This window comes from Chenopodium album, chromosome 14, assembly GCF_948465745.1.
Source record: "Chenopodium album chromosome 14, dcCheAlbu1.1, whole genome shotgun sequence".
Taxonomy (NCBI): domain Eukaryota; kingdom Viridiplantae; phylum Streptophyta; class Magnoliopsida; order Caryophyllales; family Amaranthaceae; genus Chenopodium; species Chenopodium album.
The window spans coordinates 6,506,422-6,631,700 of NC_137847.1; the positions used below are offsets into that span (position 1 = coordinate 6,506,422).

A 125,279-nucleotide genomic window follows, 5' to 3' on the forward strand; every position below is an offset into this window, starting at 1 on the left:
CATTTTTCAAAGTTGGTAAAAAAAATGTGGATTATAGTTTGTTCGGAGAATTTTGGGCTTTTCTGAACATGAAAGGAATATAGATTAGCGTGACTCTCGTAGAACCCATGAGACATTGAGAAGACATTTAAGTAGCTAAATCCATCTCTTGTATCTCGTAGCTTAGGGGTGAGTATGGGACGGGTACCCGTACCGTTGGTACTAACGGTTCGGGTAACCGATAACCAAAATCCCTGAAAGTAATATCCATAACTCGAACCGATAAGTTCTGGTACCCGGATTTCGGGTACCCGGATTTTCGGATCGGTTATCGGGTACCTAATAAGATATCCAATAATGATAATTAAACTTAATTATGTAGTTATTATGATATAATTTACCACTAATTAACAATAATATCATATGATTTTGACCAAATTATTAATAATATTACTAATCATTGATATTATAAAGTAATTATAAAGTAAAGTAAGAATTTAGATTTAAAAAAAATAGATTTAAGTAGGGAAAAAAAAGCAAAAAAATGCTTATCGGAACGGATCGGGTAACCGTTAATTTTAAAATGATACCCAATAACCATACCCGATAACAAATTATCGAAACGGGTACCCAAACCGTTATGGTTATCGGATCGGATACTCTAATTTTCGAAATGATTACAGATCAATTTTTCGGGTTTTCGATTTTTCGGATAGTTTTACTCAGCCCTATCACAACTACCAATGGAACGGATTTTCGAAATAACCACAAAACTAAACCATACTCATTTCGACAATTTGTAGGGCCACTTATAAGCCTTTTGTTGTTCCAAACAAATTCTATGCCGGTGACTCGCCGAGGACATCTAGTGCGTTCACTTTCTTTGGAAATAACTTTTCTGAAATTGGTTTGAACTTTGAACACTTAGATTATAGCCTTCGTTTTTAGATAATTATATTTGATCTTATCCGACTCAAAGAGAAAAGAGCCGGAATGCTTCCCAAGGATCACATGAGATCTTGAGAGGCCACTTGGATGGCTGAAATCATCTATTTTAATTTATCCCTTAAAGCTTAACAATCAACGCAATAGTTTAAATAGCCACAAATTTGAACCCAACACTCATTCTCGATAATTTACAGAGCCACAAAAGGCCTTTTGTTTATTTATTTTTTCTAAACCAACTTTTACGAACCTAGGGGACTTCCCATCTGTTCACTTGTTTTTGGAAAATTATTTTTTCCCATGTCATTCTTTTTACTAGAAACAATATCCATTATACACAGATGCACATTAAAAAAACGTAACAACTCTAAGACCCTATTCTCTTCACTTTAAAAAAATAATATTAAGTAAAAATAATTTCAGTTCAGTAAAAATAAGTTCAGTTCAGTAAATTAATTTCAGTTCAGTAAAATAATTTCAGTTCAGTAAAAATAAGTTCATTTCAATAAAATTCAGTTTTCTTAAAGAAGAATTATAATAGAAAATCAGTAAAAATAATTTCAGTTTAACAAAAATAATTTCAGTTCAGTAAAATTAATTTAAGTTTAGTAAAAATAATTTAAGTTTAGCAAATATAATTTTGTTTCAGTAAAAATAATTTCAATTAAACAAAAATAAGGTGAAGAGAACGAGACCTAAGTATGTCATTTGGACTGACCTTTAAAATTAAGGCAGCTACTATATTTTGTATACATATAATGGTACTCATCGCTATATGATAGCATTATCAAGAAACAAAATAACAATCATCAATCCTAAACTAGCTGCGGTTTTTCAAAAAAAAAAATGATATAAAGCCAAGTTATTAAGTTAAAGGATATACCATTATTATTCTATACTATAATACGACATTAATTATGTGATTAAGTGCGCAATGATAATTATAACAATCCTCCGACTCAGGAACTAGTCAGCTCCAACTATGCTTTTATCGACATCACATGTATAATCATGTGTTGCATTCTAACACAACAAAATTAGAATATTAGATTCACCTAAATTTCGTTTTAAATCCTTTTTAATCATTGTAATTCACGTTGTATATATTTGGACACATGATGTACGGCCTACTTTCTTCGTACAATAATACGAGTAGTAGTTTAAAATACAATGAACTCAATCCTCCAAATGATTAATGGCATTTTTCCCATTATATTTATTTCTTGTGACTCCAATTTATTTGAATTAAATTTTCATGTTTACATTGTAATTTTAGCTATTAAATAGTTATCTGAGTATGTATATATGACTTTTATTTCTGAATAGTATCGTATTTATATTTATATTTATATTTACAAGATCAATGGATATAAATGGATAAAAATATCTATTAGGCATGTATACCTAATGACCTAATTACAAGCCTATCTATAAGTACATTTGGTAAGTACGTCATAGTTCAATCTATTTATAACTAATACTATATTAGAAACCGCTGACATCATTCCCTTCTTAAATTGTACACATGTCATGCTCTCATAAAAAAATTCCCCGCCTAAATGTATTGATAACATCTTTTTATTACCTTACAATACCAACTTTAAAATGATAATGGATGGACTAGTATTATCATGCTGGCTTAGATATGAAATTTACTTGCACCAAAAAAAAAAAAAAATAATAAATAAATAAATAAAAACTTTATAGGTCGGAAATATATTATCATTACTGCTTTATAATGGATAATAATTTACTTACGAAATATATTATTACCATTATCAAAACTACTATATATTACTAGGCCAACTTCCAAATACTTTATAGGTCGGATTACTCGGGTATGTTATTAGACGACATGGGAGTATATAAGAGGGGCCGAGGGGATTAGGTGCACTGTGCACACCACTTAATGCCCGTCACGCTTCAGGTTATTGCCAGTATACAATGGTACAATTTATACTTGTAAGTCATAAGAACAAATGTATGGTATCTGCTTAGCTGGTATCATTTTTTTAGTGTCATTAACTTGAATATAACTACCTAATACAGTACAAAATTATCCATTCATCCGACTCGATCTAGCTCGAATCCTACAAGAAACAACGAGCATTAGTACAATACTATTTTTTTTTTTTTTGAGAACTAGTACAATAATAAAATAATTACCCAATTCTAACCTAAAGTATAATATTGTATGTAGGAGACCTGGCCTGAATCTGCAATGAATGAATCATCAATCATTCGTAATAGGCAAACATGATTGGAAATCATCCTGGCCTGATGCCACGGACCACTAAGAACATAAGTTGATCACTTAGATTTGCCGGCCATTTTTTTTTTTGGTGAAAAAGATCAGATTAAGCCCTAAAAGACATCAAAATAAAAGTTAAGTAGATACAGACCATAGAGAAAGTTAAAGCTAGAGTAGCCTACAAATTCATGCCTAGTCTAGGCCCAAAATGGGAACTATTATTCATCCCTACAAAAGAAGCTGGATCAGTTGGGGCATATATTACATAAAACATGTCCAACATACACTAGATGCTATGAATACCATCAGAGTGAGTTAGAGCCCTTCTTGCTTCCTTGGCCAGAAAATCTACTTCCTTGACTTTGGTCCTTGGAACATTCACCAACTTTGGATTTAACCCTGCTTGGATCAAAGCCCTGCATTGTGAGTATAAAAAAGATGCCTCATCAGCAGGGGTACTTATAGAGTTAATACCCAAAACAGCTCGTTGATAATCAGAGTAAATGTGGGCATGTTCCCAATGGTTCATGGTACAGAGAGAGACAACATCAGTAATAGCAATAACTTCAGCTTGAAGGGGGGGTCAGAGTAGGGATGTGGGCTGCTATTCCTCTAATCTAGTTGCTATCCCCATCCCTGCAAATGCAGGCTATATTATCCCAGCAGTACCTGAAAGATCAGAGAAAGAGGCATCCACTCTAATAGTAAACTTGGGATGAGGGAAGGGTTCCAAGAGGGAGGGCTTTGTAGATGGGCAGTGGTGGTCCACGAGGAAGTTAATTTCCAGGGCAAGACATTTGGCACTGTTAAACCACTGGTAAATGGGGACAGACTTTTGTTGGAAAATCCAAGTGTTTCTTCTAAACTAGATTTTCCAAAGGATCAGGGACCAATTCAAGTGGAATTCCAGGGAAGGTTAAAGGTGGGGTTTAGACGGGTAATCTGGAGATTATCACTGAACCATGAAGGGAAGCAGGAGAGGGTAAGAGTTGAAGGAGGTAGAAGGATTTTATTCCATGCCTCCAAAGCTTTAGGGAAGAGGAAGAAGAGATTTAGGGGTGATTCTTCATGAAGAGGACATAAAGAGTAAGCTGGGGAGGGAATTATGTATTTTGTGGAGGAGGGAGGCAGTTGGTAATCTATCCCAGAATAATTGCCACAGGAAGAATTTTACAAAGGGAAGGGTGTCAAACTTTCAAATCTGACTCCAAACATCACTGGAATGCTGGTATGGGATGGTCTCTTCCCACAGGTGGTAGTATGCCCTTTTCAGGTTAAAATGGACCCTTCACCTAGAGAACAGTAAGGCATGTCATTCTTATCCAGGAAGATGGGGATGGCTTTGATTCTCAACAAAATGGCAGAAGGAAAGGAGCAGGGGAGAGATTGAAAAGTCCAGCTACCATTACAGATAATAGAGCTGACTGTTTTCTGTTCCTCTAAGTATGGAAGAGGACCATAGATGAGGTTTCTCAAAGAACCAAGGCCTATCCAATTATCAAGCCAGAGAAGGCATGTCTCCCCATTGCCTATTAGCCACTGGATGAAAGTTAGTTTTAAATAAATTTCAACCCTTCCCCATAGCCTGCCAAATATGGGAACCTCTCTTGAAGGAAGTAGGTAGATCCCTATAGCAGTACTTATCTCTAATGATCTCGGCAGAGATATTTTGGGAATTATGGATCTTCCAACAAAGCTTTGCTAACAGGGCCTGGTTTTGAAGGTAGGTTTGTTTGAAACCCAAGCCTCTAAAATCAGTAGGGCCACAAAGTTTGGGCCAAGCAATCAGGGAGGTTTTTTTAGAATCTTCAGTGTTACTCCAGAAAAATCTGTTACAGGTTTGGTCAAATTCATAATTTTTTTTGAGATAGGGAGAGGGTTTGCATGGAGTAATGGGGGATATTGGACAGCACGGACTTGATTAGGATAGCTCTTCCAGCTTTAGAGAGAGTTCTAGATTTCCAGTCAGAAAGTTTTGTCTTTAGGTTCTTGGTGATATAACTGACTTGGGAGAGAGAGGGCCTTTTGTCAGTTAAGGGGAAGCCTAGATAGGTACCTAGATTTTCAGTGATGGAGATATGAAGGGAGGAGGAGAAAAATTCCTTGATATGGGGAATGGCATTCTTTGAGAAATATTGGTTTCTTTTAGAGGTATTCATCTTTTGGCTAGAGATGGAGAAGAAGAGATCTAGAGTTTGGGTTAGAGCTAGGTAAGTTTGATGGGAAGCTTCTCCAAAAAGGATAAGATCATTAGCAAATAGCAGGTGGGAAATGGAGATTGAGTTTTTCCTAAAAGAGAAAGGAACCCAAGAGCCTTGATCACAAGCAGCTGAAATGAGAGAAGAGAGATACTCCATGCAGATAATAAAGATGTAGGTAGATATTGGATCCCCTTGTCTTATATCCCTAGAAGCAATAAAGGAGTCTGTATGTCTCCCATTGACCATCACTTGGAAGGATGAGGAGGAGATGCAGCTCATGATGAGGTCCACTGAGGGTTTGTCAAACCCACTTCTAATCAGGCAAGTCTGAATGAATGGCCATTCAAGTCTGTTATATGCTTTTTCCAGGTCTAGTTTTAGAGTAAACCAGAATCTTCTGCCAGATTTCTTCTTCATGGAATGGAGAATCTCAAAGGCAGCTATGTAATTGTTGTCACAACCTCTGCCTGGGAAAAAGCTACTTTGGTTTGGGGAGATTAGAGAATTTAGGAAGGGCCTCATTCTGTTAACAATGATTTTGGAGATCACCTTATAGGAAGAATTGCACAAGCTGATATTGCTTCATATAATTGTTATTACAATGATTTCACTACTTAATGCTAGGAATAAGGAATAATCCAAGGAAAATAAAGTTAATTATCCCCAGAATTTAAATTAAATCTCTTTTGTTCTTTATTAATTTTTCCTAGCTTATTATGTACTATGGGCCTGTTCACATTTACTTAATTTCAGTTCAGTTCAGTTCAGCTCCAATCAATTTAGTTCAGTTCAATTCAATTCAGTTCCAATCAGTTCAGTTCAGTTCAGCTCTTAATTTCCCTCTCTCATACAATATTCATTTCAGCTCAGTTCAGTTCAGTTCAGCTCCAATCAGTTCAATTCAGTTCAGTTTAGCTCCAATCAGTTCAGTTCAGTTCAGCTCAGTTCAGTAAATGTGAACAAGCCCTATGTGTCTATGTAGTAGTACAAGATACTAATAATATACAAGTACTAATTGTTTGGAAGGTCTAGGTGTGCATATTGAATCACAAAAGTGATACTTTATCTATACAATTATTGTTACTCTTTTTATTTATATTTTTTAACATGATGAGGAGATTTATCTTACACACACACACAAAAAAAAAAAAAAAAAAAAAAAAAAAAAAAAAAAAAAAAAAAAAAAAAAAACCAAAAACTTTAGTGTATTTTATTTTTCATACATATTTATTTACAAGGAACAATAATCTTAGCAAAGAATTATTGATATATAATGCACATCAACATCAATTATATTTGAATTTGTTGTGTACTTTCAACAATCTTCTCTGTAATCTCGACCTTCATTAACATCATAACATTTATTTTTTGACAGAACATAACAATTGTTTAATCAACATAAATTTTTTGGTTCTCCTTTAATTATACTTGGCTATGTATATGTGTAATTATATATATCTATCACATATATGGACTCGATCTCTTCTGATCTTAGGGCTTCTTACCCTAAATAGTATATATATGCTCAATTTTCTTTATTTGGATATTTCTAAGAGAATGCTTCATTTTTTCAATAGCAGCTATATATGTATTCTTTTATTAATAATTTACGGTCTTACTAGTCACTATATACCTACTCATCTATTTCACTCAATCAAATGCTATTCGCCTATTCTACTTCATTTAAAATGTACTTAAGAGCAAAACATTCTAAGATGGAGTACAAAATAGCAATTACCAAACATCCACCTTTTATAAGGTTTCAAGAAGCTAAGTGAAACGATTCAAAGAAACAATCAAGCAAGCTAATAATTGGATGTGGTTGCAAATTAATTCCTCAGTATAAAACAACAAATTTATATAATTACTCCAAATTTCCAAAACACATATAAAAGCCACTTATTTTAAGAGATTATTAGACTAAACCTGACGTATATAATGCACATACTGGACGTAGTTGTAAAATTGAGACAGGGAGTATAACTTTACCAGAAATATCGTGATAGTTTCCTAGTATTCAGCGCCCCCATACAGCACATGAAATTGTAAAAGTCTTGTACAAATTCAGTTGTTGGCTAGCTTAGTCACTAATGACTGTGCACCTTATGGCAGCCAACACATACATTCACTAATTATAATATTTCTACCTTCCTTTAACAACCTTCATAAGAGTTCTACTCTTTTTTTTCAAATAAAAAATTTAGGGCTTTTTGAGTCATTATAATTGCCAAATTGTAAGATCCACCGATTTATAAATGATTATAAAAGCTAAATCACTCTAGAATCATGCATATTAATATAATTTAAAACAACATAACACAACATCTTTTGTCTTTTCAAATAATTTCCTTGATTCTATTATATTATTACTTTAGTTAGTTTTACGTACTATATATCATAATAAGCTTTATAATCTTAGTATAAAAACGGTCTTAAACAATATTTATAACTCACTAGCTCTTCACATATTATTGTAAATAATAATATACCTACAAAGTGAAGGAGAAAACTAATTAGAGAAGATATAACAAAGATGGGAAAGATGGAAGATCAATCACCAGCAATAGTGATGGTGTTATTGCAATGTATATTTGCAATTATGGCACTTTTAAATAGGGCTGCCCTTGTTAAGGGCATGAATCCTAGGGTCTTTATGTTTTATAGGCAAGCTATTGCCACTTTCTTCATGTGTCCTGTTGCTTTCTTTGCAAGGTAATTAGCACTAACATCAATTTCCTTCTCAATTCTTCTATGCTTCATGATCAAAATGTTTTTGTTATGTTAGAAATGGTCGTGCTACTAGGCATACGTTAGATTTCGGTTTAATTCAGCTTCTATTCGTCTGTGAAGTTAAAAGTTGAAAAAGATGGCGGATGGGATACCTTTTATATGTTTTAATCAATTTTGATAAACGTGCAAAAAATATTTCAGCAACGTAAACTATACATAGTTCTTGATTTCTATTTTTAACTCAAAAATGTATTGTTTAATTGTTTTATATTGAAGCTTAAGAAAATTCTTGTTGTAATATTGTTTAATTTGCAGGGGAAAATCATCAAGTGGTTCTTGGATGGGATTTAGGACCTTTCTTCTAATCTTTGTCACTGCTTTCGTTGGGTATGTCAAATTCTTGTTTGCATTTTGTCGTGTTCAATAAATAAATGAACAAGCTCGAAAATTATAAGCTACTCCATCTAGAAACATTATTTGTCATGTCTATATTGTAACTTATTATTAAATGACAAATAATGTTAAATCCAGACGGAGAGAGTACACATATAATTGTCAATTTTTTTCATTTAGCTCTTGTTTGTTTTCGGTCTAATGATTATTGGGCGCTTATTATATTTTTTTCAGAGTGGTGTTGAATCAAACAATGTACTTCGAAGGACTATTTTTGGCTTCATCATCAATAGCAAGCGCCATGTCTAATTTGGTCCCTGCCGTTACATTCTTGATAGCAGCTATCATGGGGTAACTAATTAAGTTACATATGTATGAATGACCAATCTATTATTTCATCACAAAATTCCTACTTGTAAGACCTGTCACAATTATTAAATTATTCAACTTTTTTTTTTTTTTTTTTGAGGAATATTAAATTATTCAACTACTAAAGAATCTGTCACAACTTAATACATAGAAATTAAAAGAATTTCCTTAAAAAATAATTGTGATCCTAGAATAAGCCTTTCCAAGAAGGTTGGAAAACATTTCAATTTAAAAGCAGATATATATAGATGTCACCATACCCTAAAAAAAAAAATAGTTCTAAAGTAGGATAAGTGAAGTAAAATAAAATATATGATGACTATTTAAAGGATACAATACTATATAAGATCATACAATTGTGAAAATCAATAAAACATAAAAATTATTTGGAATTGAATTAAGGGACATGATAGTAGGATTTCATCAAATCAACACATTGATGTCATTTTAATAAAACATAATCAATATAACTGTCATAATATACACCGTATAACTTACACATATACTCGTAAAATTATTTGATCTATTTTGTTAAAAGTTACTTTTACATATAATATATGAGAGGAAATACGCTCAAACGAAGAGATAGAGATAGATAAACATGCTTGTTTAAGAAAGAAAAAAAAGTCATATATAATCACGATTGTACACTAATAAAAAAGTAGCAATTCTTATATAATTAAATCTCATAAGTTACATTACAAAGCATTAGTATGCTAATAAGAAGCTAAAATTATAGGATTAGTAAAACCTTTAAAGAAAGAATATGAAATGTGAAACCATTAGAGCGTATTCTATTCAACTGATTATCACTACTTATCAGAACTTAAATGATCTTATGATATAATTGGACTTCTCCAAACTCATTAGGTATAAATTAAAGGTGAACAGATGTCAATCTAACATTAACCAATAGTGTCACAAATGTATACATTTTTATCATCATTTGGAATTTATTTTACTTTACAAAATTCATTATTTTTTGAGAAAATAATTAAACTAACTGTTATTACTTAAATTATAATGCATGAGAAATAATTTAGGCTAGAACAAGTGCATATGAAGAAGTTAAGCAGCATGGCAAAGATGTTAGGGACAATCTTTTGCGTAGTTGGAGCAGCCTGCATGTCTTTTCTCAGAGGCTCTAAATTACTAAACAACGTCAAACTCCCACCATCAACCAACTCTCTTTTGCTCAACTCTTTTGGAGGCGATGACACTTGGTTGATTGGTTGTCTCTTTATCTTTGCTAGCATGTGTTGCTGGTCATTCTGGCTCATTTTGCAGGTACGACTCTCTTCGTCCTTAAATAATACTTTTAATTTATAGGTCAAAAATAAAAGTCACGTACAACAAGTATACTATTTTGACATGTTCCATAAATAACCATACATCTATCATTAAGGTTTATATATTAATTGTATATGTTTCATAAACAGGTACCATTGACTGTGTGCTACCCTAACCACTTATCTCTGTCTGCTTGGATGTGTTTCTTCTCTATGTTACAATCCGGGGCAATCGCCTTGTTCTTAGACCACGATCCAGAAGATTGGAATATGACCTCAAATCTTGAACTCACTTGTTGCTTCTTTTCGGTATGTATAATTAACATATTCTAGTGTCTTTGTACATACAATATATTTAAAAAAAATGTTCGTATGAATAACCAAAACTTATATATATATTTGAAGGTCATATTCTCTTTATCTGTTTTATTAGGGAATATTTGGATCCGGAGTTCAATTCTTTGCACAAGCCTGGTGTATCTCGAAGAGAGGTCCACTCTACTCGGCCATGTTCAACCCTCTATGCACCGTTATCACAACTGTCTTGGCATGCATTGTTCTCCACGAAGAACTCTACGTTGGCAGGTACTATGACGTACTTAATATCATCCTCCGTTTCTTATATATTACAAGAAATTTTAGTTTTCAAACACGTACATATAAATAAATTGAGAAACGGTAGGTAAATGTAACCCTAACATAACGACTATGTGTATAAAAGTACGATAACACACTAACTGATGTAAATTGTACGTGATTTTGTTATAAATTCCCGTTAATCCTAACAAAGTGAATTGTTTTGTTGGTTATTTTTTTCAGTTTATTAGGTGGTGTTGGGGTGATCATTGGCTTGTACATTGTGCTATGGGGTAAAGCAAAGGAAAAGAGAGAAAATATAGAATGTGAAGATTTTGAAAGTGATCCGCCAAAAGCACCAAGCTTTAAGATTGTTGATGATCTGGAACAGCCATTCTTATTGACAGATAATTGTACTGAACAAGTTTAATTAGATTTAGCTGTAACTTATACCAAGTATTTATTATATTATTCTTTATTTCTTTAAAATGTACTTATATATAGTCCATTTTTTTTGACCAAACTCTATTTGGCCAGATGTTACATGTATCATGTATGTAATATAGAGCACATTACTAATTAGATGTCATCGAGTAGGGTCAATTTTGTTGATTAGTATGTTGTTGATACATGCCATTGTATTGGGTTATTATTTTTATTTCTCTGCTAGATGAGATTAATAACATAAATAATATGATAGACGATATTAATTAATAAGATGTTTGACAGTTTGAGCATTATCTTTCATTTTGCATCCATATGAAATACGAAGTATATACTCGTTCTATCCCTAAATAATACTCCGTAAGTTGCATACCATTTATATGAAATATTCATATTAATGACAGTTATAATAGCATAGCAGTACAGCAAAAACATTCAAATATATACTTTAGCAATTAATAATTTACGCCAAATTTAGACCAATTTAAATTATAGATTCAAAGTATAAATGTCTCCTTAGTACTCTAAAAAATGACATCATTAAAAAAAAAATCTCAATTAAAAAAAGTCATAAACCTTAGACAATTAAATGTTTTTTTTTTTTTTTTTTTTTTTTTTTTTTTTTTTTTAATATTACCCTGTTAACTTTTAGTTGCAACTTTGGAATATTTTATATCTCACAAATAATACCCCAAAGTTGTAACTAAAAGTTAACGGAGGTAGTATAACAATTTAAATTATTTAAACCAGCGCTAGCTTGTAAAAAACAGTAATCCGTATCATGCATAACAAGCAAAGTCACTTCTACAATACTAACTAGTAACCCATATATTACTACGTAAATAACCCCTATAATCGTAACAGAGTAACCCTTATAACTAATGGCGGACCTAGGTGAGTGATTGGGTGGCACGAGCCCCACCAAACATATTTTAGTTTCCTTTCTTTGGTTTAAATTAAATTATATTGATGATATATAAGGTTATATCTGCATAATTACTCTCTTTGTCCCTATTTTTTTTACCGCATTGGTTTAAAAACTTCAAAACCCTTGACCATAAATCCTCATTAATTAATAAAAAAAGATAATATAGTCATGTGGGGTCTTATTAAATTCGTCTCTCTCTCTCTCTCTCTCTATATATATATATATATATTAAAAAAACATGTTTGGGCTGTTGGGCAGCCTCTTAGTATTAACCCAGCCCAATTCAAGCAGCCTACCTTATATGGGCCTTGCAAAACACTTGTCTCAGTAGCCTCTAAGCCCAACTCAAATGAGTCTCAGCTAAATATAACACCCATGTGGCCATATATGAGATATGACTATAAAGTTAGGGTCTGTTCTCTTCAAATTATTTTCAGTTCAGTTCAGTTTCAATAAGTTCAGTTCAATTCAATTCAGTCAATTAGAACAGGCACTAAATGTGATGTTCTTCATAAGTTGATAGGTCACTCTAGTCTAGCTTATTAGCAAAAGAATTTGGGAAAGCCTAAGAAATATTTGGTACTCCTAACATATTTGTCCTCTATCAGAGTCGGTCATACAGACTCAAGAGTTAACCTATTGAGCTTGTTTCGGCCCGAGTCATGCCACGTAACATGTGGACATGAGGTATTGAGTTAGTTATCCTAGCTATGCACGGCCGCCTAAACACAACGCCGGCAGCCCACCCATTTTGAGCAGCATAGTTGTACCCGTAGTTAAATATTCGTATAGTCGTATGCCAATTAGAAGGACATTTTGGTCCCACCATTATTATCTCTAGTCCCCACCAACAGCCATTATGAGTTGTTCTTTTAAGGTGTGATTTGTACATGCAATTGTACAATGTACATACTAGTATATCAAATTGATCTTTGCAATCAAGTTTGCATGTGAGCTTATTTGGCTGGATTGTCTTACATTATAAAGTTCTGTAAATAGAAACAATGGCTATATTAACCAAAATGGAAAGTAATTCCTAACAATCTTAAGTCATTTTTAGGTGGAAGGAAATCTGCTTAGTCATATTTTGGTGGAAGGCAAGCTGGCAAGTAGTAGCAAGGACAAGGTAGCTTAGTCAATTAAGGAAGGTATGGTAGGGGGAAAATTTCACTTGTGTCAATTGTAAAATGATGCAATCTTGACCCGTTTCTTTTTGTTTTTTAATATTTTGTTTTTACTAATGAGCGTAAATTATTTAAAATTACAAAATTGCACATGATAATAATTTGTAATAATAACTTATTGTCCTAGTCTTAATGCATTAAGCATCAACAAAATGAAAGCTAAATATAAGGTACTAGTATACAAGTATATTGTTCGAGTTTTAAGGCTTACATAATCGAAATTTTAAACTAAGAATTGAAAGAAAATAATTATCCATAACACATTCATCAATATTTGTTCAATACTCATAGTAATATCTCGATTACAGTAAAATATTATATCTGATCTTATCCAAACTTATCTGGACTTACCTAAACTTATCATAATTTATAAAAGCTTAATTTAGATGTAATTTGAATTAGGATAACTCTTATCAAATTAAAACTTTTCTATTTTTCTTAAACATATCTTATTTAAACATATGAAATCTAACTAAATGAAAAATAAAGCGAACAGAATCAAACTTAAACGAGCTCCTTTCATATGACAATTTAGAAACTTTTACCTCCATACGGCATACCTAGTGGCTATGGAGTAACGAGTAATTAAGGAGTATGGTAATCTTGATTTATCAATTTAGGATGAAAACTTACATACCTTCGTAATTAGGTCATGAGCTCATGACTATATATAGTAGATGAAAAATAAAGCAACTAATGACAGAAATCCTAGTCATCCTGATAGAAACAAATCTATAAACCAATGAGGAGACTCGCCGCCGTGAATCATAATAATGCTACACTCCACTACCACAGCCACATGCAACGTACACAACACCTATAAAAATAATATCTTTAACAACTGTACTCTTTATAGCTTCAATCTCATCTTTCTGAATACAATTATTTTTACTTCTATATTCATATTATATGTTATCATTGATATTTATTGCAAATTAAATTACTATAATATATTATACAACTATACTTTTTTTAAAAAAAATATAGGTGTATAAATATATTATGTTGGTAAGAGGCCAAAAAAATTGAGAGAGAAATTCTATTTTGTGAAATAATTAAGAAGAGCCAAAGAAGAAGAAAAAAATGGGGGCATGGGAACATCAATTGCCTGCCATTGGAGTGATTTCCATGCAAGTTTTGTATGCTGCTATGGCTCTTCTTAATAGGGCGGCCCTTGTTAAGGGTATGAGTCCTAGGGTTTTTATTTTCTATAGGCAAACTATCGCGACTTTGGTGATTTCTCCCATTGCTTACTTTACAAGAAGGTTAGTGCCTATAATTGACACGATCAACATATATATATATATATATATATATATATATGTATGTATGTATGTATGTATGTATGTATGTATGTATGTATGTATGTATGTATGTATGTATGTATGTATTAATGTTCGTAAATTAGTATTTTACATTCTTTGATTACGGTGTAAAATTAATGATCTGATAGATTTTGATCAATAATTGTATTGTTTAACCTAGAGTAAAGTGTTTTTACTATGTCCATAGTATATGGAGTTTTTTTTAATCGCTACATATACCAATGGTGAGGTACGTTAACACGTGTGGTGTACAATATGGATGTACTGTAAACACCTCCGATTGTGTCTTTGTGCAAAATTAATATGTTCAAAATGCCTAAATAAATAGTTGTGATTTTGTGAATGGTTAGTGTTGTATAATACATTAGATACGATTTGTAATGATTCGCGTTAGCTTGAGTAATTAAATCAATTTGTGAGATTAATGTTAGTGTTTTATTGGCAGGGGAAGATCTAGTACTATGCCAAGTATGGGTTTTAAGAGCTTTCTTTTGGTGTTCATCACAGCATTTATTGGGTATGTTGTCTTAATACGGAGTACATATGATATTTAATTAACATCTTAATGATTGACCCATCAAATATTAAGTGTTACTAAATCTTTTTGATTTTGTTTCCAAATACTAATTTGATATTAATGTAAAAACAGGGTTACTCTGAATCAGAACATGTACTTTGAAGGATTATACTTGGCTTCCTCATCAATTGCAAGTGCAACATACAACTTGATCCCTGCTGTTACGTTTATGACTGCAGCGGCTGTCGGGTAAGACTGTAAGAGAGATATTCAAGGGTGTATTCTATTCAACTGAATTTTACTTATCTAAACTTACTAATGGTGTGCTTAGGAAAATCTATGAGATGAGTTACAATCATTATTTTTTGTGGTAAATTAGACTAATTGTATGATAATCCTTTCTTTTACAAAATTGAAATTTTGAGGTGTTTCATGATTTTGGCTAATAATCCAACTTGTGATCTACTCATAGCATCCACAACCTAAAATTTAGTGTATACAACATGTTCAACCATCCCGAATTTCAAACATCTTATCTCACATAAAGGTGTAGTGATCTTCAGTGTAATATTCATGAAATTGTTAGACTAATTCTGTTGTATAAAAAGTGTTAAAAGTTCAAATGAGAAATAAAATCTTTCCACAACTTTTAAAATTGATGAACTTTGCTTGGAATAATAGGTTGGAGCAAGTGAACTTAAGGACATTAAGCAGTGCAGCAAAGATACTAGGAACGACCTTCTGCGTGGTAGGAGCGATTTCTATGGCGTTGTTGAGAGGTCCTAAGCTACTTAATACTCAACTTCCACCACTCAATTTTGCATTGCTGCATTTGTATGCGGTTGACAATGCCTGGTTCTTGGGTGTTCTATGTCTCCTTGCTAGCAGTTGTTGCTGGTCCTTTTGGCTCATTTTGCAGGTACCTTTCAACTTTTATGTGGTTATAATGATTTGCTTTCCATTATTGCCACTACTTATAATCGTCTATTTGTGAAATCAGGTGCCTGTTAATGTGCGTTACCCTGATCACATATCTCTCTCAGCATGGATGTGTTTCCTATCAATGCTGCAAACTGGTGCCGTTGCCTTGTTCTTAGAGCCTGATCCTGTTTCTTGGAATTTAAGTTCGGGACTTGAACTCACTTGTTGCATTTTCTCAGTATGTATATAAGACTATTATCTAGACCAATTTTATAGTATCAGCCTTAAATCTTTAGCAATACACTGTGTACATGATTTATCTACTGACAAATGTGGCATGGATGGTTTAATCTGTAGGGAGTTATGGGATCAGGGGTACAATTCTTCATTCAATCCTGGTGTATCTCGCGTAGAGGTCCATTTTACTCTGCTATGTTCACTCCTCTAGCCACTGTCATAACTACTGTTCTAGCCTGTATTTTTCTCCACGAAGAAATTTACCTTGGCAGGTAACTACATGAACAAAAGATCAGTTTTTACAATCGATGTCTATATTTTTGATACATATTTGTTCGGTTTTTGGTAGCTGTAAACCTGTAAGGCTGTAATGCAATTAACACAGTTTTAACTTGATTTCCTCTCAGTTTACTAGGTGCTATTGCTGTGATCATTGGCTTATACGTCGTGTTGTGGGGCAAATCTGAAGAGCTAAGGGAAAATCTGGTTCTTACATCAGAAAAATGTCCAACTATAATAGCCCAAGAAAAGATAGGTGGTAAAATTGATTTGGAGCAACCACTTTTGACAGCTGATAATAATACTACTGATAAGGATGATGTTAGTTGATTGTAGAGTTGTAAAATCACATTCAATTTTGTGATCAAAATTGTAGTAGCTAGGTGGTGTTCATTAGTACATATCTCCATAGAATGTATGTGTGTAATGGATGCATTTTGATAGTGTATTGTTAGTCAATCAATTTTGCTATCTTCGGATATCATTGTTATAAATTTTGAACATATAGCATTCAGGCATGCTGTGCTTAAAAACGCTTGCACTTTCATGCTACAGGGTCCGGCTCATAACTCTATCAATAATGTAGCAAAGTTAAGTGGTTACTCGCCACTTCTTTGGACACAATACAGTTATACAGGTAAAACTTTGAAACACAGTATCAGCAGGTATCAAGAACAAGATAAATCAAACAGAGTATTAACAATGAGCTATGAACACGCCAAATGAGAAGCTCTGTCATAGTATAGAACAAAGTGATCAATATACACAGCAACATGACTAACATATAAACCGTATGTCCATATACACTACTACTAGTGTATGAAAATAATAGACAAACACAAGCTATGCAGAGATTAAAAAAAAAATTGAACCAGATAGTATCAAAACAGACCTAACATCTGTACAGATAACATTCTAAGTAATAGCACTGACTACGGACTGATCATCTAAAGGTCATCTTCAGCGATATGGCTTCCATGGATCAGCACTATCCCACCTGTTGTTGCGGAAGGCACAGCAACCAATAGAATATACGATGATGAGGAAGACAAGGAAAACGATGTTGATAACAGCAACCCTCTTCCAGTCACTCTTGAGGTTCTGCAGAAACCCGGCTTTGCACGAAGTGCAGTCATAGCAGAGAGTGGATGGGCTGTTGTTCCAGGCACCACAGTCGGGATTGTTTGAAGTGACATTTCCATTCTTAGTCCAGCTGGTTGGGCTTTCATATGCAAATTGGCAGTCTTCTGGGGGCTTACAGCAACCAGACTGCATAATGCAATAGATAGATGTTCAGTACAAAGCAAGAAAATCTTATAAACAATTTGATTATTATACAGAATAAATCTCAGACACACTGATAAAAATGAATCATTTACTTTACAAAATGCAGAGAGCCATACTAGAATGAAAAAAAAAAAAAAAAAAAATCAAGCAAAATAATTAGTAATCTCAAACTCAATTATCAGTTGATTTTTGTATGGCGGCGAAAACTCAAACAATACAAACTAAATCCAATTTAGGGCTCGGCTCAGCTCAGCTCGGTTTGGCTCAGATTGTTACAAAATAAAAATGACATCAAACTAGACAAAACTTTGAAATAGACAGTACCACCTAAAGAGTAAATATCTAAACACTTGCAAATTGCAATTGATGTAACACAAAAACATCTAACCTTATCAAGAGTTGTAAAAACTAATGATTCAAATAGGAATGACCAAGAAATACAAAAGGAATTTTCAATTTTATCCAACAAAGAGAAAAAGTCCTACAAAGCAAAAGACCATTTCATGATAACAAACAAAAAGGCTACAGTTAATTAATCTAATTTTTTATTTTTTTTTTGCCCAAAATATTAAAGGATCTTGTTAAGTGCATGAATGTTGATCAATTGATCATGCGTGACTTTTGTTCTATTGAGACTAGCTTGTGGTTTGTGCTGCTTGCTCAAATTGATCATGAGATTTTTTGTGAGTTTGTGGAGTTGACAAGGTGATTGAGGGTCTAAGCTTGGACCCATGAAAAAAAATCGGCTCTCTTGTGTCGTGAGACAAGATATTTGGTTCTCCTTGTGTCGTGAGACAAGGTTTGTGAGTTGATTCGAGCATGATTTTGCTCCTTTAGATATGAGTGTGGTTTACTCCGACCAATAAGAGATTTGAGTGTGGTTTACTCTAAAAGACCATTAAGAGATTTGAGTGTAGTTTACTCTGAAACACCAATAAAAGATTTGAGTGTGGTTTACTCTGAAAAAACCAATATTTGATTGGAGCTTGGTTTTGCTCTGAAAAAACCAAAATTGTTATATTTGCAGGTTCGAAAAGAATGACGTTCCTGCTGCTTGATTGATGACTGATGAGTTCGAAAAGATGAACGTTCTCATCATTGAAAAAGAAGAAAAAAAATTGAAGGCGACATCACAAGAGTGTGCATCTCGGCTTCAACAAATTGAAGAATTTCCAATCGCAACATTCGTGTTACTGTCGTTACGATTGCGGGAGGGTGTTAAAGATATGTGATATCGGAAAATATATGTGTGATATATTTTCCGTAGATATCATTAAGAGAATAATATATTTAGGATATTAATGTTAAGATATTATTTTGAGAATATATCTTTAGGGTTTATGGTTATACTAGTATATCTTTTAGGGAAGATTGTTTCCTATCTTATGAGCTTAAATTTTGTATAAATACTCTACCTATTGATAGAATAATAATCAAGCAATACAAACTATTCTATTTCCTCTCTAATTTAGCACAAGTTCATGTATAAAAAATTGGGATACAACTAACCAATATATACGGTCAAAATCCTCCATCTCTATTTGTTCATCAATTTTAATACCAACTACCAAGCTTAACATGTTACTATTTCTTTGCATTGCTTAGGTACATTTCATCACTAGTTAATTTACCTATAAAACTACAAACTCCAGTAATTTCATAAACCTTATTCATATAAATTTGTTTTAGTGTCTTAGCTTATAGGACATTGCTACATCACTACATAATTATCCAACTCAATTTTTAGCCTACAAGAGTAAAGTTTAGCCATGTCAAATCTTCTTATTATTCATTGTATTTTTGTAGCGAGAATTTTCTATTGTACTATATAATTACAAGGTGTATGTATCAATGGTGTGACTGCTGAGAGTGACCTAAACCAAATGCCTTGATAATTTGGAATTACAAAGCCAAAAAAAATTAGAACCAAACAAAAATAATAATTGCAATAAAGAGATAAACTACTTCTTCAAACAATTATTCCATAGTTATTTAATTGGTTGTAAGAAATAATCAGATTATCCGACCCATTTTTATTGGCTGAAAAAAATAATCATTTAGCACGTGAGGTATTGTTTCTGTGAGTCATACCAAAATTAGCACAAGTCGTCGTCAGATTTGTTGTCCCATTTTCAAATTCAAGAAACAAGAGGGCTTAATTTAATTAATAATACGTATTAATTTTTTCATAATTTTTAATCTGCAATTAATCATAAGGATTAAAGAAATGTAGGGAATCCAAAGAAAATAGAGTACAAAGCAACAACAACTCTATAGTCACGGTGCAAAAGTATCAATATTTTTGTTGGGTCAAATCATGAGAAGAAAATATCAATAATGTCTCAAATTTTGTTCAAATTAAAATACGAATAATCAAATGTACCATAATAATAATTGTACGATGTATTGTAATTATGTTGTGGACCTTTAACATTTTTTTTTTGTTGGGGGCTGGGAGCAAACTTCCAACCTATCGATTGAATAGGTAAACATCATGTCCAGGCATCAAGATTCAAGAATTGTTAAATTGTTATTAATCACAAAGTTCAATGTAATTCTCATTCACCATATCACGGCCACAATACATCAATATATAGACATAGAATAGTTGGGGGGCAAGCCCTAATATTAATTCTTTGAAGATAAACTTCTTAAGATACACCACAATCTTTTCACAATAATGTCTTTTACAATATCTCACAATATTTGATATTATATTATCCCAATACCCCCTCAAGTTGGAGCATACGGGTCACAAATGCCGAACTTGCGAAGTAAAAAAAAAAAATCAAATTTAACCTTTCCTAAGGCCTTGGTGAAAATGTCTGTCAACTGAACTGTTGTAGCTTAGACACATAGGAAGGTTTGATGGTGCTATCGGTAATTGCATCTCTCACAAAGTGACAGTCAGCCTCTATATGCTTTTGTTCATTCATGAAAAACTGGATTCTGCGCAATGTACAATGTCAATTGACTATCACAACATAGGTGCAAGCCATTCTCATGTCGCACATCTAAATCTCTCAAAAGCTGCTTTAGCCAATTCAACTCACAAGTCACAGCTGACATTGATCTATATTCTGCTTCCGACAGACTTTTAGCCACTGTAGGTTGCTTTTTGGTCTTCCATGACACAGGAGATAGACAAGCAACACAAACCAACCTATCAAGGAGATGTTGTAAAAGATATTAAATAAGAATACATTCATTATAAATTTTATGCTCATGTAGTATCCAATGTAAGACGTGGTGATTGGGTTGTTTAGTTTGGGTCAATAAGGATCAAGCAAACTATTGTTGATTGATTACTGAAAATTTCAGTTAGATATTTTAGTAATTCATGCATTTACCAAGTCTATTCTATTGTTAAGTTCATATATATATTAGCTAGCTAAGGCGGCTTGTCAAAGCTTAAAACAATAATTTAGACATGTTTGTTAATGCAACTTCAGTTTATTTATTTTTATTTTTTTTGGGTTCATGTGTTATGTTGTTACCTACATTCATTCTCAAGTCTATAACACTTTATTTAAAACAAATTATGATGAATAAATTAGGAAATTCCACGGCAGTTTGATGACTAGTCATGAAGATAAAATCCAAGTATGACCAACACAATTCATGATTTTGTGTATCCTATCTATTTATTGAAAAATTATTCATGCATGTAATGCAAAAGAATATGTCATCACTCATCAAGCTAAGCTACAACTTAGTTTTTGACATGCATTTTTTCAACAAATTAATTAGTTAATACTTGTATTGTTGTAGACGATAGACAACCCTTCTTCTGTATAGATTTGCTCATGCTCCTAGTTACACGATATATATATATATATATATATATATATATATATATATATATATATATATATATATATATATATATATATATGTATATATATATATATATATATATATAAGCTAATATGTTGCTACTCCTTCCCTCTTTTTTCACAAAATGCTACGGAGTAATATTATTACACATTTAACCAATAAGAGTTAGCTAAAATGGGAAGTAACTTGATGTCGTTTAAGGGATGTCTCGGGTTCGAGGTCGCCGTATGCAGAAACTCTTGTTGGGAGACTCACCCACCATAAGCCAGGTGTGCTACCCGAGGCGGATCTAGATGTAGTCGGAGCTAACTAGCTAAGGTCCGATAAACCGGGTGGGCATCCTAAGAAAAAAATATTATTACACATTTACACCATATATACCAGAATAATGCTAGGTTACCTATCGATTGATTAGAAATTAAACATGACATTATTATATTATTGTAGGTTTGAATTTGAAGGTCATAATTTGAACATGGCATGAAAACTGAAAAGAAGACATGGATTATTGGATTTCTTATATTCTAGTAACGCAGTGTGGTTTTTAGCATGTATATACGCACATAGCATGCATGGAAGGCATGCATTTGGTAATGAGACCATATACGACCACCCATACATTATTTATATTATACTTCCTCCGTTCTATTAATATTGCAACAAGGATGAAATCACGCATCCCAAAACACATTTTATATGCTAAATATCTATAATTGTGTAAGAATAAAAATTATAAAAAGTTATATTGTGAAAGTATTTTATGAGACGAATCCAACAAGATCCCACATGATTATATTTTGCTTAACAAATAAATCATATCATATGGTTAAATAAGAGTGATAAATAATGCAAAAATTCCATTGTTACAATATTAATAGAATGGAGGAAGTATTCACTATAAGTTTATAATATATACGTAGTATGTGTAAAATTTTGTAGCAGAATATTCTAGCTGATGACAAATATATATTATATATACTTGTACATTGTTATTGGCAGTGAAAATAATTTACATATACAAGTTGCAACTTTCAATTAGCTAGTTTTTTTTTTTTATTAATACATAGAATTATTGGCCAATTTTTTTTAATTATTATTTTAAGTGTATGTGATGGTTAGCTATCTAGTTATTTTACTTGTACTTAAAAATTACAGAGTATATTTTATTGACCGCCGTCTTATTTTTAATTGTACATGTTGTAGAACTAGTCAATATGCATTAAAATCATGTTCAATGACATCAATATTAATAAAACTATGAATAAACTATGGAGTAAATTAAAATGTTTATAATATACTATATTTCAGTTAATTAATTGTTTTGTTCTATGTAATGATTTATTGATTAAATAGAGTAAATTATTAAAATATTTATGTAATATGGACTAAACAAATAACGTTAAACAAGTGTTATTTAGTATTTTTTTTTTTAAAAAAAGTGTGCTGCAATGTAATGATAGATTTTATGTGCATGCCACAATGGTACGTAATGCCAATTCTTTCAAAAATAAAATGTTTTCAATTTTTGTTCATGATGTTTAATAGAAAATATTCCTCAAAAGAAATGTTTAATAGAAAATATAATTGTAGAAATTAGTATATAAAGAAAGGGAAGAAATTAACATTAGTGTTTCTAGTACCAAATTTATTGACTTTGTTTAAGTTAAGGGTGCTGATATTGCCAAGGCAAAAAAAAAACCATTTCCAAGGCAAATTATCTACCCGCTGCCCGTAATATTTGAGAATCTAAAATATGTCAAACTTATTAATTCAATAATATACTTTGTAATATTTTATTGCCTTAATAATATTATTAATTACTTACTTACGGTAAGTAATATTATTAATGAATTAATAATATACTAATTCAATAATATAAAATTTTAATTTCATAAAATGCATTTTTTTTTCAATTCGTAGTTTTGAAATTTAATATTTCTCTCCGGATTAGTTATGTTTATCGTCTGCTATTTTTAAACATTTGTAATTTAATATTTGCATTTTTTTTTAATCAATGATCCAATGATTTTTTTTTTTTTTTTTTTTGATTTAATAAAATTTGGACCATTTTTGTAGCTGTTGGAAGTTTTGGTTTATACCTATTGCAATAATCAATTCGTAGTTTTGATTGTTTTGATTCTTCTTGGAGTATTGATTATTAGAATAATATAATGCATGTGTGTGTATATGTAGTGATTTAGTTTATGTGGAGGTGAAGATCATATGCCGATTTGGTATGTGCCAGAATAAAGTGATTTAATTGTTATTGGCAACATTATAGGCAATAAAATATTACAAAGTATATTATTGAATTAATAAGTTTGATATATTTAGATTCTCAAATATTACGGGCAGCGGGTAGATAATTTGCCTTGGAAATGGTTTTTTTTGCCTTGGCAATATCAACACCCTAACGTTTTGTGCTTTTGAAAACCTTTCCAACCACCTTTATTTTATTTTATTTTTATTATAAAAAATAAAATAATTAAAAAAAAAAAAAACAGCACTCTTTATTTTGAAGGTTTGCATGCAGCTTAGCTGCAGCACTCTTTGGGTGACAAATTGATGATAAGTTTGTAACGGTCTACTATTTGCATGTTTCGTAATTGGTTTTGGTTTCTCATAAAATTGCGTGAAGTATATATTTTTATTTGTTTTTTTTTTTTTTTTTTTTTTTTTTTTTTTTTTTTTTTTTTGTAAAAAAAAAACAAATCATAGACAGTAAAATTCAATGAAACCACGTCTCAATAATATAACCATATATGATACGGAGTAGTTGATCCTCCACATTAGAGTTAATGATTTATTAAGCTATATAAGATAAGATAGAACTATTAAGTTAAAATAACATGAAATAAATTTTAATAAGTTCAGATTTCCCATGATATATAAGGGCTAATTAGCTAAAATCAGATCTAATAAATCTTAGTAATAAAATTCAATAAGATAAAATAAGATGTCTGAAAAAAAAAAATTAAGGTAAACTAAGATAGATAATTGCTTTAAATGACGTTATATACTATTTATTTCAACACGATCCATCTTTTTGGACAAAATGTACTGAAAAAACTCATGTTAATTCATGAGAATGGTTATTGCTCCTCGATATGATGCACGGATTCAACCGTAAGAAATATACTTGTATAATGAGACTATCAAAGCATACTTAATTTGATTAAGGAAATAATCCCATGGTATACTAATTTATATGTTAACCTGATAGACGCGGGCCTGGGCCGCACCCGCAAACTAAGAGAGAGAGTCCACTTCACAAGTCTAAGGAGGTTCCATCCTAAAACCATATGGCAATAGGAGGAGTAGCCCCTTAGCCTTATAAAGTGTTTAATTCTCTCTTCTTCAACCAATGTGGGATACTTACATGTGGTGACACTTGAGAGGTTTATTCTTCAACATAATCAAACGACCAAATAGAAACTAAAGCTACCCATGGGCATAGCTCTACTATAAGTCTATAAGTGACAAAAAATTCAAGTGTGCATCGTTGGAATTGAAAAAATAAAAAAAGGTGATATGAATGGAATATTGTTGTAGTTGTTTGTATTTATCTACTAGCTACCCACTAAGAGGACAATTGACAAGGTGTCGTCCAAGCAAATGCAATTTAAGACCCATCAAATTTAAATAATATGGTGCCACTTAGTATAATGTTTGCCTCATCTTTTAGAGCTGGCTTATTCGCCATAATGCACTACCACCCTCTTTTTTTTTTTTTTTTTTTTTTTCACAAGTGAAGAATTGAAGATTCAGACATCCTTTTCTTATTTGATCTAATCTATGGCTACATTTTTCTCAAAATTTATGTATGCATATTGTAAGAAAATAATACAGTAGTTTATAACATAAAGTATTTCAATAAATTAATATGGGTTAGTATTGAACTTAACCGCGGCAATAGGATATAAAGTCAAATCTCAAAATCAACAAGCTCTAATAAATTAATAATATAAGTAAATTTGAGCTAATTATATTAGAGTCAATAGAATTAAAAACAACGTTTGATATTCTACTTGCTAAAGAAAAACGAGTAAAATTGTGGAAGAAACTACGTTAGCAAATGAAATGAAGGCAAAATGCAACGGCTTCATGAGGCAGTTATAAACACGTTTATATGAATTTACACTTCTTTCACCAATCTTTGACTAAAAGACTGGTTCTAGGAAGATAATAAAGATGTGAAAATACTCCAAGCGTGGAAATATACTCGGTTCATTTATACATTTAAAATAAAATCAAGTTTAATTTGGATCAAATTCAAAACTTCACAAAAGATGAACTTTCTTAGAAATTCTCGGCCAAATTTGGATCAACCTATGCGCTCAGGCAATAGCATGGTCGAAAATATAGAATCAATACACAAGCAACGCAATTAAAGATAACCATTATCTGAAACTAACAATGAAGTTAGTCACACATTGTGTGGACAGCAATGAGGATAAAATATGAAAATTTCAATGGAAATTTATATCAATCCAGCCAAGTTCAGGGAAAAAAAAAAAAGTGAATAGTTGAGGAAAATCGAGAGCAATTTAAAGTTTCCAAGTGCCAAAAGATTGATCTTTATCAAGCATTAAGTCACTACAGAGGCCCGGGAAAAGTCCCATTCTCCCTCTGCTCGTTCCAGCGATCAACCTGCCAACAGTTACAAGGAATCCATCAAAATGTGATATTCGCCTCAATTAATTGCCTTCACAACACTAGGAAACATTGCATGAGAAAACATTAGTACAGAACATAAAATTTTTATAGCAGCCAATTTGTTGGTTGCTATTACTAAGCTCATTTTGTTGGTTATCATTACTAAGATTGTTTATAAGGTTCCAATTTAAGGATTAAGGACAAGAAACCACCCATTAGGGAATTATTCGTACTACTACTCTAAAATGAAAAACATTACAGTAATTACAAAACAATCATATATGGCCAAAAACCAACTGTGCCACCTTTTCGTGGTTTCTATCCAACCACCATTAACTTCAGCACATATCCACCAGACCGCCACTCCATCCTATCCCAACTACCCCAAATACCAAACTGTTGCCCTTCCATTGTTACAACTTCTAGAAGTGGATCCACTTTGATTGCATTATCACCATTTGAAATCAAGAGAATAGAGTATAGCAAAAAAAAATATAGGGTAGGGGTTTCAAACCTTTTATTATAGACAACAATCAAGACACTTATTATATTCACCAATTTTATGTTCCAACAAAAGCTAAAAAGAATGATGGCTAGAGAATTATAAGTGAAAATGATATACACCAAGGTGCACCCAAGGGTAATTTTTGTTTATTTGATGATTGAATGAGCAATAATCATCAAAATGAACAAAAATACCCTTAGTTGCACCATGCAACCGGGTGTATATAAGAATCTCCGGAGAATAGGAGAGGGGGCTAACTGGTTAAGTAGTGAGGTAAAGAGAGAAAATGACAAAAAAAAAAAATTAACTTGGTTTCAGCATGAGAAAGGTGGAAAGTTCTAAAAAGTAGGTTTTGGTTAATTTTCCATAGCATGGTGCTGTTAAACCTTCTGAATACGATATATATCAGCAATACCACAGAGAACTGTATAAATACAAACATTAGCTCGACTAGTATAGATAAAGCATCCCATTATGAATTTATGATACTTTGATCTTTCCTCCCTCACCCTAGTCATTTCCAGTGGAGCAGGTCCATTAGAAAGAGGAGGGTGTGCTCAGGAGAAAAGGTATCGACCCTGTCTTTGAGTCCTGAACTACCCTCCTCCAGTCCTGTGCTCGCTTCGATTTTAATTCTCCACGTGCGTAGTAAAATAAAGAGGTATTTTACAATAGGTGTCAGTTCGGTTAGTTTGGATTGAGATGGATGCACAGAGATCGGTTTTAGTCTCCCTCAGTCAGCGAATAGAAGATTGAAATGGAAGTAAATTTTGTTTTTGTGGGTAGGTTAAAGTAAGACACTGAAAGCTGGTAATTTAAACTGCAGTTCAAATTGGCCCTTTTGATTCTACAGTTATATGATGAATGGAAAGATAAGACAAGCAAAGCTTTCAATTTCCTTAGAAATCGACTCTCAACCATAAGAGAAAAATCCTTGCAACAACCATAATACCATGAGGCGCAAGCAATGGATGACAAAAAATTTCCCATCTTCAGTAATCAGAAAGATATATGGATGCTATTTTTTCTCCACTTCAACAGGGTACGTGGAGGAATGATAAGCTCATTGATCAATTGGTGGAAATTTTGCCAAGAAAATGCCAAAGGGAATTTCAAGATCATTTTTAAAATATGGGTTTGTGGCAACAACAGTGAATGGCACCAACAGAGAATCAGCTGTGAAAAATTACTTCAGTAGATTCACTATCTTAGAGTGAGGACCATCTAAAACACCAGTAGGTTGTAACAAAAAGGATATATTTGTGTCCTCATGGGAAGGAAATAGGAAGGAAGGTAAATAAGTTGACTAGGATCTTAATGACAAGATCTTTAAAGACTAACTTGTAGATAATATTGACCTCAGTAATAGTTCATAAATAAAATCATGTATAGCTTGTAATATATTGGATTTTTCATAGGACTTACCCATTCACCAGGACAAAGTGCACGATAGAATCTAGCAAACTTTTCACAAGCATCGGACTCTTCACCCTTAGCTGCTGTGCACCTGAGATAAATATCCATTAAACAATATCCAGGTTGGAATAGATTCATCTAGTATTTGTATCCATAACTAGCTTGTGAATTAAAAAATTAGGAATGTATACATTCACATAAGCAGGATATGCCAGAAAAAGCAAAATTGATACCTGTGGAATTCAATATATCTGGTGAAACAGTGTCGAGTTTGATTTGTTGTTGGAAATCGAAAATCAGCTGGAGCAGTCTTCAGTTCGATCTGTAAGCCAATAAATATATATAATATCATTTACAAAAAAAAAAAAAAAAAAAAAAAGGTAGCAGAACTATACGTAATTATGTAAACAAGATGAACCTGTCCTGTTGATTACAAAAGCATTGAATCATTTGAATGTGTATTTGATATGGTACATACTTTTATGAAACAATAACTTCTACTTGTATACACTCCATATTTCTATTTCCGAAGAAGCCACCTTTTAAGACTTTCTTTGTATGGAACCACCTTTTACATAATTTTTTCTTTGACAATAACGACTCTTGAAATTTCCTTTCAAAGAGGACTGGTAATTCCTATCTCACTGCTTATGTAAAGTGCAAATAGAATTATTACCTCACCTAATGATCCCCAATTTTATCTCCTGCTCTTAATATGTATTTTCCCTCCCAATTCTTCAATCAAAACATAGCTTGAAAATAACTCATTTACTATCATGCAATAACTCCCAATCCCAGACTCTCATTAATTATATGATACCCAAGAGATAGGATTTTAAAGTTTAATGCATAACAATTATAGCAATAAAATGAATAAATAATTGCCTTCAAATTGTCTTTTATGACACATTTCTAAGTGTAAAGTGTCTCTCTTTTCCAATCATTATAAAAATCCCAAACTATTAAATCCTACTTTTTCATAGACCTCTTCTCCAAGAGCAGGCTTTCGATTTCAAATATGATTCCTATTACTAAGTATTTTGTGTCTGCTTTGATCAAAATATATTAGAATTGTGGAGTAATGTGGGACATCTGTTCCCCCCCCCCCCCCCCCCCCCTCTTCCCTTTTTTGGGTGCAAATGTCTGAAAAATGATAGGTGACAAGTTAATGGACAAGACCAAATATCTGAGCATATTTTTGGCAGCATGGTCTAAATTAGTGTTTCAAAAACCAGAATGAACTATCTCTCAGATTTGCATATCTTTAAAGAGTTAAATTCTTTAAGTACTCTTTATGAAGGGAGGCTTAAATTTAATCTGAATTAAATTTATAATTAGCACATGATGATTAAATTTAAGCCTCCCTTCAAAAAGAGTACTTAAAGAATTTAACTCTTTAAAGATAAGCAAATCTTCATAATTCGTAGTTGATCAACTGATCAAAGCTCTACAATGCCACTTGCCACCCATAAAGATAGTCTTCGAATTTGAACAAATACAACTTGTCCAAACAAAATATAAACAGAAAAAATTTGAGAATTGAGGAGGAATCACAGGGAATGGAAGACGTTTTACATCGTCCATACCATTTAATACATATTATATTTCTTCCCATAAACTCCCTCCCAAAATGAAAGGCCCTTGTTTCTTTCTTGGTTAGGAGAAGAGAGGTAAGACCAATCACTATTATGCATTTATATTATATGAAGCTGCATTTTGCTTAGTTGTTCATTCTTTTCAAAATATATCTACAGGTTATGTGCATTACAGCCAGCATTAGGCTTTTGTAATCCCGTTGCACCTCTAAAATGAAGCGCGAAAGGTTCACTACATATACATGTTTAGAGTATTTTTGGACACCTTTTCATCACATCTCTTCTGGAAAACCCTCGAAATCGATCAAAACACACTATAAAGCTTCACAAAATTACAAGGGCGTAATATCATTATCATTTGTCTCGAAGGAAACAAGTTCTTGCTATTAATGAGATATTGTAATATGGATTAAAGCTCTGGTATAGTTTCTGTCGTGCAAAATACTCAAAGATTACAAATTTTGCCCAAAATCATAAACATCGCAAAAATTGAAATTTCAATTGTAATTCAATTCAAAAACAAAGCAAAATAACGTAGAAATTTCACTAGATCACCGCGCTTGCATTAATTCCACAAATAAACGTAGAAATTATCGATAATTTCGAACAAAAATCATATAATGCATTCACCAATAACAGAATTCAAATTGGCAAAATTAATCGCAAAATTCAATTAAAATTGCAAATTATAAATAAAATGCGTGAGATTCAGGAGAATATAAAAGAGAAATCGATAACGATGAAGAACAGGGAGAATTACCTCGTCCATTTTCCGATCAGATCAAACGAAAGTGAGAAGCGAAACGAGGAAAGAGAAAATATGCAGATTATTGTTCTTAATTGCAGGAAAATGAAGTTAATGGTCCTTTTAGAAAACAAAACATTTGTTGGTTTTATTTGACTTGGCCCAACCTGGTAGTAATAAGGTAAATGGGCTTGAGTGACTTAACTGACTGGATGGATTTATGGAGTTGGCAAGATTTCTCATACAACGGTTACCAATAACGACTAAATTTGTCAGAAAGGAATGGTGAATTGGACAATTGGTTAGGCTGAATTCAAGCTTAGTACAATGAAGAGTTTTAGTTGAAGTCAAATGAGCTTAATTTATAACTGAAGGTTATGATTAAATTTCATGACATGCCTTGTATAAACCTGAAAAAATGAACATATTATAAGTTTATGACACAATAACTATGAATATACTTCAAACAAATTGACAAGTTTATATAAGGCATGACGTATTTAAAGAACGTGTCAATTTTTTAAAAGTACATTTTAAAGGGCATGTCGTTGATGTAATCAATTAAGGCCTTGTTCAACTTCAATTACCAAATATAAACATGATTTGAGTTTAGTAAGATATATTTAGGTTGTCATTAAAATAATTTAATTTCAATATTGTTTAAACTCAACAAAAATAATTTAAGTTCAATACGCATTAAAAATCAAGCACATGCTAATCAAAGATATCAATCAACCAACAAGGTAAGTTTATATATCAAAAAATAAACTATTGTATTCATACGACATGAACATTAGAACCATACATCAGCCCAACAAAACTGGGCAAAAGGAAGGGGAAGGTAGCAGCTTAGCTCAGCAGGCTATCTGATGCATTAGCACATAAAGAGCACACCTCCACCAACTTCTTATACTAAGCTCAATCATCATATCTGAAATGCAGCAAATATAGATACAACCACAAAACGTCCTAAATGTAATACACTGATAAACTCATCAACGAGAATCACCAACACACTTGTTGCAACTTGGATCCTCAACGTTTTCCATGGCCAGAAGAATCTTTGATTAAATTGAACCTTAACTCATTTTATTTGACATTTCCAGGTTCAAGGCCATGACCAGATCCCTTTGGACAAAATAAAAAATATATGGTGTGTAGTTTTTCAATGCTCAACCTACAGCATGATCCTTTCTACCTCATCTAGGATTCGTAATGTCATTGCTGCCAACCATATTGCTGCTGATTACGATTCATATTTGAGCCTCGGCCAGTACCTGAACCGCCATAAGGACCACCTTGCTGAAAATTTGGTGCACCTGCTCCATAGCCGCTTGCTCCACTACCACGTGGGCCACTTGAACCATAAGGTGGGCCACGCCCTTGCTGTGGGTAGGGGGCATTTCCATAGCCCCCTCCGCCGCCACCTTGACTTGCACGATTAGGGTGATTATATCCACCATTAGGATTTCCACTCTGGGAATATCTGTTGGGGCCTCCAGCAGAGGGCCCTCTAGGTTTTCCATAGTGATGGCCAGGCCCTGCAGGAACTGACGATTGAGAACCATGCATGGGCTGGTTAGGTCCAGGCCGCATCTGACCATGTGATTGACCAGATTGCTGAATAGGTGGAAGACGAGTATGTGGTGGGGGATGCTGAAGTTTCTGACGTTTTGCTGCTTCTTCATGTTGTCTTTGCTGCTGGCGTTTCTTCTTTGTTTGGAATTCATGTGATGCTTCATATTTTGGCAAACTGATTTACAAAGAATTAAGTTTTTGCTAAGGAACTCTGGTTAGCTTGAAAAAAATTGGTCTATTATATCCAAGACAGAGAAGTAAAAGAACCTCTTTGGATCACAAGGCAATGGATCAGCCCAGAAGTATTCAGCATCTAGTGCATCCTTTGCAGAAATTCTCTGAACCAATATGAAATAATTATGAGTCATAATATGCAAAAGAAAGACAAATCAGCTCATCTAAACAAAACAAAGACTAGAAACTATGGAAGCAAAGCAAATGACAAGCAACAAGATCCCTCTATCCCATAGAAAATTTCACACTTCCTATTTTAGAATGTCCCCAAAATAAGCATGCCAAGAACCTTTTTCTCTTTGCATCCCGTCACTTTCTCATACAACTACTTCACTGAATAACTTATCCACTTTTCATTTTTCTTTACACTCCATTTAACAACTTCTATTAATCTTTAACCATTTACAAATGAGAGTTTAACATGGGACTTGGACAATGAAAAATACTAAATTTGATTAGCCAAATAATCAAATATTTGTTCCCTACTTCAGTTAATTTCTCCAACATTTTGCAAGAATCAAACAAGAAAGATTTTAAGCATAGGTAATTTGCCACTTTTTACCTGTGCTGGATCAAGTGTCAGCATCCTCTCCAACAACTCCAAAGCATGTCGATCAAAGCTGCCACAGGAAATTTTCAAAATAAAATTAGGGTGACTATCTACAAAACTGGAAATGGTTATTGTCTTTTCAAGGCATGAAAAAGGAAAATCAACATACTGTCTAAAATACTCCCGCAGACGTCTCTTCATTGGCCTATTTGGTTTAAAGTTGGTATACCAAGGGAGTTTTGTAACCCCTGGCCAGTTGGCCTCATCTGGAGCTCCACAAAGCTCAAAAATCTTATTTATTTGCTCTGGCTACAATAGCGCAATACACAATAAGATCAAATCATGCATCACACAGGCCAGAGTAAGTAGTAGGGAAAACACAGCTCTTCATACTACTAAAGACAGGATTGCAGTTCAGAGCCAAGGGCATCACATAGTAACACCTAACACAACAAGAATCACTGCATAAGATACGACAAATGACACTAGGCTGCTCAAACCCAAGACTCAACAGATGACGTCAATTCATGGCTTTAGAAGTTTAGCCTGACCAACCCAAGAAAGTAGACAACAGCCACTCCAAGATACTGGCAAACATGCTGACAGTTCTGCTAAAGTCCAATATCCACAAATGTGCTAAAAAAGCCACTGCTCTTCCAGATCTAATATTTAATTACACTTTAACCACCCAAAATCTAGATTTAGTAGCTGTCTATGAAAGGTAATCTAATACCCAAAATTCTACCTTGGTAAACACTTATAATTGGGGTAAGTAGTGGTTTGGCCACTTACAATTGGCTAAGTGATTGTTTGAGCGTCTACTCTAAAATCTAGCCATAGCACCTACAATCGGGATAGGTAGAGCTTCTATTAGAGAGAAATCAGCATGTCAATTGTCAAATACTTACTATTGCTTCGTTTGTCTCATTTGTCGAAGGATTATCGTTATTTTAAATAAATTTCCTTCCCTAGCGCCTCTGACGCATACATACAGGAAAATAAAAACTCTACAGAGAGAGGGAAACATGGCTTAAACCAGCCTCCCATTCCTCATTTATACCTCATCTTTGCCAGGAAATACTGGTTTTCCATGGAGCAGCTCTGCGAAGATACATCCAACTGACCACATGTCAACAGCAGGACCATACTTTGTGCTACCAAGCAGCAGTTCTGGAGGTCTGCCTCAATTAAAAAAGGATTAAATATTGACCAAGAATGAAAAGTTGATAAAGATCTATAAAGGGCTTTGAATAACATAATGGAGGATATCAATAAACCCATATTTTAATTCCTCAAATCAACCACACACCTGTACCACAATGTAATAACACGGTTAGTGAGATTCCCATTATGATCACTAGAAAAAGAGCGGGCAAGGCCAAAATCTGCAAGCTTTAGCATCCCCTCATTGTCAATGAGAAGATTTGAACCTGACATATACATATATCAGACAGGGTCCTAATACTCCTAAACTCAGCAAACAAACCAAACACCAAAATCAGAGATTATAAGACCTTTAATATCACGATGCAGTACTTGGTTAACGTGACAATAGTGAAGTCCCGTCAAAAGTTGTCTCATGTAACACTGCAACCGCAAATATTACTCGTTCAGGTTTTTTTTATAAAAAAAAGTGGAATCTGGTCAAAAGGAGATAAGAATTCAGTAGTTCAGTACACTTGTTACAGACTTACAGTACCTTGATCTGTGGAACGGAAAATCTCATCCCAGGACGATCAGCAAGACCAGTTAAATCATGATCCATATACTCAAAGACCATGTAGATTCCACCTTTATATTTATTACCATCTGCAGCAAGAATTCAAAGGCCACATAGTCTAAGCTAACTTGAAAAACAAATAACATGTATTAAAGGTTATACAGATATAGATATATATATGTGCATAGAAACAATATAATATGCGAAGGATATCATAGTCTATTACCTGGCCTCCCTTGCTCATCCTTTTCAGGACCTGAAATAGAGCATGCATACCGTAAAAACAAAATTTTGGAAGAAGATAGTGAGTTGTTAGCAGGCCAAAGGTCAGAGTAACTCACCAGGGGATGTTACAATCTCCTTTAGTTGTATCACATTTTCATGATGCAGCTTTTTCAAAATCTTTATTTCACGAATGGCAGTTATTGGAAACTGAAGCAGTAATCAAAATTAATTTTACATCTAGTAAATCAAGTTTTATACATTGTTTAGCTACCAAGTATATTAAATTTGGAAAGCAACACGTAGAGCTTGCTGCCCTGAGCACATACCCCTTCTTTTTCATTGTCCATTCTTATTTTCTTCAAAGCAACAATTTCTCCAGTCTCAATTTCTTTAGCCATGAAAACTTGCCTGAGGTTATTAACACAGAGAGAAAATATCATCAGATCACTATGGCATTGTACGCATCATTTAAAGAAAGCCATGAAATATGTATCCTGTTATGTAAATAGAGATATTACTTGTGGTAAGGACCATATAAATGTAAATTTTATCGGGGTAGAACACATTCAATACATTTCTATCATGCAAGCATGGAAAGATCAAGCAAAAGTTCATGGCCAGACAAAAAACTAATTAATCAATGAGCAAGCAACAGATATACAGCACAAACTAACAAAACCAATACAGAAACAACCCAATATACCAAAAATCTCAAAGTGAACGTTCGAATTTCACTCAATCAAGAAGTGCCCATTGTCAAAACACCCAAAGCTGAATTACCCAACAACAAATTCATCTTTAAATTGGCGAACGGTATTCCAACCCCAGTCAGGCAGTAACTAATCTTTTTTCTTTTCATACAAACTAAAATCACTCCCAGTATAATTCAATTCACACCAACTCATATACTCCCCTGTTCCCATCTCACCCCGCCCCGCCCCAGTGAAATAAGACAATCAAAACTAGATGAAATCATAAACATTGCATCAAAAGAGTAAATTCTCAAACAAAATCACACTAATCTTGTTCCATAATTACATCAAAATCAACAATCCCACACAATTCAAATTCGTCGACACAATGCCCAATGAGGAAACTTCTTAATTATAGACCCAAAATTCAAAATTAAACAACTAAGAAAACCCATCAATTAACAAACAAGATAATATCAATTTGAAAAAATTTCCAAAAAAATATAAAATTAAGAAATTCAATAAAATACCCATAAGTCCCTTCACCAATTTGTTCCAATTTCTGGAAACAATCGACGCTTCTAGAACCCCAAGTCGGTGATTCATGGAGGTTGAGTTGGCCGGGAGCTGCCACCGCCATGGCAGTAATTGCGGAAGAAGAGAGGAGAGAAACTAGGGTTTCGTAATTGTAATTATAGAATTCACTGCAATTAAAATTGTTTGAGAAAGAGTGTACAAAAAGATAGCTTCAACAAAAAAAAATTGAAATTCAACACTTAGTATAAATACCTTTTCCCTCTTTATTTTTGGAATTGGGTTGGAATTCATCCAAACACAAGTACGGTAAGAAATTCTAATTATCAATAGATTTTAGGAAAAATTGACAGGAATATTATGAACTTTGCTCCGTCCGCCCAAAATAAAACGACCTTTTGAAATTCCCCCAATAAAACAACCTTTTACCCTTATCTTTTTAAAATAGAACATTTTACTGGAAACCGGCTAAAACTTGCTCTACCCACTGATGTCACCCTTTGACCCTTCTTTTCCCTCCTAACAACTAAAGCCTACGTGGCATTAATTACCCAACTACCCAAACCCCACCCTGCCTTTCATTCAATTTCTCTATCTCTCTCCTTTTTTCGTCCTCTCTGCAAACTCCATTAAAGACGCGAAAAGGACTGAAGCTCATTGAATTGAATTGCTGCTCTGACCTTAGTGGTTGTGAAAAGACTGAAGTGGGTTTCTTTGGAGAAGGTTCAAGGCGCGTTTTGTGTGATTGGAAAAATCTCGAATTGGTTCCCTGAAGGTATGTTATTGAGCTTACATTTTTCCTGTAATTGTGTGATTTGTGCATGTGTAATTTAGATTAATGTAGTTATTTGTGTCCAATTTTGTTGTGTTATTGTGTGATTATGCTAATTTGATGCTAAATTGAGTAGCTTTAGTTGAGTTGGATCACTTGTTAATTGTGCAATTATGCGAGTTGAAGTTAGGGTTGGTTTTTGTGATTATTTTTAGGGTTGATTTAATCGAATATCTGATTTGTTTTGGTTGATTAGAAAGGTAGATGGCAGCCTGTTGTGGTTGATTTGTAGGGGTTGATTGTTTGCAAAAATTTGTTTGATATGTAGGTAACATGTCTTCCTTTTGTGATAATCTTACCATTCGGTTGTGGCATGGTGGAAAATTCAAAACTATTGGAAATGGAGAGTTGATTTACTCTTGTGGTATGGGTAGGGATTTTGTTGTGGACCCTGATATACTGTGTTATTGGGAGTTACTTGAATTAATAGAGAAGTGTGGGTATGCTTGTGTGGCTGGGATGTTGTATCTAATCCCAGGAATGAGTCTGCAAGATGGTCTAAGGAGAATTGAGGGTGATAATGAAGTGTTGGAGTTGATACAGTTAAGTAAAAAATTTAGTGATCTTGAAGTTTACTTAATTCATTATGAGGAGGGCCCTATTTTGGCATGTAAAGATGTTGATTCTGAGAGTGTAGGGAGGGAAGAATTAGTGGCTGATATAGGACTTGAAAATCCACCTCAGACTGTCCTTGAACCTGTTGACAACACATCACACATTGAAGACCTCACACTTTCAGAAACTCAACCAGTCATTAAACCTAAAAGTAATGTAAGAAAAAAAATGACCCCAAAAAAGGGACCACCCACAAAAATAGTGCAACCCATTAGGAAAAGTCCTAGAATAAAACAAAAAGCATCAACCTCAAGTGGAAAAGGTTCTTCCACATCAGCACAAGTTGCTTTATGTGCCCCAACTACTTCAGCTACCAAGGCCCAAACAAGCACTTATAGGATTCCCTCATCCTCTTTGACAGATTCAACTACCACACTTAAACCCTTAAAACCAGATCTGGTAGTCATACCAAGTGAGCTCCCCATTCAAACACAAACATCCCTGCATGAGAAAACCACTTCTTTGCCTAACATACAAACTGTGGTAAATGATGAGTATGATTGGGAGGATAACAGGGGAGACAGTCCTTTGAGATGGGATGAGATTATAGGTTATAACAGTGATTATGGTGATGATAGTGATCCTGAATATGTGCCAGAGGTTGAAGAAGGAGATGAGGGGGGTGAATCAAAGGGGGAGAATGATGGCAGAATAAGTGATGTGGATGTTGAAACTGAAGCAAATGAGGTGAGTGAACAACCTGAAGGGACTGATTTCATTGTTGATGAGTCTAATGAAAGTGATGAGGAGCTTAGGGAAGCTAGAGAGAGGGTCAAGACAGTGAACCACAAGTGTTTTCAGATAGCTCAGCAACTTCAAAAGGAAGCTAGTGAAGGGAGGTTAGGGAAGCAAAGAAAACAAATCCAAACTGCCACTGTGTTGTACACAGCTACAGAAGAAGGTCAGGCAAGTGACTATGATGACAGTGAGGAGGAGGCTCACTCACCAATTCAGAGTGAAGATGAAACAGAAGGAGGTCATAGAGTGAAGAAGGGTGTGTTAGTGAGAGGTGATACTGACTTTTCTTCATTTGTTTGGAAAGTAGGGCAGAGGTTTGCCAACAGATCTGATTTTAAAGAAGCAGTTAGCAAATATGCAGTGATGCAAGGTAGGGATGTAAGGTATGTGATAAGCAATAAGAAGAAAGATCAGTTGGGTGTGAAGTGTGTTGGAGAGTGCCCTTTCTATATTTATTGCTCAATGCACACAAGAGACAAAACCTGGTTGGTGAAGACAGTGGTGGACTCTCACACATGCCATAGAAGTATGAATAGAAATAGGCAATTGAAAAGCACATGGCTTGCTAAGGAGCTTCTGGAGGTCTTCAAAGCAAGGCCACACTGGCCAGCAAAGGAGATCATTGAAACAGTAAGAAGAGCATATAGAGTAATCATCAAGAGAGACTTTGCATATAAGGTTAAATATCATGCACATAGGTTGCTGCATGGAAGCATGAAGGACCATTACATGAAGATTGAAAGATATGTACAAGCTCTGAAGATTGCAAGTCCTAACACAACTTTAGAGTAGTGGTTGATGCAAGTCCAAAGTACTCAGTCCCAGTTTTCAAGAGAATGTTTGTGTGCTTTGATGGTGTGAAAGAAGGATGGATGGCAGGCTGTAGAAGAGTAATTTGTGTTGATGCAGCCTTCTTGAAGACATTTCTTGGGGGTCAAATAATGACAGTAGTGGGTAGAGATCCGAATGATCAAATGTACCCTATATCATGGGCTGCAATAGAAGGAGAGAACAACCTCTCTTGGGTTTGGTTCTTCACCCATCTGTAATCTTGTTTGGCATTAGGAGATGGGACTGATGTTGTTATACTTTCTGATGAACACCAGGTGAATAATTCTTCCAACAACACTTTTGTCATGATATTGCTTTGCTCATACATACATCTAACTGAACCATGTGTTACTATTTGTTTATGGTTTTCAGGCAATACTTCATGCAGTGGCTGCTGTGCTCCCAAAAGCAGAGCACAGACACTGTGCACGTCATATCTTTGCCCTTTGGAATAGAACATACAAGGGTGATGAGTTGAAGCTTCAGTTTTGGAAGATTGCCAAGTCCTACAATGAGGCTGCATACAATGAAGCTATGGATGAGTTGACTAAATTAAACCCTGAGGCAGCACTTGCCTTTAAGAGGTATAACCCTAATAGCTTCTGTAGAGCTTTCATGTCCACCTCTGTGAAAACTGATGCCATAACTAATAACATGGCTGAAACCTTCAATGCATACATAATTAATGCAAGAACAAAGCACTTAATTTATATGCTAGAAGATATTAGGGTTGCCCTTATGTAGAGATTGGTGAACAAAAAAAAGGAAATGGGACAGTGTAAGTCTGTTTTATGCCCTAGAATCCAAGCAAAATTAGAGAAAGAAAAAGCAAAGGCTGCATATTGTGATGTCCTCCCTTCTTCTGAAATTTTGTTCAATGTTAGACATAACTTAGACCAAGTGAATGTTGACTTAGAAACTAGGTCCTGTTCCTGTAGGAAGTAGGATATGGTAGGGGTTCCTTGTTGTCATGCCATAGCCTGTATATTTTATCTGAACAAAGTGCCAGAAGCTTATGTTGATCAGTGCTACAAAGTTGAGACCTATTACCTAGCATATGGTGGTTCCATTCCACCTTGTGAGGGTGAAAGGTACTGGCCAAAGGTACCCTGTAACCTAGATCCACCCCCAATCAAGATTGGTCCAGGGAGACCAAGAAAGAACAGGATAAAACACCCTGAGGAAAACCCAAAAAAACCTGGTTCTTTACAGAGAAGTGGGATTGAAATGACATGCTCAATTTGTCATGTCAAAGGACATAACAAAAGGAGATGTCCAGATAAAGGGTCTTATGAGCCTCCAGAACCAGCTCCAAAAAGGGGGAGAGGAAGGCCAAGAAATGATGCAACTGCTTCTCAGACCATGGCTGCATCACAGATGGCTTCCTTATCTACTCATGTCCCCCCACTTACAAATGCACAACCATCAACACAACATCACACTACCACAGCACAGCCTTCTCAACTTGGAAGAGGAGGGAGGATCATTCTAGGTGGCCAGGGTGCAAGAGTTGTTAGCCAAGTCAATGTCAGAACATCTATCTCAACTACTACTGCAGCAGGTAGAGGAAGAGGGAGGGGTGCAAGTACATTAGAGACAGGTTCAGTGAGGGGTGGATCAGCAACAGGGAGAGGTGCAGGAAGGGGTTCTTCAGCAGCAGGGAGAGGTGCAGGAAGGGGTTCTTCAGCAGCAGGTAGAGGTGCAGGGAGAGGGGCAGGCAGCGGTGCAAGTTCAGCTGCTAGAGGAAAAGGAAGGGGCAGAGGCAGGACTAAGGTATGTCTTCCATGCTCATTGTCTAATTTTGTATGTGTTTTTTCAAAGCTAACCATTTACTTTTGTGTGTACAGGTTCCTAACATTGGAACTCAGTCAAGCCAAACTTCCACTATTGATACTCATCAGGCATGAGTTGTTTTACTGTCACCTGTTTTAATTAGATACCTTGGCCTTCATTTTGGTGAATGCTAGCAGCATTTGTCTGTAATTAATAACTTTTGTTTAGGCAGTGTTTGTGTTTATGTTTTGGGTAAGACAATTTGTGGGTGGACATGCCTTTTGAATCACTATCTAACCATGTTTAATCATGTGTACCTAGTCCAAACAATTGGTACTCACTGAACAATGTTTATATATGACATGTACTTGCACTTGCTAATTGCATAATTATCTTTTTTGATATATAACTAATGAAATAGTGCATGTGTTTATTTAGACAATGTATTCTTCAAATACAACCTTCAAATACAACCCATAATTACTACATTAATGACAAGTTAAAACTTGTTACTTACACCAAGTACTTGACAGATAACAGTGTTGCAACAAAGAAGATCCATGAAAATACAAGCACTATAACCAGATTTTTTTCATTTCTACAAGCCTTCATTAACTCAACCCGAATACATGATATTTCACTCTTCATCTCTTGTACATCTTCCTCCAAATTCTCCTTCTTCAATTGTAATTTCTTAATTTTGTCTTCTCTTATCTTATGCTCATACTCCAATTCCAATATAATCGTGTCTTTCTCCAAAATCTTCATTTGGTAATCTTCAACCTCATTGTTGTCATTCACCCACTTGAACATACCGCAATGGGTGTCCTACAAACAACAACAAATTCATTACATAACTACAATTTGTACAAATTAAATTCAAAAAAAAAAAAACACAAACGCACATACTGGCCACAAGGGACATCCATAGAATTTGCACCCCAAATTAGGCCCTTGTCTCACTGTTCTAACCACAGCATCTCTTCCGCAATTGCACCGAATTTTTGGATGAGTACCCCTTCTTGAGTTAGAAGATGACAGAGATGCAGTAGAAGATTGCCTTCTTGAAGACATGACACCAGAAAAAATAGGAGAGCACAAAATTAAAATAAAAAAAGGAGGAAAATGAAAGAAAAGAATGGAACAGGGGAGAAGAACGAGAGAGAGCTGGGTTAAATAAAAGGAGGAGTTTTTAAAAGTCAAAAAAACCCCAACGATCATTGCCACGTAAGCATTCTACCTACAACATCCGGTTACCACTTGAAGATGTTCTATTTTAAGAAGATAAGGGTAAAAGGTCGTTTTATTGGGGGAATTTCGAAAGGTCATTTTATTTTGGGCGGACGGAGCAGAGGTCATAATATTCCTGTCAATTTTTCCTAGATTTTATTGAATGGTTTCCTTAAATAAAGTTTGTACTTCGTGCTCTATAAAAGAAAATAATTTGAACATGTAGTTTATGCAAGCTTAGACTTTTCTTAAAAAAAAAAAAAACACTTGAAGTACGTGCTATTATACTTTCTTCGTTTTTTTTACTTAATCTATTTGACTTTTATACTATTTACACATACACACTCCAAATTGAGTTACCTAAGGCTTTATAAATCCAATTGATTAATAGACAACATTAAAAGTATTCCGTATTAAATAAATAAATAATAAAAAGCAACACTTGAAAATTGTTATTTCAAGGCTAAAAGAATTCTTGTTTTACTTTGTTACACTTTGCAACATGAACTAAATTTCTTTAGCTGAGACTTGAGCGAAAAATGTTTGCAAAAGAAAAATAGTGTTTCTTTTTATAGAGTAAATTAGATAAATCCTTAGTCATGCTCAATTTTTTAAATTAAATGGGAAATCGATTTTTTTTTTTTTTTTTTTTTTGAAACAAAAATGATGATTGAAATTTAAATATAAGGAGTAGTGGTTTCTTGAAAAATATAGCCCAATTGTTAATCATATAATTAATGATTTTGCAAAAATCCAAAAAAAAAAAGAAAAAAAAAAGAAAAAGTAAAGTTTAGCATGAAAAATTTCCTTAAAAGAACACTAAAGTTGGGCTTGACTTCGACCTATCCTAACCAAAGTAAGGGTGTCTTTTATTTACATATATAAATAGAGGGTACCTAAACAGCTACACTTATATAATCGAGAGAATTTTAATTTTTTCAACTACAAAATGGACCCTACCCAAAAAAACTACACACACCTCCAAGGCTACAATGGATATGCAACATATACTTTTGTACGAAATATTCCATAGATTACCTACAAAAACCCTAATGAGGTTTAAATGCGTCAACAAATTCTTCCGAACATATATTTCTTCCAAAGATTTCATCAACCTTCATCTCCGCCACTCCATCACCTCCGGCACCAACCGCCTTGTCATCTTTTTAGCTGCTCCTAAAGGCGACAACAGCAACACAGATCGCCTATACTCATTAGATTTGAGTTCAGTGCATTCACCCGAGCCCCGGGCTCATCATTGTCTCGACCTTCCTAAACTCATCAGTGGCAAATCCGACCTTCATGTTGTAGGTTGTTGCAATGGTTTAATCTGCTTTAGATCCTGTCGTCGCCATGATGATTACTACTGGTTGGATAAAAAAAACAATAATAGTAAGAGATGATTTTTAATCCATGTACTGGTATGTTTAAGTCTAACATCTCATTGACATTCTCAGACTTGTGTTACCGTACAAATATGATTTGCACGAGTGTTGGATTTGGTTATGACAGTGTGAATGATGATTATAAGATTGTTGTTGTGGATTACTACAACGACGAACGCCAATTGTTTGATCTTGATTATCATCACTTGCCCTTTAACTACTGGGAAGATCTTGTCATTCATAGAAAAACTTTGGTGTATAGTTTAAAGGCCGATTCTTGGAGATGTGTTGATGAAACCTCGGCTACATTGATGAGACATCCGGATTATTTTTACGCGCTTTGTAACAATGGTGTTCTTGTAAACAACCATTTAGTCCATTGGTTGTATTGCTACCCAACCAACAAAGGGACGAGTATAGGGGTCTTCAATCTTGAGACCGAAAAATGGGTTGATGATGATTTACCATTGCCCAATATTAGTTTACCATTTCCTTACCATGTTGATGACCTTGATTGTACAAAATTTTATCTGGGTGTTCTTGATGGGTGTTTCTGTTTTACCCTTAATTTTAAGGATAAACACAAAATTTGGACGATGAAGGAATATGGAGTTCACGAATCGTGGATGAAGTTTGTAAGTATCCCTATAAGTAGATGTTCTGTTGTTTTTCCTAATGGTTGTGGTACAAGAGGAGAAATTTTGCTTAGGAAAAATTTGCAGTCTACAGATACTCGTCATGAATTTGATAATCATACACTAAAAATTAAAAGTAGTGTATGGTATGACATTGAAGATAAAACAATGGAGAGGTTTTTGACATTCACTGGGGCTCCTCTTTGTCATAAGGTTCTAGCATTGACCGTCGGAAGTCTTGTTCCAGTGTATGGAGGATGTCAAGCCATCGAGATAGATGAGGTTTACCACAAGTAAATAAAAATTCTGTTATGAATTGAAATAGTTTTAATTATGTTTTGTTATGAATTTTATATGAGTTTATTTGTTTAGCTTAGAATATTGTTTGATTGATTTGTTATCTTTCCACTGAATCATCATTTTCTTAAGGGTTTTACAATTATTGTGTATGTGGCGTTGTGGTTTGCTCGTTTCTAATGTGTGGTGTCGCCACTCTCACTAGCAACCATCGTGGATGCTAGTATGGTGACACTGTTTTTTTAAAGCCTTTATTTGGGTGAAAGTGATCAAAATTTTCTCACTTTTACTGATTTATTATATTATTCAGTTGAGGATTAATCATAGTATCATACTCAATGAGCAAGATGCACCTACGTCTACATACTAGTTCAGATCCTCCTAGACTACGGTAAGAATGATGGGCTGTGCTTTGGTATCGAACCTGTAACTTTAGTAATTGCTATGGAGTAAAAGATTTGTAAGTTGCGGGAGCAATAGGAGTGTAACTGTGCAAGGGCCTAAGGGAGCTGCTCTTCAGAGCTGCCTCCGTCCCAAGCAATTGATGCTGGAAGGTTACTTCTGAATGCAGATGTATCTATTAGTCAGATTCCAGTTTCCAGATGTTTGCTTCCATTAGATCTAATTGAAACATATAACATACTTTGCGTGCAATTACATCTCATCAATTCTGACTTGAATTAGTGCCAAAATTAGCTGGTTGGGTAAGGGACATGGGACTGTGATGACCGGGAGGAGTGATGGGGTATTGGAGTGTGGGTGTGGGTGTGGGTGTGGATGCAGGGTTGGGGCTGGGGCTGGGAGGGGTGAGAGATGGGAGGGGCGAGGAGGATAAGTCTCTAGATCAGAGGACCCTGAACTCTGTCATTGTCTCCATATATGTCCCGGCCTGTCGCTACTTGTTAGTAGTACCTTCACAGGTGAAAATGGGAGATTCGTATATGCTGTATAGTGTACACTATTACAAGACATGCAAATGCTGCAATTTAGGGGAGTGAGAAATAGTGAACGATATAGATATATACACATACACATTCAAACACTCAAACCCAGAAATTGTTAGCAAGATTTCTCCAACAGCATAAGCTCAACTGCTCATTAATTCAATCTACCGTTTCAAGAATGGTGGTTGCTAAGGAGTAAAGCTGACAATTTGTCACTACAATTGTTAGCTAAGAACCCCAGGTCCCTGGATCTACATACTGGGGTTGTAAATGCAGCGAACACTAAACCTGGCTCAAACAATACATTGTGAAAACTACAGTTTCATAGCTTCAATCTCTATTGCCGGGCAAAGATTGGAACTTTGGATCATAAGCCACCCAATGCCTATGCGGATGGGAGATGGCGCCAACTGCAGGTGATTGTTCACCAGAATTGCTATTAGAAACCGTTCCTTCAAGTGCTGCTCTTCTATATGGATCATAATACAGATCATTGCTCTGGTATAGAGAATGGTATTGTGCATCTTGATTTGGGTGTGTGCTGTCATGGGGTTCTGGGATTACACACAAAGACAAGAGAACTGTCAGCAAATGCAAAAAATTCCCACCAAAGAACTAAAACGACATAATTTTTTTAAACCCAATGAAAACCTAAGGGTATTCTGTATATCCAGTAAGATTAATTGAGATAGGATATTCATTGTTTGTTTCCTTAAATTAAGAGATACTTGCACATATATATATACATATAAGCTAAGAAAGACAATCCTAAAAAGCCGAAACAGAATTTCCACCAAAAAATGTAAAGTATACGATATAAAACCAAAAAAAATAACCTTGCACTCTCTTCTCCACATCCAATATTTTGGCTCGCAGGGTTTCTACCTCCCTATCCATGCTGACCAGATTTTTCTCCTTCGTTTGCATATGTTCCACAAGATCAAGATTCATGTGTTTTTCATGTTCAAAGGCCGAACTTCAAAAGAAACAAAGTCACTAGGTTTAGAATCAATTCCAAAGTCAAATGTGAATACAACAACAAGAGATGACATAAGAGTTTCAATAAAATTGAGGGGATAAATTCAAAGAGAAGATGATAATGAGATAATTGATGCACGGAGTACAACAACAAACAAATTCAGCCTCTATAACAACAAACATCAAGCTAAAAAGCCAACAACCCAAAAATTGTATGATTGAATTAAATGATCCCAAAGCTAAAATTAACTCGTACCTTTTTTTTTTTTTTTTAAAGAGAAAATCAACTTGTACTTTCCTAATCGATCACTGTAGTATGCTATCATAAAAGTGTCTCAGTTACTCTGCTCAAAGAGATCTACAAGAACCTCGGGAGTTAAATAATTCAACTCACTTTCACTAGACTATGTCAAAGTAATGGCTATTTACCTTTTACTGCATGAAATCCAATCCAGAATGTTAGATCTAACCTAAAACTTTTGCTAGTTAAAAAAAAAGTACAAAGAAGATGCAAAAAGAGAATTATATGGAAAATATACTTCAGCAAAGCAGAACCATTGCCATATTCCACAGTCCACAGACTGCAGAAGCAAGTCAAGCAACCCTCCAAAAAATAAATAAACAACAAATAAATGAATTAATATCCAACAGGGAAGCCAGATTATAAATGACATAGCTTGCACTTGTAAACTCATAAATGTACAAACGCATGCACATGTTTTATAGAACTTGCTGGCTTTATTGGTTTACTGCATTGCCAATACTACGTGGTCAAAAAAATTACAAATTGATTTCAATGTTAAAACACAAGCACAGACAACACTCACCGTAGACACTGGTGTTCCAGCTTCATACTGTCCAATTTAGAGAGCAATTCAGGAATCCTCTTAATGTCAGTATGCCACTTGTCAAGATCTTGACTTGCTTGCTTAATTTTCAATGTCAGCTCTTGTCTAGCCGCCACTAAGCTCTGTGCATCCTTGTGGGCCTGTTGCAGGTCCTTCTTTACACTCTCTTCAGCTTTAAGGCCTAACTCCATTCTTGCAATCTTCTCAAGCAAAACCCGAATCTGAATATCACTTTCCGTCTCAATACTTCTAATGTGAGCCCCAAGTCTACGTATTTCTTCTTCAGCCATGGCACGATCTTGTCTCATAGCTGCTATTGATGTTGCCAATCTCTTATTTTCCATTACAAGATGATCTATCTCATCAATCTGTGTGCCATTTCCAGGTGGTGGTCCATGCCGTATCATCCCAGGCACCGTGAGATGACCTCTTCCTGACATCTCCAAGTAATCTACTCAAGCTAAAATGTGTGCTTCTGCCTGGAGCGCCAGCACAAAAAGCACATATTTATCAACACAAAAATAATATTATCAATCCTGTAGAGCGTTTTCTGTTGAAGCAAAACTCAGAAATGACATTTGACCAATGCACAGTTCTGTGTTCAAAAATAGAGTTGCTAAGTGGCCAAAATCCCAGGTATAGTGACCCTTTGTTTGTTTTTTAAATTAGCAAAAGATATTCAGAACATGCAGCTGAGAACAAGGCTAAAGCACATTTATGTATAACAGGTTTTAGTCCCATTTTATATCACATTGTTTCTCAAGTCCAAGGAAGATTCATAATATAAACCTCCTACCTTAAATATTCTTGCAGTCTTCTAATTAAACTGATAAAGCAACTACATGTACAGAACAATTGATAAGGAGAACCTCCGGCTCAAACAAGAATTAAATAATATAATTTCGACAAACTTGGGATCATACGAAAAGAAGAAAGCCAAGAAACAAATTATTATTGATTCGTAGTTCTTTTATCTACATAAGAAAATATATTGAACAGGCAACCAATATGACAAAACCTCAAACCATTATCAGAAATGCCTTTCAGACTTATGAATGAAAGGCCCTTCCATTACTCTCATCTCTCCAACTAATGATATCCAATCAGCTATTATCAAAGAAGTATAATGAGTATCAAATTCCATCAATGAATTTTTGAACTACAAAAATATAACCTGGATTTTAAAAAAATTATGTAGTAAACAAACAGAAGAATTCTGTTCAATCTTTGTGCTACTTGAAAAAAAAAATGGCAATAACTGGAGAAGACGAAAGCCGACGCTAGGGATGGCAACGGGTCGGACTCGGAGCGGATTATGCTAAATCCGACTCCGATCCGACAAGAAGTCGGATGTTAAATCCGACATCCGACTCCGAAATCCGACTCCGACTCCGACTTCAATATCCGACCTCCGACTCCGACTCCGATCCGACCCGACTCCGAGTTTCTTTTACATTATTTAATATACTTTGAGATGTTGGGCTATTTGGGCCTTGACAACCCACACCCAATGCCACCATGACCCACACAAAAATCCACTATCTATTGGAGTCGGAGTCGGATAATCCGTCAAAGTCATTTGTCGGAGTCGGATTTTTTTCTCGGATTTTTTTTAGGATCCGACTCCGACCCTCCTCCGACTCGGAGTCGGATTATTTTAACGGAGTCGAACTCGGATTACTTTTTTCTCGGACTCGGAGCGGATTTTTTACCTCGGATCAGGGCAGAGTAGGGTCGGATTCGGACTGGATTGCCATCCCTAGCCGACGCCCTACACCTAGCACCTGAAACTCATATCTCTCAAACACATTGAGGGGGAGGGAGAGGACTCTATTTAAAGTATATATGTGTCACAGCAACAAAGGCCACTAAACCCTTGCATAACCCTTGAAAATCATCCTTACCTCACACACTCTCTAAGAGATAAAGCTTCCCAAAAATCTAAATAGTCAATTATTAATATTAGCCTCCACAACTTGTCCAATCTTAGAAAATCTACTAATTATCAATCAAAATTATATTTTTTGTTTGTTTGTTTGTTAATTTTCAATCAAAATTGAGGGTTGTATGTGAGTCCCAGGGATTTGTCTGCCAACCAAAAGGCTTTCATTGCCTTTTTCTTTTGAGAAACGTTTGCCATGTACAATGTGCAACAATATTGTACAAAGGAAGTACTACTTCCGCTCCATTTTGTTCTTTAAGCTTTCACCATAAGTCCATTCCTTTTTGTTCTTTACACTTGTGACTTAATTATATTTTACCTCCATAACCCACAACTAAAGAGCCTAGTTTTGCCACTTGCAACCCCAATTTTTCACTCTCTTTCTTCGTTTCTTAAATCTTGTGCAAATACTTCGTCGTAAGCATCAAGAGCATTAAGGAATGGGGGTAATATTATCCCCAGATATCATTTACTAAAGCACATACTTGTATAATGTTCTCATTTCAATACGACTAAAACATTAAAGATCTAAGCTCGGGTCGATTTTCTATTGACATTTACACCCCCGGTGCATCAGTCATCAATTTGTGTTAATCAGTAGCAACAGTAATAGACATTTTCCAAAAATTATCATTTAATTAACATCATATAATGTGAAAAAACAAAATAATAAAATCTTCATAAAATCACCATTTCATACTTCTTGATCACAATAACAAATCAAGAAAATGCCACAGCAACCAATCTGTTAACCATAAAAATGAGCAAAAAGCCATCAAATTAAGTTAATTACTTCATTAATTAATTAACCATCCCATCATCTTAAACAAAATCCAGTTCAAACCCATCAACAAACAAACACAAGAATTGAATCACATAAATTATCATTCAAATTTAACATGCACCCAATTATCTCCAGTAATTCACCCAAACTATAAAATTCTAAAGAGCGTTCAAAAATTCAAACTTTATATATCACAAAATGTAAATTATTGACAAATTTCAGTAGCCCTTAAAACAATCTAAAAATTCAGATTAAAAAAATTAGGAAAGAGAAGAACACTTACGAATAAATGGGTTAGATGTTTCCGTCGACGGAAGCCGGGAAGCCCTGCTCGGAGCCTCGAAAGCTTTAATCGGCCTCTTTTGAACGAGACCATGCGTGACGTTTTTTTTTTTTTTTTTTTTTTTCAATTTTACGGGGTGAGGTTTGTTGGCTGTGTTGAGCAACCAATTGGCGGTTGATGTGGTGACGATTAGGGCTACATTTGGTCAGAAGAAACGCATGTTCGATCCCTCGTAATAATAATTGGAACTTGGGAGGGGATTGGAACATAACTACTCATAACTAATTCTCGAATCCGGATTAGCTCAAATGGTGAACCGGATGGAACACCAAAAATAATAGACAATATTGAGCAGTGTAACTCGCAAATAGCTCTAATTCGACTCGAGTTGGCTCGTGCTCGTTTGAATCAATGAAACTCATTAAATGTACAAAAAATTTACAGTAATATTTTTCTGTTCTTTAATCTTCAAAAATAAAATTTTATGTTGAAACTTGATAAATTAAAAATATGAAAATTTTATATAAAGGCCAAACCTCTAAACGATCAACTCATGAATTCGTAATCTCGACTCGTTCGATTAGAACCCCTAGAAAGTAATTAAGAGAATAAAAATATAAGTATATAAAAAAAATGTACTCCCTCTGTTTTAATTATTTGCTCTATTTCTCCATGTGCGGAGTTTTAGAAAAAAAATTGAATAAAGTAAAATATATAGGTAGTGGGGTAGGTGGAAAAATAAAATATTATAAAAAGCAAAAGTAATTCTGAGAATTAGAGGGGAAAGAATATAAAATTAATAAAATATAATTTATGTTGGGTCTACTAGGTGAGAGAAATGAATTAAATACTGTAAAATATTTTCAAATAAGGAAATGAAGCAAGTATTTAAAAACAGACGAAAAAGAAAATGGAGTAAGTATTTAAAAACGGAGGGAGTATATGATAATGTTGAGGTAGTCATGCGCAACACATGGATTAAACCCTAATTCGTCCGATTTCTTTTTAGAATTACACTTCCTCTTTTGGAAACCCCTTACAATTTAATAATATATCTTTACCTACTAATAGTTCCACTCTCTTTTACTTTGTCATTTCCCACTCCTTCAATGGTCTCCACTAATATCTTACGGAGTATATTATTAAATCTCATAAAACTTCGCATATTCCTAACTCTAGCTTTTAAAAAATACAGAGGGAGTATGATTTGTTTAAGATAGTTGTCAACATTCTTTATTTGAAAAAGTGTAATCATAATCTCATTAATTAATTTTGAAAGACTACCTGTATTTATTTTTATTTTTTTGAAACAAATCAATTCATTAATAAAAAACCATCCGGCATCTACAAATGAAATCTAAATTAACAAATACATAAAATTGAATTGAATTAGGGTTTCCTTCATCAAAGATACGATCGTTGAAAAAACCTTACACTGTGGTACATCTCTCGCACACATCGTTGGAATATACAACTTTTTCCGGAGAGACAGTCTAACGATTTTTCATCTGATTCACTTGAACGCATTTGAAAACTTGACAGCCATTGCAATCCTGAACAAATCTTTACCAATGAAATGACAATAGGGCAAAAGATGATTTCCCTTTTTATAAACCCTAACACACAAACAAACCCTAAATATAAACAAACAACTAAACTAACAAAAACTAATGACTCCACCATAAGGAGACTGACAAATATCTACACTATTTGTGTAGATTTATTGAAACTTAAATTGCAAAACTAAAGAAAATTAAGGAAAAAGGTGTTTATTTAAAAGAAAGAAGCAGAGAAGAAGAGAGGAGAGGCGTGTATTTATTTATTCTTAAAACTTAGGAGGAAAAAAAAATGATATCAAAAATAATTTTGGTGAAAAAATATATTAAGTTGACATGTATCCCTTAATTATGTCAACATATTTTGTTTTGGTAATAGTTACTCCGTTATATATACTAACTTGTTTTAATCCCGTGCAATGCACATTTCACCAAAATTTATAAAGATTTACAATAATTTGTATGTAGTTCAAATTTTTTTTTTTTTACAAATCTATTCTCTTTACACTAAAGGCACTTCCTTCGTATTTTCATAGTTGTAACAGTTTGACTTTTACACTATTCATGTGTTTCACTTTGATTAGCTTTGATGATTTATACTTAAGGAAAAATAAAGTCATGTGGGATCTTGTTAGATTCGTCTCGATTTATACTGTTTTAATATTAAATACTTATAATTTTTACATTTGACTATTGAAGATATTAACGATTGAAATTACTCATCGGCAAGCGTAAAAAGAGAAGTGTTGCAGCTATAAATACGAAAATTTGACAAAAATAATCCCAACTTTCGCCGGTTCACTCAAATTAATCCCAACTTTCGCCGGTTCACTCAAATTAATCCCAACTTTAGGGGTCATTCGCTCAAAATGATCCCAAGTGACCGGTTACCTGTTAAAGTGTTTTTTTTTCAATTTTGAGTGACACGTGTCAACACATTATAGGTTGAAAAAATAAATAAAGAAAAAAAAACTTTAAAAAATTGAAAAGCAAACCTAGCCCTACCCACGACCATGACTACCCTCCCCACCGCCAGTCAGCCATGACCCCCTTTTGGAACCCCCCATCACCGCCGACGACGCACTCCCCTACCCCCTGAATTGTCGTACATGTACACCTACCACCGAGCCGCACCACACCACAACAATCACTCCTATAAATTCAACAAACCACCATCCGCCGCGACCAACACCAACTAGCCCACAAACCACCTTACAGTCCCCAACCCCGCCCGCCCCTAACCTTGCCTAGGGCGCTGGCACACTCCTCATCCTAACCCAATAAACCACCACCCAAAACACCCGTATGGCAACCCGAAACCCCCAAAAAATCCTACCCCACCGCATTAAACCCCCAAATCGGCACTCCCCCACCCTTAAAACCCTTGTGACTAAGGATTTCGAGGGTGGGGGGGGGGCAATTTGGGGGTTTAATGTGGTGGGGAGGGTTTTTTGGGATTTTAGGTTGCGATTTTAGGGTGGTTTGGTCTTTGGTGGTTCCGGGGAGGGGCGTCGCCGGCGCCTGTGTGGGGGAAGAATGTTTAGGCGCCGGCGGGGATGGGGATCCGGGTAGGGGTCATGGCTAAGTGGTGAAGAAGGTGGTCATGGATGGAGGTAGAGCTGTCAAAAGCTGACCTAGGACCCGAATCCGATTATTAACCGACCCATTTGAACACGAAAAAATGGTGACCCAAACCCGACTTGACCAGACCTGAAACCAACCCTAGATCCGTGTATGTGAGACCCGAACCCGAACATGAGCCGACCTGGAGATGACCCCGACCTGAATGTAACCCGTACATTATTGACCTAAACCGAACCCGACTTGAACGGAAATTGACCCAAACCCGTTTTAACCCGTCAAAACCCGAATTTAACCCGGCTTGTTACTAACCCGACCTGAATTCAGCTCGACCCGTTCCTGACCCGACCCGAATTTAACCCGACCTATTACAAACCCGATTTGTTATTGACCAGACCCAAATTCAACCCGACTTGTTATTGACCCGACCCGAATTTTACTCAACCTATTACTAACCTGACCCAAAAATTCAACCTGATTTGTTACTAACCCGACTCGAAATCAACACGACTTGTTATTGACCCGACCTAAATTCAACCCAAATTGTTCTTGACCCGATTTCAAATCACCTTAAATGCAATTTAGACCACCTTATTATTGTTTATCAAAGCATTTTGTCTAGGGAGACCAAGTCGATCCAGGCCAGCAAAAGAAAGGAGCATCATCCCCAAATTTAAGAGTTAAATATATAGTATAGATTTGTTGTATGGTCAAAGGAGATAATTATCTTCCTAAATTATAGACTATAGTTCCCTAGTATGTTGCCATATATATTATAGTCAAAGGAAATAATTAGCTTGATAAAAATGATAATTATCTATTTATAGTTAGTTGAACTCGAATATGACCCGACTTGGAAATGACCTGACCTGATTGTAACCCGCAAATTATTGACTTGAACATAACCCGACTTGAACCCGAGAATGACTCGACTTGGAAATGACCCAACCTGATTATAACCCGCAAATTATTGACTTGAACCGAACCCGACTTGAACTCGAGAACGACCCGACTTGAAAATGACCCAATCTAATTATAACCCGCAAATTATTGACTTGAACCGAACCCGACTCAAACCCGAGAATGACCCGACCTGATTCTAACCCGCAAATTATTGACTTGAACCGAACCTGACTCGAACCCGAGAGTTACCCTAACCCGTTTTAACTCGTGTAAACCCGAATTAAACCCGACCTATTGTTCACCCGACCCAAATGTAACCTGACCTGTTATTAACCCGACCTAAACCTGACCCAAACCCGATAAGATGTATGACGACGTGACCCAACTCAAGCATGACCCAACCCGAACCCGACCCGCATAGGTTATGGCATTAACTCAAATTGTCCCGACCTGAGTTGACCTGACCCACTCTTATCTGATCCAAACCTGACCCGTTTACCCGAATTGACAGCTCTAGATGGAGGTTCCGGCAACTAGATTTTTTTTTTTGGTTATTTTTTTATTTATTTTATTACCAGCCAATTAAATAGCGACACGTGTCACATGAACCTATTATAACAGGTTAAGTGACCGGTTGGGATCATTTTGAGCGAATGACCCTCAAAGTTGGGTTTATTTAAAAATAATCCAAAGTAGAGATTATTTTGAGAGAATCGGCGAAAGTTGGGATTATTTTTGTCAATTTTTCCGCTATAAAAATACTGAGAAAGTATAATAAAGTCCATTTCATTAAAAAAAAATATGATTTTTTTTTAATAATCTACTAAATTTTCTATATGTAGTTACAAAAAATTATATTGATTTTGGATCATTATAATTTTTAAATATACTAGGGTGGCCTACGCTCGAGATGCGCGCGGTGGGGCTAGCTCTTGCTGAGAAGTTGTATTGCCGTGTATTTACACCTTTGGTTTGGGTGGTAGATCTGGTAGTTTTAATACATACTATTTGGTTTATGTGACTATTTGGTGACAATTTAGATAACAATTATTTTTTAAATGTATGCTCCACTTCGTCTGTCGTAACTATAGGTAAGAGCTATCGGTACTTCCTAGTCGAGAGTCGGTCCCATAGTTGGCTGATCATCGGTCCCCTCCTAGGAGGGGTTTCCAAGCTACCGACGAAAGTCGGGTGAAGAAGTGGCTACATATTGATTACAAAACTACCTTTATAGAATCCTCAAAAGTTTGATAGTGTTATTTCAAAATTATTATTAAATAATATATATTTGATTTGCCTTATTTCATATCTTAAGTGACGACTGTAAATTTAGAACTCTTAATTGATTTGCATGTTTTAATAATATTTAGTATAATATATCTAGCGTATTTTTCTTGAAATGAATTTTTTGCTCGTGAGCTTTGGTCACACGTAGTATTAATATGTGAAATGTTTAATGTAAGTTCTTTAATGTTCTATGAGACTACGACCATCTAATATTTATATCTAATACTAAAGCAACAACCACTTAGTTGAATAATCTATACTTAGTATTTAAAAACTATAACCAATAAACTAAGAAAGACACATGCCCCCATCCATTCTATTACACTTCTCTAACCATAGTGCCACATGTCATCTTACACTATTAATTTTTTATTACACCATTTTTTTAAAATTCTTTCATTAAACTTATACTTCATCTTTCATACATACTTCATCTCTTAATCTTCATCTCTCCCCTTTAGTTCAATCTTTTCCTATTCTCTCTTTAATTTTAGCCCTTCCACCTTCTATTTAAGCCTCTTTTTCTATTAAAGTTCCAAAATTTTAATTTCTTTAATCATGTTTCCGATTACATATTATACCCTATAATGACTTACTGATATTTCCTCACTTATCTCTCAATACAATTTTATATGAATAACCCGTGCATTGCACGGGCCAGAAGGCTAGTTCCTATTAAATTCTCTCCATACTTAATACCGTTTTTTTCTCTACTTTCATTGATTTCTCTTAATTTTAAGATTTTTAAGTTCTTTTATACCTCTTGATAACATTTGCTCAAATATAACTATTTAATATGAATCCCATTCAAATTCCATAACACGTTGTATGTTTATGTGCCATCAAACAATGTACGTAGTAAATTTTAAAAGCTAATTAATTTTAACAATAGTTGCAATTAAAGAACGACAATCAGATTTTAAATAAGAAGACCAACCGTGAAGGAGTAAAAATAAACAATCTCTTCGTACATACATTTTTTTTTCTTTTTAGATAATAATACTAAAATATGAAGTATAAAGCTTTAGAATTTTAACATTCAAAAAAATAAAATGAATTAATTGATGATATATGTTTAATGAGAAAAAAATATTAAATATATTAATGATAGTGAACATATTAATGAGGGTAAAAAAGTAAATACACATTTTTATACATATTTTTAAACATATTTTTAAGGGTATAGTTGGTAGCACACTATTCCTAAGAGTTATTTTCTAATTTTTATAAGGTAGAGAAACATATTTTTAAGGGTATAGTTGGTAGCACACTATTCCTAAGAGTTATTTTCTACTTTTTATAAGGTAGGGAAATGATATGGAATGATATTTATCCTGAATGTAATGGTAAAGTAGGAATGAAAATATTGTAGTAAATTTTATATTTCTTAAGTTAACACCGATTTTTTTTTTGCGGAAATTATTTTAACCGACATGTGTCATTTTTTATTCATCTTTAGTATATAACTAGGTTAAATCCCGTGCCATGCACGGTATTTTTTAATTTTTAATACTTATCATTAGTTTAACACTATTATTTAACTATAACAAATTATACCTAATTGCAAAATAGGATGAAAGTTCTTTAGTTACAAAAAAAGTTTAAAAAATTTATCACACTAAAGAAAACAGAGAGAATAATATATGCACGACTAATAAAAATAACTATGAATTACATTACAAAGTTATAGATAGCAAACTATTATTGCATAATATTGTATAAAAAAAAATATCTTTGTTTGAATGTGTACAAATGGAATAGTTATTAAATAGGAAATGTAATATTATTGTATTTTGTATTAAAAACTTCTCTAAGAAGCTTTGACCAAAAAAAATAAAAATAAAAATAAATAAAAAAACTTTCGGAGGTAAAATTTTTAACCAGGAGATGACATGTGTCATTCCTGGTTTTGCCTTTTGTATAAAGTTATAGATAGATTATGGACTGATATATATTATTTAAAAAAAACTAACCATATAATCATCAATTATAATATATACTAAAAAACACACGAGGAATGACACGTGTCAATTTCTGGTGCGTCCCTAGTTTTTTTTTATATAAAACTTTTATATCTTAGGAAATTATGTTATGTCGAATAATAATTGTCATAGTTAGCTCTATAAAATAAGTAAAAATCTTTTACATTCTATAGATGGACGTATATGCAACTACTATAAGTATGTGTTTTGGCTACATATAATTACTTTAAAATATGCAAACTTTGAGAATCTTTTATTAAGAATATATAATCTTCATGTACTTGAGAATAATAATTACTGAATTAGGGAAAAAAAATCTATATATAAATATAAATACTTCTTTGATTAATAGTAAGAAATAAAAAAAAAAAAATACATCGATTTTGTCTTTGAAAAATTAAACTTACCCATACGATCAAAGACCACTACAAGAAAACACGTTTTTAACGATCAATATTAACGACGGGCGTCAAATCAGTCGGTAAAATGAAATATTAGCAAATAATTTTAAAAGCATTTGCTAATTATCGACCGTTAAGATGATAATCAATCGCTAATTATCGATTCTTTTAAAAAGTAGTCATTCCACATAATTTTGAAATACTCATTTGACTAAATTACTAAACAACTCTTTCACGTGATATTCAATATTTAAATTTTTGTAAAGACATGAAATATTAAGAAAATAACTATATTTTGGTAAAAATTTGTTCACAATACTTTTAGAATTTTTTTAAATATAATGCTAATTTTAAAATGAAAATTAAAATATACCGTGCATGGCAATAATGGACATTTTAATATTATAGAAAGTTTAGTTTAGATTTCATGTAAAGCAAATGTCATTATTTAGATACAATAATTGTTAGTTATGGTAAGAAATTATTTTTTAGCAATTACTTCTGGCGGGAAAATTTTAGTATAATGTTGCCAAGTATCTCTTTTGATTCGCCTTAAGTAATATGTAATTGATGAATACATGTTATAATGGCTAGTATGATTAATCTAATACATTATATATGACTGTTTTTAAAGGAAAAAAATGTATTATGAAGAAAATGATAAGTTTTATCATACATAAGGGTATGTAACTTTAAATACTTATAGGATAAGTTTAAATAAATAGTCAGCCTTATTGATGAATAATTTGTGATCTAAATATTTTTTACCATTTTTTTTTGTGGAAAAAAACTATCTAAAAAAATTATTAGTTGGTGAAATTATAGAACGATATAATAACAAAAAAATTTGACTTAATTACTATTGTTACACAAGATTTCAAATCTAAACCATGGATAGATTTTTTTCCAACTCCTCTACAAGTGTAACAAAAATTTAACGTTAAAATTGTATGCATTTTTTTTTGAAACCCAGCTTAGGACCTTTTATTAAATATCAATGGACAACTTGTCCATAGTTACATACGGAGCAATTACAGGAGGACAAAATTTTTCCCACACTTGTTCCGTTCCGAAAGGTATTAAACTAGCAAGGTGATGAGCAACATTATTCCTATCCCTTCTACATGCATAAAAGAAATAAAATCAAAATCAACACACAAAGAAAAAACATCATCAAGGATTGAATCAAGATCAGTGAGGTAAGTAGTAGCTTTAGAGAGGCGATTAACCACAACTTCACTATCAGACTCCACCACAATCTTCTTATAGCCATATTTTCGAGCGAGTTTAATTCCAAAATGCACTGCCTTGCATTCTGCAATTTCTAGGGACCAAAAACCTCTAGTGCGACGAACACCCACCAAAAGAACATCACCCTCTTCGTTTCTAGCCATGGTCCCCAAACCCATCCAACCATCATCTTTAACAGATGCATCACAATTTAACTTAATGAAGTCAGTAGGTGGGGGACGTCAATGACGCGGGCTCTTCCTTTTCTGCTTGCTGGGAAACCTATAGATTTGCTGTGTATACTTGCCACAATCCTCCACTAGCTTCTTCACTCTCTTGCTAATGACCAGGTGAGGAGTTTCTTTATTATTAAACACTTTATCATTCCTCCTCCCCCAAATAAACCACAAGAGAGCAGCCCCAATTAAACACTTCTTAGCATCCTTGCTTCTCCACTCTACAAGAACATCTTTAAAGTCCATTGTGGGATCAAAAACAACCAGGTCAGAGAAATCACATTCTCTCCACAAGTCCTTAACAGCAGGGCAAGCAAAAAAAACATGGTGGAAAGTTTTAGGCGCATTAAAACACCAAGGACAAGTGTTTATGTCCGTCATGTGCCTATGAAACAGAAAGGTTCTTGTAGCCAAGGTGTTAGTACAAGCACGCTAGAGAAAGTGCTTGACCTTCGGTATCGTTGCTATATTCCAGACATCCACCCACGCTTGATGAAAAGCGTCCAAATTGCATGACATCCCAAGTATATAAGCAGACTTGACTGAGTAATGACCATTCAAAGAGAATGCCCAAGTGAGAAGATCATTTGCACGTCTAGCACACACAGGGACAACAAGAATGCATTTCACATCTCGCTCTACAAAATTGGCAGAAATCAAATCATAATTCCAGTCATTTGTACTCTCGTCAATAAGGTCACAGACACGGTTTAGACCATCAATCTTAGTCGTATGCATAAACCTCCCAGCTTCATCAGATAACCACGGGTCCTCAAAAATATCAATGGACGTGACATCTCCAACTCGCCAAATTAAGCCTTCTTTCACTAAAGCCTTTGAACCCCAAATGCTACTCCATGAGTAACTTCCATTAAGACCAAGAGTAGCATTAAGAAAATCAATGTGGGGAAAATATTTGGCTTTCATTACCTTCCCAAAAAGTGAGTTCGGGGCTGTGATGAGTCTCCATGCTTGTTTGCCAAGAAGAGCTTCATTGAAGACCTTCAAGTCACGAAATCCAAGACCTCCCAGGCACTTAGGCTTACACATTTTATCCCAACTCAACCAATGTACCTTCCTCTTTGAATCGACATTACCCCACCAAAATTTTGCTGTCAAGGAACAAATCTCATCAAGCACACTGATTGGCAGCCGAAATACTCCCATTAAATAAGTAGGAATTGCTTGTATAACAGATTTAACAAGCACTTCCTTCCCCGCTCTCGAAAGCAACTTCTCTTTCCAACCTTGAAGTTTCTTCCATATTCTGTCCTTAATTAAGAGCCGTAAAAACCAACCTCTTAGATCGACCAAGCACATTAGGAATACCAAGATATTTATCATGTTCCCCAACTGCTCGCATTTTCAACAAGTCAATCAACTCTTCCTTCTTCGACAAGCAAATGCCTTTGCTAAAATATACCTCCGATTTTTCGTAGTTAATTTTCTATCCGGAAGCTGCTTCGTATATGTTGAGAATTTCAACAATTTTTGAGCATTCCTCTCGGTTGGCTCTTGCAAAAATCAAACTGTCATCTGTAAAGAAAAGGTGAGTGATTTTTGGCCCTCTTCGACTTGCTCCGACCCCATGAATAAGGCGATCATCCGATGCTTTCCTGATCAAAGCCGAGAAAGCATCCAATCATAATAAAAAGGTATGGGGATAAGGGATCCCCTTGCCTCAAACCCCTGGATGGGGAAACAAAGCCCTGTATACTCTGATTAATTATGAAAGAGTAAGAAACAGTCGAAACACAACTCATAACAACTTTAACCCAATTGGCAGCAAACCCCATTTTCAACAACAACTTCTCATGGAAACACCATTCAACTCTATCATAGGCCTTACTCATATCAAGTTTCATGGCAATAGTCCCTTTTCTAACTTGTCTTCTCTTTTTCATAGTATGGAACAATTCCATGGCTATAAAGCATTGTCAATAATGAGTCTCCCTGGAACAAAAGCACTCTGATTTTCGAAAATAACATCAGGAAGGATAGATTTTAGACGCATCACAATAGCCTTGGAAGCAATCTTATATAACACATTACACAAAGAAATAGGACGAAATTCTGACATAGAAGTAGGAGATTTAACCTTCGGGATCAGGGCAATGTTAGTGTTATTGATCAACTCCGGAGAGCAAACACCATTAAGGATGCTGTTAACAAATGCAAAAATGTCATCCCCAACTATGTGCCAGAATTTTTGGTAGAAAATTACATGAAGACCATCAGGACCCAGTGCCTTGCAGGGTTGCATTGCACTAATTGCAGCGAAAATTTCATCTTTGCTAAACGGTCTCAAGAGTAGTTCGTTGTCCTCTCTCGAAATACAGGGAGTCACCGCCTCTAAAACATTGTCACAGTCAAGGTTTGAAGGACCCGAGGAGATGAAAAGGTTCACATAAAAATTCTGCACAATGTCCTCAAAATCTTCTTCCTCCTCCCTCCACACACCATCCGCATCAAACACTCCCCGAATCTCATTGCGCTTCCTTCTTTGAGATGCCTTATGGTGAAAGTACTTAGTGTTTCTATCACCATCTTTGATTTCCGACACCCTAGACCGAAGATACCAATATGCTTCCTGTTTATCACAAAGATCATCAAACTTTGCCTCTAAAGATGAGCAAAGTTCTAAGTTTTCCTTCGATGCTGCTCCACTTTGTACCACCTTGAGGTTTTGTTCGGTTTCATCAATCTGCCTGTCTAAGTCCTTGAACTTTTCACCACTCCATCTCCTAAGGGCTCCAATCAAAATCTCGAGTCTCGTTGCAGTTGGGCTCCCAGCAGAACCACTCCACGCATCCCGGACCACCTTCTCACAAGCTGCGTCCAACAACCAAGCCGTCTCAAATTTAAAATTTTTCTTTCCCTTCTTGCGTTCTTTCTTTGGTCTTTTGAGACGAGCCAAAATCGGGGAATGATCTGATTTAACTCGTACTAAATGTTCCACCATTGCATCTGGGAAAAGATGCATCCACTTCTCATTACCACAATATCTATCAAGTCGCTCACGAATCATCGTCTCTTCAGTTAACCCCTTCTCCCAAGTAAACCAAGGACCCACGTATCCCAAGTCTCGTAAGTGGCAGACATTTAAAGCTTCTCTAAACTCCACAATCCCCCTTCTCTCCGAGTTAGCCCCTCCTTGTTTCTCCTCATTACTCAAAATTTCGTTATAATCTCCACCAATCAAAAGAGGGCAATCAAAAGAGGAACATAAATCACAGATAAGCTTCCAAGTTTTCCACTTATTTCCCGACTCCGGCCATCCATACAACCCAACAAATCTCCAAGAATCACCTCCCATGACGATGTCACCACAAATATGATTTTGTGATAACGAAACAAGCGAAAACTCTTCCAAAACATACACAAACCTCCTGCTAAACCCACGCTACTTACTCCAATAGTACAGTCAAAACCGAATTTATTTTTAAGTTTTTTGGATTCAATTTGTATGCATGATTCATGGTTTTATACTCTCCACCATTTTTTTGAACATTAAAATCTAAATTATAGTTTTAATTATCCCTTAATTAAAAGGTCTCAAAATCTTGTGTATATATGACTAAATGATTGATGAGTAAGACTTATATATAAATGTCTTATTAATATGCATCAAATGATTAATTAATCAAACAACAAATACTAAAACTATTAGCACCACATGCACGTAAATATATTTATTACAAATAATAAATCAATTTTACATCTAACAAAATTACTGCAATGCGTAGATATTACTTGAATCATTAGACACAAGAACCATCCATAATTGGATCACTTCGACCTGTATTGTTATAATTTTTGTTTATGATGTTTGATATATGTATATGATATCGTACTTTTTATTATTTACCGCCTTAAAATTTTATATGTAGATATTTACCAAAAAAATTAAGGATGATCAAGAGATCCCACTTGTCACTATGTCAGGTGTGTCTTTTAGTATATAATATATGTAGTTTATCTCAATTAAGTATCACATCAATGTTGTAAAAAAATGTATCGCATCAAAAGATAATATTTGTATTTATTTAGATATTATATTTTTTGGGTAGTTGTCAAACATATTTTTATTTTATAACCATATTTAATACTCCGTTTTTCTTCAATAAATACTCCAACATAAAATTCGAATGTATAGTGTATATAAAAATTGTTTAGAGGTATTGGAAACAAATTTTAAATGATGTTTTAAATTAGTTAAAACAAAGTATTGGGCGAGGCAGCAGTTAGTGAGGCGCTTAAATAATAATCAATTAATATAGCTGTAGACACCTAATTGTGTCTTCCTAAAAACCAAACCCAGTGATGAATATCTTTTACGTCATTGATTATCGAACAAGGTGATGTGAAAGAGACTTGTGAATGCTTCTGTTTTAACAAAAATATTTCTTTCTGTTTTTGAAAATATTCCTTTTTGTACCCTATTTATGAAAAACGTCCATTTTTATTTAGTTTGGTCCATGATAAGGGTCCAATAATGGTGTAGTTGAATGGGGTTTGAAAAGACCTTTCCAATGATATATTATAAGCCCAATTCCGATGAATAATGAGGAAGTTATGGCCAAAATACTAAACTGGGCTCAAACCGGATTTTACCTACGGCCCAATGATCATGTGGAGGGTCCAAAGGTTTAATCCCATTTCTAAATCAATTAAGATTTATTCAAAGATTCTATTAGTTTCTAAAAGATCTTAATTATCCTTTTTAAAAAAGATAAGATTAAAGAATTTGAAATTGAATAATACTTTCCTTTTTTAAGTCCTAATTCTATTCGAAATGAAAGACGTTCAAAGAAAGACAGATAATATTTTTGCGTCTCATAATTTTTATCCAAATCTTATATGGTTGGATAGATCTTGAAATTACCTTTCCAATGATATATTATAATATTAATTCCGAGCTATAACGAAAAAGATATGAAAGAAATATGAAACTTTATCCAAAACTGACACCTTTTCACTATTTCGACCATATCTTTTTATCTACAAAATATTTTAATCTGATTCTAATTGTTTTGGAAATTAGACTTTGAGAGCTTTCCAAAAACATATTATATGACTTATTTCAACTTCTGAATCAAAAGATATGATAAAAACAAAATCCGCAAAAAACTGTCTCATCGCACCGCATTCTGACTCTTTTCTATCGTTTTCAAACTATTTTCTCTATAAATAGGGTCGATATTCTCCGTTTTTAAATCATCAACAATCATCTAATTCTCTTCTCTATCTTAAGCAATAGCTTATTATTTCACCCTCTTTTTAAGCCTAGCCTTTTTGAAACACAATACCGCATTCACGCGTTCTAGACACACCTAGCCAAGTTCGAAGTTGCCTTCGCCCTAAACATGAAAGGTTGATAATTTCTGAGGGTTTGGTCCCAAATCCCTATTTCAACTATTTAAATTAATTGCTTGATTTAATATTTTCCTTGAAGTTACGAACGTGTGTATTTTGTTATTAGAAAGAGATACGAGGCAACAAAGTAAGTAGTTTTTATTGCTCTATTTATTTAAAAAGCATGCTTAGATTATTTTAATTCCTAATATCATGTTAGGATGTCTTTATGATTCCTAGTATCATGTTTAGGGTATTAACTAATATTTCTAATATTATGTATGTTTCTGGTATCATGTTTAGGTTGCTTCCTATTTTCTTCTATCATGTTAGAATCATGTTAGGGCTAAAGCTTTGATCTTTATGTTTAGTGACATGCTAGGATTTGTTATTAATCTTGTTAGTATCATGCCTGAGATCTTGCTAATAATATTATTATACTTTGATGAGATTGATATTATTATTATGATGATTGTTGTTATTATAGTTGCTTGATATTATTATGTTATTGCTTGATCACGCCCTATCTTGTAGGATTAAAGGGAATTTGTACTTGTAATCATGCTTAATAAGATAATTAATAATCTTGTTTAGACTAATGTGATTTTAATTCAAGTGATCGCCAATAATAGATTTGTTTGTGCATTAATATTCAACCAACATAGATTAAATATGCTTAGGGTTAATATATTGATTTTATGTTAGTAAGAAAGCGTACATGAATATGAGAAGAATAAAGTAGAAGCCTATTTTTAAGGCAGGTTCAATCTCTTTTAGGTTGGATTTGTACCTTCATCCCCAAATATCTAGTCATGGTTCCAGACCACTATAGAGTTAACGATCTCATGGATCGTGAAGGGTGTAACCTTCACCCTATGAACGATTTACAAGTTCCTAAAACTTGTTGGCGACCCTTTTGCTCTAGCTTCCTTCCCTTTGGACGCCACCATGATTAAGTGTATGATCACAGTAAGGCTCGCTCAAGTGTGGGTTGCTTGAAATTATTCCCTACAAAAGCAAAATTAAAAATCATAGTTGGTACAAACCAGTACGAGAAGGTCAATTGTACGACATTCTAGAACAGTTTAGATCAGTCGTTAGCAACCATTTCGTAGTGGTTTTCACTCGATGCGACACCGTTTTCAACAATCGCCATGATCCCAATTCCCAATCACTAAATTCTTCACATTTTCTGGATACTACAACAACTACTCTTTTAAATTTCTGGAAAATCGATTGTCAATCAAATTCATCAATTACACATCGAAATAAAAATTTAAGAGACAAATAAAAAATTATTTTAAAAAATTTGTTTTAAAATGATAAAAATTAAATAGTGATGATGATTTCCATTGATTTAATCATTGTATTTGAAAAACTATTCATCATAAATCCATATTCTTTATTGGTAGAGAATCAGACATTAATGTAATTATTTATAAATCAAAAAAGAAAAAAATGTTGCTGAAAAGCAAAACACTTACTTTTATTTTTAATTTTATAAAAAGTGAATAATGATAATTATAGCTTCATATTACTCGTAATTTTTTTTGTAGTGTCTATGTTTTTTCTTTTTTTTTTTTCCTTCTCTAGGTTGGATAATACGATTGGCTAGATGACATCGATGTACAATTAATTGTATGGATCATATTTTACTATGATTAATTGGTTAGATGGTATTATTTATTGTTTTAATGATATGATTTATTGTTTGGATAATATCTTTCTGGCTAATATGATTAATTGGCTATATGATCGATATCATTTTGGAAGATATCTTTTAATGTCTAGGGTAGATGATAGGATTAATTTGACTGGACGACATAGTTAATTGTCTGGATGATATCATTATAATTGATTTATCATTTATCACAAACTTTTACAAATATCGGGTGTATAATAATTATTGTACATCCATTATAAAGGTAGCCTAAAGTGATCAAAAGTTACCATTGAAATGAATAAAAGTTACTCCAAAATGTATAAAAGTAACCCAATACAAATAAAAATTATCTACTCTTTATTAGTAAAGAATCACATTTTAAATGGCTAAAAATCAATTATTAGTGATTGAATGTAATTAAATTACCTTTATAAAACTTTTCTTCTTGTCTATTTATATAAAAATTGTATTATGTATAAAGTTACCCAAAAAAAGGAAAAAAGTACCCTAAAATTAACTAAAAGTTACCCTTATACTGCTCTATGTACACTAATATTAGTGTAAACCGGGTGTATACAAAAGTTTTTCATCATTTATAAAGGTAGAACTTTCCTTATTTTAAGCTTGTCTCATGCATTAATTCTCATTAGTAATAGGTTTTATTTCGAATAATACTAGATTAGTGCCCTTGTGATGCACGATAGTATTTTTTTCCCATAATTAATTTGTGTATAATATAAAAATTAGGCAAGTCATGTTAAATAAATAAATACAATGCTTATAAAAAAGATGAAATAATAAAACAAAAATTATTAAAACTATAATTGAGAAAAAAAAAATTATTTTTGATTAGTTGTGTTAAAAATATTTAAACATAATATACATTATATTACATTAATGATGCGTGTTATATATATATATAAAGGAGTTTTTTCCCGAGTTTTTAGAGAGCCACGTAGGATTTAATTTTTTCAGCGCGCCATGTAGGATAATAAATTTTAGTGGTAGCCAATTAAATACGAGATTATTAATTTCTTTTAGAATTTAATAATTTAAATGACACGTAAGTAAAATTTTCGAATGAGATTTTCCAATTTAAATTAATTAAATATAAAATATTATTTTTTGATATCAGGAATTTTATCTAAATATATAAAAAATTATTTTTAAAAATTTAAACAAACTGTGCATCACACGGGTTTCATCTAGTAAAACTATACAATGTATATGTTATATGACTTTTTATTAATGAAATAATTTTGTTTGGAAAAAAATATATATCATATAATGCACTTCAAAAAAAAATTTAGCTAAGTAGAATAACTTTTTTTTTTTAAAAAAATAAAACCTTAAATTAAAGCTGACATCATATATTGTATTGTTGGCGAGAATTTTTTAAATGATCGCTTGACATATGTCCAAAATGATTGAGGTAAGCATGACCTGTTTGGTATTAGTTAATAAATTTTTTGAAGGAAAAAAAAAGTTAGTTGATAAAATTATTACATAAATACTTTACAGAAAACTAACTCAATTATTATTGTTTCATAAGGATTTTAAATCAACACCGTGAATAATATTTTTTTATTTTTTATTTTTTATTGAACCCCACTATTGTAAAACTATATAATGGTACTTTAAAATGTTAATATTGAATTTTGCTCCTTTTTTTTATACTCCCACTCCCACCATATTTCAACCTTCTAAATTATATAGCATATTCTCCCTTATTTAAAAAGTCTCAAAATCTTGTGTAACTATTTTAAGTAAATAGAACACGAAATAAAAAGGAATACAATTATTATTAAAATAATATACAAGATTAGGAATAAAATATTATTATAGTTGTATTATACAAATATTTCAAAAATAAAAGATTTTTGCTAAAAAGGGAGGTGAGAGTACTACAGGGAAAAAACAACACTAGAAAGTGACACGTGTCGTTCTTGGTGTCTGTTTTAGTATTATGCTAAATTGATATTTAACAACAAGAAAATTTAAAGGAAAACTAAAGTATGAGGAAGTATAAGTGCAAGGTTGTAAATCAATACAACCCTGCCTAGCAAATAGGAAAATTTGACATTTGCTACCAGCAAAAGAACCTCGTGTCACATTTGCTACCCGTTTAATTTTTTATTTTATTTTGCTACCACCTAAAATCACATAATTAAAATTTCACTACCAAATGAGTTATGCCGTTACTGTTTCCGTTACTTAGGCTCAGCCACCGTTCAACCACTTTGCAGCCACCCCTCTACCTCACTGCCACCCCCTCCCCCTCCCTCTCCCCTCTGCCGGCGCGACCCCACCCCTCCTTTTCCCCCACTTACACAACCAACCCCTCTTCCCTTTTCCCGTTCTTGCTGCCTCGACCCCCACCCCGAACCGGAAACCTCCCCCTTTCCCTCCCCCCCCCCACCGGAATGGGCCTCCTCCCCGTTCCCTCCACCGAAATGGACCCCCCTCCCCTTCCCCTATCCTTTTCAGTCGTCCCTACCCCTAAACCACCACCCCAAAACCACCATAAGCGAAAAGGGTTTAGGGTGGTTTAGGGTTAGGGGTGGCCGAAAAGGGTAGGGGAAGGGGAGGGGCGTCGATTTTGGTGGGGGGAACGGGGAGGGGGGTCGATTTCGGTGGGGGAAAGGGAAAAGAGGTGGTTTTCGGTTTGGGGTGGGAGTCGGGGCAGCAAGAAAGGGAAAAGGGAGGGGAGGTTGGCTGCGTAGGGTGGGGGAAAGGGAGGAGGGTGGGGTCATGCCCGCCAACCGAAGCTCTGGTAGAGGGGAGGGGGAGGGGGTGGCAGTGAGGTGGAGGCAGGGCCGTCCTCACTATTACGGAGGCCCTGTTCAAATTTAACATCTCCCAAAAAAAATGGGGCCCTACCCACTATTGTTTAATAATTATAATGTCAGAAATCTGAGAGTTCTAATATATTTAACACTTGAAGTCATTAACTTGGACTAATTGTTTCTTTCTTTGATTATAATATTAATGGACTTTGCTGATTTAAGGCCCCTTGCATTGTGAGGCCCTGTGCAATTGGTCTCTTTGCACAGGTGCTTCACCGGCCCTGGGTGGAGGGGTGGCTGGGTTATTTTTTTTTTTTTAATTTTAATTTTTTAATTAATTTATTTATTTTTTATTTTTTATTTTATTTTATTTTATTTTTTTTTTTTTTTTTTGGAATAAAAACGGATTTCGTTAAATGGTAGTGAAATTTAATTATGTGATTTTAGGTGGTAACAAAATAAAAATAAAAAAATTAAACCGATAGTAAATATGACATGAGGTTATTTTACTGATAGTAAATGTTAAATTTTCCTAACAAGTATTTAAATTTAAATATAGTAAAGTAACAAGTAATAAAGAGAAACGATACTGTAAAATCTAAATATTATCAAGCACCACTATTTTATCGGAACACGTTAAGCTTTTTAATTTTTTGGTGAATGTAGTAGAAGCCACTCCAAAAATGATTGTCTAACACCTCTGAACTTCTGAAGTTTTGACCTTGCATGTGGCAATTTGGCATGATTATTATTTGACGCAAAAGTTTGTCATTTCGCGTTTACTCCACTTTGCAGCCATATTTTCATTGACATAAAACTTCTACAGTTTTGCTTACTTTCTAAGGCATGTTCTCTAGCTTATACTCCATGCGTAGAATTTGTTATAAACACTCGATTGTACCATATACCCAATTAACCTAATATCGATTAGTTATTGTTATTCATTTGATGATAAAATGAAAATAACATTAAAATGAGAACAAATACTCATGAGTGTATGGTACACCAGGGTGTACATAACAACCTCTCCTCCATGTGTTCACATTAGATTTAGGGGAAAAAAGAAAGGAATAGCTCAACTGTTTAAAGCTTTCCTCCCAATTCTAAAAAATCTTAAGAACGATTCTCATTACTCATCCTGGGCTCTCTAAACACCCAAAAAAAAATGATTTAGGAAAAAAAAAAAGGCAACTTTACGATTAATACGTAGTATAACACTTGCTATATATGGCAAGTAGCAAGTGCAATATTTTTTCAAAAAAACCTTTGAAAAGAAAAACATGTATATATCAACCAAGTTGAAATGAGAAGAGCAAATTTGTAGATCTCTCTCACTTTTCTAGATGAGCTACAAGTTAAAATCTAGGCATATGTAGCAAATTATATAGCTTAATAAAATTTTTATGTCATTTACAATTTTTAAGGGAGGCTTGAAATAAAGGTTTTGGTAGCCTTCTGTACTCTTAACTTACCCAATCCACCCCCTAATAACAGTGTATGGATGTCAATTAACTTAGTCTGTTAAAGTCTTAAAATTGACGGTATTCAAAATCTGGATCGAGATGATGTTGACCTTTTGAGTTTTGATGTATATTGATCTCAAGTCATGGATCGTGATATTTGATTTGATTATATTAACAAGAACCCTCTAACATTACCTGTGTTTCTATCATTGTCCTCCATTTTAGAGAATCAAATGATAAAGTTGATCCTATTTTAAAGGTCCAGGAAAAAGAGAAAAAATAACTCTCCCGATACATAGTTAAAAATGTTACAAAAATAAATTTAGTGGAACTAATTACTTCATTATATTTACAAGTTTGGCTTGGCTTTTCTCATAAAATTAAGGTTTTCTTAGAATGAGGTATAGCGCGAGTAGTTAGAGCTCCTCTCCTGAATTCAAGAGGTCTTGGGATCGATTCTCATCACCTGTCCTTGTGGCTCTTTAAACACCAAATAAAACCAAAAAAATTAAGGCCTATTTTGTTTATAAAATATTTTCTAATATTTTTTCAATCATAAATAATTACTAAAATAAAATTCTTCCCTACGTCTTACAAATAAATGTCACATTTTGACTTTAATTTAGTAGTGCATCTCCAAGGCACACTATTGATCATAAAAAATCTTATAGTGCATAGCCCTAATTTGTTCACTTTATTTTCACATATTTCATGTGTAATAATAAGTTCAGTTCAGAAAAATAAAGTTTTAATTTGATAATGGCTAGTTATCCAATCCAAGTACAAAATTCAACTAATATAAGTTTTAATAATAAATTCAAATAAGTAAAAAAATTGTGAATAGAGACCCTAATAAGAATTATAAAAAATTAAAATAATCTCAAACGAAGTTATATATACTACCTCTGTTAAATATTATGTGCAACAAAAGGTATTATTTGTGAGACATAAAATATTTCTTTGTTGCACATAATCACTAACGGAGATAGTAATAACAGTTTCATCAAGATATAAAATAGTACTTGTATGAAACTCCAATCCATAGTTTACTAACAAATTACATTAAGAGATTATAAAGTTCGACCTTATAAATAACAAAAATTTAGCACTTAATTACTTTAAGACAGATGAAGTACGTGTCTCGGATCGGAAGATCTAGATTGTTCGGCGGATGCTTTCCCCTACCACTTCCTTGGTATACCGACCTAGTGGGAAATCACCAACAAGAAGGCCTTATTCAAGATAAGATTTCATCATCCTGCTAAAAAGCTTATTACTGAAATCGTGTAAGGATGCACATATGAATTGAAGTGAAATAATAGAGATTTATTTTTGTGTAGAAAAAAAAAAAAATGTATGAGCATGCCAAAACTTACTATGATAGTCATCAAACTTTAATATAATGGACATTTTCATGCATTCCACTATCACAATAATTCCTTAGTGGAAATCACATGGCATATAACCTTCACAAATGTACATGTCATAGAACCATATACTAAAATTTTTATTAATTTTTTTGTACCAAAAAATTCGACCGTCACTCCACTTTTATGTAATGGACTAATGGTTAGCATCTTACCACAAGGTTCACTTATTTTCTTACTATAAATATCCCTTTCATTCTTCTCTATATTTGAAACAAATCAAAACATGGCTCGTCTAAAATCTAATGCTTTACTAATTGTACTACTTGTTGCAACTTCTGTTGTATTGAGTGAGAGTAGGATTATTGCAAGAAAGGACTTGGGTTTAGACCTTGGTGGTGTAGGGCTAGGGTTAGGCCTAGGGTTGGGTGTTGGTGGAGGGTCTGGTTCTGGAGCCGGTGCTGGTGCTGGATCCGGTGGTTCAAGTTCTAGCTCGAGCTCTGCTTCATCTAGCTCAAGCTCAGGTTCGGGTGGAGGAGGTGCAGGCTCTGAAGCAGGCTCCTATGCCGGGTCTAGTGCTGGGTCAGGCTCAAGATCACGAGGTGGTGGTCGTGGTGGAGGAGGCGGTGGTGGAGTTGGTGGAGGAGGAGGTGGCGGTGGTGGTTCGGGTCAAGGAAGTGGGTATGGACATGGTGAAGGTGGTGGACATGGTGGAGGGTATGGTGGTGGTGGGGACTAAATATGAAGTCTAAGCTAAATTTAAGTTGACATTCTTGTGTTAATTGGAAATGAGCTTTTAAGAGAGCTTGTTTATTATTGTTTAATGACTAGCAATGCAGGTTACCATGCATGGCAACATCTATGTACTTTAAAGAGTATACAAATAGAATAAAGTAAATTTAAGTTTTCCCATTGTAGAAAGTCTGATTTGCTTTGCTAGCTATAGTTTGTGTTTTTATTTACGCTGTGTTATTCATTGTAATGACGTCAAAAAAGTTTATAATGAAAAGTTCAGTTTGCATCCTATATAAATCTTTTACTCAAACTCATATGTATAAATTGGAGCAATAACAATGAGAATAATGTACAATTTTTTTGTAAAGATATATATTAATGACTTTGTATTGAGATGAAATAAGCAAAATTCCATAAGTATATGGTCCCTTTAAATAGGTTTTAAATTTTTTGACAGAGTTTTAGATTTTAAATGAGAAGTTAGATGACAAGGAAAGAGAGTAGGTCCCTTTAAATAGGTTCTATTTCGTCTCTTTATTAAAACTGTTACGGAGTATAAGAGTACTAATCCAATTAGCAAGTACATGATGGATGATCATATAATTAGCTATTAGACGACTCAAACAAGAAGTAGGAGAATTCGGTCCACTTATAAGCTCAAAGAAGGTTCAATACTAAAACTAATTGGTAATGGTAGATAATAGGAGTAACTTCACTACCTTAAAAAGTGGAACTTTATATCTCTCTTTTATTTTATTTTTTGAGATGGGAGTCATGGAACACTCATAAGTGGGACTATAATGAGTTTCAACACATGTACTACTACAAATGTATGACGTATTATGGGTAGCTAATTCGATTATTCTTATGATCATATGACTACTAGTAGTTAATATAAACAATTTCAAATTACTAATATTAGGTTCATGACAATGCGTGGTTCCTGTAGGAGGATGCATGATCCGCATGGTGCATCCCTTCAAAAAAAAAAAAAAAAACGAAAAGAACATTGTATAGAAATGTAAAGAACATTTAGTTAAACTGAAAAGAACATGTTATAGAATTGTAAAGAACATTGTATAGAAATGTAAAGAACATTCGGTTAAAGTGAAAAGAACATGTTATAGAATTGTAAAGAACATAACATGATGTTAAATAATGTTCTTTATCTTCATGTTCTTTGATTGTCAGTATAACGTACTTTTATTTGTGACATAATGTTAATTGTTTATTTTAAAATATTCTTTGAATTTTGTCTTTAGATTATACTGGTTGAATAAAAATAATGTTTATTACATTATATTATCATTAGAGGTGATCAAAAATTCGGGTCGGGCCGACCCTTAGCATAATATCTCGTGCCCAAATCCGGAATATGTAGCTGGCTTTTTGGGCCGGGTTTGGGTTTTTAACTAACAATGCATTTTTAGGTTGCCCAAACCCGCCCTATTTTCGGGCTGGATCAGGCCGGGCCGAATTTGATCACCTCTAATTATCATGTTATTTATTAATATTACGGATATTCTTTAGATATATATAAAGAACATAAAGTTGGATTTTTTTTTTTTTTTTTACAAAATTAAATAGCTATATGTTCTTTACAAAAATAACTATATGTTCATTACAATACAACCATATGTGATGTTCTTTATAAGAGCAACTCCAATGGCAAGCTAATTTGACAATTAGCTTGTCATGCCACATCATCTTTTAAGCTAATTATTATTTTAGCTACTTTTTGCTCCAATGGCTAGCTATTAGTTTAGTAGTAGTTGTTGGATAGAAAATACATGGAAAGAGCTTAATTGGTGTGATAAGTATTTTATTTTGGCAAGTTTAATTCCCAAGCAAATTAGCTTGGCAAAGCTAATTTACTTAGCCAAGCTTATTGAGTTTTCTAACTCCAATGGTCAAGCTAGTAGCTAGAAAATTATTGAAATTGCAAGCAAGTCCCTAGCTACAACCATTAGAGTTGCTCTAAAATAGCTAGATGTTCTTTACTTAACAACTAAATGTTTATTCCGCCTTATTTTTTAAAAAAAAGGGATGCACGGAGCACCGTGCATCCGCCTCCGTGGAAAAAATTTCAGGTCCATGATACGTTAACCATAAAAGATCTAAATGCTCAGGCAACGAGCGAGTAGTTAGTATGAACGATTTCAAATTACTTATATTCATGATACGTTAACCATACAAAGATCTAAATGTTAATGAACACCAATTGTCATTTGAGTAATGATACGTCAATATTTATTCAGAAAAATATGTACAATAATCAACTTTCTGAACTTTGTACGTATCACATACACATTCACACCTTTTTTTTTTTTTTTTTTTTTTTTTTTTTTTTTTTTTTTTAATTTCGCCTACATACAAGTTGCATTTGAAAATCATATTGCACATTGTATGAGAAAAACATTATATGGAGTACAAAATAATTATTTACTAAAATTTAATTTGAAGAAACCTAATACAGCGATTAAGAAAACGTTTCTTGACCTCGATCATTAAAAATTTAGGTTGCCATGATCGCTCTTCTCACTAGGAACTTAATTATTTAATTTATACAAGTATTAATTAATGTATGATATTTAATCATCATCCTGAAGAGAACTTAATTGAAAGTTGAGATGGCAATCATATATTTCTTTATTCATTATGTATAATGAAAATGAATGTAAGTAAAATTAAACAAAATATATTGAATAATCCTCAGCAAGTTATTAATGGTGGACAGAGCCTAGTGATTTGTTAGTCACTAACTTCATCTTACAAGCTCAAAACTCAAAGACAATTACAGTACGAAATAAAAAGTTAAAAGTTAGGGATTTAGGGCAAACAATTAAGTCAACAAGCTAAAAATAGTGCGTGGGACCTTTTTTGCATGGGACGGTTCCATAATGCGGCAAAATATTGGCAACCACAAATTAGGTTAGTAACTAGTAAAATAATGAAAAATTGTTACTATATATGTTGAATCATCAAAACACTAAGTATGATCACCTTGCTTTGGCATCTATAAATAGCCCTTCTTTCATCCTTATTTCCTTACTATCAATTGACTTGATCATAAAATTTGAAACAAATTATAAATGGCACGTCTAAAATTTATTGCACTTTGCCTTGCCCTATTTGTTGCAACTTCTGCTATATTCGGTGAGAGTAGGGTTGCAAGGAAGGACTTGGGTATAGATCTCGGGGGTGTAGGGGTAGGTTTGGGTCTAGGATTGGGACTCGGAGGTGGATCGGGCTCTGGAGCTGGTGCCGGTGCCGGATCTGGATCCGGTGGTTCAAGTTCTAGCTCCAGCTCTGCTTCATCTAGCTCGAGCTCGGGTGGAGGTGGAAATGCGGGTTCTGAAGCAGGATCCTATGCTGGGTCAAGAGCCGGATCTGGGTCAAGATCACGAGGTGGAGGCCGTGGTGGTGGAGGAGGTGGAGGTGGCGGCGGCGGCAGTGGTTCAGGTGAAGGAAGTGGGTATGGGCACGGTGAAGGTGGCGGGTATGGTGGGGGATATGGTGGCGGTGAAGACTAAATTAATTTGAAGTCTACATGAAATGGTCGTCAACATGCTAGTGTTAATATCCTCTAAGATATAGCATCTGTTTGTGAGTAGTGTAACAGAATAAAAAGTAAGGTGTCCCATATAAAAAGTCTATTTGTTTAATCAGCTTTTAGCTTGCTTGTTTGTGTTTTCAGTATGTTCGTTTATTCTAGTATTCAAATAATAATATCATGTATTATATTGTCAATGATAAGTTGTTTTTATATATTGTGAAGTTCAGCTTTGCATCTAATATAAATCGGCAGCACAACTCGATCTTTTCAATGACAAATGTTTGTTTATGACTTTGAGTCTTTGATACTAATAAACCATATATAAGTATATGTCAAAATGTATATTTGATCAGGCTATTTTTTCAACGTGATGAGTCCTATATATTTGCCTAAACTACTTATTGTACTAGTTGCTCGTTGTGGTGATTAATTAAAGGACCTAAAGATTAGTTCTCAAATAGCTGTTAGTATTTTAGCAAGTCAAAACACTAATAAAAAATACTTCAAAACTCATATTAAAAACGCTTTTCGCTCGACTGAATTAAGTGATCCTGTAAACTAACTTGATGGATTTCCTCTATTGAATTGTTATCGATTTTAGTAAGAAGTATTTCTTAAGTATTAAGAACAATGAAAGAATAATTTTGTACCATTTTTGCGTTGTTCAATATAATTGAGGTCTAGATGCAAGTTGTGTTGTTATTGTTAGTTGTTCAAACACTGGTGCACATGTTTAGTCTAAGAATAATTTAAGTAATAACAATCTAGCAATATTTAAGTTCGATATTGTAAACTTTTTAGGTCTAGCTAGATGATGTTAGAGTTGTTTTCTACCAATAACCAATATGTCAAAATGTCAGAAAGAACACATCTGCTTAAAAATCGATTGAATAATGACTCTAATTCTATATCATGTTGTGCCAATGTCTTCAATTTGGAATTTGCCTTGGTCGATCTTCATCATGTCGCGTGCAATGATGTGAAGAATTGTTCTCCTTAAAAACAAATATCAAGGAAGACATCGCGATTGATCCTAATTACATCTTGATATAGTCATGTTATGTTCACCTCAGGTCTCATAAATAAATTCAAATAAGATAAATTCAGTAAAAATAAGTTCTGATAAAGGTTGATGAAAATTAAAATTCAAATTACAACTAATTAAAACAAGTTTTAATAAGTTCAGATAAACTTAAATTCATATATGATAAGATAAGTTCAAATAAATGAAAATTTGATGAATAAAACACGCTTTACATTGATTCAGGGCATCTTCCGCCTCTAATTTTACCATGTTGGCCTTCAAGATTTTGCATCAGCTCTTCTCTTCCATGGAATAAGCTTCCAAAAGGTGTAGGTACAAGGTGCATTCCATTCTGATATATATATATATATATATATATACTAGGTTAAATCCCGTGCCATGCACGGTAATTTTTAATACTTAATACTTATCATTAGTTTAACACTATTATTTAATAAATAAAATATTATTCTACCTAATTGCAAAATACGATAAAAGTTCTTACAAAAAAATTTTAAAAAATTTATCACACTAAAAAAAATAGAGTGAATAATATATGCACGACTAATAAAAATAACTATGAATTACATTACAAAGTTAAAGATAGAAAACTATTATTGCATAATATTGTATAAAAAGAATAATATCTTTGCTTGAATGTGTACAAATGGAATATATTTATTAAATCGGAAGTGAAATATTATTGTAAAGTTTGTATTTAAAACTTCTATAAGAAGCTTTGGCCAAAAAATTAAAATAAAAATAAAATAAATAAAAAAAAAACTTTTGGAGGGAAAATTTATAACCTGGAGATGACATGTGTCATTCCTGGTTTCGCCTTTAGTATAAAGTTATAGATAGATAGATAAATATATATATATATATATATATATATATATATATATATATATATATGTATATATATATATATATATATATATATATGTATATATATATATATATATATATATATATGTATATATGTATATATATATATATATGTATATATGTATATATATATATGTATATCTATATGTATACATATATATATATATATATATATATATATATATATATATATATATATATATATATATATATATATATATATATATATATATTTTGACAATATATATATATATATATATATTGACAATAATATAGTTAAAATAGGTGATAAAGATTTATGGTGCTCATGATAAACCCTAGTTGAGTAGTAATGTGTGTAAATAATTATACTATATATTCGTTAGGGTTTTTCTTCAAAAGATAATTGTTTACAGTTAGAATTATATTCTTGTCTTAGTATTAATAATATAAATAATTTAAAACACTCTGTTGCTTGACCCCCATCACTAACTAATAAGAACACAACACGACTAATGACATGCATGCTTAGTTGCTTAGTATATAATTTTATTCTATTAAGTTTGATTAATACATGCATGTTACTCATCCTAAGATAAACCTTGAGATGGCAAAATGTCAACCACAATTTCCTTTTGCAAGTAAATTGTTAATGGTGGACAAAACCTACTGGTAGCCGCTAAATTCATATTCATATCTAAAATGGCATAGCACGTACGAAATTGTTTTGTATTACTAACACACTAAGGCTACACAAGTCAACAAGCCAAAAATAATGCGCGGACCATTTTTGATGCACATGTTAGTGCCCTAACGCGGCAAATTTAAATGGTATCAACGAGTTTAGGATTAATAATAATTTATTATAAAAGAATTCTAGAATTTTCGATCACAATATGTTTAATAACCACCAAACCCCAAGTAAGAACACCTTGCTTTGGCACTATCATATGCCATGGATCTATAAATAGCCCCTCTACGCTTTCAAATTACTTCACAATCAACTGATTTGATAGTTTTGAAACAAAAAATAAACATGGCTCGTCTAAAATTTATTGCACTATTCATTGCCCTACTTGTTACAACTTCTTCTGCTGAGATTGAGAGACCTGAGAATAGGGTAGCCAGGAAGGAATTGGGTATAGACCTAGGGGGTGTGGGGGTTGGATTAGGGTTAGGGCTAGGCTTAGGTCTTGGTGGTGGGTCGGGCTCTGGAGCTGGTGCCGGAGCTGGATCAGGGTCCGGTGGTTCAAGTTCTAGCTCAAGTTCTGCTTCATCTAGCTCAAGCTCGAGCTCAGGTGGAGGTGGAAATGCAGGTTCTGAAGCAGGCTCCTATGCCGGCTCAAGCGCTGGGTCTAGATCAGGAGCTCGTGGATCACGAGGAGGCGGACGAGGAGGAGGTGGTGGCGGCGGCGGTGGCGGTGGTGGTGGAGGTGGCGGTGGTGGAAGTGGATATGGACACGGTGAAGGTGGTGGATATGGCAGAGGCTACGGAGGTGGTGGAGATTAAGCTTAAGTTCTAATTTAAAATTGTTCATTGTTTGATGTGACAATAATGTATGGCAACATATGTATGGTACAAACAAAATAAAAGAGTACTTTATATATTAAGGAAATTAAGTCCATTTGCTTGCATGGCTTGGATTTGTATTCATATGTTTGGAGGTTCCTAAATCATGTACTCGGTGTGTTCAATGTAAAGGAAAATATCTATTACAGTGATGCTCAACGAACTCACATCTTATATACTAGTATATACTCTGTAATTCGGTAATAAGTCTAATAACTCTTTTCTAATGACAAGTAGAGCAAAGATAAGAAGGTTGAATGTATTACTCTTTTTTCCTCAAAATGTAGTGAATGAGATATAAGGTTAATCTTGTGTATAATCAAGCATACATGTATGTATTGTGCTTAAAAGAGAAATAATTCTTGCAGGAATTAATTACAATTCAAGAGCATTGTCTTGAAACAGTTACAATTTAGTACAATTTACCTCAAGTCAAGTAAATACTAATGTGCTATTCAAAAAAAAAGTAAATACTAATGTTAACGAAATATCACAAGTCATTTCATCTTTCTAGTTAGTAGGTAGCCATTTTGCACATTACTCTGTAGTAGTTAAAACTAAAAGTCTACCCGGCCCTGTTCTTTTGGACCTATTTTCAAATTTTCGAATGTGTTCAATTCAATTCAATTTAAGCAATTTTCTCTCTATAATTTCATTCGAATAATTGAATATTGAATTCACTCAAATTTATCTCCATAATTTTATCAAGTTTACTTTTCAGTTCAATTTACACAATTTTCACTATGTAAAAACTTCCAACTGCATATATAGACAATATAGTCTAGTTACAGTTTAGCTCAATTTAAATTCATCTTCATTAAAAAAGATCAGGATTCAATAATGCTATTTTTTGTACAAATATATACCTGGCCTATATACTAAGTACATACTTGGTTTTTCATGATTACCTACCAACGCACATATTAGCATATATATACTCCATAACGTTTAATCCTTAACATACATTAACACATACATTACTCAAACTCAAAACTTAAATCTGGGTTTTTTTTTTTATGTATTAACAACATTAAGATGCGTGAATTTTTTATAAATCCCTAAAGAACTACTCCGTATGATATAATTTTAAAAATCATATCTAATGCTTACAATCATATATTAGGGTTGCATATCAATTTAACCATTAAATAATATGAAGTATGTAAAGTAAATATTTTGAATACATTAATTTATTCTTATTAAATGAAGCTGAAAAATTCTCCTAATTATAACAAAATAAAATAAAATAAAATAAAATTTCTTTTACGTGAACGAAAAAATATGGTCAAAACTTATAGGATGCAGTTTTTAAATTTTGATCGCATCAATTAGATAGGTAGGAATTATAATTGTTTTCCTAGTGTAATTTGTGCCCCTTATAAATCAATCATTGGTTGCATGCGAGTTTCTTTTTTTTTAAAAAAAAAAAAAAGTTGAATACATTATAAATACAATTATATTGAATTCAAATTGATAACAATCATTCACCTTGTTCTATTTAATTAGGGATACCACCTACTCATTATTTTAAAGATTAAATATTGACTCTAACCCATATACGTGTTAATACCTGCAAAAAAAAAAAAAAAAAAAAAACTAATAGTCAGATGAATGATTAGCAACACTTGTGTAGTGTGTAAGATTCTTTATACACCATGTGTATATGCAATGAACCTATCAATTAATTAATATGCACGTAACTAGTGCAATACATATCTTGTGCAACAGATCCTAGAGAGAGCATGCGCTAAGGCAAAATTTGATCGATCCACAAATTCGGTATGCGTGCAACTGTGCAAGCGATGCTTTATTATAGAATCCTCCGCAAAATTGGTTGTGGACAAAACTTAGTGGTTGCCGCAAATTTCATCCTCAACATGAGTATTTGTTACCAAAAATAGTGCGCGGGACCAAATTCTTGCATGGGACGGTGCAATATTTTATCTTACGTTCATACCATATATGCTTTCTTGTTGACTGTGAGTCGAGCTATTGCAAGGAAGCTAAGGACGGGCCATGCGCACGGTGCCGATCTAAGCTAGTGATCTTGGGGCTGGCTTAGATTAGGCCTACCGTGCAGGTGCCTGAGCTTGGAAGTTATAGTTCAAGTTCAAGCTCGTGCAGTGATCGTTGTAGGCATCATTCTCTTGCGGTGTGTTTGGATTGAAGGAAATGGAGGGAAAGGAAGAGAAGAGAAATGGAGAGATGAGATATCTTTCATATGGATAACAAATGAGGTAGGAAGGAAATTGGAGGGGAGAGAAATGAAGGGATTAAATTGTAGTAAAATGATCCCTCCATCAATGGAGAGATTTGGAAGGAAAACGCACCATTCCTCCCTCCCCTCCTCTTCTCCTCCCTCCCCTTCTTTTCCTTCCCCTTTCTTTATCCAAACACAGTGTTGGTGTAATATATTTTTCAGGAAAATAATATGTTCATTTTCTCTTAGTGGTTTGTCAATCAAGACTGAAAACAATTTCAATATTGATGAAAAATATAACCTTCTGTATAGAACAATAGCTACATCATTCTCCTCCCTTCTATCAATTTTATTGCAACTTTCTCTTCAACTTTCTTTTGGAAGGAAATATATTGAACCAAAAAAGGAATATAATTGTTTTATTTTCTCTTGAAAAAATGTTTTTCATGAAAGTTTTTAATTGACCGAAGATATCTCCATCAAACAAGATATAGCTAGTCATATAGCCTTAATACAATAATACGTAAACATAAGAATACACCAATTACCAAAATTAATCTTGTATAAATTGTACAAATGCAAATTGTTTAGTTAAATTTTTTGAGTGACACTAATCAAAAGTTTACTACTCCCACTTGGTAGATAGAAGAAAATTTAGTTGTTAGTGGTGAAAGTAATTAGTATGTGATGTATATATTATAGCATAATGAAGCACTTACCGATCACTCCCACCCCATTTTTATCAAGGCTAATTAAGTTTTTTAAGATTGACACACATGATTGCACTAATGTGCCTAAACAAGTAAGCATGCATTAGCAAAACCCTAGCATCAAGCTCACCAAAAAGAGAATGAGAATTTGTGTATATGCACTAATTATTGGTGTAAGATAAACATAAGCAAGCAAATTGGTCAAATAGCCAATCATCAATATGTCTATGTAAATCCTGGCCCGTTCGTTTACATCATTTGCTCTTTGTGGCTATCTCTACACTACCTAGAAATAAATAGGTATTACGTAACTTAGTTCTCTTGCGCGTATGCACCATCATATATCAATCTTTCAATTCTCCTCCAACCATCCCACCTTTTGCATCCATATAAATATATAGGCCTTAGCTTATTCAGCAACTCACTCTATCTTCAAAATCTATACACTTACTTAAGCATCGTTTTACATTTAATTTGTTAGTTACAATTTCATCCTACAATATGGCCACTATCAAAACTAGTCTAGCTCTTATGTTATCATCCTTGTTATTGTTATCAACATTAGTAAACGTGTCCGAGGGTCGTGTCGAAAGAAAGGATCTAGGGTTGGACCTAGGTGGTGGCATAGGTGTTGGTGTAGGAATAGGTGTTGGGCTAGGTGGAAGTGGCTCAGGCGCGGGTGCTGGCTCAGGTTCGGGTTCAGGTAGCTCAAGCTCGAGCTCGAGTTCATCCTCCTCTAGCAGTTCTGGTTCCCGTGGTGGGTCGGGAGCTGGCTCTGAGGCTGGATCGTATGCTGGTTCTCATGCTGGTTCAGGAGCAGGAGGAGGTGATGATGATGATAGCAACTATTAACTCAAAAAATTTACAAGCTTGTAAGAAAATATGTTTCATAATTTTGTGTTGATTTCATTTTAAATTTGTGATTATTGCTCATGATTTGTACGTATGTCACTTTTGTATTTGTTGTACTATAACTATTAAGTGTTGTTTTTATTTTTCCACTTATGTAAGTGTGATTTACTACTTGTATATGTATTCTAATGTTACAAGTTTTTGTCTAGTGCACAAGTCAACAATGAAATTATGTATGAATATATTGTTTCTCTTTACTATGGAGTATTAATATTTTATTTATTTATTGATAAATTTATTGATTGAAATTCAACTATTATTGTAGACCAATAAAAGATAAGTTTATACAATCTTATGATTATACAATCAGATCTCATCTCAGAGTTTCGACTTATCCTTAATAAATGTATAGCCATATTTGCTGATTAAAATTTTGAACATATTTTTCTACCTTAGCACATTTGTTCATAGATTAACCTATACAATGATTGGAACTTTGGAAGTAAGAAATATGGGTAAGAGTAAAACTAATTTAACTGTTTCATTTTTATAGTCAAAATTAAATAAATACTAAGAGTCCTAATGTTGTACCACGAGGTCCACGACCCAAAACAATTACGAAGAATAAAAACAGTCCATTATAACATTTGTACCCAAATGTACGGGTCATGAACTCATTACAAACATGAAACATAAGATGGGCTTTAGCTTTTTGGGCCATTTGCAAAATCAGCTTACTTTTCTTTTTTGAACAGACAAAATCACAAAATCAGCTTACTTAGGGTCTATTCTGTTCAGGTTAATTTCAATTCAGTTTAGTTTAATTCGAATCAATTCACTTTAGTTTTTAATTTCCTTCTCTTATAAATAATTCATTTCAACTCTATTCAGTTCACTTCAGTCCCAATCAGTCCCTCACCTTCTACTCTCAAATAATCTTTTATTCCCACTAAAAATAAGACAATTGAAGAAAGAGAGCATTGGTAGGGCCGTAGGGTAAGTGAATTTAAGGGGGGAAATAATAGAATATACAAGTTATAGTGTAATCAAAAGATGAATAGTTTTTATTTTTTATTTTATTTATTTATATATATATATATTAATAAAATCTTAATCATTGCCAAAGAAGTAACTAAATCACATGACACACACAATCATCTAAAATATTTTCCAGATAAACAACTAATATATTGTCCAGATGAATAACTAATGACTAATCAGTTTCATGATAGATACATATTGTTTACACATTTACACAAAAAGAATACAAAAATACAAATTTAAATAATGAAATATGAAGTGTAATTCTTCAAACAATTAGAATATTTAATCAACACCATTGATTCCATGAAATTTTTCTTCTTTTATAATCTTAAAATAGTAAAAGTTAAAAATAATAACCCTCCCAACTTAGTTCACCATTTCCTATTTTTCCTTGTTTAATTACATTCATATACCGTATAAAATACAAATGGGAAGAAGTTCATAACACGACCCAAAAACCACCCAAACCCTAATTAAAGGTGTCGAAACCTTACCCAATCAACTCAATATATACGATTTAATAACTCATAGACAAAAAAATTTAAAATAACTCAAATATTAATAGACTCAATTTCGCCAAACATGACCCAAACACCCGAATTAATACCTATAGGCTATAGCCCCAGTCAAAGAACGGGCTAAAAATTACTCGTACAAAGCAGACTACAATTACTGTACCCGAAACCCCCACACACAACACACACGGGGTTCTCTGTCAAAAAAAAATAGTCAAGTTAAAAAGTCGTAAATACTGAGCACAGTAAGCAGTAGAAATACTGTAATACATCCAACCTGCCCGTCTTTTTAACGCGTTCACGCGTCTAGTTTGGTTAAATTGTCCCTATCTTCATTCCTCTCTCTTTCCTTGTGGGTGACCACTATATATCCCCCACCTCTATCTCTCCCCTTTTTTTCTCTTTGCAGATGCAGATTTACCGTTTCCCATTATTCTTCCTTTCTCTTTCCTCTGCATCTGCTAATAATCTCCATTTACACCAATTGAATGATTAAATTTCTGGAGAGAGAAAATCAAAAGAGAATAGTAATGCCTCAATTAGAGGACGAACTCTTCCCTAAAACACCTGGAAAATTTAAGGTTGATCAAAGGGGTGCTCATTATTTCATGAATCGTCAGCTTCATCGTTGTTTCGCTTCCACTAGTACCATGTTTCTTTGGGCGTTGTTCTTGATTGCTCTTACGGCGTCGTATTTGAGTTTCCAGAGTTTCGTCGATACGGGTAGCAAGTATTTCACCGCCTCTTGGGGCGGTATTCAATGGGAGAAACAAGTACGGACATCCGCCCAGATCCATCGATCTGGTGGTATGTCCGTACTTGTTACCGGCGCTGCCGGTTTTGTCGGGTCCCACGTCTCCCTCGCCTTGAAAAAACGAGGCGACGGAGTCGTGGGCCTCGACAACTTCAACAATTATTACGACCCGTCGTTAAAACGGGCTCGTAAGAATTTGCTTCAATCTCATGGTATATTTATAGTCGAGGGTGACATCAACGATTTCAAGATCGTGTCGAAGCTCTTCGACACGGTCGCTTTCACCCACGTGATGCACCTCGCGGCTCAAGCGGGTGTTCGATACGCGATCGAAAACCCGATGTCGTATGTCCACAGCAACATTGCGGGTCTAGTCAACTTGCTAGAAGTCTGCAAGTCGGCTAACCCGCAACCGAGCATCGTATGGGCTTCATCTAGTTCCGTCTACGGGCTCAACGAGAAGAGTCCATTTTCCGAACTCGACCGAACCGACCAACCCGCATCCCTCTACGCCGCAACCAAAAAAGCCGGCGAGGAAATAACCCACACATACAACCACATCTACGGGCTCTCCATAACCGGGCTCCGCTTCTTCACCGTCTACGGCCCGTGGGGCCGGCCCGACATGGCGTATTTTTCCTTTACCAGGAATATTCTACAAGGGAAACCGATCACCGTTTACAGAGGTAAAAACAAGGTAGATTTAGCAAGAGACTTCACATACATAGACGACGTCGTAAAAGGGTGTTTAGGGGCGTTGGATACGTCAGGAAAGAGTACCGGAAGTGGCGGTAAAAAAAGAGGGGTAGCACCGTATAGAATATACAATTTGGGGAACACACAACCGGTAACGGTACCGACACTTGTCGGTATACTAGAGAAGCATCTGAAAGTGAAGGCGAAGAAGAATGTAGTGGAAATGCCAGGAAACGGTGACGTTCCGTTTACTCATGCGAATATTAGTTTGGCCCAAAAAGATTTCGGGTATAAGCCCACTACCGATTTGCAAACCGGTTTGAAAAAGTTTGTTAGGTGGTATCTTTCTTATTACGGCTACAATAACGGCAAGCCTGTAAATTGATTAAATTTTTTTTTTGGAAGTAAATTTTTTTGGTCAATTACAGAATTTTGTTGGGTAATTTTTAATTTTTTTAAGGGTGGAGAAATATATGGGGGTTCTGTTTTTTCAAAAATGACAAATTAGAATTCCAAAAAAAGAAAAGGATTAAAAAAAAAAAAAAAAAGTCATGGGTAGATAAAATTTTATTTTTTCAAGAATCATATCTGTAAAGGAAAAATCTTTTATTTTAGGTGCCAACTAATTTTCCCATATTCGCTTACTTTGGAGTTTGGATATTTTTATTTCATGTGTCGATCAGTGTTATTAATTACTTAGTGATATTTATTTACGCGATCAATTATATAATCAGTAAATAGCTTGGCCGGTTGGTCATTATTGATAGTCCTACAACAATAATTGAAGGAAATTTCTTAGGAAAGAAAGAACGTGGCATGTTGCATCATTTTTCTACTCCGTCATTTAATTATAATGTTGCTAGTAATTGTAGTGCAATGTGGTGGCATAGTTCTAAGTGCAGGCATAGGATTTGATTAAATTACTAATTACATTAATATAATTATAATTATAATTGTATTAAAAATGAATAAAGACAAGGCCTTAAAGTAGTGTATAACATTGGATTTAGTAGGTAGTTACAAAGAGTTCATACCTGGTATTGTGTGTAAAGGTATGTAGGAATGGTTGGCCACTAAGTATGCTGTTAATTAGACTTTATTTTTGTCTACCTGTCGGTGATTACTGGTTATAGTTCAGTAGTTAAGATACTAATTAAAGAAAGAATGAGGCATGGCATGTTATACTTGTTGAGTAGAAAAATGTGTCTTGAAAGTTCGTTTCAGGATTAATTAATGATATGGTACGAGTGTTTAGCTCCCAATGAAAAAAGGGGTTATAGAATACCATAAAGCGTAAGTTCTATTAGAATTAGTCATTTGTAATCATATTTAGCGAACAAAAAAAATTTGAATTAGTAATGTTACGGAGTCTAACGTTATATAAAGTGTTTTCAAAATTTTTTTATGCAAGATTTCGTCTATGAATTACATTTTGTTGTATGTAGCTAAATAAAACTAATCGTGTTAAATATACTTATTGAGGTGCGATTCGACCTCTAGCCTCGCACTCCATCTAGCAACGGGCATCGGAGATTAATTCTTGATTGTTGTGCAAGTACAGGGTCTTTGTACACTATTACAGCTGCATGAATGATGAGTAATGAATTACACATGTTTCTTGTCACATACCCTATGACAGTTCAAATCACTATAAATTGACTATTGGAGTGTTCAGCTTGGAAACCTATACTATTTATACATGAATTATGGAATAGTAAAACAGTTCAGTCTATTCTTAAGGATGAAGTTTTTAGAATTCCTATAAAGATAGATTTCGTATTCCTACGGTAGTACGGTCTACGTTATACAGTATACTACAATAAGAATATACATTTAATTATTTCCACCTTTTTCGTGATTTAGAAATTTTTTAAGAATTAACATTCCAACCTAGCATTGAATTATTCCATTGTTTATAGAATCTTGTTTGCTTTAAACTCGAAAAATTATAAGAAAATAAAAAGAAATTATGTATATTATCTCCGATAACTCTGTCTAATAAGAGAAACATTTACATCTAAAACAATAAAGCCAAAAGTCAAAATAAGAGTGAGATAGTTACGTCAATAAACATTATAACAAACATGACAACTGATTCGAACAGATGTGCTCGTAATATTCTATCTAGCACCATACAGAATGTGGGTTACTTTAATTTGTAGCTAATGAAGCGGATTAAGTCCAGCTTTATATCACATTATATAAAGTAAAATGTACGTATGATTGATTATGATAGTTTCAATCTTAAGCATGTTTCCCACAAAAATGTATAGAATTAGCCAACAAATACAATATAAATAGTGCTCCATTTATAAACTTTTGGAGTACTACTGCATTAAAATGATTGCGAGATCCAACTATACTAGACAGAGCAAGTGCCAGTGGTGCTAAAAAAATTAAATAAAATTGAGGAATAAGACAGGCTGGTTTTTAGAGCGTGACATACGGTATTGTTAATGGTGATGGGCCCACTAATAGGCTCTGGTGGGCCCAAAAAGGCCCAATATATATTTATCTAGCTGTTAAAGTTTGTTATTTAGCAATTTATAAAGATGGATATAGATATTAAGATTATGATATGATGGTTTATTATAACAAAACACATGCTTTACCGACATACACTAGATTTTTTTTTTTGGTGGAATTTTGTAACCGAGTCAGTTATATGTACTACAGTACATCCGTTTAATATTATTTACAAAGTATAATTTTAGAGGAATTACATACTATTATGTAAAATTTGTTAGTGAGTGTAAAATAAAGAGATAATTGATGTATGTGATGAGTCAGAGAGACAATGAGAAATGATAGCCTATATATATATATATATATATATATATATATATATATATATATATGTTATCAATAATATGTACCATCTATTTTAACAAAAGTTGCAATTAATATGAAATAGAAGCAATATGTTAATTACGGTTCCAAATCTTTTTTTATTTTTTTAATTTTTTTTTTTTAAGGCCAAGATATTTTTTTTCCTTTAGTTTAATGGATATCAATATATCATTCATATTTTGGGATGAATGATTCTATCTAAAATTCTAAATTATTAAATTTTTGTATGGATTTGAGTCCAGTCTAATAGACCAATACCAGGACTCTTTCAACCAGTAACAAGTCTACTGTGTGTGGTAGAGTATTAACTATTAAGTAATGAGTATTTCAGACAAATTGTGTTTGTACTACATACTTATTTGATTTGCAGTTTATTTTGGACCATAGACTAACATGTTCGTTTATTTTTGTTGACACATTTTGAATTTAACACTAATTACAAACTCTATTTTGATTAAATTTGTGATTTATAATTATGGTAATATATAGTTATGTTAGGTTTGGTTGAAATCATCCTAATCTATATTTTCATAGTATCAACCTTTTGTTTAGTGGTCGACTTGGTGATAAGGACATTTTAGGTTTTATTATTTTTATTTTTTTGAAAATAGCAAAAAAGTTCCTAATATCTTAGGTTGTAAGATGGACATTTACCCAACTTTTTCCTCAGTGATTTTTTTTTTCTTTTCCGACATTGATTATTATATGCCTTGCACATGACTTAAAAAAAAAACGCCTTTTTCTATTTTTTTTTCCTATTTTCCCTCTAATTCCAACTTTCCTGTTTTATTTTGGCCCTTAAGAACCCATTTATATGGTGAAATGAACCCATAACCTTAAATGAACAAATTTCTTGACTAGAAAATGATTGCACAGAAATGAAGACATTTGTTGGCACGCAAATCAAGGCATTTCTATTAGTGTTTTGCCAACTTTGACTGGCATTTAAAGGCCAAAATAACTCCAAAACCTGAAACGAGCATTTTTTGGCTTGAAAATAACGACAAAAAAGCCGAGGCATTTCCTGACACATAAAATGATTTTCAAAATCATACCCGAGCAATTTAGACTACAAATTGGACCCATAAGAACCAAAATTACTGTCTAACCATAACCGAGCAACTTTTTTGGCTTAAAATTTGAGAAGCTAAAGAAACGGTATAGGCTCAGCTCGACTAGCCGGGGCTTGATTTGAACTCGTGTTTGGCTCGAGATCTTAATGTGCCAAGCCTGAGCTAGCTCGGCTTGAAAGCTCGTGAACAAGCTCGAGTTTTTGTAATAAATCGATTAGTAACATAACCTTTGTTTCATATTTAGGACTTAAGAACTAAAATTAATTTTCAAAACTTTAGCTTGCGTTCTTGCTGAGTGTTGGAACTTTCGTTCATGTTTTTTTTTTTTTTTTTTTGGTAAGTAAGTAACTATACTGATATAAAAAAAAAACTGTACAATATTTACAATGTACAAACAAGCATAAAAATAGGCTCCCCACACTACACAAGACCAAAAGGCCAAACACCCACCTAGGAACCTGAGATTCCCCAACCATCTTCCAGGAAGGGTGCTGGGGAGAAACAGGAACCCCTACTGGACACAGATCTCCCTGGTACCTTCTAGGAAGGCCACAGGGAAAACAGGACCAGGCAAACAGAAATGAACAGTAAAAACAGACAGAAACAGATTCAAACAACAATTACAACTCAATTCTAAGCTAAAAAAGCCATTTACAGTCTTCAATCTTCCACCTTGAGTCAATGTGTTGCTGAGCTCTTCCCAAAACTTCCGTTCTGATTGCTCTGACTAAGGAGTCAGGATGCAGAACATCATGGTGCCTGAACACTTGAAACCTAGCTAGCCAAACATGATAATTTGTAGCTGTAAGAGAAGCAAGAAAAATACTGCTCTGAATCCCATTCTTTCCCAGTTTCTTCAAGCATTTCCAGGTCACAGCAATGTTATCATGTTGCATTGTGATTCCCAGCCAGTTGCAGATACTATTCAAGCATTTTTTTTTCTATATGTACACTCAAAAGATAAATGGCTTACTGATTCTTTCTTGTCCCCACAGAGCAGACATAAATCATCATTACAGACCCCAAACTGCAGCATCTTATCTCTTGTTTTGAGTCTGCCCAGCATAACCAACCACACCACAAAGGAGTGCTTTGGAACATTATACTTATTCCAGACCCATTTGCTCCAAGGTACTTTCTCCATATTGCCCTGCAGCCACTTATAATAATCAGTTATCTTGTATTTTCTACTCAGCCAATTGTTACTGACAAACACCTCTTTGAGCTCATCCTTAACTTTGCACATCAACTTCCAACCCCACCCTGCATCTCTCTTTGAAACATACTGCCACCAATCTTGACCTCTTAGGTACACTAAATGAACCCATTTAACCTATAAGGAATCTGTCTTTTTAGCTATTTTCCAGACATAACTCCCCAAATCAGCTCTATTACAGGCTGCACAATCCCTAACTCTCAAGCCAAAGGAGGATCCCTACTCAGAACTGCCTTCCCATCCCACAAAAAAGCCTTACACAGCTGAACAATCCTGAGCATAACAGTTTTGGGAATTAGTAGATACTGAGCCCAGTAAGTATGCAAACTCATGAGCACATCATTCACTAGGGTGGCTCTAGCAACATAAGAAAGATTCCTGTTACTCCAACATTGAATTTTGCCTAACATCCTGTCAATCAAAGAGTCATAGTCTACCACCTTCAAATATTTATCATTTAAGGGAATTCCCAAATATCTAAAAGGCCTATCACCAACTACAAAGCCAGAATTCTGCAGAATCACCTCTTTGACTTGGTCCTGCACATTCCCCAAATAGATAGCAGTTTTATCTATGTTCACCTGCAAGCTAGACCTTCTTTCAAAGGTCTTCAGAGCTCTAATCAACAACTGAATAGAACTCTCATTCCCATAAGAAAACAACATCAGATCATCTACAAAATGAGGTGATTTAAGGCCAAATTCTCACTTCTCTGATGGTACTTAAAATCACTCTTTTTGCCCACCTTCCTCAACATTCTAGTCAGATACTCCATAAAAATCACAAAGAGTAAAGGAGACACATGATCTCCTTATCTGATCCCCTTCTTACCAGCAAAGAAACCATATAAACCCCCATTAATCATCAAAGAAAAAGAAGGGGTACAAACACACTCCATTATCTAAGCAACAAATTTGACAAGAAAACCCAAAGCAACCAGCATATTCCTTATGAAATCCCAACTTATGGAATCATATGCCTTCCTCAAATCCACCTTGATAGTGCACCTAGGAGGCTTCCTCTTATTACTGTAACTCTTGAGCATGTCCTGGTACACCAAAACATTATCCAGAATAGACTTATCAGCAACAAAGGCACCTTGGCAAGGATTTATTAAATCTGGAAGCACTTCCTTAAGCCTTTTACAAAGAAGCTTTGAAATGACCTTATATATAACATTACAACAAGCTATTGGCCTAAATTGAGTGACCTTATTAGCATTATCTACCTTAGGGATTAAGGTAAGAGTAGTAGCATTAAGTTGCTTCAAGAGTTTACCATGTTCAAAGAAATTCAGTACAGCTTTAGTGACATCAAGGCCTGTCACATCCCAAGTACTCTTGAAGAATTTGCTTGAAAATCCATCTAGCCAAGGAGCTTTGTCATCACCAATACTCCAGATGGCATTCTTAACATCCCTTTCACTGAAATTCCTGCATAGTCTGTCAATCTGCTCACTACTCAAACAATTTCTTTCTTGGATCACAGCAAAGTGCACCTCTCCATTAGCTACAACACTTGAACCCAAAAGAGACTTATAATAATCCAAGAATGCATCATAGACTTGCAAAGGATCAGACACCATATTTCCATCCTCACCAATAATAGAATAAACACTATTCTGAATTCTTCTTTTCTTCAAAATAGCATGAAAAAAGCAGAATTCATGTCACCATCCTTTAACCAATGCACCTTAATTAGCTTTTTGCTTCAAGAATTTATACCTAGCAGCATGAGATTGAGTTTACCATGTTCATGGTTTTTGTTGTTTTTACTTGTTTATGTAGAAAAAGAACCAACGAAAGAAATAGAAAGAAAATAGTCTCACAATGATAAAAGATAGGAGCAAGTGATAGAATATAAGTTTTATAAAAGCAAAATTTGATTGTCCTTGAAACAAGTTTATGGATTATTATTTTGAGAAAACGGGGTGCTAAGGTGAGGTTTTTTTTTGAAAAGATGAGGCAAATGTGAGATTATTAGTTTTAATTTTTCCTCGTTCAAAGCCAAATTTAATAAATCATTTATAAATTTATACCTCGTATGATACCATAAGAGAATAACGCACACACATAAGAGGAATAATGTTAACCATGATTGCTTGGAGGACCGATTGCTTGGTCTGCTTTCCAATTTTCTTTCTAAAACAGTGGTGAAAGGAGATCGACTCGAGCTCGTGAATAAATATCTGTTAATTAAGGTAGTAATTAGAACTTTATAGTCCAAATGATATGACAACTTATTGTTTTATCATTAATTATACACATTGACAAAATTAATTGGCTTGTTACAAATTTATTGTTAGAATGACCAAATTAAAATACAGAATACGTATTATTAGGGATCATATTTAGATAAAGATCCCGTCAAAAAATATTTAGAGACAGATAACACTATTTTGGTAGGAGAACAATAATGTTGTTTCATCAGTACTTGCTTGATTAACATTATCCATTGGTGGAGTGGGCCTAAATGTACCAAGATCACTGATAGAGTACAATACTCCGTAATTCTTAAGTAGTTAACGGCCATAAGCCATAACCATTATCCCACGGGCTCTATTATGATTTTGGAAGACATAATTTGGGGGAAAAAAAAGGAAGGTCTCGTTTTACGTGTTAAAAATTTCTCAGTTTGCTTGAATGCTTGACAGTTGATGCACATAGAACTGTTATGTACTTCGAAATAAGAAGTTAATAAATTTTCATTCATCATATCTCTTATAAGAAACATTTTAAATCCTAAGAGTATAATACAATAAAACCACTTTTTATTACGAAACGGAGGGGGTATCTTTTATTTTGAACCTTAAATTGTATCAACATTATCACAATGCATATTCTCCTTTAATCCTATTATTATTATTATTATTTTTATTATTATATCTCAAAAATAGACAAAGTCATACAACCTACAAAAAATTAGTGGGAAGCCGAGATACAATTTGTGTCTCCACTCCTCTAGTTATAGCAAATCCTATCTAGTGAAGATATGAGATGCAGCACGTGCCCCAATGTCCTGAGTCTTCGAAAACTTCTAGATCTGCTTCAGTAAAGCAACAGTCTCCTTTTCTAATTCCACTAAAGAAAAGAAAGAGAAAGGAAGGAAGCCATATCCAATTGCTCGACAATTGGATTCATATTTGACCCGCTTTCGATTGGCTGCATCAGTCACTATCAGTCCAGGAACAAAGTCAGATAGCCCACACCGTGTCAAAGGAGAAGATCCTGTCAAGTCAATATAGACATCGCTACCACAATCCCAAGAATAAAGTAACACATCTGCAGGTCTAAGGGCCCCGTCATTCCCTCCAGATAACCCAATGTCCACCTCCTTTCTAGTTGAAATCTCTGACCGATAGCAATCATCAACAAGGGTATTTTGAACAATATTATGCCGATGTTTAATGCTCACAATACCAACACAAGGCACCGCGTGATCACCGAAAATATCCCCAAAAAAAACCTTTGAACAAGCAGAGCATGACGTTGTGCTAGAGAACAATGGAACACCCAACCGGTAGCACAGCACACAGCGATAAGCACACAGCGATAAGTCTTAGCGTTCATCGTTTGACCCAACCCCAAAATAGGGACCACCCGAAGCCAAACAGAGGTGTGATCTCCATGTTGTGATTTTCATAATGCTGATTGTTGAGGAGTTAAAGAATAAGCGGATTCTGCAGAAGCGGTAACCTTTGTGAAATATATATCTGCCAATTTTTTCATGATTTTAGGGGCAACAACCTCACTAGGATTACTCAAAATGTCAGACTCCACCGTTCCATTAAACAAACTCAACGCATCCTCAAAGGCTCGTCCAAGACCAACAATGCCAGCATGCCGTAGAAGTCATACAACCTATAGAAAATTAGTGAAAAGACGAGATACAATCTAGACTCCCACTCCTCTAGTTATAGCAATTAGCAAGGCTTATCCTAGGGAAAATATGAGTAGCAGCACGTGCCCCAATGTCTTGAGTCGCCGAGAACTTCTGAACCCTCTTCGGCAACGCAACAACCTCCTTATCTAATTCCCCAAGTGAAGAAAAGGAAAAGAGAAGGAAAAGAAACTATATCCAATTGTCCGACAACTAGATTCATACTTGACCTACTTTCGATGAACCGCATCAGCCAGGAACAAAGTCAAATAGCCTATATTATATCAAAGGAGAAGACCCTATTATTATTATTATTATTATTATTATTATTATTATTATTATTATTATTATTATTATTATTATTATTATCTCAAAAACAAAAGCCATACAACCTACAATAAATTAGTGGGAAGCCGAGATGCAATCTGGGCCCCCACTCCTCTAGCTATTGCAAATCCTACCCTAGTGAAGATATGAGCTGCAGCACGAGCCTCAATGTCTTGCGTCGTCGAGAACCTTTGAATCCGCTTCAGTAACGCAACAGCCTCTTTCTCTAATTCCCCAAGCGAAGAAAAGGAGAAGGGAATGAAACCATATCCAATCGCCTGACATCGAGCTTCATACTTAACCCGCTTCCGATGAGCTGCATCAGCCACAACCCGCCCAGGAATGAAGTCAGATAGCCCTGACTGTGTCAAAGGAGAAGACCCTGTCAAATCAACACAGACATTATCTCAAAAACAGATTATGTCATATAACCTACAAAAAATTAGTGCGAAGCCGAGAAACAATCTGGACCCCCACTCCTCGAGCTATAGCAAATCACGTGCCCCAATGTCTTGACGTCGTCGAGAACTTCTGAACCCGCTTTAACAATGCAACATCCTCCTTCTCTAATTCTCCAAGTGAAGAAAAGGAGAAGGGAATGAAACCATATCCAATCGCTTGACAACTAGCTTCATACTTTACCCGTTTTCGATGAGCCGCATCTGCCACAACTAGTCTAGGAACAAAGTCAGATAGCCAGACTATGTCAAAGGAGAAGACCCAATCAAGTCAACACAGACATCGCGACCACGATCCCAGAAATAAAATATAAAGGAAATGGGGTTAATGAAAAATAAAGTATGATAGTTGAGAAGTGAAAGAATCTAAAAACATTGAAGTATGATAGCTGAGGGGGGTACGGTTCACTATGAGAGAAAAAATTAGTAAAATATTGTGAAGGTTTCCAAAAAATGAAATAGAACAAGTAATAAAATACGACCGCAATAAAAAAATTAGAGTAAGTAATAAAATATGGAGAAAGTATTATTATATGAGTACTTTGTTATTTTAAAATTCTTTGAGAAAAATTTTAAAATCCCCCCGTGAAAAAAACAAGTCAACAATTACAAGTTTCCAAGAAATTTCAGGAGCTGTTATCTATGTATTTTTAATCTTTATTAGATGGCAATTGAATTTAATTGTCAAAGACTAGATAATCAATTGTAAAGTGTATTTGACTGATTAAACTTTGAAGGCAAACACAAATTATATTAACGAATCCATCATGATCAATGACAATACATTGCTAGAAATTTTCAAACTATGTAATGAATTTAATTGATTTATGTTATTTTCAAACGGATTGAATTATGAAAATAAATTGAAGTTTATATAGTATACCCTTAAGATAAACTAGATATGAATCCGGTAATATATTATATATACGTTCTATATACTATATGATCAATTATGGTTGATACCATAATCAACCATGTATCACCTAGAACAACCAAAATGGATCCAATACATAAAACACACAAAACACCCACTAAAGGAAGTGTACAAAAACTCAAAATTCGAGTGCAAGTCTTGCAAATCTGAGGGCCAAGGCATGAGATTTCGATGTGATCAATGCAATTACAACATCCATTCGACCTGTGGAAGTTGCCCGGTTATGCTCTCTTCATTCACACACCCACGACACGCTCTACAACTAATGGAGACACAACAAATCTATTACCATAAGTGTAACCTTTGTCAAAAGCATGTCAAAGGGATGGCTTATAGGTGTAAATCATGCAACTTTTTTGTGCATCCTGTTTGTAGTCAATTGCCGGAGTATTTGATTAAACATGCTATGCACCCTCCTCATACGTTGAAGCTTCAATTAATGGCATCTAGTAAGTGTGACGTCTGTGATAAATCATGTAAACATTGGAGGTATTTTTGTGGGATTTGTGATGTTCATATTCATGTTGGGTGTTTATCAAGTAAGAGTACTATTAATAATGATGATGAAGGTGGATTTGGTGATATTTTGACTGAGATTATTGTTGGTATTATTTCTGGATGAAGTTATGTATACATATATTTATATTTATATGTTTATACATATATATATATATATATATATATATATATATATATATATATATATATATATATGTATAATAATTTTATCATATGATGATGTATATAGTATGTTAAATATTAGCTGTGCAAATAAGTATCATGTATCATGTATCATGTATCCCATATATTAGGAATAATCAACAGGTATTTTTCCAACAATTTGCTACAAACTAAAACGGAGTAAAAACACATTAATACATTATAATAACGTTTCATGAAATTTAATGTACTTTAAGATAAATCTAAGATCTAACCGAGACTTTTTCACATCATAGCTCAAAAATCTTTTGGCAAACTATATCTGATCATTGAAACAAATGAGTTTTGTTCACCAAATATCGAGGTTCATTTGATGTACGTAGCACCTTTTCAATTTTATTTAGCCAAATACAGTCCTAGTACAGTAATACTAGTTAGTCTACTAGGAAGGCATAAGTGGCTCGGAATCAGAAGTAGCAAGCTAAGGATTGCTTAGAAGGTGAAAAGTATAGTAAGAGTTAAACTAATTTATAGATCAAGTTCATTATGAGCTTGAATTCGAATACGTGAAGGATCATCAGACTTCCTAATAAGCTTAAATGATTCAGAAGCTCTAAGATGATAGGTTGTTGTTATAAAATTTTGTGTAAAACTACCCTAAATATAGGCTGATTTGTGAACAACTACCTTTTTTTTTATTTTTTTTTTATTTTGTTTGAAACTACCCATAAGATGGCAAATGTTTGTCTAGCACTACCCATAAACGAATTCCGTCCAATTGAGCCGTTTGTGGGGCCCACTCCTACGGTTTCCCACTCATTTCTCTTCTCCTTCATTACTTTCCCTCTAAACTCATCCAAAATTCTATATTCAACACAATTTCTCACTAAATTAGGTAATGTTTTAAGTTGTTGTTTCAATTCTTAGTCTATTTAATTGGTTTAGGGTTAATTTACTTCAATTAACATAATTAGGGATTTAATTTAGGGTTTAGGGCTTCAATTCATTGGGGATTTTAATTTCTAGGGTTTATGGGTTGAATTGAATTAGGGGTTTTGCTTATTTCATCAATTAAATATTTATGGTTCTAATTTGAGCAATAAAAAAATAAGGTTTTCCACATGTTCAACAATTTATAATTTAAAGGCCACAAATTTAACAGTAATTACTACATTTTACCTCGTTCATCCTTGTTTTCGTTCAATATTTTTCTACATTTACTTTGCCCTTTCCTTTAACCAATGATAGTTTCACCCTTTAACATGTAATTACCCAAAGTAGCAAGAAGATGAAGAGGAAAGAGAAAGATAGCAAAGAAAAAGGTTAAGCCTTGTTAATTTTCCAAAAAGGGGATGAATTTGGAGATTTACTTAGGTTAGTTTAAGATGGTGAATGGTGGAAGGTAAAAGAAGATGAGTAAAAATGGAGGGAAAGTATAAAGAAGTGAGAGATGGTTGAGGAGGACAGTTATTTGGGTGGGAATCCGTAGGAGTGGGCCCCACAAACGGCTCAATTGGACGGAAATCGTTAATGGATAGTGCTAGACAAACTTTTGCGATCTTACGGGTAGTTCTAAATAATATTTTTGAAAATGGGTAGTTGTTCACAAAACAATCTATCTTTAGGGTAGTTCTAAACAAAATTTCTTTGTTGTTACCATTACAATGTTGCCTTCACTAGACTACACACTAGCAAACTGATTGTTGGACACCCGAAAATTGAATGTATTTTAGTTGATTCTCCAAATCTACACCCTGTAAACTTTTTTTTTTTGAGGAAAATCTCCCAACGAGCAACAACTACACCCCGTAAACTTGTTACTCACAATAATAGCTAAGAAAATTTGCTTCATTGACATTATATATCTAATATCTGCTGAGGTCAAATATATACTCCGCTCTGTATAAAGAAAGTGTTAGGAAATAAACTAAACTTATCAAATACCAACAAGATTTATTTTCGGAAAAGATATGATGCATTTTTTATTTATTTCTATCTGTTTTCCTAGTTTGATGAGGATTGTAATTAGGAAACTAGATAGATATTAGGAATATATTCAATCTAGGATTATTTAGGCTTGGGAGCAAGTAAAATATCCTAATTGATGTGGGTTTCTGGGTTAGTCTATATAAGAGGGGTTTAGGCTTACTAAAAATTGATGATGGTTGAATTGATGATTTATTGAAGAGGAAAATCATCAAGAGGTTATTGTCTCATTTTGTAGGAACTTAATAAAACAATATATTGTTTGAGGGTTGAATTGATGATTTATTGAAGAGGAAAATCATCAAGAGGCCAGGGTTATTGTCTCATTTTGTAGGAATTTAATAAAACAATATTTTGTTTGAAGGGAGGAAATCTAAATTTCTTCCTAAACATTTATCTATTTTATTATCGTGTTTTTTCTATTTATTTTACATTGTGTTAGAAGGTGAGTTCCCAAATCGTTCTATTGCACGCATCCGTTATAACAAATTGATATCAAGAGTTAGGTTGATGCATGGAAGATTTTGGGAATAAGTGCAAATTAGAATTATTTAACCGGAAAGACGAAATTTTCGTTAGGGCAAAGTATGGTGAAGGTATCGAGATTTGTGGTTGATATGTCTATTTTATATAGTGTTTTACCCCCGTCCCTTGGTCGTAATTGGTAGTGTTTTTGGCTCTTTTGGGCCACTTTTATTACTAATTGTTGTTTTCTAGTGTTTTCGTAGTTTTGGTTGAGTTTTGCAGGGAATTGCACATTTGGAGCAATTTCCCGGGATTTTATGAAGCGACTATGAGCATTGGAGGAGCACAACCGATGTACAGAGGCAATTGGACTGAGTAGTCAAGCCCCAAAGAGGAAATCCGAATTTGGGCCGAATGATCGGGGCCCAATCAAAATCCAAGGCTTGCCCAAAGTGGGCTAGAGTGCCCAAGATGGCCTTGCCCAGCCAAGAGGGTCTCGCCCGAAGGCGCGCCTGGCCCGACGGGGCAGAAGAAGCAAGACGCCCAATCTCGCGCCCGACCGGGCACGAGAGAAACCTGATAGAGAAAAGGCGCACCCGACCGGGCGCATGTTTTTGGAAGATAATTAAGCTCTATTTTAGTTCGTTTAAGTTTAGGACTTTCGAGTTTAATATATATACAATTTTGTTAAGTAATTGGAGGACCCTTTTCTTTTAGCTTTCTCTCTCTACTTAGTTTTTAGATTAGATTTCTCTCATTGTTTCTCTCTCTACAACCTTGTTCTTAATACCATTCATTATTTCCGTTAATTTTGGTAACGATTTCTTCTCTATTATTTTCAGTAATTTAATTTCTTTATATCATCATGTCTTGTTTAATTGCTTTGATTGGTTTAGATTTAATTATGCGTGATTAGTTTTCTTTCTAGGGTTTATGGGGATCCATAAATAATATGAAGGGGTAATTTATTGTTGTTGATTGTCAATGCTTGATTAATTTCCTATCGATTGATTTAATGCTATGCAATTAGATTAGGCTTGGTTTAATTGTATGAGTTATGCAATATTGATTCAAGATTCGAGATTCGAGAGATGAGAATTGATGTTTAGGCTTAGTTTCAATAGGCGGACTAATTTATAAATGGTTAACTCAAGATTCGAGAGATGAGATTTAATATCGGTAAATTAACTCTGTGATTGTAATACGTTGCGAATGCCCTTTATGATCTGTTTAATTGATGCATTGATGATTGATTATTATGTTTTACCCTGGAATATTATTTATTGGTGAACCTATGCCCTAGGCTTTTATTAATTGATTTCTCCCTATTTATATCTCCCTTAGTTTAATTTCTTATATCTATGATTTAGTTACTTTATAATTTAGATTATTTTAATTAATTAAGAATAGGAAGATTTGTTTCCCTGTGGATCGACCCTTTCTTCCCTATCTGCATAGTTAGACGAACTTAGGAATTATTTTTTTGACTAGGTAATACGACTTTATCCTGTTAAAATTTGGCGCTGTTGCCGGGGAAACGGTTTTATTTTTATTTCTAATTATTTTTGTAGTCTAAATTATTTTCTCCTGTCTCAAGTTCTTTGAGACAACTTTCTCATATTTGTTTGTTTAGTTCTGTGTTTATGCCCAGGAGTTCTAGATCAGGTTACATTCCATTTGATCCTGAAATCGTACGATCTTTTCATAGACAGAAGAATTTTTACAAGCATATACGAGACACTTCTGGAGGTAATCCACCTTCAGAACCCCCATCTGATTCTGGTGATTCGGAAGACTTTTCAGAACCAAAATCAGAGATGACGGTACCACCACCTCCTCTACCTCGCAAGCTCAGTGATTATTCGCAGCCATCGCTGACAGATTTTCTACACCTTAATCCTACTCCAGCTCTTGATGGAGAGCAATTTTAAATTAAACCCCAATTTATCACGATGATAGAGAGGAAGCAATTCAGTGGAGCTAAGGGTGAAGATACTAATCTTCACATTGCAGATTTCTGCCAATATTGCAATACCATTAGGCAAGCTGGGGTCACGCAGGACCAAATCAGGGAGATTCTTTTTCCCTTTTCTTTATGTGGAAAAGCTAAATTATGGTTTAATGGTTTGAATAGAATTGCACTTGGTATTACTGACTGGGAAACTCTTGCTTTGAATTTTTATAATAAATATTACCCTGCAGAGAGAACAGCTTTACTAAGGAGTGCTATTCAGAACTTTGCCCAAGAGCCAGATGAAACTCTATATGAGGCTTGGGAAAGGTTTAAGGATCTACAGAGAGAATGCCCCCACCATAATCTGGCACAATGGCATTTGATCCAAGCCTTTTACAATGGACTTGGAAACTTATCTAGATCAATTCTAGATTCTGCAGCTAGTGGGAGATTCATGAATCTTAATGTTGAAAATGCAGGTCAGGTTATCGAAGACATGGTAATTCACAATTCCCAATATGGAATCCGAGAGGGTTTGCTAACAAAGGAAAACATAATGTCGATTCCGTATCCTTTTTACAGGCTTAGTTAACATCTATTTGTCAGAAACTAGATAATCTTACTGTTGTTCCTAACTCTGTAGCTAATGTTTCTGTTGTTGCTAACAATGAAGCTTTTTGTGAAAATTGTGGAATTGTAGGACATTGGGAGCAAGATTTTAGGATTTCCATAGAGCAAGTTAATGCCTTCCAATCCTATAGACAAAATAACCCATACTCCAACTCTTATAATCCTGGCCTCCGGAACCACCCATATCTTTCCTACCGGAGTACCAATGTACAAAACCCTCCACCTCCACAACAAACACAATAGCAACCACCACCACAGCAAAAATATTACCATCCTAATTCTGGCCAGAAAAACCAGTCACAGCCCTCCTCATCTTCTAAGCCTGCTATGTTAGAAATTAGAGCAATGCTTTCAAGCATGCAAAATCACATGGAGAGTAGGGATGCACAAATTGATTCGATTATAGCTCACAATAAAATCATTGGCAATCAAATTGCGCAGATTTCATCTACCCTACAAACCCGTCAGCAAGGAGCTCCACCATCGCAACCAATCCATCCTACAGATCATGATAATGCAATCACTCTAAGGAGTGGTTCACAATGATGGGCCTCCTATGCCCAAGGATGATGGACCTGTTGCTAATCCAAATTCCCTTGTACCAAATGCTAATCTTACTAACCCTGTAGGGCTACAAAAGGAAACTAACCCTTCTAATGTTTCTTTGCAGGGTAAATCTCAGGACAAGGGTGGAGAAGTGCAGAGCCCAGTTATCAAGCTTCCATTCCCCAATAAACATTTGAAGAGTAAGTTTGATAAGCAATTCTGTAAGTTTTTGGAGGTTGTGAATTATTTGCAGGTAATAGTTCCTTTCACTTATTTAATCACTCAGGTTTTTGCATATGCTAAATTTATGAAAGATATTTTGACTAGGAAAAGAGCCTTTGATGAGGTAGAAACTGTAGCTTTTACAGAGGAATGTAGTGCTTTATTGCAAAATATATCCCTCCTAAATTAAAGGATCATGGTAGTTTTTCTATCCCTTGTCATATTGGTAATGTCTTCATAGGTAAAGCATTATGTGATTTGGGTGCTAGTGTCAGTGTTATGCCATCGTCTATGTGTGCTAAGCTTAATATGGGTGATTTGAAAGTTACTAACATTACTTTACAGATGACAAATCATTCTGTTAAATACTCCTTAGGTATTTTAGAGGATGTTCCTGTCAGAGTTGGTAAATAAATTATCCCTGTTGATTTTCTTGTGTTAAACATGGCTGAGGATACACAAATTCCCATTATATTAGGTAGGCCTTTTCTCCATACAACAGGAGCCATTATTGATGTTAAAAATGGAAAACTAACCCTTTCTGTAGGAGATTATAATATCACTTTTAATTTAGGGAAGGTTTTAAAAGGACCTATGCTAGAAGAAAACTGTTGTTTAGTTGATGTCATTGATATAATGGATGATATTTGTGAAGAAAGCTTACCACAGGTTCTTGCAAGGGATCCCTTGGAGGAAGTTCTTTGTGGAGATTTATCTACAGGTGATGCAAGCATTTGGAGTACTGAGGTGGATGCTATTGAAAAAGCTCTTTAGTAGAAGAGCTTGATCCTAAAGAGACCATGAAGGTAGTGAAATTAGTTCAGGAATCAAAACCTGCAGAGGTCAAGAAACCTGAACTAAAACCTCTCCCCTCTCATTTGAAATATGTTTTTCTTGATGAGCAGGAACTATACCCTGTGATCATTGGTACTGCACTTGATGACCCACAAACTTTCCAACTTCTAGAGGTTCTTCGAACCCACAAAAGTGCAATTGGTTACAGTATTGATGATCTCAAGGGTATTAGCCCTGATTTTTGTATGCACAGGATACATTTAGAGGACAACTACAAGCCATGTATTCAACCCTAGAGGAGGTTGAATCCTAATATGCAAGAAGTAATCAAGAAAGAGGTGATGAAATTACTTGATGCAGGTACTATCTATCCTATTTCTGACTCAAAGTGGGTAAGTCTTATTCAGGTGGTTCCTAAAAAGGGTGGGATGACTGTGATTAAAAATGATAAAAATGAATTGATTCCCACTAGAATTGTTACAGGGTGGTATATGCATTGATTATTGTAGATTAAATATCACCAATAAAAATGACCACTTCCCTCTCCCTTTTATTGATCAAATGCTTGAGAGGTTGGCTAATTATAAGTTCTTTTGTTATTTGGATGGGTATTCGGGATTTTTCCATATTCCAATTCACCCTGAAGATCAAGAAAAGATTACATTTACATGTTCTTATGGTACTTTTGCATATCGTAGAATGCCCTTTGGTTTATGTAATGCCCCTGCTACCTTTCAACGTTGCATGATGAATATCTTTTCTGATTTCATAGAATCTATCATGGAAGTATTTATGGATGATTTTAGTGTGTATGGGTCTTCATTTGATGCATGCCTTGTAAATCTCGCTAAAATATTGAAAAGATGTGAAGAATGCAACTTAGTATTAAATTGGGAAAAGTGTCACTTTATGGTGACAGAGGGAGTAGTACTTGGTCATATTGTATCTGATAAGGGTATACAATAAGGCTAAGATTTTTGTGATTGAGCAATTGCCTCCTCCAGTCAATGTTAAGGGGGTTTGAAGTTTCTTAGGTCATGCGGGGTTTTATCGTTGCTTTATCAAAGATTTTTCTAAAATTGCTAAACCACTAACTCGGCTTTTACTCAAGGATGCCCCATTTGATTTTACCGACGAGTGTCTTGAGGCTTTTCACAGGTTAAAGCAGGCATTAATATCGGCGCCCATCATATGTGCACCCGATTAGACTCTTCCTTTCGAGATCATGTGTGATGCAAGTGATTTCGCATTAGGTGCCGTGCTGGGACAGAGAAAGAACAAAGTTTTACATGCTATTTATTATGTAAGTAAAACTTTGGATGAAGCCCAAGTCAACTATGCCACCTCGGAGAAGGAGTTTCTTGCTGTTATTTATGCTTTAGAAAAATTTGAATCATATCTAGTTGGTTCTAAAGTCATTGCTTTTATTGACCATGCAGCTTTGAATTATTTGATTTCCAAGGCAAAATCAAAGCCTAGGCTCATCCGTTGGGTTCTCTTGCTCCAAGATTTTGATGTGGAGATTAAAGATAAGAAGGGTGTAGAGAACGTTGTGGCAGACCACTTGTCACGTATCAGGATGATTCTTTCCCTAATGACCACTTGTATGCAGTTGTAGAGCAACACCCTTGGTATGAAGATTATGCAAATTATTTGGTGGGTGGTACTCTACCCCCTGACTTGTCCTACCAACAGAAAAAGAAATTCCTTTATGATGTTAAACATTATTTTTGAAATGATCCTTTTTTCTCGTGAGTGTGCAGATGGATTATTTCGCAGGTGTGTTCCCGAATGGGAAGTTCACGGTGTTCTTACCAATTGTCACAACTCACCGTATGGAGGACATCATGGTCCCACTAAAACGGTGGCCAAGATTAATGAGTCGGGTTTCTATTGGCCCACTATGTTTAAGGATGCTAACACTTTTGTGCAGGCTTGTGACTCTTGCCAGAGGACTGGCAATGGCATGAGATGCCTTAAACTGGAATATTAGAAGTTGAAAATTTTGATGTTTGGGGTGTTGATTACATGGGACCTTTTCCCTCTTCAAGAGGGAATCGCTATATACTTGTCGCCATTGACTATGTATCCAAGTGGGTTGAGGCCATTGCCACTCCTACCAATGATGCCAAGATGGTCCATAGGCTTTTTAAGAAAACCATCTTTCCAAGATTCGGAGTGCCTAGAGCTATAATCAGTGATGGAGGATCTCACTTTCATGAGCGAAAGTTGGACACCCTCCTCAAAAAGTATAGTGTATACCATAGGACAGGTCTACCCTATCATCCCCAAACGAGTGGTCAGGTTGAAGTTTCTAACGGTGAGATTAAGGCCATTCTAGAGAAGGTGGTAGCAAAATCAAGGAAAGATTGGAGTGACAAGTTGGATGACACCCTTTGGGCGTACAAAACTGCTTTTAAGACCCCGATTGGTACTACTCCCTATAGGCTTGTGTATAGTAAAGCATGTCACCTCCCGGTGGAATTGGAATACAAGGCATATTGGGCTATTAAGGAGCTCAATTTGGATGCTAAGCTAGCGGGAGAAAAGAGGCTTCTTCAACTTAATCAACTTGATGAGTTTAGGTTGATGGCCTATGATAGTGCACGTGTCTACAAGGAGAAGACCAAGAAATGACACGACAAGATGATCCTTCCGAGAGAATTCAAAGAGGGTGATAAGGTGTTGTTGTTCAACTTTAGACTTAAACTTTTCCCAGGAAAGTTAAAGTCAAGGTGGTCAGGTCCTTTTACTGTTAAAAGGGTAAATAAATTTTGATTATGTGGAATTGGTCGATGAGCATGGTAACGAGTTCAAGGTTAATGGCCAACGATTTAAGCATTACCATGAAGGAGCTACGATTGGTGCAGTTGAATTACTTCACCTAATCGACTCCAGTTCATCTTGATTAACATGTGGTAAGAAGGTCGTGCGGGACCTAGATAAACCAGCGCTTTGCGGGAGGCAACCCGTATTTTCTTGTCTTTTAGTTTAGTCTCCTTTCTTTTTATTAATGTGAGGAGAGAGGAGAGAAATTAATTAGTTTTATGAGATTTTTTACAGGTTCGATGGGAAAAAGTTAGTCAAATTTGGAGACAAGAAAAGAAGAGGAAGTTCGCCCGACCGGGCGAGCTCGCGCTCGACCGGGCGCGAGAGTAGGGGTCTATAACGAGGAAATTCGCCCGACCGGGCGCGAGAGCGAGCATGGAAAATTAACAATTCTCGCCTGACCAGGTGCGAGAGTTGACTAGTACGGAGTTTTCTCACGCCCGATTGGGCGAGAGGGCGCACGACCGGGCGCGAGAGTCGAAGTAAAATTAAAAGGGGAGCTCCCCCGATCAGGCGAGCTGGTACCCGACCGGGCGCGAGAAGAAGCTAGAACGTGTATTCAGATCGCCCGATCGGGCGGTGTGGCGCCCGACCGGGCACGAACTTACCCGGGCTCTTTTCCTTTTTCTTTTTCTTTTTCTTCTTCTTTCTTCTTCCTCCTTATTTCTTATTTCCACCATACTTTCTCTCTCTAAAACCTTAAATTCTCTACATCTCTCTAAGATCTCCTCTCCAATTCTCACCCAAATTCAAAAATTCTTACATATTTCTTCTCCTCTCTTCATCCTCTACATTCCTATACCAAAATCTCCAAATTCCAAACAAATTTTTCAAAAACCCATATTTGCAAATGGTTTCAAAGAGGGCAAGAACATTGATTGGGCAGAGTTCTTCATCAAACCAAGACTATGATCTGGATTTGCAGCTTCCACAGTGGCCAACCATCCGAATCACCACCCAAACACAACGGGAGCGCCTTAAAAAGCTCTATGAGCGTGAGGTAATCCCCTCTCGGTGGTTACACCGCCCTACTCTTGACTCCCTAGGTTTATATGATTATGTTAGGCGATTCATACGATATAGGAATGAGGAAATTTGTTGACATGCATTATCCTATGTATCGTGAATTGACCAGTGATCCTCTGTGAATGTTGTAAATAGAAAAAATGGACCAAATTTGCATTTTAGGTTGAACAATAGGAATATTAGTTTAACTTATGTGGAATTTTGTAAATTGTTTGATTTGGAATCTGAACTCCCCCACCATTGGCATGAAAATTATAAAATGGAGGATATTTATCATGTTCTAACTGGTTTACCCGCCCCCCTCTCAACATGCTAGTGCCCGACCTTTTTATCACCCCATTCCTAAACTTTCCCAACGATTTTTGGGTGTTTGTTTCCTAGGTAGGAATGAGCCACACAATGTCCAAACCAACGAACTAGCTATTATTGGACATTATGTGTTTGGGTACGGTAAATTGAACATGGGTAGGTTTATCATCCACCATTTGAGTAGGCATGCCACGGCTTCTAACACAGCTAGTACCCCTATTCGATTAGGAGGCCTAATTACTAGGATAGCGATTAAGAAGGATGGTTTAAGTGAGACTAGGGCCCACGGTCTCACTAATTGTGGGGGGGGGGGGATACCTACTTGACCGTTAGGCCTCTAAAGGACCTAGGTTAGGTTAGGATGGATGGCCAAACCCCCTATTGGTGTGTTAGGGTAGGAACGGAGCAACCATTGCCTATTTTTCCCCTTCTTAACCCCGATTTAACCGCCTTTTCCCCTGAGCAGGACTCTTATACTTATGCTACTTTAGTTTTCCATGCCCAAGGGCATGCACCTCCACCACATACTTGAAAATTGTTAAGTATGGTATATTTCACGCTTAATAAGATAATTAATAATCTTGTTTAGGTTAATATGATTATAATTCAAGTGATCGCCAATAATAGTTTTGCTTGTGCATTTAATATTCAACCAACATAGATTAAACAGGTTTAGGGTTAACCTATTGATTGCATGTTAGTCAGAAAGCGCACATGGATATGAGAAGAATAAAGTAGAGGCTTATTTAGGGCAGGTTCAATCTCTTTTAGGTTGGATTTGTACCTTCATCCCCGAATATCCAGTCATGGTTCCAGACCTATGGAGTTAGCGATCTCATGGATCGTGAAGGGGTGTAACCTTCATCCTATGAATGGTTTACAAGTTCCTAAAACTTGTTGGCGACTCTTTTGCTCTAGCTTCCTTCCCTTTGGACGCCACCATGCTTAAGTGTATGATCACAGTGGGGCTCAAGAGTGGGATGCTTGAAATATTCCCTACAGAAGTGATATTGCATCAACTGGATACAACGACATTGTTTTGTGCCTCACTAGTTTCCTCTACAATCTCTTCTTCACTCTCTACTATAATTTGCGTTTGAGATGGCTTTGGACTCGCTTGGAAGGTAAAATTTTCTTTACCAGGGTTTGTAGTTTCTATATTTTTTAGGCTTAAAGAATCATGCTTAGAAGGAAACTTGTTAGTAATTGGCTGTAAAGGACTTGAATTTGGGATAATCTTTTTTTGGTAAATCATAGGCCCATTAGGAGATTTTTTTACTAGTATTATTCTTTCCTTGGTTGAGGCTGCCAGTGTAACACCCCAATAATTCTCCCTTTTTCCAAACCACTTAATTTAAATAAAATAGTGGAGAACCATTGGCATGTTACTGCCACGTGTTAAAACGTTAAGGCTTTATCAAAGTATTGCAGCGGAAATCCAACTTAAATCTTAAAATAATATAATTTAGGAAACCAATAAGTCAAAGCTTACAAATTGGAACCATAAAGGCCCTTATTAAACCAAACTAATATTTAAAATCCCAAAACATAATTGAAATAGTAAAACATAGATAAGTTCAACACAAAGAACGAATACTCTCAATCACACCAATCCCTTGACAATGCGTATGTCAAATCCCCGAACCTCACATCATCAAGCTAACCTGTGCAATACTGCTCCCCAATAATACATGTATAATAATTGGATCATCAGAGGGTCATTGAAAGGCGAAGGCCATGACCAAAAGAAAACACACACAAAAGCACACAATCAGCAAAGCTGAGTACATACAAGCTACAACGTACAAAACCTAACATGCTCAATTAATTAAAGTAAATAAACATACAAAACGAATTCATTGATCAAGACTCCACACTTAAACAATTCAATTGACTCAACATACTTAGTAACTAGTTCCAAACACTTGACTCTTAATATTTAGTTTGATTAATTTAATTTGGAGTAAGCAATAGACGAGGTTGTCCAACCCACCAAATCATTTTGGTCCCAAATGACCATTTAAAATAAAAGTTTAGCGCAATGCAAAAATGGGCACGACTCCATTCTCACAAAGTTAGTCTAGGATCCCATCTAACTTTCATTATAAAATAAAAATGTAAATACCAAAAGAGAAGAGGACATGTTGATCAAACAAGCCTCGAAAAGCCACGGGCTACCACCGTGTACCCCAACCCATAATTGTCAATACTCTAGAAGTGCACACTTTCCAGAGTTTTATTGCTCATCCTTGTTTCACTTTACGTGATTAAAATTTTAATTAATAGCCGACTCATTCAAGTAGACCATACATAACAATCATACATCAATTCACTTTTAATCTTATTTAGGACAATGGTGATCACATCACAAATTGACCTTTAATTCCTTTAAACTTCCAAATTATCCAAAATTGTTGAACTTAGTCAACCCACCTAGCCATTTCGGCTTAATCCACTTTTACTCAACATACTAACAAGTCATGCTTGAGTAATAAATAAAATAATAAAACCTTGTGGAATAATTAATAAGTTCATTCCACTTAAACCATTCAATTCCAATCCTTCAATAATCCAAATGTGGTTAATAAACCAATCCAATAAAAATATGCTTGTATCAATATTCCATACAAACAATTAATTCAATATAATTCAACATGCTTGCATCCATAATTCCATACAAACATAATCAATTCACCAAAACATGTCTCACAAACATAAGCACATGAATTAATTAAATGTATAACCAAACAATTTCCATCCAAGTGTTCTCTAAACATGAAACTAAGTTCTTTCTTTTTGGTACCTAAACATGATACTACTTACAACGAAGTAGACATGTACGTACCTCGTATAAACAATCCTTTGTGCCACTTTTAATCACTTAAAAGTCTCCTAGGGAATAATCACTTCCTAGAAAACAACCAATAACAATAAATTAATACTCAACCAAATTTCCAGCAAATTAAATTTACTTTAGACTACTTAAAAAAAATCTTAAAATTATTTAAAAACCCCTAATTAAACTCCTTTTTAATGGGTAATCACACCCTTTCATTAAAATCACAATTGTACTAATTTAAATAAAATTCCAGCATTTTAAACAAATCAAAAACCCTTTAAAACTCAAGGATAAAATTTAAAGCATAAAAAAAACTTCGTTAAAAATCAAAAACTGCCCGAAAATCATATTTAGAGGCTGAATTTGGCCACGAGAGGGTGGTGCTCATTACCAAAGATAGTGATTCTTTCTTAAAACATTATTTCCACATGGAAAACACTACTTTTTTTTATCAAAATCGGATGAGTTCAGAACCTAATCGGGATTAATATTAACGAATGGAAATCTAAGAATTAAAACACGAATTTACGTGTTCAAAATATTCTGGGATTAAGTTAAACTAATCAGTAGTTATAATCACCAAAATTTCAAACATCATTACTATAAAATCCCTAAATCAATTGTTCGTAAAAACCCTAAAATCGTGATTTTCAATAATTAAAAACCCTAGGTTATAAAATTTTACAAAATCTGAAAATTATGACATTTATAAAATCTGAAATTATAAAGTTTAATCATCAAAATACAATTTGATACTAATTAAATTAATTTCAAACAATAAAATCAAAACCCATAAATCAATAATTATAATTACACAAATTAATAAAACAAAGGAGAAAATAAGACTAACCTTTTGTGTGAGGAAAATTTTGGGGATGTATGGGGTATTTATAGGGGAGAGAGTTGTAGGGTTAGTATGAGTATTGGGCCTCATAAAATTAATGGGCCAATTAGGTAAATGAAATGGACTAAGCTTTGTTTGTATGGCATATATTGTAGAATGAAAGCTCATAAAATAATTTGTACTAAAATAATTTTCGACCCAAATTAATAATTTGAAGCTTTTTAAAATAAAATCCGGAAAAATACAAATAAATATTATAAATAAAATAAATTTTCATTTATAAAATATTTAAAAATACGGGGGATTACAGCCAGGATGGAAATTAACATCCTTAGGATATTTTTGAGAATTTTCACCTAAATTAATTGAGGGGATATAGCTAGAATTTCCCATAGATCGAATCTTTTTTGTTATTTCATTCTATCTCATTGGATTGAAAATCATCTAGGTGAATATCTTCTTGTTGACTTATATCCTGATTTTCCTCCGAACGCAGAGCATCAAATCTTGACCCCGAATCCCCTTCTTTGGACGGCTTTGACTTTTGGTTTGGTACCCCCATTCTTCCTCAGGCCGGTGCACTATCATTTCCGGCCCCAGTAACAGATTTTTTCGGTCTAGGCGGATGTTCCTTACCGGTTTTTTCACCAACATCCATGAGCCAAAATCATTTTGTTCTTCTAGTTTCTAGTTTTTAATCCCTTGGTTTTCCATTGCATTATTCAAATGATTATTCACATCATCAACAATCATTTTGTCCTGCAAATGAGAAGAGGCACATTGATCCTCTACATGTCCCAGCATACCACATTTGTAACAAATGAGCTTAATACCTTCATATTGAGTACGCCATATTTCCCCCTTCAACCAAAATTTAGATAATAAAGGTTTCGATAAGTCGATTTCAACACTCAGTCTGGTAAATTGACCCCTCTCCACATAGGTGATTGATTTGTCTACACGAATAACCTTTCCTATCAATGCACCAATTTTCTTCAAGAAGTCCTTATCAAAGTACGCAACCAATAGATTTGGAATTCAAACTCATGCCTTGAGAACTTTAATCGATGCTTCCTCTGGAATGAAATTTAGAGTCCATTTTCTGATCGTAAGATACTTGTCATCAATTAACCAAGGACCTTGCGTTAAAACATAGTTATAATCATCATGGCAATTAAATCTACCCATAAAATATTAATGGACAATATCCATAAGAGACAACTCCTCTTTCAATTGCCATTTCCTTTTCAATCTTTTAAGGGTGTTTCTCTATGGTCGATGCATAGCCCTTTTTTCTTCCTTTGTCAACGGTATGACAGGGCATCTGTCACTATCCTCAACTTCCTCTGGCGCAACATCATCATCAAACACATCATCATCATTTACGACAATTTGCTCTGTTTCACCATTAAATAGAGTAAGCTGCGTATCCCTTATCAAATCCCGGAAAGATTTTGGTGCTTGTTTGTCTCCAAGGTTAACCCCTCCCTAGATCCTTGTCTTAGACCTTCAATAGGATTAGGGTTTATCAAAGGCCCTACTTCAGAATCCACCTCCATATGGGGATCAGTTTCACTCGCAATTCTATCAAAAATTAAATGTGTAATCTTTCTTTTTGGCTTTTTGTTTAATCGGAGCAATTGATCCTGGACTTCCAGCGGGTTCAGGTGGTGCGACTGGTTTTCCATAGGGAAATAATTTTTTTAATTGCCTTACACTATTGATTCGCGTTCAATCTCTCATTCTCCTTACATTATTCTTATCCTTACAATTAATGGTAGTACTAATTACCTTTTTATATTTATAAGTGAACCTAAAGTTGGGCCTCTATCCCTTGGGCCCCGGCAGCAGCCCCTTACGCACTGCTCCAGGGACGGGCCTATTAGCAAAGAAGATGGAGCCATCACCATTCTCAGCTCATAAATACTTGCCTGAAGTCACTGATTTCCGTTGTATTTGTGTTCCATCCTGTGTAATATTGAGTAGGGGAGGATAAAAGACAACGAAAAAGTTGCATAATCAATAATAACCTAATAAGTATTAAACTTAGTCCCTCTGATCTAATGTTTGCTGATACCAATGGTTGTTCTCATCTTTTTGGAGTAATATAATTAACAACCATATCAATTATATATGCTTGATCTTTATAAACAATATTACCCCGAACTCTTTGTATTATATAGAATATATCTGTTGAGGAGTGAAGAGATGGAGGGTTGGTTGTGCCTCCATCTCCCCCATGTGATGGGGGTTCGACTCCTCATAGAGTCACAACCCCCATTCCTGTGATAGGGTAGTGGTGGCCTTCCCCCGTAGTTTATCGTTTAAAAAAATATATAATATATTTTTTTTTAGGAACCGCCGAGCTAGTGCATATTATTAATTAAGGGACAAAGTGTCCGAGAGTACATATTGAGCAATATCCGTAGGACAATGATTAACCCATACTTGTTCAACCCCGAACGGCACTAACTTAGCAAGATGGTGGGCGACAATATTACCCCCTCTTTAAACATGAGACCAAGAAAAAGACTCAAAACAACTACTCCAATACAAAATGTCTTCTATCACACTATCAAAATCTGTAAAGAAAATCGCTTCTCTTGTGAGCCGATTAATTAAAACTTGGCAATCTAATTCGAGGATGACATTGTCATATCCAAAGCGTCTAGACAATTTTACTGCAAAGAGTAATGCTCTCCCTTCTGCAATCTTAGGTGGCCAGAGAGCCTGAACTCTTCTAGTCGCTACAAACTGCACTCCTCCCTGGTGGTCACGAGCCACAACCCCCAAACCAACCCATCCATCCACGGTAAGACAAGTATCAGCATTGATTTTCACCGTTCCAGCAGAGGGGGCAGCCCAAGCCGACCTACTACTCTGAATTGGGGCAGCAGGACCTTTGTAAATCATTTGGTTATATTTATCAAATTCATTTACAAGCCTATTAACTCGAGCCACAAGAACCAAGTTATCAGTTTGCTTCCCATCAAAAACCCATAGGTTTCGCTCGAACCAAATCACCCACGCAAGGTACACAGCCTTCTGTTTCAGCTTTGCATTTGAGCCCCTCTAGCGCACAATTAAATCGCACATACTTCCCTCCCTATCCTGTAGCAAATCAGCACATCCACACTCATTCCAAAGGTCACGAACCCGCATACAATCAAAAAGAGCATGGTCAATTGTTTCATCCTCACTCCTACACCAAGGGCACGCAGCATCCTCCAGCAAGTGTCTAGCTTTAAGTAAAGCTCGGGTAGGCAATGTATTAGTGCACAAACGCCATAAGAAGTGTCGAACCTTCGGTGAAGCCTCTACACTCCATATTTCAACCTAAGCCAAATGGAAAGCATCAAAATTGCAACCCTTGCCAATCATATATGAGGTCTTTACGGTATACACACCATCCTTTGAAAAAGCCCATGTGATTATATCATTTGGAGCCCTCTCACTCAAAGGGATGGACATAATACACTGTTGATCTCGATCATTGAAATTTTCAACATTAGATTTTGATCCCATTCCATCTTTTCCATATCTACCAAATCATTCACCATATTCAGACCATCGACTTTCTTACTTGAGATATACCATCCTTCACCATCAGCAATCCAGGGGTCTTCCCAAATTCTCACCTTCGAACCATTCCCTATGCGCCATATTAGCCCTTCTTTGAGGAGAGCTTTAGCACTCCATATACTCCACCACAAGTAACTCCCTGTCACACCAAGATAAGAATCTAGGAACGAGCTATTTGGTTAGTATTTTGCCTTCATAACTCTTCCCAAAAGAGACTCCTCACAATGAGTAAGTCTCCATGCTTGCTTTCCTAAGAGAGCGTCATTAAAGACCTCTAAGTCCTTGAACCCCATTCCACCAAAACATTCGAAGTGCACATATAATCCCACAATTTCCAATGAATTTTCCTCTTTTGATCACTATGACCCCAATAAAATCGAGCCATGGCTGATTGGATACTATGGATGATCGAGCTTGGAAATTTATACACTCCCATCAGGTAAGTGGGGATCGCTTGAATCACTGCTTTGAGGAGCACCTCATTCCCGGCCCTTGATAAAAACTTCTCCTTCCAACCCTGCAGTTTCTTCCAGATTCTGTCCATTATAGCACTAAAAATTGTCTTTTTTGATCTCCCTGCTAAAGTCAGGATCCCCAAATATTTCCCGTGTCTGTCCACTTGACGCATATTCAAAACACCCATCAACTCACTTTTTTGCTTGGCGGATACTCCATTGCTAAAATAAACCTCTGAATTTTCGTAATTAATTTTCTGACCAGATGCTATTTCATATTTGTTGAGTATATCAACTATAACTTTGCACTCCCGTCTGTTTGCTCTAGCAAAAAGTAAACTGTTGTAGACACCCAAATGTGTCTCCCCAAAACCAAACCCAAAGATGAATAACTTTCACATCATTTGATTATTGAACGAAGTGAAAGTGTGAAAAGTCTAGTGATGAGGATGTTTTTATTAAAATATCTCTTCTTTCTGTTTTTGAAAATGTTTCTTTTCTTACCCTATTTGTGAAAAACGTGCATTCAAGTTAAGTGTGGTCCATGATATGAGTCCAATAATAGTGTATTTGGATGGATCTTGAAAAGACCTTTACAACGATATATTATAAGCCCAATTCCGATGAATAATGAGGAAGTTATGGCCAAAATACTAAACTGGGCCCAAACCGGATTTTACCTATGACCCAATGATCATGTGGAGGGTCCAAAGGTTTAATCCTATTCATAAAATAATTAGGATTTATTAGAAGCTTCCATAAGTTTCTAAAAGATCTTAATTATCCTTTTTGAAATGATAAGATCAAAGAGTTTGAAATTGAATAAAAACTTTCCTTTTTTAAAAAACTTTCCTTTTTTTAAATTCTAATTCTATTCGAATTTAAAGATGTTCAAAGACAGTCAGATATTATTTTTGTGCCTCATAATTTTTATCCAAATATTATATGGTTGTATAGATCTTGAAATTATCTTTCTAATGATATATTATAATATTAATTCTGAGCTATAACGAAAAAGATATGAAAGAAATATGAAACTCCATCCAAAACTGACACCCTTCCACTATTTCGGCCATATCTTTTTATCTAAAAAATATTTTAATCTGATTTTAATTTGGTTGGAAAGTATACTTCAAGAGATTTTCAACGACATATTATATGACTTATTTGAACTTCTGGATCAAAAGATATGATAAAAACAAAATCCGCAAAAACTGTCTTGCACCGCCAAACGACAGTTTCGTCGCCTGGCTGTCGCCTGGCGACGAGCTCTGTCGCTGGCGACAGAAGAGTGTTTTATTCCTTTTCGAACTCTGATTCTTTCCTATCAATTCCGGACTATTTTCTTATAAATAGGGTCCCTGGACCTCCGTTTTCAATCATCAACTCTACAATCAACAATCATTATCTCTCTCTTTCTCTCTCTAAAGCTAGAAGCTTTCTCTCTCTCTATTCTTTTTCTAAACCTTCCCTCAAACAAAATTCCTCATACATTAGTTCTTGACACACCTAGCCAAGTTCGAAGTTGTCTTCGCCCTAGACGTGAAAGGTTGATAATTTCTAAGGGTTTGGTCTCAAATATCTATTTCAATTATTTGATTTAATTGTTTTGATTTTATACTTTTCCTTGAAGTTACTAAAGCGTATATTTTGTTATTAGAAAGAGGTACGAGGCATCGAAGTAAGTACTTTAATTGCTTTATTGATCTTTTGATATACAAAATCATGCTTAAATTATTTTATTGATTCCTAGTATCATGTTAGGATGTTTTATTGCTTCCTAGTATCATGTTTAGGGATAACTAAATTTCTAATATCATGTATATTATTATGATGCTTCCTATTCTTTCTAATAGCATGTTAGTATCATGTTAGGAATAACGCTTTGATTTTTAATGTTTAGTGACATGCTAGGGTTTGTTATTAATCTTGTTAGTATCATGCCTAGGATCTTGCTAATATTATTATGCTTTGAGATTGTGAATATTATTATTATGATGATGATTATTATGTTGCTTGATATTATATTTATTTGTTGTTATTGCTTGATCACGCCCTCTCTTGCAGGTTTAAAGGGAATTTGTACTTGTAATCACGCTTAATAAGATAATTAATAATCTTGTTTAGGCTAATATGATTATAATTCAAGTGATCGCCAATAATAGATTTATTTGTGCATTAATATTCAACCAACATAGATTAAACAGGTTTAGGGTAAACCTATTGATTGCATGTTAGTCAGAAATGAATACGAGAAGAATAAAGTAGAGGCCTATTATTAGGGCGAGTTCTTTCTCTTTTAGATTGGATTCGTACCCTTCATCCCCGAACACCAATCATGGTTCCAGACCTATTGGAGCTAACGATCTCATGGATCGTTAAGGGGTGTAACCTTCACTCTGTGAACGATTTACAAGTTCCTAAAACTTGTTGGCGACTCTTTTGCTCTAGCTTCCTTTCCTTTGGACGCCACCATGTTTAATTGTATGATCACATTGGGGCTCAAGTGTAGGATGGCTTGAAATATTCCCTACAACTGTCATCCGCGAACAATAGGTGAGAGACAATTGGGCCATTCTTAGATGCTTTTGCCCCATGAAGATCTCCAATCTGCACTTTGTTTTTCAACATATGAGAAAAAGCATCGGCTACCAAAATGAACATATATGGGGAAAGAGGGTCCCCCTGACGAAGCCCCCGAGAAGGAGACACCGCCCCACAGACTCTTCCATTAATAATGAAATAATATGATACTGTCGCCGCACATCTCATTACTAAATTTACCTAACGACCATTGAACCCCATTGTTAACAATAATTTTCGCAGAAAGCCCCATTCAACCCGATCATAGGCTTTACTCATGTCAAGCTTGAGAGCAATAGTACCTTTTCGTCCCTTATTCCTATTTTTCATTGTATGAAATAGCTCCAGGGCTACAAGAGCATTATCAGTGATAAGTCTTCCAGGGACAAAAGCACTTTGGTTTTCAGTCACAAAACCAGAGAGGATAGATTTTAATCTGAGCACAATAGCTTTAGAGACAAGCTTATATATCACATTACACAAACTGACAGGTCTAAATTCCGACATCAGAGTAGGATTTTTAACTTTCGGGATCAGGGCAATATTAGTGTTGTTAATGCATTCCAAAGATAAATTTCCATGTAAAATAGCACTAACAAAAGTATAGACATCATCGCCAACAATATGCCAAAATCTTTGATAAAAAATGGCATGCATACCGTCAGGGCCCGGGGCCTTACAAGGGTGCATTTGTTGTAGTGCCGCAAAAATTTCACCCTTAGTGTAAGGACGAAGTAACTCCACATTTTTCTCCTCTAGTACTAGAGATGTCACATGCCGCAAAACTTCATAAACATCTATATTCGAAGCCTCTATCAAAGAGAAAAGACGTGAGTAGTAGCTGCTCACAATTTTCTCAATCAAATGTTCATCCTCAATCCACTGACCATCATCATCATCCCATCAATAGTGTTCTTTTTTCTTCTCTGAGTAGCTTTATGGTGAAAGTAACTCGTGTTCTTGTCTCCGTCTCTAACCTCCAACACCCTCGAGCGAAGAAACCAATAGGCCCCATGTTTGCTATTAAGATCATCCAGGATTTTTTCAAGCTCAGGACGCCTTTCACAATTAGCTTGGGTAATATCACTTAGCTGCACATCCTTAAGGGCCTGCTTGGTGTCCGCGATTTTTATCCCAAGATCATCAAAGTTCTTTTTGCTCCATCATAATAGGCTACTGCCCATATAGCGTAGCTTCTCCACAACATCTTGATTATTTGCTGCACCCCACGCCCTTCTAACTTCAGCTTCGCATTTCTCATCTAGCAACCAAGCGGTTTCGAATTTGAAATGCTTAGTCTTTTTCTTTTTTCTACTTGCTGGATCTTTAGACCTTACCACAATGGGAGTGTGATCCGATCTATATCTCAATAAATGTTCTACATATGCATGTGGAAAAAGACGAAGCCAAGAAGAAGATGAAACAAAACGGTCAAGTCTTTCTCGGACATAAGTACTTTCTGAGTTGCCACGCTCCCAAGTCCACCATTGTCCCTCAAAGCCCAAGTCTCGAAGCTCACAAAATCCAAAGCTTCTCGAAAATTTGCTAACTCCCTTCGATCCCTATCAACACCTCCTTCCTTTTCCTCATAAGAAAGAATCTCATTAAAATCCCCACCAAATAAAATTGGTAAGGAAGTCTTAGCACACAATTGCTTAATGAGAGCCTACGTATGATGCTTACTACCCGTATTCGGCCATCCATAAATCCCCACAAATCTCCACTCCATACCCCCTTTTTTCACGTCACCACAAATATGGTTTTGAGAGAAAGAGACAAGTGTAAAATCAACCGCATTTTCGTTCCAATATAAGCACAAACCACCCGATAAACCTCGACTTGCCACCCCAAAAGCTTTAGAGAAGCCAAATCTCTCTTTCAAGTTTTCCACCATTACCTTACTGATTTTCATTTCCGAGATAAAAACTAAATCAGGAGCAATTTTATTCCTCCATTTACGAAGGCAACGAACTGACTCGAGGTTGCCCATCCCCTTGCAGTTCCAACATAGGGTGCTCATGACGACTGACGGGGTTGGTCAATGCCAACCTCCGTCGGAATTTCAGTATACTGATCAACAAAGGAGCATAATTTGCTCTTTTTCCCTTCATCAGCACTCCCTCCCATCTCCCCCCCAGTCACCTTTTCAACACTCCTTTTTTTCACCCCCCCCCCAAAAAGCTACCTACATCATCATCTATCTCTATCCCCACCTCCTTTGTTCTAGCTGCTCTTTTCCATTTCTTGGGCCCCTCCTTTTGTTTTGTGGCACTGAACACAAAAGGAAGAGAAGATGCAGGCTCTCCTCTCCCCTTTAAAGCTGCCCTCCCATCCTCACCCCCAACTCCTTCCCCTTCTTCACCCCTAACACCCTCCCCCTTAGACCTTCTGTCCGAAACAACAGCCAAGGCTAAATCCTCCTCTGCTATTTCTACCATCCCCTGCCCCTCCCCTGTAGCGCTCACAACATTGATCACTCCCTCCTTTATATTCTCCAACTCCTTCCCCAAACTATTCTCTTGCTTGGTGACAAAGAGCTGTTTACGAGCAGACTTTATATGGGTCATCTCTTCCAGGTCTTTCTCATGTCCTCTTCTCGGTGATGCTCGCAAGAACAGTCCCCAACCTATCTTACTACTCTTTTCATCCTTCGAAACCACCACACAATCCTTTTCCAAATGTCCAATAACTCCACACGCAAAGCAAAAGAAGGGGAGTCTCTCATATTTATATTCCACCTTCACCTTGTCCCCTTTTTTGTCTTTCATCCATTGATGTCTACGATGAGGTTTTCGAACATCAATCATTACTCGAACTTTGCGAAAACGTTCTAGTCCCAATTGATCATCCTCCAGTTCAATCAATTCGCTAAGGTTTGCAGTCAAGGTTTTAATGTCCTTATCAGATCGACAATTAAAGGGTAAATTACAAACTCTAACCCAAAAAGGTGAATGGTCTAATTGAACATTCTCTAGTTGTTCATCTCCAGAAACTTCTTTCAAGAGTAAAAGATTATTCTCCCAGCACCAAGGTCTACCTTTAAGGATCTTTTCTTTATCCTTCCAATGGAAAAATTGGAAGGAAAACAAGTTTAGTCCAATTGCTCTAATCAGTAGATTCGAGAGCGCCCAAACCTTCACCATAGTTCTCTTAAAAGCATCAAAATTAAAAGGCCTATTTGTCAACAATTTCCCAACAAGCATCAAAGCAATTATACCTTTTGTTTCTGTGGAATCCGAACCTCCAAGATCCACCAATTCATTCTCGTCGTCCTCAATACAGAGAGACGAGTACTTTGTAGCAAGATTATCGGCCATAGCCGGAGGACTGCGTTCAATGACGGAGCGCGGCTTTTCTTTCGAAGGAGCGGCAACCCTCTCTTTCAAGGGAGTTCTTCGATTTCCTGTAATATATATATATATATATATATGTGTGTGTGTGTGTGTGTGTGTGTGTGTGTGTGTGTGTGTATATAAACACTAATACATCATATTTTAAAACATAAACTAATATATCAGATTTTAAAACAATGAACAACGCTCCAATATTTCGACCCCCATGATCAAGAGAAACCTCTATTTTTTTCAAAGTTTTAAAGACGAAATTATCTCAATGTCGGCCTTTTTATCATATTTTAATATAGATTCAATTGAGACTTTAACCTTAGTCTCTCGATGCATCCAATGTTCCTCTAATTGATTCTTTAAAAAATTCTTAACAGTTATAGAGAGTGACTGTGTATCAGACTACTTTTCCAAAACCATGTTTTCCAAATCCGACTTGAATATTTCAATGATCCTCATATTTGCCACTCATAAATGCCAAAGGCATCGACCCATATTTAAATATTTTATAAATTTCACAACCAAAAGAATTCATATCAACCAAAGCTAAAATCATGAATTTTAACGTGCCGGAAACTTGTTTAACAAACATTGGACACTCTTGAAATGTCATGCCCATGCCGATAATAAATACGCATGGAAAAGTATGTAATTGATGAGTATTAGCTCATAAAACACAGTTAATTTTTCCACCACAAGAATACAAAAGGATTTAGGTTTGGTGGAGTGAAATCTAATTTTTTTTTTTTTTTATGTTGGTATAATTAATAGTAAACGCTTGGACCAATCCACTACTATCTTCTTCAAATGTGCTAAACAACAACTATATCATTTCTCATATAAAAACCATCTAACTTAGAATCAATAACAAAATCAGAATTTTCTACTCCGATTGAATGGTGTTTCTTGGTAAAGTTGCTACTAACATTATTTATAAGTGGTTTTAAATTATCAAAATAAATTCTTAATCAAATATAAATAAATTTATGAATGTTAATCATTAAAAATAAATGCAAATCTATAATAACATTATTTCGATATATGAGACAAATTAACAAATTAACAAATTACGTTAAAATTATTTACATATGAACAAATAACTACATGTACAATATATTATATTACACAAGATTTTTATTAAATAAATAGTGAGGTCAATTCCTAATATTTTGAATTTAGATCTGCTAAAGACTAGTGAGAATGACAGCCAATAATTTTTTTATAAACTTAGATGTGCCATATAGGTTTATGATTGGTGGGTAAAATCTAATGGTTCTTATATATTGATATGTTTAATGGAAAACGCATTTCTTTATAAAAATCATCCGACTCAGAAACAATACCCAAAGATTGTTTAGTGCACTGATAATTACAAAAAATATCATCAATCATTACCCTAATCTTTTATGTATTAGGTATACCCTCGTAACTCTTTTCATTCATCATGTAATAATAAATGTCTTGTATTGAGCTCGGCAACAAACATACTTGATCGGCTAAGTGACTTAGTTTTTCAATAACAATGCATAACAATTTAATTAAGAACTTGCAAAAACTTTTGTGGACATGCTTCTTGTCCTGAACATGTACATGATATCTCTTAGGTAGTTCAACTGCATCTCCATTGAAACACTTGGATTACAAGACAAGTAATTTATTTTTAATTGTTGAATAAGAGAAATTTGTTGCATAGTCAAAATAAGTGTCAACATTTAAAACATAATGAGGACCTTTTAATTCCAATTGAATCTTCGTTAGTCTTTCACTTAGTGCAGAACTCTCTTCCTTTGAGTGGCTAATGTGCTCCATAAAAAATCAACAAACAAAGAAATTAAGATTTGAAGAAGAAAAAGATGAAAAAGGTGTGTTGATTTAGCTATCGAGAAAGATGTTTCGTTTGAACTTCCGGTGTTCTTTCTCTTGTTTTTTCTTTCTTATAGGGTTTAATAAACTTTCCCTTTTCAAGTCCTATTTAATAAGTTCTTTCTCTTTCCTTACATTTAAATAATGTTTTTTCTTTTTTTTTTTCTTTTCTTAATTATTTTTTATTCACATATTTACCCTAATATGATCTTCCATCATTAAGTGTCGCTAATTTGTTATCTAAACAAATGATTGGTAATTTATTTATTTTTTAGTTGGTAATTTGTTGTAATAACGATAAGTATAATAGTTTATTAAAATTAAGTTTCATAATATATACTCCGTAGTGTTGGACATTTGATAAATCCTAACTTTCTTTCTTGGACTTTATTTTCGTGTCTTCGCAAGCAACTTTGAAGAGCAAGGACATGGCGATAATAGATACAACTTTTAGTACTACAACATGTAAAAACAGATTATTTGTTCAAAAAGGAATTACAAGAATTTCTCTCATTCAATTATGTTAAAATAGGCCCCAATATATTTTTTATCGCTCTAGGCCTCCAAAATCTCAAAAACGATCTTGGCTTTAAGACAACCTCCATTGGACGATTGCTCCCGCCTTATCTTGTGATTTAATCTGACATAAAATTTCCATAAAATAACCCCATTTGGACATTTAGGAAAGAGAGTGGATGTAGAACTAAGGAGCAGAAAACAAAATCACTATAGCTAATTGAGCTAACGAAACAAAGAAATGAACAAGGTAAGCGGCAGCTAGAAAAAAATGTCATTTTGGAAAACAAAATATCATTAGTCATTTGTAATCAATCTTATTTATGAAAACAAAATGTCATTAGTAATCAATCTTATTTATGAATCAATCTTATCTAGAAAACAAAATATCTATTTTTCAAAAAAAAAAAAAAAAAAAAACACAAAATATCTAGAAAAAATATCTACGTAGAGAAAAGTATGTTGTTTCTTTTGTAGATTGTTTTTGTAAAAAAATAAAAATAA

At 34.5% G+C, this 125,279-nt stretch overlaps 14 protein-coding genes, 1 non-coding gene and 1 pseudogene across 16 annotated transcripts; 9 read left to right on the forward strand and 7 right to left on the reverse strand.

Moving 5' to 3' along the window:
* Nucleotides 1–7,909: 7,909 nt before the first annotated feature.
* Nucleotides 7,910–11,163, forward strand: LOC145578732 (WAT1-related protein At4g30420-like). The gene is made up of 7 exons (XM_081636034.1): nt 7,910–8,088; nt 8,422–8,493; nt 8,734–8,850; nt 9,912–10,155; nt 10,308–10,466; nt 10,591–10,742; nt 10,977–11,163. The coding sequence occupies exons 1-7, from the start codon at nt 7,910–7,912 to the stop codon at nt 11,161–11,163; spliced, it is 1,110 nt and encodes a 369-aa protein (XP_081492160.1).
* A 2,999-nt stretch (nt 11,164–14,162) lies between these two features.
* LOC145578733 (WAT1-related protein At4g30420-like) lies at nt 14,163–17,002 on the forward strand. Its single transcript, XM_081636035.1, has 7 exons — nt 14,163–14,554; nt 15,060–15,131; nt 15,264–15,380; nt 15,813–16,050; nt 16,132–16,290; nt 16,410–16,561; nt 16,697–17,002. Exons 1-7 carry the CDS (start codon nt 14,373–14,375, stop codon nt 16,896–16,898), a joined length of 1,122 nt encoding a protein of 373 aa, XP_081492161.1. The 5' UTR covers nt 14,163–14,372; the 3' UTR covers nt 16,899–17,002.
* A 289-nt stretch (nt 17,003–17,291) lies between these two features.
* On the reverse strand, nt 17,292–18,093 carry LOC145578734 (uncharacterized). Of its 2 annotated transcripts, none has more exons than XR_014098907.1 (2): nt 17,948–18,093; nt 17,292–17,837 (listed from the first exon to the last, which is right to left on the reverse strand). XR_014098907.1 is itself a non-coding variant. In XM_081636036.1 (2 exons), exons 1-2 carry the CDS (start codon nt 17,967–17,969, stop codon nt 17,516–17,518), a joined length of 339 nt encoding a protein of 112 aa, XP_081492162.1. In that variant the 5' UTR covers nt 17,970–17,984; the 3' UTR covers nt 17,292–17,515. The 2 variants fall into 2 exon arrangements, 1 of the variants encoding a protein (XP_081492162.1); XM_081636036.1 differs by having other exon boundaries at nt 17,953–17,984.
* A 7,878-nt stretch (nt 18,094–25,971) lies between these two features.
* On the reverse strand, nt 25,972–30,746 carry LOC145578735 (cytochrome c oxidase subunit 6b-2). Its single transcript, XM_081636037.1, has 4 exons — nt 30,625–30,746; nt 28,503–28,591; nt 28,279–28,360; nt 25,972–26,342 (listed from the first exon to the last, which is right to left on the reverse strand). Exons 1-4 carry the CDS (start codon nt 30,631–30,633, stop codon nt 26,289–26,291), a joined length of 234 nt encoding a protein of 77 aa, XP_081492163.1. The 5' UTR covers nt 30,634–30,746; the 3' UTR covers nt 25,972–26,288.
* A 590-nt stretch (nt 30,747–31,336) lies between these two features.
* Nucleotides 31,337–36,437, reverse strand: LOC145579964 (cyclin-dependent kinase C-1-like). Its single transcript, XM_081637275.1, has 12 exons — nt 36,139–36,437; nt 35,243–35,324; nt 35,033–35,123; nt 34,918–34,947; nt 34,671–34,780; nt 34,486–34,558; nt 34,281–34,401; nt 34,032–34,149; nt 33,141–33,280; nt 32,984–33,041; nt 32,455–32,525; nt 31,337–32,362 (listed from the first exon to the last, which is right to left on the reverse strand). Exons 1-12 carry the CDS (start codon nt 36,246–36,248, stop codon nt 31,828–31,830), a joined length of 1,539 nt encoding a protein of 512 aa, XP_081493401.1. The 5' UTR covers nt 36,249–36,437; the 3' UTR covers nt 31,337–31,827.
* Nucleotides 36,438–43,153: 6,716 nt separating this feature from the next.
* Nucleotides 43,154–44,478, forward strand: LOC145577669 (F-box protein CPR1-like). The gene is made up of 2 exons (XM_081635144.1): nt 43,154–43,472; nt 43,619–44,478. Exons 1-2 carry the CDS (start codon nt 43,154–43,156, stop codon nt 44,476–44,478), a joined length of 1,179 nt encoding a protein of 392 aa, XP_081491270.1.
* A 978-nt stretch (nt 44,479–45,456) lies between these two features.
* LOC145578736 (protein FLX-like 4) lies at nt 45,457–50,411 on the reverse strand. The gene is made up of 4 exons (XM_081636038.1): nt 50,258–50,411; nt 47,228–47,727; nt 46,259–46,398; nt 45,457–45,976 (listed from the first exon to the last, which is right to left on the reverse strand). Exons 2-4 carry the CDS (start codon nt 47,686–47,688, stop codon nt 45,753–45,755), a joined length of 825 nt encoding a protein of 274 aa, XP_081492164.1. The 5' UTR covers nt 47,689–47,727; nt 50,258–50,411; the 3' UTR covers nt 45,457–45,752.
* An 8,635-nt stretch (nt 50,412–59,046) lies between these two features.
* LOC145577670 (uncharacterized) lies at nt 59,047–59,814 on the reverse strand. Its single transcript, XM_081635146.1, has 2 exons — nt 59,505–59,814; nt 59,047–59,387 (listed from the first exon to the last, which is right to left on the reverse strand). Exons 1-2 carry the CDS (start codon nt 59,812–59,814, stop codon nt 59,047–59,049), a joined length of 651 nt encoding a protein of 216 aa, XP_081491272.1.
* A 12,396-nt stretch (nt 59,815–72,210) lies between these two features.
* Nucleotides 72,211–73,126, forward strand: LOC145578739 (uncharacterized). Its single transcript, XM_081636040.1, has one exon. It carries the CDS (start codon nt 72,354–72,356, stop codon nt 72,804–72,806), a length of 453 nt encoding a protein of 150 aa, XP_081492166.1. The 5' UTR covers nt 72,211–72,353; the 3' UTR covers nt 72,807–73,126.
* A 2,678-nt stretch (nt 73,127–75,804) lies between these two features.
* On the forward strand, nt 75,805–76,640 carry LOC145578740 (uncharacterized). The gene has a single exon (XM_081636041.1). The coding sequence runs from the start codon at nt 75,895–75,897 to the stop codon at nt 76,333–76,335; it is 441 nt and encodes a 146-aa protein (XP_081492167.1). The 5' UTR covers nt 75,805–75,894; the 3' UTR covers nt 76,336–76,640.
* A 2,537-nt stretch (nt 76,641–79,177) lies between these two features.
* LOC145578737 (uncharacterized) lies at nt 79,178–80,053 on the forward strand. The gene has a single exon (XM_081636039.1). The coding sequence runs from the start codon at nt 79,286–79,288 to the stop codon at nt 79,757–79,759; it is 474 nt and encodes a 157-aa protein (XP_081492165.1). The 5' UTR covers nt 79,178–79,285; the 3' UTR covers nt 79,760–80,053.
* Nucleotides 80,054–83,151: 3,098 nt separating this feature from the next.
* Nucleotides 83,152–83,832, forward strand: LOC145578741 (glycine-rich protein). The gene has a single exon (XM_081636042.1). It carries the CDS (start codon nt 83,231–83,233, stop codon nt 83,579–83,581), a length of 351 nt encoding a protein of 116 aa, XP_081492168.1. The 5' UTR covers nt 83,152–83,230; the 3' UTR covers nt 83,582–83,832.
* Nucleotides 83,833–85,559: 1,727 nt separating this feature from the next.
* LOC145579965 (UDP-glucuronate 4-epimerase 1 pseudogene) lies at nt 85,560–87,012 on the forward strand (annotated as a pseudogene).
* Nucleotides 87,013–91,151: 4,139 nt separating this feature from the next.
* Nucleotides 91,152–92,627, reverse strand: LOC145577671 (uncharacterized). Its single transcript, XM_081635147.1, has 4 exons — nt 92,561–92,627; nt 91,963–92,402; nt 91,487–91,846; nt 91,152–91,367 (listed from the first exon to the last, which is right to left on the reverse strand). Exons 1-4 carry the CDS (start codon nt 92,625–92,627, stop codon nt 91,152–91,154), a joined length of 1,083 nt encoding a protein of 360 aa, XP_081491273.1.
* Nucleotides 92,628–97,367: 4,740 nt separating this feature from the next.
* LOC145577672 (protein VACUOLELESS GAMETOPHYTES-like) lies at nt 97,368–102,369 on the forward strand. The gene is made up of 2 exons (XM_081635148.1): nt 97,368–97,932; nt 102,104–102,369. The coding sequence occupies exons 1-2, from the start codon at nt 97,368–97,370 to the stop codon at nt 102,367–102,369; spliced, it is 831 nt and encodes a 276-aa protein (XP_081491274.1).
* A 282-nt stretch (nt 102,370–102,651) lies between these two features.
* Nucleotides 102,652–102,758, reverse strand: LOC145580513 (small nucleolar RNA R71). Its single transcript, XR_014099538.1, has one exon. It is a non-coding gene; the product is annotated as a small nucleolar RNA R71 (small nucleolar RNA).
* Between the last annotated feature and the right edge of the window lie 22,521 nt (nt 102,759–125,279).

Bases quoted from the DNA above. Each gene is read 5' to 3' on its own strand.
- LOC145578732 (XM_081636034.1), top strand. From the start codon at position 7,910: ATGGGAAAGATGGAAGATCAATCACCAGCAATAGTGATGGTGTTATTG. The intron at 8,089-8,421 runs GTAATTAGCACT...TTTAATTTGCAG, and splicing joins CCTGTTGCTTTCTTTGCAAG to GGGAAAATCATCAAGTGGTT. The intron at 8,851-9,911 runs GTAACTAATTAA...GAAATAATTTAG, and splicing joins TTGATAGCAGCTATCATGGG to GCTAGAACAAGTGCATATGA.
- LOC145578733 (XM_081636035.1), top strand. From the start codon at position 14,373: ATGGGGGCATGGGAACATCAATTGCCTGCCATTGGAGTGATTTCCATG. The intron at 15,132-15,263 runs GTATGTTGTCTT...ATGTAAAAACAG, and splicing joins TTCATCACAGCATTTATTGG to GGTTACTCTGAATCAGAACA. The intron at 16,051-16,131 runs GTACCTTTCAAC...TTGTGAAATCAG, and splicing joins CCTTTTGGCTCATTTTGCAG to GTGCCTGTTAATGTGCGTTA.
- LOC145578735 (XM_081636037.1), bottom strand. The intron at 28,361-28,502 runs GTATCAATTTTG...TATTTATCTCAG, and splicing joins AGATATATTGAATTCCACAG to GTGCACAGCAGCTAAGGGTG. The intron at 26,343-28,278 runs GTAAGTCCTATG...AACTGTTGGCAG, and splicing joins CACTTTGTCCTGGTGAATGG to GTTGATCGCTGGAACGAGCA.
- LOC145579964 (XM_081637275.1), bottom strand. From the start codon at position 36,248: ATGGCGGTGGCAGCTCCCGGCCAACTCAACCTCCATGAATCACCGACT. The intron at 33,042-33,140 runs GTATGTTGATTT...TTCCTGTGGCAG, and splicing joins CTGCGGGAGTATTTTAGACA to CTTTGATCGACATGCTTTGG. The intron at 32,363-32,454 runs GTTCTTTTACTT...TTTGTAAATCAG, and splicing joins TTGCCTTGTGATCCAAAGAG to TTTGCCAAAATATGAAGCAT.
- LOC145577669 (XM_081635144.1), top strand. From the start codon at position 43,154: ATGGATATGCAACATATACTTTTGTACGAAATATTCCATAGATTACCT. The intron at 43,473-43,618 runs GTTGTTGCAATG...TGACATTCTCAG, and splicing joins ATCCGACCTTCATGTTGTAG to ACTTGTGTTACCGTACAAAT.
- LOC145578736 (XM_081636038.1), bottom strand. From the start codon at position 47,688: ATGTCAGGAAGAGGTCATCTCACGGTGCCTGGGATGATACGGCATGGA. The intron at 46,399-47,227 runs GTGAGTGTTGTC...TTTCTTTTGAAG, and splicing joins CTGGAACACCAGTGTCTACG to TTCGGCCTTTGAACATGAAA. The intron at 45,977-46,258 runs GTTATTTTTTTT...GTGTAATCCCAG, and splicing joins TGTGGAGAAGAGAGTGCAAG to AACCCCATGACAGCACACAC.
- LOC145577670 (XM_081635146.1), bottom strand. From the start codon at position 59,814: ATGACGGACATAAACACTTGTCCTTGGTGTTTTAATGCGCCTAAAACT. The intron at 59,388-59,504 runs GCAAGTATACAC...CATCTGTTAAAG, and splicing joins GAAGCTAGTGGAGGATTGTG to ATGATGGTTGGATGGGTTTG.
- LOC145578739 (XM_081636040.1), top strand. From the start codon at position 72,354: ATGGCTCGTCTAAAATCTAATGCTTTACTAATTGTACTACTTGTTGCA.
- LOC145578740 (XM_081636041.1), top strand. From the start codon at position 75,895: ATGGCACGTCTAAAATTTATTGCACTTTGCCTTGCCCTATTTGTTGCA.
- LOC145578737 (XM_081636039.1), top strand. From the start codon at position 79,286: ATGGCTCGTCTAAAATTTATTGCACTATTCATTGCCCTACTTGTTACA.
- LOC145578741 (XM_081636042.1), top strand. From the start codon at position 83,231: ATGGCCACTATCAAAACTAGTCTAGCTCTTATGTTATCATCCTTGTTA.
- LOC145577671 (XM_081635147.1), bottom strand. From the start codon at position 92,627: ATGGAGTGTGTTTGTACCCCTTCTTTTTCTTTGATGATTAATGGGGGT. The intron at 92,403-92,560 runs GTAAGAAGGGGA...CTCATTTTGTAG, and splicing joins TTTATATGGTTTCTTTGCTG to ATGATCTGATGTTGTTTTCT. The intron at 91,847-91,962 runs GCAGTTCTGAGT...GATTCCTTATAG, and splicing joins CTTTTTTGTGGGATGGGAAG to GTTAAATGGGTTCATTTAGT.
- LOC145577672 (XM_081635148.1), top strand. From the start codon at position 97,368: ATGTATCACCTAGAACAACCAAAATGGATCCAATACATAAAACACACA. The intron at 97,933-102,103 runs GTATTATTTCTG...GTTCTAGATCAG, and splicing joins TTTGACTGAGATTATTGTTG to GTTACATTCCATTTGATCCT.